This window comes from Chiloscyllium punctatum, chromosome 1 (genome assembly GCF_047496795.1).
Source record: "Chiloscyllium punctatum isolate Juve2018m chromosome 1, sChiPun1.3, whole genome shotgun sequence".
Lineage (NCBI taxonomy): Eukaryota > Metazoa > Chordata > Chondrichthyes > Orectolobiformes > Hemiscylliidae > Chiloscyllium > Chiloscyllium punctatum.
In genome coordinates, this window is record NC_092739.1 from 142,093,995 (window position 1) to 142,238,173 (window position 144,179).

At 41.3% G+C, this 144,179-nt stretch overlaps 2 protein-coding genes across 5 annotated transcripts; both read left to right on the plus strand.

The window, feature by feature from the left end:
• Positions 1–32,122: 32,122 nt before the first annotated feature.
• Positions 32,123–55,794, plus strand: spon2b (spondin 2b, extracellular matrix protein). 4 transcript variants are annotated; one of them, XM_072575969.1, is made up of 8 exons: positions 32,123–32,312; positions 32,440–32,701; positions 33,139–33,406; positions 35,024–35,247; positions 47,980–48,171; positions 49,772–49,949; positions 54,094–54,274; positions 55,468–55,794. In XM_072575969.1, the coding sequence occupies exons 3-7, from the start codon at positions 33,196–33,198 to the stop codon at positions 54,270–54,272; spliced, it is 984 nt and encodes a 327-aa protein (XP_072432070.1). In that variant the 5' UTR covers positions 32,123–32,312; positions 32,440–32,701; positions 33,139–33,195; the 3' UTR covers positions 54,273–54,274; positions 55,468–55,794. The 4 variants fall into 4 exon arrangements, with proteins under 4 accessions (XP_072432070.1, XP_072432044.1, XP_072432054.1 ...); XM_072575943.1 differs by having other exon boundaries at positions 32,124–32,312; positions 33,172–33,406; positions 54,094–55,794; XM_072575953.1 differs by lacking the exons at positions 32,123–32,312; positions 32,440–32,701 and adding an exon at positions 32,795–32,923 and having other exon boundaries at positions 54,094–55,794.
• Positions 55,795–70,747: 14,953 nt separating this feature from the next.
• LOC140480018 (transmembrane emp24 domain-containing protein 11-like) lies at positions 70,748–88,536 on the plus strand. Its single transcript, XM_072574529.1, has 5 exons — positions 70,748–70,877; positions 75,450–75,550; positions 77,148–77,273; positions 81,098–81,244; positions 88,387–88,536. Exons 1-5 carry the CDS (start codon positions 70,748–70,750, stop codon positions 88,534–88,536), a joined length of 654 nt encoding a protein of 217 aa, XP_072430630.1.
• The last annotated feature ends 55,643 nt before the right edge of the window (positions 88,537–144,179 follow it).

Below are 144,179 nucleotides of genomic sequence, written 5' to 3' on the forward strand. Positions count from 1 at the left end.
TGGTCGGGTCCATTAGTAGGTGGCAGAAATGTCGGTGGATGATGTGGTTTATGCGGAGGTTGGTGGGTGGAAGGTGAGGATGAGGGAAGTTCTTCCTTGTTGCAGTTGGAGGGGTGGGGTCTGAGGGCGGAGGTGCGGGACGTGGATGAGATGCGTTGGAGGGCATCTTCAACCATGTGGGAGAGGAAATTATGGTTTTTAAAGAAGGAGTCCACCGACTCAACACTGACATTTTTACAAACCCACCAACTCCTACAGCTACCTCCCACCTTACCTCCTGTAAAAATGCCATCCTGTATTCCCAATTCCTCTGTCTGCTCTCAGGAGGACAAGTTCCACCACAGAACACAGCAGATGGCCTCTTTCTTTAAAGACCGTAATTTCCCCTCCCATGCAGTTGAAGATGCTCTCCAACGCATCTCATGCACGTCCCTCACCACAGCCCTCAAACCCCACCCCTCCAACTGCAACAAGGACAGAATCCCACTGGTCCTCACCTTCCACCAACCTCCGCATAAATCACATCATCTGCTGACATTTCTGCCACCTTTAAATGGACCCCACCACCAGGGATATATTTCCCTTCCCACCCTATCTGCTTTCCGCAAAGACCGTTCCCTCTGAGACAACCTGGTCAGGTCCACAATCCCTCAACAACTAACCCTCCCTTCCTTGCACCTTCCCCTGCCACGGCAGGAATTGCAAAACCTGCGCCCACACCTCCCCCACCTCACCTCCATCCAAGACCCAAAATGAGCCTTCCACATCCATCAAAGTTTTACCTGCACTTCCACATATGTCATTTATTGTATCCGTTGCTCCCGATGCAGTCTCCTCTACATTGGGGAGACTGGACACCTTCTTGCACAGCACTTTAGGGAACATCTCCGGGTCACCCGCACCAATCAACGCCACCGCCCGGTGGCTGAACATTCAACTCTGCCTCCCACATTGCCGAGGAAATACAGGTCCTGGGCCTTCTCCACTGCCACTCCTTTACCACCCGATGCCTGGAGGAAGAACGTCTCATTTTCCACCTCGGGACCCTACGTGCCCATGGGATCAATGTGACTTCACCAGTTTCCTCATTTCCCTACCCTCCCACCTTACCCCATTTCCAACCTTCCAGCTCAGCACCATCCTCATGATCTGTCCCACCTGTCAATCTTCCTTCCCCCCTATCCACTCCACCTTCCTCTTTGACCTATCAGTTTTACTCCCACCTCCGTCCACCTATTGCACTCTCAGCTACCTTCTCCCCAGCCCCACCCCTCTCCCATTTATCTCTCCACCCCTGAGGCTCCCAGCCTCATTCCTGATGAATGGCTTTTGCCCGAAATGTCGATTTTCCTGCTCCTCGGATGCTGCCTGGCCTGCTGTGAGTTTCCAGCACCACTCTAATTTTGACCATACTCCAGGCGTGGTCTTACCAAGGCCCTACACAGTTACAGCAAAAAATCCCTACTTGTCACTGCAATCCTCATTGTTACTGCTCAACACCTTTACATATTGCCTACATGTTAAATATTCAATATTTAAATACTTCTATTTGTACTGAGGATGTAGGAAATGCTAGCGAGGGCATATCTTTGTTTGTCCCAAATTGAGTGACCTCTTACAACAATTCAGAGGGTATTTAGAAGCAGCCACACAGTGTGAGATTGGAAACATGTGTCAGCTGTGCCTTTGGCAAGTTGCCTACCATGAAAGACATGGGTTGGGTTTTTACATTCCCGTAGTTCCCAATGACTTTCTTTCCTCACTAACCCACAAAATGTCAAACATATTAAAACAAACCTCACGATTTCCTGCAGCAGAATTTATTCTTGCAACATCAGTTACAAGTGCAGTTTTGCAGGGATCAGTTCTGGGTCCTCTGCTGTTTGTAATTTTTACTAATGACTTGGAAGAGGGAGTTGAAGGGTGGGTCAGTAAATTTGCAGACGATACGAAGATTGGTGGAGTTGTGGATAATAAGGAGGGCTGTTGTTGGCTGCAAAGAGACTTAGATATGATGCAGAGCTGGGCTGAGGAGTGGCAGATGGAGTTCAACCCTGTCAAGTGTGAGGTTGTCCATTTTGGAAGGACAAATAAGAATGCGGAATACAGGTTTAACGGTAGGGTTCTTAGTAAGGTGGAGGAGCAGAGGGATCTTGGGGTCTATGTTCATAGCTCTTTGAAAGTTGCCACTCAGGTAGATAGAGCTTGTAAGAAGGCCTATGGTGTATTAGCATTCATTAGCAGAGAGATTGAATTCAAGAGTCATGATGTTGTAGCTGTACAGGACCTTGGTTAGGCCACATTTGGAGTACTATGTGCAGTTCTGGTCGCCTCACTTTAGGAAAGATTTAGAAGCTTTGGAGAGGGTGCAGAGGAGATTTACCAGGATGTTGCCTGGAATGGAGAATAGGTCGTACGAGGATAGGTTGAGAGTGCTAGGCCTTTTCTCATTGGAACGGTGAGGGGTGACTTAATAGAGGTTTATAAGATAATCAGGGGAATTGATAGAGTAGACAGTCAGAGACTTTTTCCCCGGGTACAACAGAGTGTTATAAGGGGACATAAATTTAAGGTGAAGGGTGGAAGGAATAGGGGGGATGTCAGGGGTAGGTTCTTTACCCAGAGAGTGGTGGGGGCATGGAATGCGCTGCCTGTGGGAGTGGCAGAGTCAGAATCATTGGTGACCTTTAAGCGGCAATTGGATAGGTACATGGATAGGTGCTTAAGCTAGGACACATGTTTGGCACAACATCGTGGGCCGAAGGGCCTGTTCTGTGCTGTATTGTTCTATGTTCTATGTTAACATCGTAGTTGTTAGCTCAGTGATGTAATTACTAAAATATCATGCCTACATTCTTAGTGTGGAAACTCGATCTTGCAGCATCAGTCTTTCCATCTGTGTCACAGAGCTAGATTGAGGCATTGATTCTTTCAGGAATTTCTCCAAATACTCAAGATCACATTTCTTAGGAATGCTAACCCTTCACAATTCAGTGCTATTGATAAGTCCGATAAGCCATCTGAGAGTCTTTTTATGGGGCTTGAATCCACTCTCTTAAACCTACCTTTTCAAGAGATACTGTACCCAGGGACGTAGCAGTAACTTTTCATCTGAATACTTACATCTTACTCATATATGTTGCTTCAATCTATCTGATGGTGGACCAGGCTAACCAGGTGAGATGCAGATTGATTTAAGTGGTAAACTTCTTTATTCCAGATTTTATTGAATTCAAATTTCACCAGCTGCTAAAAGATGGAAGCCACAAAGTAATTAGATCCACAGCAGAGATAAAGGCCCTTTGGCCCATCACATCTGCGCTGAAAGTGCACATCTAAATATTTCTTAAATATTATGAGAGTTTCTGCCCCAACCACCCTTACAGGAAATGAATTCCAGATTCTCACCAGCCTCCAGGTGAAATGATTTTCCTCACATCTCCTCTAAATCTTCTGACCCTTACTTTAAATCTATGATCTCTGGTCAGTGATCCCTCCATCAATGCATAAGCTCCTTCCTGTTTACTCTATCTATGCCCCTCATAATATCCAGCCAAAGAACTCTGGATGGCTAAGGATATTGATGAGAAAATGAGGAAGAAAAAGGAGGCACATGATCCATACTGGAATGATAATGACAAGAGGAATCAGGAAGAGTATCTCAAATGCAGGAGAGAGGCTAAAGCTGGAACAAGGAAGGCTAAAAGAAAGCATGAGGAAAGGATGACATGCTGTGCTCCTTATCACATTGCTGTTTGTGGCATTTACCAGGCGTAAGTTAGTTGCTACATTTATAAAGCACTTACCACAACCACCAGTTGTATCAAAGTATTTTGCAGTATATGAAGGATAGTTTTTTAAAAAGTGCAGTTGCTATTATAATATAATGCAAATAATACAATACAGCTTAGGAACTGGCCCTTCAGCCCACCCAGCCTGTGCTGGTTCCTAATCCTTATTTAGACCCACTATTTATTGCCTCTGCATAGTTTCTAACCCTCTGTCCGTCTCCTGCTCATGTATCTATCAGGATATACCTTAAATGTTGCTAATGTGCCTGCTTCCAATGTGCCTCCACAGTCAACCACCACTCTCTGTGTGAAAACTTTCCCCTACACCTCTCCCCTAAAATTCCCCCTCTCACCTTGAACACTGGGACAAAGCCTCTGACTATCCACACTATGTTATGCCACTCATAATTATGTAGGCCTCTATCAGGTCGCCCCTCAGCCTTCATCTTTCCAGTGAAAACAATCTGAGTTTATCCAACCTCGCTTCAGATTAAAACCTTCCAGACCAGGCAACATCCTGGTAAACTTTCTCTACACCCTCTCCAAAGCATTCATGTCCTTCTGGTAATGTGACGACTAGAACTGCAAGCAATATTCTAAATGTGGCCGAACTGAAGTTTCATACAGCTGTAACATAACTTGCTGACTTTTATATTTGATGCCCCGGCCTACGAAGGCAACAGTGCAGTATGCCTTCTTGACCACTTTATCCACCTGCATTGCCACTTTCAAGGATCTGTGGACCTGTACGTCCAGATCCCTCTGTATGTCAATGCTTCTGAGGGTTCTGCCTTTATTGTTTATACACCTGAATTTGATGTTCCAAAATGCATCACTTCACATTTGTCTGAATTAAATTCCACCTGTCATTTCTCTGCCCAAATCTGCAATCTGTCTATATCCTGCTATATCCTCTGACAATCCTCCTCACTATCTGCAACTCCACCAATTTTGCTTCATCTGCAAACTTACTACATTTACCTCCAGATCTATATTTTACAAACAACAAAGGTCCCAGCACCAATGCCTGCAGAGCACCACTAGTTGCTGATTCCATTCTAAAAAGCACCCTCTGTCTTATATGATCAAGCCAGTTCTCTATTCATCGAGTCAACGCACCCCGGATCCCATGACGCTCTATCTTTTGTACCAACCTGCCATGAGGCACTTTATCAAATGCCTTACTAAAGTCTATATAGACAACATCCACTGTCTTTCCCTCATCAATCATTCTTGTCACCTCCTCAAAAACCTCAATCAGTTTGGTGAGACATGACCTTCCCCACACAAACCCATGCTGCCTATCACCAACAAGTCCATTCACTTCCAAATGTGAACAAATCCTGTCTCTTAGTATTGTCTCCAACAGTTTCCCACTAGTCAGGCTCACTGGCCTGTAATTACCTAGATTACCTCTGTTTCCCTTCTTAAACAAAGCAACAACATTGGTCATTCTCCAGTCCTCTGGAACCTTTCCTGAGGCCAAAGAGGATGCAATGATATCTGCTAAGGTCCCAGTTATTTCCTCCCTTACCTCCCACAGTATCCTGGGATTGATCCCATTTGGCCCTGGGGACCTGTCTAACTTAATGTATTTTAAGACACACAACACTTCCCCCTTCATTATGTTGACCTGCCTGAGAGTATTCACACATGTTTCCTTACCCTCAACATCTGTGTCTTTGGAGAGTACTGATGTAAAGTTCATATTAAGAATCACACCCATTTCCTCTGGCTCCAAACATTACTGCCTTCTTTTATCCTTGAGTGGACCTACTCTTTCTCTAGCTACCCTCTTGCTCTTAATATATGTATAAAATGCCTTGAGATTCTCCTTAACCTGCTGGCCAATGACATTTGATAGCCCATTTTAGCACTCCTAATTCCTTGTCTGAGCTCCTTTCTACTTTCTCTAGTTTCTTTAAGGACTTTGTCCATTTTGTCTAGAACACAGGTATGCTACTTTTTTTTTTGACTAATCTGATACTTCCGCTGAAATAAAGCCACAGAGGCCAGTATCCCATCACCAAGTGACCTCTTAATTACATGTGGCAGGTCCTTGACACTGATCCAGCTCCTTCAGAGCCAGCTGTCACAGTGTACAGCATGTCTGATCCTCCCGTTCTTATCTATCAGCCAGGGCTCCCTAATTGGACCAAAATAACAGCCCCATATTTTATGAGGTCCACCTGGCTGACCTTGTTACAAACACTACATTCCCCTGTCATCTAAGGTTCCTGAATCCTGATATTCCTGTCCTTAATTTTCACAGGAACATGCCTATCCTGCACTTAAGTCAATTGACCTTTAAAAGACTCTCACAGGTCAGATGTGGATTTACCCTCAAACAGTTGCTTCCAATGCACATTCTCCAATTCTTGCCTAATTCAGTTATAGTTGGCCTTCCCCCAGTTTAATACTTTCAATGGAGATCCACTCTTGTCCTTACCCATAAGAATCTGAAAACACATGGAATTATGGTCACTATTCCCAAAATGCTCCCCCACTGAAACTTTGATCACCTGGTCTGATTCATTTCCCAATACCAGGTTCTGTAGGCTCCCCTCTCTCGTTGGCCTATCCACATACTGTTTCAAAAAGCACTCCTGGATGCACCTAATGAATTGCTCCCCATCTAAACCCCCAATACTAAGGGAGTCCCAGTCAATATGGGGCAAGTTAAACTCACCCACCACAACAACCCTGTTATTTTCACACCTTTCCAGAATCTGACTACATATGTCTTCTTCTATCTCTTGCTGGCAGTTGGGAGGTCTGTAGTATAATCCCAGCATTGTCATTGCACCCTTGGTTTCTTATGTGTAGCAGTCATCTATAGATATCACTTCATATTATCCCTGATTGGTTCCTTAAAATTATCTGTGAAACAGGTTATTCCATTAGTGTTTTAATGTTTTTTATTTAAATTTTATTCTACTAAAATAATGGAGTGCCTTATGATGGTTCCTTCCTATTCCACAGCTCTACCCATAATGCTTTGCTGCAAGGTCCTTCCAGGTGTCCCCCCTCAACACAGCTGGGATACACTCTGTAGTCAGTAATGCAACTCCCCACCTCTTTTGCTTCCTTCTGTATCTCGTTTAAAACATCAATATCCTGGAATGTTAAGTTGCCAATCCCTTCCCTCTTTTAACCATGTCTCTGTGATAGCACCAACATCATAATTACATGCATTAATCCAAGTTCGAAGTTCAACTATCCAACCTGATATACTTCTCGCACTGAAGCAAAATACAGCCCAAGCCTCCAGTTCCACTGATCTCAATGATCTCTCCTTGACTGTTCTTCCTCTTAGCTATATTTGCCTCAGACTCAAGCTCTTCCTTAGTCTCTTTCCTTATTGACCTGCTGCTCAGGTTCCCAACATCCTGCCACAGGAAATATTCCAGAAAGGCAAGTACTGTCAACGCCTACAAACAGGAATGTCATTATAATCAGATCATCTCTTTTTGTGATGTTTAGTGATGGATAAATTTAGCTTGAAACATTAGGGATAACTCCTCTTTTCATCTTTGAATGAGTACCATTGGAACTTTCATTTCTGAATTCTGCACCATCTAAACTGGAATTCGGAGAGTCTCCAATTCATTCCTGATGAAGGGCATCTGCTCGAAACGTTGATTTTCCTGCTCCTTGGATGCTGCCTGACCTGCTGTGCTTTTCCAGCTCCACCCTAGTCTAGACTCTGATTTCCAGCATCAGGTGGATAAATCCCCAGGACCTGATCAGGTGTACACGAGAACTCTGCGGGAAGCAAGGGAAGTGATTGCTGGGCCTCTTGCTGAGATATTTGTATCACCGATAGTCACAGGTGAGGTGCCGGAAGACTGGAGGTTGGCTAACGTGGTGCCACTGTTTAAGAAGAGTAGTAAGGACAAGCCAGGGAACTATAGACCAGTGAGCCTGACATTGGTGGTGAGCAAGTTGTAGGAGGGAATCCTGAAGGACAGAATGTATATGTATTTGGAAAGGCAAGGACTGATTCGGGATAGTCAACATGGCTTTGCGCATGGGGAATCATATCTCCCAAACTTGATTGAGTTTTTTGAAGAAGTAACAAAGAGGATTGATGAGGGCATAGCAGTAGATGTGATCTACATGAACTTCAGTAAGGCGTTTGACAAGGTTCCCCATGGGAGATTGGTTAGCAAGGTTAGATCTCATGGAACACAGGGAGAACTAGCCATTGGGATACAGAACTGGCTCAAAGGTAGAAGACAGAGTGCTAGTAGAGGGTTGTTTTTCAGACTAGAGACCTGTGACCAGTCGAGTGCCACAAGAATCGGAGCTGTGTCCTCTACTTTGGTTACATTTACATAAATGATTTGGATGCGAGCATAAGAGGTACAGTTAGTAAGTTTGCAGATGACACCAAAATTGGAGGTGTAGTGGACAGTGCAGAAAATTACCTCAGATTACAACAGGATCTTGATCAGATGGGCAAATGGGCTGAGAAGTGGCAGATGGAGTTTAATTCAGATAAATGCGAGGTGCTGCATTTTGGGAAAGCAAATCTTAGCAGGACTTATACACTTAATGGTAAGGTCCTAGGGAGTGTTGCTGAACAGAGAGACCTTGGAGTGCAGGTTCGTAGCTCCTTGAAAGTGGAATCGCAGGTAGGTAGGATAGTGAAGAAGGCGTTTGGTATGCTTTCCTTTATTGGTCAGAGTATTGATTACAGGAGTTGGGAGGTCATGTTGCGGCTGTACAGGACATTGGTTCGGCCATTGTTGGAATATTGCGTGCAATTCTGGTCTCCTTCCTATCGAAAGGATGTTGTGAAACTTGAAAGGGTTCAGAAAAGATGTACAAGGATGTTGCCAGGGTTGGAGGATTTGAGCGACAGGGAGAGGCAGAACTGGCTGGGGCTGTTTTCCATGGAGTGTCGGAGGCTGAGGGGTGACCTTATAGAGGTTTACAAAATTATGAGGGGCATGGATAGGATAAATAGACAAAGTCTTTTCCCTGGGATCGGGGAGTCCAGAACTAGAGGGCATAGGTTTAGGGTGAGAGGGGAAAGATATAAAAGAGACCTAAGGGGCAACTTTTTCACACAGAGGGTGGAACGTGTAAAGAATGAGCTGCCAGAGGATGTGGTGGAGGCTGGTACAATTGCAACATTTAAAAGGCATTTGGATGGGTACATGAATAGGAAGTGTTTGGAGGGATATGGGCCGGGTGCTGACAGGTGGGACTAGATTGGGTTGGGATATCTGGTCGGCATGGATGGGTTGGACCGAAAGGTTTGTTTCCATGCTGTACATCTCTCTGAATCTATGACTCTATCTGCAGTCCTCACTTTTGCCTTCTGAAAGTCTCCATTCATTTAACATAAATTTGTCATTTTGAAGCTTTGACCTTACAAGTAATAAGGATTAGTCTGGTGTCATAATATCAGGAAATGTTTATTAAGTAACTAACATTAATACTTAACAAATTATGGGTTATCTCTCTTTGTGTTTGCTCTTCTGTTCATAGCAGACATGTAGTCACTCTTCTCCATGATAATTTGGAAGTCTTTATCATTCGACTTTGTGCACCTTGGTGGTGGAAGTTGGTGCTTGTTAACCCTTTCTGATGCAACACCAATCCTCATTATCAATTGTATTTCTAGACTCTAACTAGGTCTGACAATGCATGGCCAGTCAGTCTCTTATTGGATCAAGTAGTCCAACATCAGTCTCTAGTTGGTTTCTTATGTGTACGAGTCATCTATCGGCTGTCACTTCCTTTTAGACCTGATCAATTCCTTAAAATGTCAGTTACCTATGAAGCATGACCTTTCATTGGTGTTTTAATGTTCTTTATTTATATTTTATCTACTAAAATAAGGGAGCACCTTCTGTTGGTTCCTCTGTCAATCTACTTGAGATAGGGATAAGGTTAGGGTTAGAGACCATGTGATGCAAAGTAATGATTTTAACTTTAGTTCTCATTGTCCTTTATATCTAACTGATATGTAGGTATCGACATTGTCTTTCCTGCAGAAGTCGCATTTAAACAGGCGCTTATCAGTATTTTGGGTGAAGAAAACTACTTTGCTGATACAGAATTCTATTGTGATTGCTGGTGCTTGGCACAAGTTAATTAAAATAAACAAAGAGTAAAAAGTGGCATACAATCTGAAGATTAATAAAGTAATTACAAAGTCACTTCATCCATAATGTCTATGAAAAATATTAATAAAGACAACCAGTGTGTTAGTTAGTAGCAAGATAAGTTTACAAAGTACAGCATAATGTATTCAATTGAGATGTGGTCATAAGTATTAAGAGCGAGACAACTATTTTGCCACAAAACTAATTATAGAATTTATTCTTAAACTTACAGAATCAAATATATATAACTTAAAAGAAAGTGGCAGCTTCTTTTTCAGGCATCAAACTTAAAAGACTAATTTAGGATATATGACAGAAGACTTAAACCTCTCAGCTGTTTTCATCACAAAACAGACCTATTTAATTCTGTTTTGAGTTTTAGGTAACAAGCACAATCTAATAAGTGCTCATTGCTAGGCAGTGTAAGAATTCCAGATTTTGGTCAGTTTAACCTACGTTTTGTAGCTGCATTTAAACTATGCAAGCATATCTTTGCACAAGCCAGGGACCATGTGGTACATTTCATCTATCAGATACAGACAAAAGGGCAGTTCCATGGTAGCATTGTCCTAAAGTCATTACAATTCTGCTGAGCATAAAATCAATTTCTAAAAAAATTTATATTTGGGGTATGAGTGAAGCTGCACAGGCCAGGACTTGATGGAGGTGAGCTGTTTCTTAAACCTTTGTATGTCATGGGGTGTAGATAGGAACAATGATTTTGACCCAGCTACAGTGAGGGAATGGCGATATAGGTACAATTCGAGATGGTGTGAGCTTGGAGCGGAACTTGAGGTTGATGGTGTTCTGATGTATCTGCTGCCCTTGTCATTCTAGTTAAAATATACTTTGCTTACTTGATTATTACACAAAAGTAGAGCATAAACTAATGAGGTTTTTATAATCAATGTGAGCAGGCAGATGGACCTCAGCTTAACATCTTATCCAAAATATGTCACCTCCAACCGTGCTCTTTCAATACTAGTATTATCGTATTAGCTTTGATTTTTGGCTTCACAAAGTATAACTTGAATCTTGGGATCCAGAGATGAGACTGCTATCAAAGGAATCACAGCTGACATTCTACGAAGCTAGAGCACAAGGTGTATTACAATAAATATTGCCTTGACTGTTGAAATACTTTTGGACCAGTGATTGTAAAAGGGATTTGACAATTGCAGGGCATTTTTCTTCCTTCTTTCTTACCCATTGTTATATATCCCTGCAATATTTAGTCAGAGAAAGCTGAATACTCTGCCAAAAATTGACAGAGTGTGACTTGTTTACTGACAAAAGCGTTTATTTAAGTGTTGATATGAAAGTTCCAAAATTCTTAATATTGTTATTTATTGCAATTAGTTGCTATGGTAGTTGATGTTCTGATGACCGTGCTAATTATTACATATGCAATAGTGGCATCTGACCACTACATATTTTTCTGATTTGAAGCAATCAAAATGTTTACTTTGGTTGCTAAGATTTATTGTATTATACAAAATACTTGTGCTTTGAATCAGCTAGATTGAGTTGGGGTGCTTTTCTTTAAGAAAAAGTATTATATTAAAATGGCACACTGAAACTCATCACCTTCAAGTTTTGCTCCAAATCATAAACCATCTTGATATAGTCTTAGGAGTAGGTCATTCAGCCCCTCAACCAACTCCATCAGCTTAGATCATGCCTGATCATCTACCTCAACATCATATTCCCATGCTATCCCCATGTCCCTCAATGTCATGCTTAGTAGAAACATATCAATCTGTCTTGAATGACTCAATGACTGAACTCCCACAGCTCTCCGAGGTAGAAAGTTTAAAGATTCACCATCACTGTTCTTCTTTTTCTGAATCCTAAATGGTTTGCCTTCTATTCTGAGACTATATCTCTTGGTTCCAGACCCAACAGCCAGGGTAAACATCCTTTCTGCATCTACTCTATCTAATCCTTTAAGAATGTTGTAAGTTTCTATGGGAGCGCCTCTCATTCTTCCAAACTCCAAAGAAGACAGGCGCAGTCTCCTCAATCTCTGCTCATTGGACAGTCCTATCATCCCAGGAATCAGTCTGATGAACCTCCACTATACTCTCATGATGGCGAGTGTATTGGAGTGGACAGGAAAGTGGAGGACTGAGCAGGAAAGTGGAGTTAAGATTGAGGTGAGAGCAGCCATGATAGAACTGAATGTTGGAGCAAGCTCAAGGGACTGAATTACTCCTGCTCCTAGTTCTTATATTCCTATATTGATCCTTAGACAAGGGAACCAAAACCACCACAACACTCACCAGTTGATGCAATCTCACCAGTGTTCTCTCCTTCTTTTGTTAAACATCTGAGACATTCCAATTTACAGAGACTGCTGCAGAATTAATCGAATTTTGAAAGGTGAATCAAAGCATTCGCTAACTTTGCAGCCACCTTTTTAAAACTCTAGGTTGAAGGTAATTAGATCTGGGGCTTTAACAACATTTAATCCTATCAATTTCTCGAATGCCACTTTTTACTTTAATAGTAAGTTTGTTTGTCCCACAGTCTCACCAGATTCTTGAATCTTAAATTATTTCAAGTAGACTGCTTATGTCTTCCTCTGTGAAGACAGATACAAAGTACTTATTTTGTTTCTCTGACATTTCTTAATTTCTTATTATAAGTTCTCCTGTCTCTACCTGTAATAGATCTGCATTTGTTTTTGCTCATCTTTTCCTTTTCGCATAGAAGCTTTTGCCATATGTTTTTATGTTTCATGCTATTTCACTTTTAACTTCTGTTTTCTTATAATCAATTTCTTGCCCTTTCTTCCCCAACTTCTAAAATTTTCTCAATCCTCAGATTGACAATTTTTTGGGTAATTTATTAAAAAGTATTTTTCTAATCCGCCCAATCAACATTCTTCCCTTACCATCGTAATTGCTCTGTTTTGGATTTAAGACCCTAGATGAACTTACATTTTTTTGAAACTTTATGGGGAATTTTCTCATATTATAGATACTATTTCCTTGAGGTTATTTTATAACAATATTACAAATTAACTTTTATTCATTGCCTTAGATGGTTCTGCAACTAATACTCCTCTAATATTTTTATCAGTGTTCAGATATCTAAGGTCTATGTATGGCAGTGACTTCTGAAACTGGAAGTCATACCTGCTGCGGTTACACAGCTTAGAGGGAAAACTGTCTGCAAGACAGTTCTCTGGAGAAGTATCCAATCACAATCCAGAAATTCTTCCTTCACTGCACTGGTGTGTATTATATTCACCTAGTCTATATGCAGATTGAAGTCAACTATGATTACTCTTCTCCTGATTATACAGTGCCTACATTACCAGTACAGTTTGGTGGCCTATAAACCACTATTATCATTTTTTTCATAACAAGCCACTATTATTATCACTATTAGTTGCTACTTGATATTTCTTAGCTCCAATCAAACAGATTCTACAGTCCATTATAGAGTCATAGAGTGATACAGTGAGGAAGCAGGCCCTTTGGTCCAAGTTGTTCATGCTGATCAAGTTCTCCAAACTAAACTAGTCCCATTTGCCTTTGTTTGACCCATATTCCTCTGAATCTTTCCTATTCATGTACGTGTTCAAATGTCTATCAAATTGCTGGGGTGGCACGATGGCTCACAGCGCCAGGGACCCGGGTTCAATTCCCGCCTCAGGCAACTGTCTGTGTGGAGTTTGCACATTCTCCACGTGTCTGCATGGGTTTTCTCCGGGTGTTCCGGTTTCGTCCCACAGTCCAAAGATGTGCAGGTCAGGTGAATTTGCTATGCTAAATTACACCCTAGTGTTAGGTGCATTAATCGGGGTAAATGTAGGGGGGGGGTGGGTTGCTCTTCAGAGGGTCGGTGTGGACTTGTTGGGCCGAAGACCTGTTTCCCACATTGTAGTGAATCTAATCTAATCATCTAGAAATGTTGTAATTGTACCTGCATGTACCACTTCCTCTGGCAGTTCATTCCACATATGAATCACCTTTTGTGTGAAGCACTTCCCCTCAGGACCCTTTTAAATCAATCTCTTCTCATCTTAAAATTATGCCCCCTTGATTTGAACTCCCCTATCCTAAGGAAAATACCTTTGCTATTCAACTTATCTATGCCCCTCATGATTTTGTAAACCTCTATATGGTCACCTCTCAGATTCCTATGCTCCAGTGAAAAATGTCCGAGCCTATGCAGCCTATTTTTATAACTCAAACCCTCCAGTCCCAGTAACATCCTTGTAAATATTTACTGTTATCTCTTGAATGTAATAATATTCTTCATTTAGCAGGGTGACCAGAACTGTACACAGTACTCCAAAAGTGGTCTCACCAAAGTCCTGTACATCTACAGTATGATAACCCAACTGCTATATGCAATGGTCTGAGCAATGAAGCAAACGTTCTAAATGCCTCTTAACCACCCTGTCTACCTGTGATGCAACTTTCAAAGAATTACGTACCTGAACTCTGTTTGACAACACTCACCAGTATCCTACCAGTTCTGACTGGAGGTCTTCCCACATTAATACACTGCTGCCCTCCTTTAGCATCAGCACTATCCTACCTCGTTTTCCATTTTTGCGTTTCCATCTCATATGTCAAATATTCTTTCATACTAACTTCCCAGTCTTGGTCATTGTCAAGGCAATTAAATCATAGGCTTACACTTCTATGAGCACCATCAATTTAAGCATCTTATTGTGAGTGCTGTATGTATTTTGTAATGTGACCCAAGGATTGATTCTTGGAGTTATTTCTGGTGCTTACCACATTCATTTTTGGTTTTTCTATTTCCAATAACCAGCTTTGCTTTTCTTCTATCTGAATTCTTCTTTGGTCCCTGACTGGACAGGGGAGCAACTACCAAACCCAGGACTACTGCTACCTAGAAGGACAAAGCAGCAGCAAGGAACGCTAACTGAGAGTTCCCTCTAAAATACTCACCATCTTCACTTGGAAATATGTCACCATTCCTTTAGTGTCACTGAGTCAAAATCCTGGAACTCCCACCCTATGACATTGTGGGTCTATCTACAGTGAATGGACAGCAGCAATTCAAGAAGGCAGCCCACCACCATCTTCTCAAAGAAGGAAGCATATGTCAGGTATGGACAGGAGAGATCAAATGAATCCCTAGAAGAGTATAAAGAGTATACTTAAGAGGGAAATCAGGAGAGCAAAAAGGGGACATGAGATAGCTTTGGCAAACAGAGTGAAGGAGAATCCAAAGGGATTCTACAAATACATTAAGGACAAAAGGGTAACTAGGGAGAGAATTAGGCCCCTTAATTATGTCAAAGGTTCCTGATGAAGGGCTTTTGCCCAAAACACCGATTTTCCTGCTCTTCGGATGCTGCCTGACCTGCTGTGCTTTTCCAGCATCGCATTCTCGGCCCCTTAAAGATCAGCAAGGCCACCTATGTTTGGAACCACAGGAGTTGGGAGTACTAAATTAGCATTTTGCATCAGTTTGTTTACTGTGGAGAAAGATATGGAAAATATAGAATGTGGGGAAGAAATAGTGACATCTTGAAAAATGTCCATATGACAGAGGGGGAGGTGCTGGACAGCTTAAAATGCATATGAATGGATAAATCCCCAGGACCTGATCAGGTTTACTTGAGACATCTGTGGAATCTAGGGAACTGATTGCTGGGCCCCTTGCTGAGATATTTGTATTATAGATCGCAACAGGTGAGGTGCCAAATGACTAGAGATTGGCTAACGTGGTACGATTATTAAGAAAGGTGGTAAGGAAAAGCCAGGGAACAATAGATTGGTGGGCCTGACATTGGTGGGCAATTTATTGGAGGGAATCCTGTGGGACAGCATTTACATGCATTTGGAAAGGCAAGGATTCATTTGGATTAGTCAACATGACTTTGTGCATGGGAAATTGTGTCTCCCTAACTTAATTGAGTTTTTTGGAAAAAGTAATGAAGAGGATTGATGAGCGCAGAGCAGTGGACATGATCTATATGGAATTCAGTAAAGCATTCAACAAATTTCCTTATGGTAGACTGGTTACCAAGGTTACCATGGAATACAGGGAGAGTTAGTCATAGCTTTGGCAAATAGAGTTAAGGAGAATCCAAAGGGTTATTACAAATACATTAAGGACAAAAGGGTAACTAGGGAGAGAATAGGGCCCCTCAAAGATCAGCAAGGCATCCTTTGTATTGATGCAGGAGATGGGGAGATACTAAACGAGTATTTTGCAACAGTGTTTACAGTGGAAAAGGACATGAAAGAAATTGAAAAAATGTCCATATTACAGAGAAGGAAGTGCTGGATGTCTTAAAACACAAAAAAGTGGATTAATCCCTCGGACCTGATCAGGTGTACCCTAGAACTCTGTGGGAAGCCAGGGAAATGATTGCTGGGCCCCTTGCTGAGATATTTATATCATCAATAGTCACAGGTGAGGTGCCAGAAGACTGGAGATTGGCTAATGTGGTGCCACTGTTTAAGAAGGGTGTTAAGGACTATCCAAGGAACTATAGACTGGTGAACCGGATGTCAGTGGTGGGCAAGTTGTCGGAGAGAATCCTGAGGGACAGGATGTACATGTATTTGGAAAGGCAAGGACTGATTAAGGATAGTCAACATTGCTTTGTGTGTGGGAAATCATGTCTCACAAACTTGATTGAGTTTTTTGAAGAAGTAACAAAGAGGACTGATGAGGGCAGAGCAGTGGACATGATCTATATGGACTTCAGTAAGGCATTTGACAAGGTTCCCCATGGGAGACTGATTAGCAAGGTTAGATCTCATGGCATATAGGGAGAACAATCCATTTGGATACAGAACTGGCTCAAAGGTGGAAGACAGAGGGTGGTGGTGGAGGGTTGTTTTTCAGACTGGAGACCTGTCATTAGTGGTGTTCCACAGGGATTGGTTCTTGGTCTTCTTTTGTTTCTCATTTATATAAATTAGTTGGATGGGAATATAGAAGGCATGGTTAGTAAGTTTGTGGGTGACACCAAAATTGGTGGCATAGAGAAAGTGGAGAAAGTCTTCTAAAATTACAAAGGGATCTTGATCAAGTGGATCAACATGCTGAAAAATGGCAGATGGAGTTCAATCTAGATAAATGTGAACTATTGCATTTTGATACAACAAACAAGGGTATGGCTGATATAATTAATGGTAGGGCCTTAGATAGTGTTGTAGAACAGAGCAACTTAAGGGTGCAGGTACATAATTCTTTGAAGTTTGTGTCACACATAGACAGTGTTTAAAACGGCATTTGGCATGCTTGCCCTCATTGCTCAGTCCTTTGAGTATAGGAGTTGGGAAGTCATGTTGAATTTGTACAGGAAATTGGTGAGGCCTCTTCGAGAATACTGGGTGCAGTTTTGGTTGCCCAGTTATAGGAAGGATATTAAGCTGGATAGGATTCAGAAGAGATTTACAGGATGTTGGTGGGTATGGAGGGTTTGAGTTATAAAGAATAGCTGGATGGGCTGGAACATTTTTCATTGGAGTGTACGAGGTTGGGAAGTTTATAAAACAATGAGGTATATGGATAGACTTAATGGTAGTTGTCTTTTCCATATGATGGGAGCATATTTTTGGGGTTAGAGGAGAGAAATTTTAAAAAGACATATGGGGCAATTTTTTTACAAAGAGGGTAGTTCATGTGTGGAATGAATTTACTAAGGAAATGATGGATGCAGGTACAATTGTAATGTTTAAAAAATGTTAGCATAAGTACATGAATAGAAGCAGGTTGGCAGGATGGAGGCAAGGAGCAGGCAGATGGGATACATTTACTTTGGGATTATGTTCGGCGTGGACAGGTTGGACCGAAGGGTCTGTTTCCATGCTGTATGACTCTATGTTCTTTGTCCATACACTGCGTCCGTTTCAACTCAACAAAACAGGTAACAGCCCTTCAGTCATTTATTTTCACAGACCAATCAAACCACATTGACTGGTTTAAAATCAAACCGAATTAAACCCTGACTTTTAACTATCTTTCAGCATTAAGAGGTTCATTCTCCGTGGCAATCTATCAATCAGAGGCCATTTGCCAACCAAGTAGCACTGTTCTCTTATGCATTATGAATGCTGGTTTTCTCCTTGAAATGCTATTCTTTCAAATTGTCCTGATGAGTGCAAGATGAAAAGCTTAATTAGAATAGATATTTAGCTCAGCAATGTTTATTTATCTCTGAAATTTCATTAATCTTGGCTTTCAAAATTCTGTGCAAAACAAGGAAACAAATTGACAGGGTGTGGGATGGGAGAGGTGAGTGGGACTAGCTAACTTGCTCTTACAATTTGCTGGTACAGGTTTGAAGGACTGAATACCTCCTCCTCTGCTGTAACCATTCTGTGATCAAACTTTATTCTTTTATCTTCAGTACCTGATCAGACTTTTTTTAAACTATCCTTCTTCTGCCCACATTCAGATGGAAAATATTTTGTTTCCTTTTTGTTTTTGATAATTATTTTGTATTGCTGCTTAACCTCCGGGCAACTTTTTGACTTATTTGGTTTGTGCCTTTTCCACTTCCCATTGATGTATTCCTCTTTGCTGATCTACTATTCTACTTTGCCAATTTTCTCCTTCATTACTAACTTGGACTAGGTCCCTTATACTTCACAAAAATTTGTTCTACAGTCAAGTTTTCCTTTTCTATGTTATACCAAATCATTTTTTTTTCATTTTATTCACAGTATGTGGTCATTGGCAAAGACAACACTTTATTGATATCCCTAATTGACTTTGAAAAGTTAGGTGGTGAGCCACTATCTTAAAGTGCTGTAGTGTAGGTCCACCCACAATGAACGGGATGTTCACGGAACCTAGCCTGGCAACAATGAAGAAATGGCTATATAGTATGACTTGGAGAGGATCTTGCTGATAAGACCACAAGATATAGGAGTGGAAGCAAGGCCATTTGGCCCATTGAGTCCACTGCGCCATTTCCAATACATCTGCTGCCCTTGTAGAATCCCTACAGGTGGAGAAGCAGGTCATTTGACCATCAAGTCCAAACTGACCCTGTGAAGATCTACCCATCCAGATCCACCCCCAACCCTAGCCTACCCTATCCCTGTAATCCTGTATGGCTAATCCATCTAGCCTGCGCATCTGGATTGTGGGTAGAAACTGGAGCATTCAAAGAAAACCTTCACTGACACAGGAAGAATGTGCAAACTCCACACAGTCATCCAAGGCTGGAATCAATCTCAGGTCCCTGGTGCTGTGAGGCAGCAGTGCCAACAACTGAGCCACTGTGTCACCCTAATGGAGATGGTCGAGGTTGAAAGTCTTATTAGTACTTATTAGTACTCACCACCATAACCTCAATTTTTCTAGTCATCCAGCATTCCATACATTTACATTGTCTCTGGACTCTCATTCTCTCATTTCTGAAGGATTCTCATTTCCAGCCATTCCTTTACCTGAAAACATCCGCACCCACAATCAACTTCTAAAAGTTCTTGCCTAATACTGTCAAAATTGGCTTTCCTCCAATTTACAACTTTAAGTTTTAGATCCAGGCTATTCTTTTCCATCCCTATTTTAAAACTAATAGAGTTATGGTCACTGGTCCCAAAGTGCTCCCCCACTGACATCTTAGTCAGCTGCCCTGCTTTATTTCCCAAGAGTAGGTCAAGTTTTGCACCTTCTCTGGTAGATACATCCACATAGTGAATCAGAAAATTGTCTTGTGCACACGTAACAAATTCCTCTCCATCCAAACTCTAGACACTATGTAGTCCCGTCTATGTTTTGGAAGTTGAAATCCCCTACTATAACCACTTTATTATTCTTACAGATAACTGAGATCTCCTGATAAATTTGTTTCTCAATCTGTATTGGGTGGGTCTATAGTACAATCCCAATAAGATGATCATCCCTTTCTTATCTCTCAGTTCCATGCAAATAACTTCTCTGGTCATATTCTCAGGAATATCCTCCCTAAGTACAGCCATAATGTTATCCCTAGTCAAAAACATCACTCCCCTTCATCTCTTGCCCCCTTTCCATCCTTCCTGTAGCATCTATACCCTGGAACATTAAGCTGCCAGTCCTGAACATCCCTGAGTCATGTCTCTGTAACTGCTATGATATTCCTGTCTTATGTTCCCAACCGTGCCCTGAGTTCATCTGCCTTCCCTATTAGGCCTCTTGCATTGAAATAAATGCAGTTTAATTTATCAGTTCTACCTCATTCTCTGCTTTATCCCTGATTGCCTAGACAGTTTGACTTGCTCCTTTTCCCAGCTGTAGCAGTCTCAGACTGATTTCTTTCCTCACTACCTGCCTGGGCTCCCCCCACTTTACTAGTTAAATATTCCCAAGCAGCTCTTGCAAATCTCCCCACCAGTATGTTAGTCCCTTTCCCTTTCAGGTGCAATTCATCCTCCTTATACAGGTCACTTCTACTCCAGAAGAGATTCCAATGATCCAAAAATGTGAATCCTTCTCCCCTGCACCAGTTCTCAGCTACGTATTCATCTGCTCTATCCTCCTAGTCTTACCCTCACCAGCTCATGGCACTGGACATTACTACCTGCAAGGACCTCCTTCGTATATTCCTGCCTATATTGTCTCCCTAGAATCTAGTCTCTTTCAATTCCTATGTTGTTAGTTTGAATGTGTACAATGATTTCCTGCTGGTCCCTCTCGCCTTTGAGAATATTCTGCACTCTCTCCAAGATATCCTTGATCCTGGCTCCAAGGAGGCTCCAAGGAGTCTGGTGTCCCGCTGCCAGCTGCAGAAACATCTGTCTGTACCTCTGACTAGACAGTCCCTAATTGCAGTTGATCGCTTGGAACTTGACGTACCCCTTGTTCCATTAGAGTCAGTCTCAGTGTCAGAAACCTGGCTGTCAGTGCTACATTCCTCTGAAAGGCCACCATCCCCTACAATTTCCAAGATAGCATAATTGTTTGAGATGGGGATAGCCACAGGAGACTTTGCATGACCTGCCTCCCTCTCCTACCTTTCCTGGAGGTAACCCATCTCCCTGAATGTATCTTCAATTTATCTCCCTTCCTATAACTGCATCCATAAAACCACTAACTCCTGTAAATTCCTCATTGCCTCTACTTGCTGCTCCAACTGATCCATACAATCCAATAGGATTTGTAACCAAATACACTTCCTGCAGACATAATCATTAGTAACATGGAAATTGTCCTTGATCGCCCACATCCAGCACATCACTCTAGTAAAGGCCATCTTTGCACCTTAACAATCCACAGACCCAGAAAATGCACAGTCTTACTGCTCTAAAAAACAATGTTCCAGGCTAACTTAGTAACTATGTTTTATATGTTTAAAATCTAATCAAGAGACGGATGTCAAGAAAACAAATAATCAAAAATGAACTCACTCTACTCGCTATTGTAGATTTACAAAAAAAAAGTAAGGTTACACTTTTAAAAAGACCAATTAGCTGCTCCCCTGCTGTGAGCTCTCCCACACAGGTTTCTCCAAGGTGTGCATTTTGCTGTGTGTTAATTTGTTCTTAGATGAATTCTGATGTTAAGGGATACTTGAAATCAAACAGCAGAATAGTCAGCTGTGCAGATTCACTGTTGGCTCAGACAGCAGTGCAGGTTATTTCTCTATTTGATTCACTTCCCATGTGGTCACTGCCTTTGTTACCCTTCCTCCTTTTTAAAGTGCTATTGTTTTGATCCTGTTTTCTCCCAAAGTTCCAAAACAATGCAACAGCTTATAAAACAGTAATTACTGCTCCTAGAATTTGAGGAAATCAGCTCCAGCACTGAAAAATACCTCTAAAAAGGAGCAGTTCTTACAGCCACAACTTTTTCCCCTCCTCCACCTTGGATTAATGAATTATTATGGAAGGAGTTAATCAAACACAATATCTAAAAATTCTCACTACATTCGAAGATCAGGGGAGAAGCCGATGAAGAAATAATAGGTTGTCTGACAAATTTCCAACATTCTCTGGAAAATGAATTGGTGCCAGAAGCCTGATAGTTGGGAAATATAGGTCTCTAACAAAGAACATACATAAGTACATAAGAACTAGGAACAGGAGTAGACCATCTGTCCCTTTGATCTTTTTGTGGTCTCAGCTCCACTTACCCACCCTCTCACCGTAACTCTTAATTTCTTTACTGTTCAGAAAATGATCAATCTTAGCTTTAAAAACATTTACTGAAGAAGCCTCAACTTCTTCATTGGGCAGGGAATTCCTGTGGGTGAAGAGGTTCCTTCTCAATTCAGTCCGAAACCTGTTCCCCCTAATTTTGCAGCTGTGGACTCTTGTCCTAGTTTCACCCGCCAGTGGAAACATCCTCTCTACTTCTATCTTATCTACTCCCTTCATAATTTTATATTTTGCTTTAAGAATTCCCCCTCATTCTTCTAAATTCCAATGAATATAATCCCAGACTACTCAGTCTTTCCTCATAAGACAAGACCCTCAACTCCGGAATCAACCTAGTGAACCTTCTCTGTATCCTTTCTAGTGCTAGTACATCATTTCTCAAGTAAGGAGACCAAAACTGCACGCAGTATCCAGGTGTTGCCTCAGCAGCACCCTGTACATTTATGTTTTTAAACTCAATTCCTTTAGCAATGAAGGACAAAATTCCATTTGCCATCTTAATTATCAGTTGCCCCTGCAGATGAACCTTGTGTGATTCGTGCACAAGGGCACCAAGGTCCCACTGCACAGCAGTGTGCTGCAATTTCTTACCATTGAGGTATTACTCCTCTTTACTGTTATTCCCACTGAAATGGGTTACTTCAATTGTACTCCATCTGCTGGACCTTTGACCACTCACAAACCATCTATGTCCCTTTGCAAAGTTTCACCGTCCTCTGCACACTTTGCTCTACCACTCATCCTCATGTCATCTGCAAACGTTGACACACCACACGTGGTCCCCAACTTCAATAAATTGTGCATAATTGAGGTCCCAACACTGATCCCTGATGCACACCACTTGTAAATTGCTAACCAGAATAGCACTCATTTATTCCCACTCATTGCTTCCTGTTGGTTAACCAATCCTCTGATCATACTTGCATCTTTATCTTATGCAGCAGCCTTTTGTATGGCACCATGTTGAATACCTTTTGGAAATCTAGATACACCACATCTACTGGGTCCCTTTTGTCCACCATGTTCATAATGTCTTCATAGAATTCCAAAAGATTAGTTAATCTGCCCTCATGCCCATGCTGCGTCTGCACAATGGGACAATTCTATCTCGATGCCTGGCTATTTCTTCCTTGATAATAGACTCAAACATTTTCCTCATTATAGAAGCTAAGCATTCCACAGGGACCATTCCCTCTATGACACTCTAGTCCAATCCTCCTCCACTCCCAAAATCTCCCCACATTCCTGTGGCATCTTCCTGAGCAATTATCTGCTTGTTCTCCTCCTCCCTCCTTACCATCCAAGGCCCTGAAGTGAAGCAGTGTTTTACCTACACTTTTGAGGAAGGGTCACTTTGACCTGAAATGTTAAGCATGATTTCTCTCCACAGATGCTGCCAGACTTGCTGTTATGACTTGGGCCGCTTTTAACCATTCTCATTACTCCTAGGCCCATTATCACATCATATGTGTTGCATTTGGTACAGCTGACTCATTTTAGTCCTAATCTTAGTTTTTAATATCACTTATCCAGCTTGTCTTATCACCTTATTTACTTAATGCTTTCATATTTCTCTCAGGGCTCCATCTCCACATAAAAACTGAAAGAACTGCAGATGCTGTAAATCAGAAATGAAAGTAGAAATTGTTGGAAAAGCTCAGCAGGTCCGGCAGCATTTGTGGAGAGAAATTAGAGTTAACGATTTGGGTGGAGTGACCCTTCCTCAGAACTGACAGCAGCTCGGAAAATGTTGGTTTTTATGCACAAGACCAGGGTGGGGAGGGGGTAAGGAGTAAACAATAGGTGGGGATAGAGCCCAAAGTGAAAGAAGAGCAGTTAGACAGTCAAAGGAGTGGATACAGATCTGGCTCAGAGCGTGAATAACTGTTAATGGGGACTGTTAGTGGCGAACAATGGGAGGTGTGTAATAGCAGACTAAATGATACCAAGACCAGGTTGTGGGAATTAGGGTAAGGAAATTGGAGAGCTCAGGCTCTAGAGTTTCGAACTCAATATTGAGTCCAGAAGGCTCAAGGTTCCCAGGCAAAAAATGAGGTGCTGTTCTTCCAGCTTGCGCTGAGCTTTGTTGGAGCACTGCAGCAAGCCCAAGGCAGAGATGTTGACCAGGGAACAGAATGGTGTGTTAAAGTGTCAGGCAACTGGAGGCCCAGGGTCTTTTTGCACACAGAATGTAAGTGTTCTGCGAAGCAGTCATCCAGTCTATGCTTTGTTTCCTCCAATGTAGAAGAGACCACATTTTGAGCAGTGAATGCAGTAGACCAGATTGTGTGAAGTGTAGGTAAAGTGCTGCTTCACCTGGAAGGTATGTGTTGAGCCCTTAGATACTGAGGAGGGAGGAGGTAAACGGACATGAAATACACCTTCGGCGGTTGCAGGGGAAGGTGTTGTGAGGCTGTGCGGGGAGGGGGTGTTAGGAGTGAAGTAAGAGTGGACTAGGGTGTCCTGAAGGGAATGGTTTTTGCGGAACGCTGACAAGGGAGGGGAGAGGAGGGGAATATGTGTCTGTTGTTGGCATCGTGCCGGAGGTGGAGGAAATGGCACCTGGTGATCTTCTGGATATGGATGCTGGTGGGTTGGTAGGTAAGGACAGTGGAACCCTATTGCTGTTGCGGGAAGCAAGAGAGGGGGTGTGAGGGCTGAAGTGCGGGAGATGGATTGGGACAACTTTTCTTTTAACTTCTCTTAACTGGTCAGGGTATGCTTTACGGCCCAGTTATGCCTGTCTTTTTGTGCGGTACGTGGAACATTTCTTGTTCGGTCCTATTGTAGCCCGCATCCACAACTCTCCCTCTGGAATATCGATGATATCATCATGGTGCCTCCACCTCCTGTCCAGACTTGGAAAATTTCATCGATTTCGCTTCCAATTTCCACCCCGTTCTCACCTTCACCTGATCTATCTCTGACTCCTCCCTTCCTTTACTTGACATCTTTGTTTCCATTTCTGGGGATAGACTGGCCATCAATATCCATTACAAACCTGCTGACTCCCACAATTACCTGGTCTATACATCCTCACAGCCTGCTTCTTTTAAAGATTCTATTCCATTCTCCAGTTCCTTCATCTCCATCACATTTTTTTCTAGTGATGCCAACTTCAACAGAGGATTCCCCAGTACCACTGTTGACAGGGAACTCAGCCATGTCCATCCAACCCATTTCCTGTGCTTCAGCCCTCACCTCCTCTCTTCCTTCCTGCAAGAGCAATAGGGTCCCCCTGTCCTCACCTACTATCCCACCAGCATCCACATCCAGAAGATCACCAGCTACCATTTCCTCCACCTCCAGCGAGATGCCACCAACAGACATATATTCTCTCTTGTCAGCCTCTGCAGGACTGTTCCCTCCAGGACACCCTGGTCCACTCCCAGCACGCACGCTCAGCCTCACGGCACCTTCTTCTGCAAACGCAGAAGGTATGACTCCTGTCCGTTTAGTTCCTCCCTCCTCCGTATCCAAGAGCCCAAACACAGTTTTCAGGTGAAGCAGCACTCTACCTAGACTTCACACAATCTACTGGACTGCATTTGCTGCACACAATGTGGTCTCCTCTACATTTGGGGAAACGAAGTGTAGACCGGGATGACCACTTTGCAAAACACTTGTGTTCTGTTCACAAAAATGACTCTGAGCTTCCAGTTACCTGCCACTTTAACACACCACCCTATTTCTTGGCCAACATCTCTGCGGCAGGCTTGCCAGTGAAGCTCAGCACAAGCAGAAAGAACAGCACCTCATTTTCTGTTTGGGGACCCTGCAGCCTTCTGGACTCAATATTGAGTTCAATAACTTTAGGGCCTGAGTTCTATCATTTCCTTACCCCAACTCCCACACTCAGGCTTTGTTATCACAGAGCCTGCTATTACACACCACCCATTGTTAGCCACTAACAGTCCCCGCTAACAACTATTCATGGGAACCTGAAACGTAGCTCCAGTGTACAGGAGGTTGAGAGTAGTGAGGTCATAAATAAGATTTCAAGGTCGCAGGAGTGTACCGGCAGGCAGGAGGGTGGTTTGAAGTGTGTCTATTTCAATGCCAGGAGCATCTGGATTAAGGTGGGTGAACTTGCAGCATGGGTTGGTACCTGGGACTTTGATGTTATGGTCATTTCAGAGACATGGATAGAGCAGGGAGTGAAATGGCTGTTGCAGGGACAGGAATGGTTGTTGCAGGTTCTGGGATTTGGATGTTTCAGTAAAAATAGGGAAGGTAGTAAAAGAGGGGGAGGTGTCGCATTGTTAGTCAAGGACAGTATTATGTTTGATGGAGATACGACAGAAAGGACATTTGATGAGGACTCATCTACTGAGGTAGTATGGGCTGAAATTAGAAACAGGAAAGGAATGGTCACCCTGTTGGTAGTTTTCTACAAGCCTCCAAAAAGTTCCAGAGAGGAAAGGATTGCAAAGATGATGCTGGAAAGAAGCGAAGGTAACAGTGTAGTTGTTATGGGGGACTTTAACTTTCCAAATATTGACAGAAAACACTATAGTTCGAGTACTTTAGATGGGTCAGTTTTTGTCCAATGTGTGCAGGAGGGTTTCCTGACACAGTATGTCGATAGGCGAATAAGTGGTGATGCCACATTGGATTTGGTACTAGGTAATGAACCAGACCAGGTGTTAGATTTGGAGGTAGGTGAGCACTTTGGTGATAATGACCATAATTTGATTACGTTTACTTTAGCGATGGAAAAGGATAGACATTTACCACAGGGCAAGAGTTCCAGCTGAGGGAAAGGCAATTATGATGCGATTTGGCAAGATTTAGGATGTATAGGATGGAGAAGGAAACTGCAGGGGATGGGCACAATTGAAACGTGAAGCCTGTTCAAGGAACAACTTACTGTGTGTCCTTGATAAGTATCTACCTGTCAGGCAGGGAGGAAGTGGTCGAGCGGAGGGACCGTGGTTTATTAAAGAAGATGAATCTTTTGTCAAGAGGAAGAAGGAGGCTTATGTAAAGATGAGGCGTGTAGGCTCAGTTAGGGTGCTTGAGAGTTACAAATTAGCCAGGAAAGACCTAAAGAGAGAGCTAAGAAGAGTCAGGAGGGGACATGATAAGTCTTTGGCAGGTAGAATCAAGGAAAACCCTAAAGCTTTCTCAAGGTGTGTCAGGAATAAAAGAATGACTAGAGTAAGATTAGGGCCTGTCAAGGACAATAGTAGGAAGTTGTGTGTGCAGTCAGAAGTGAAAGGAGAAGTGCTAAATGAATATATTCAATAGAAAAAAAGACAGTGTTGTCAAGGAGAATACTGAAATATAGGCTATTAACAAGATGGGTTGAGGTTCACAAGGAGGAGATATTAGCAATTCTAGAAAGTGTGAAAATAGATAAGTTCCCCTGGATTGGATGGGATTTATCCGAAGATTCTCTGGGAAGATAGGGAGGAGACTGCAGAGCTTTGATCATTATGCTGTTATTGTCTACAGGAATGTTGCTCCCCCCTCCCTTGTTCAAGAAGGGGAGTAGAGACAACCCCAGTAATTATAGACCAGTGAGCCTTACTTTGGTTGTGGTTAAAGTGTTGGAAAAGGTTACAAGAGATAGGATTTATATAATCATCTAGAGAGGAACAATTTGTTTAGGGATAGTCAACATGGCTTTGTGAAGGGTAGGTCATGCCTCACAAACCTCATAGAGTTCTTTGAGAAGGTGACGAAACACGTGGATGAGGGTAAAGCAGTTGACGTGTGTATATGAATTTCAGTAAAGTGTTTGCTAAGGTTCCCTTCGGTAGGCTATTGCAGAAAATAGGCAGGCATGGGCTTGAGGGTGATTTAGCAGTTTGGGTCAGAAATTAGCTAGCTGTACAGGGGGTAGTGGTTGATGGGAAATGTTCATCCTGGAGTTCAGTTACTCATGGTGTACTGCAAGAATCTGTTTTGGGGCCACTGGTATTTGTCATTTTTATAAATGACCTGGATGAGGGCATAGAAGGATGGGTTAGTAAATTTGCAGGTGACACTAAAGTCGGTGGAATTGTCGACAGTGCAGAAGGATGTTGCAGGTTACAAAAGAACATAGATAAGCTGCAGAGCTGGGCTGAGTCATGGCAAATGGACTTTAATGCAGAAAAGTATGAGGTGATTCACTTTAGAAGGAGTAACAGGAATACAGAGTACTAGACTAATGATAAGAGTCTTAGTAGTGTAGATGAGCAGAGAGATCTTGGTGTTCATGTAAATAGATCACTGAACGCTACCACCCAGGTTGATAGGATTGTTAAGAAGGCGTACGGTGTGTTAGGTTTTATTGGTAGAGGGATTGAGTTTCAGAGGTCATGTTGCAGCTGTACAAAACTCAGGTGCGGCCGCACTTGGAGTATTGCACACCGTTCTGGTCACCGCACTATAGGAAGGACGTAGAAACTTTGGAAATGGTGCAGAGGAGATTTACTAGGATATTGCCTGATATGGAGGGAAGGTCTTATGAGGTAAGGCTGAGTGACTTGAGGCTGTTTTCATTAGAGAGAAGAAGGGTAAGAGGTGACTTAATAGAGATGTACAAGATGATCAGAGGATTAAATAGTGTGGATAGTGAGAGCCTTTTTCCTCAGATGGTGATGCTAGCACAAGGGGACATAGCTTTAAATTGAGGGGTGATAGATACAGGACAGATGTCAGTAGTAGGTTCTTTACTCAGAGAGTAGTAGAGAGGTGAAATGCCCTGCCTGCAAAAGTAGTAGACTTGCTAAATTTAAGGGCATTTAAATGGTCATTGGATAAATATATGGATGATAATGGAATAGTGTAGGTTAAATGGGCTTCAGGTTGGTTTCACAGGTCAGCGCAACATTGAGGGCCGAAGGGCCCGTACTGTGCTGTAATGTTCTTTGCTCTATTCGTTCTCCTAGCCAGATCATTACCCATTCCTTTATCTGTCCAACTGCTCTTGTCTCTCTTTACGCTCTATCTCCATCTTACATTTACTTCTTCCACCCTCCCGCCCCCTATCTTCTGCATATGAACCGACATTTTCCTAGTTGCCATCAGTTCTGAGGCAAGATCACTGGACCTGAAACATTAACTCTGATTTCTCCTCACAAATGCTGCCAGACCTGCTGAGCTTTTCCAGCAATTTCTATTTTTGTCTCCATCTCCACATATCCACTTACCTCTCCCGTTCCCCCAATTTTGGTTTGAGTGTAAATTTCCCTGGCTACTGATAGTTCTGATCAAGAATCCAAACATTAATTTTGCTTTCTTCCCACAGATGCTGCCAGATCTGCTGAGTTTCGCTGGCAATGTCAGTTTTTGTTAGCAATCTTGTTCTTTTATCACCTCCTTTTGTCTTGCCCCACATTGGTATTTTCATTTGCATCTCACCTGCCCTCCAACCTGTCATAGACCAGGCCTTCATTGCAACATCCCTTCTCTTTCCTTTCAACCTGGAAGGTTTTTTTCCAGTTTCTACACTGACCTGTGGCAGAGACACTAATCTCCTCTTTAGAGGTGCAGCCAGCTCTGCTGCACATGTCCAGCATTTCCTGCCTTTATTGCAGATTTCCGCAGTTTTGCTATTTGTTTTGATGTGAAGCATTTCCCCAGTGTGGTCTTTTGAGTCAAATTAAAGTCAAAATGTCGACAAAGATTTGTGCAGAACAGCACAAGGCCACAGCCAGCACAGAGTAGTAAATAAACAAAAATCAAGCCTTTTCCGGAGAAGAGCTGAATGGAAGAAACTGTTTGAAACACCTTTCATTCAACACAGGGGCAGAGTGAATAGAGAAGCTAGTCACAACACAATATCAGGTTACTTTGGGAAACTGCTGCATGGTTAATATACACCTGCATTTTAATAACTCCTTCCAGAGTATAGACTTGCTTTCCAAAAGTGAAAATTAACTCCAGAGGTTTGTATCTCTCACAGGCTCCCATAAGCGGAACATATTTTCGATCAATCTCATTTAAACAGAATGAGGATGTCACTTCATTTGCTTCTTACGTTTTGTGTGAGTGTAAAAGTGAAAATTAAAAAGGAAAGGGGGAGAGCAATTATGTGTTTATAATTTAAAGGCAAAATCCATGCTGCCTTGTTTCTGGGGCATTCAAGTCAACCCAAGTAATTTGAAAAGGGTGCTGGAACTTGGTACAACTCTGAATTTGTTTATATTCAACATATTGGAATAATTCAGAATGTTGGTAATTAGGGGAGATTTAGAATCCTGTTAAAGGCCAAATATTCTCTCAGGGGTGAGATACAACAGGACCTCACTGGCTTGTTAATGGCCTGATGTGTTCCTGTAAACCAGCACCCGCCAGTATCAGTGAGGTTCTAAACTCAGTCCCTGTTCCTGTGCATTTAACTAGTCTCACTCATAAAATGTTCTTACAATTAGCCTCAGGACTAGTAGGCAGGAGAAACGTCAAATCTGGCTTCAAGCCCTGGTAATATGTTATAGCGGGTTGATTAAAATTAGTGGAGAGTAGGGCAATATCCCAATTTGTCACCAGTGAGCCGGAGAATTGTCAATCCAGTGAAAACATCTATAGCTGTGACAGTGAGTTAAGGACAAAATGTGTTTGTGCTTGAGCCAGCCCAGTGAGACTCTTGATATGTCCTAAGTTCCTTAGGAACTGAAGGAAATGTAAACTTTAGTGTCAATTTTGACAAACACATTTTGCCCGCTTTCTTGCAGGTTATGGCGGGTGCAATCAATTGTTTTTATTTGTATGATGATTAGATTCTCTACAGTGTGGAAACAGGCCCTTCGGCCCAACCAGTCCAGACCAACCCTCTGAAGAGTAACCCACCTAGACCCGCTTCCCTCTGACTAATACACCTATCACAATGGGCAATTTAGCATGGCTAATTCACCTGACCTGCACATCTTTGAACTGTGGGAGGAAACTGGAGCACCCGGAGGAAACCCATGCAGACACGGGGAGAATGTGCTAACTCCACACAGACAGTCGCCCAAGGCTGGAATCGAACCTGGGATCCTGGCGCTGTGAGGCAGCAGTGCTAACCACTGAGCCACCGTGCCGCCCCTGAAATATGAGATATGGGTGTCACTGGCAATGACTGTGGGCCGGGGGCCCTCATTGAGGAGACATCTAAACCCCAAACATTAGCTTGCTCTCTCTCCATGGAAGCTGCCTGATCCACTGTGATTTCTGGCATTTTTTTTTCAGAACATGGATACGATAAATAGACAAAGTCTCTTCCCTGGGGTGGGGGAGTCCAGAACTAGAGGGCATTGGTTTAGGGTGAGAGGGGAAAGATATAAAAGAGACAAGGGGCAACATTTTCATGCAGAGGGTGGTACGTGTGTGGAATGAGCTGTCAGAGGAAGTGGTGGAGGCTGGTACAATTGCAACATTTAAAAGGCATCTGGAAGGGTATATGAATAGGAAGGGTTTGGAGGGATATGGGCCAAGTGCTGGCAGGTGGGACTAGATTGGGTTGGAATATCTGGTCGGCATGGATGAGTTGGACCAAAGGGTCTGTTTCCGTGCTGTACATCTCTATGACTCTATGTAGGCCAGACCTGGGTAAAGATGGCAGATTTCCCTTAGAACAATTGACAGTGGTTAAGTGGTCATCCTTAGGCTAGATTTTCTTTAAAAATCCAGATGTTCACTGTATTCAAATGCCCCAACTGCCATGGGCGGGATTGTATGAACCCAGAAGATAAGTCTGGGGTTCTGGATTAGTAGAGTCATAGAGATGTACAGCATGGAAACAGACGGTTTGGTCCAACTCGTCCGTGCTGACCAAATATCCCAACCCAATCTAGTCCCACCTGCCAGCATCTGGCCCATATCCCTCCAAACCCTTCCTATTCATATACCCATCCAGATGCCCTTTAAATGGTGCAATTGTACCAGTCTCCACCACATCCTCCGGCAGCTCATTCCACATACATACCACCCTCTGAGCGAACAAGTTGCCTCTTAGGTCTCTTTTATATCTTTCCCCTCTCACCCTAACCTATTTCCACTAAGCCATCACCTCCTGGGTTAACCCCCTGGGTATATGTGTGAGTTCAGTTTGATTGACTGCTGCCTTCTAACAGGGCTGTTCTCGTTTTGAAGGAATAAAGAAGGGTGCTCCAGTCCAGTCCTGAAGGAAGCTACTCCTCACAATCTGACAGCTTCAGAAATGGCTATGGAAGCCTCTCCAAATTCAGACCAAAAGCCCGGAGAGACTGAGTTATTTACATTGGGTTTAAAGTTTTGCAGAGTTGACTTTCCTTTTTTTAAAAAAAAACTATCTGTACAGTAGATCCACTGCAGAATCCGACTGTGGCGTTCACTGGAGTTTTTGCAGCCAGGTTTGTAATTCTATAGTCCTAGATCGGCATTACAGCAGAAATGTGGCAGTTTTAAGGCGGTAAACAGAGCTGCAGACAGAGCAGGGTTGGGGTTGGGTGATTTATGTTTTACAATCTCTTTTTTTAGACCTATCAGTATCAACGATGCTTGAGACAGCGCACAAAGCGGGATAAACGTGATATAATCCGTCCAAATATCTTTAAATGAATATTATGGCGTGCCCACCCTTAAATGTAAGGTCGAAAGGTTACAATAATCGTTTGACTCGTAAGGACGCCGTGGGAGCATAAATAGCCAGTCTGTTCCCGCCGCTTTCTGCAGAGGTCTCGGTCTCAACACCTTGCAAAAGAGCGACAACAGACCGATTTCATCAACAGCTCAACTTACAGTGAGTATGCCAGGGCTGCACTCCTGTTTTAGAGCAGAAAATCGTGCAACTGCACTACAGCTGGCTCAGTTACCCAGACTGGGTGTATTTCCAGCAGACTTCCTTCATTTACTAACTTTTAATTTCTTATTTTTAAACTCTGTTTTGTGAAGGAGACAACAGATCGTTTCACACCATACTGTAAACAAGGATTTCCCCCTGATCTCCCTGTGATAGTTTCCGGTAACAATCTTTAAATGTGTGCAGCGATCTCCCCTTCTTTCTAAGGCGTATGATCAGTCAATTTAGACTTTTTGTCAATGCAACGTAACAGCGAAATATGTTTTAGTTTAGCGATGGAAATAATCATTGACAGTGAAATGTCATTTTTTAAAAGTGTTTTATATTTAACATTAAGGCAAAATACATCTTTTTAATAGTATACTTGTTTCCTGCAGTGCTGTTTTTTTTTCTGATACAAGAAAGAACAGAAACCACCCGCTCGTGGCAATCTGATGGCGATGTGTGAATTGTGGAGAGTTTGGGGGATGCTACTTGTGGCGGTGCTGGGCTGCGGGCGATGCCGGCCCGTGGATGGGGAAGCTCCGTGTGCGGCTAGTGACCGGGCCAAGTACAGTCTCATCTTCACGGGCAAGTGGAGTCGGATCGCCTTCCCCAAGCAGTACCCGCTGTACCGGCCCCCGGCGCAGTGGTCCCCGATGATGGGTAAGTGTGCTGTTGTTCCCTGTCACAATGTTCTCTGTGTTCCCTGTCTCACCCCCCCCCCCCCCCCCCCCCACAAACAAAGCGTGCCCGATTCTCAACCAGAAATACATTTTTTAAAAAATTAAGTTTAATAAAACTAAAGTGACTACAAACAGTTTCCCAGCTGCAAAACTGTGTCAGGTCTGGATTTTTTTTTGACTGCCACTAAGACCAGCTTTAAAGTTAACTTTTTACAGAGAACATTTATCCGCCTTCCTTTAAGATATTTCATCCCTCAGTCTCTTCCTGCCCGAATGAAGTGGGCGCTGTTCCTTCTCCAGGAGAACTTTTTGAAACAGGGGAATGCCGCTGCCACCTGGCGGACACTTCATCTTTTCCCTCCCCACCCTCTCTCTCCCCCACCTCTCTCTCTCTTTCCGCTGTCCTCCTGAGGCGACATTCGGATCTCGTTCAGTTCGGGCATCGTGTTATGTTGCGAACAGATGACTACTTCAAGCCCGAAGGATGAAGCTTTCCCAGGAGATCACGTTTATCTTTATCTCCAACCACCCCTGTCATTTCGTGAAACATTCGCGTTCATGACCGTGTTTTTTAAAAAAGAAAAAGCCATAGATTGGCTCAAAGAGGCCACTCGACCCGTCGTCTCACTGCTGGTTGCCTGCAGGAGCAACGTCCCCAGTGCAATCTCATATTTTCTTCCCGTAGCATTTTTTTTTCATTTTCAGATAATAATCCACTCCCTGTTACATGCATCAGTTGAATCTGCCCCCAACAGAGTCTCATGTAATGGATTCCAGATCCTAGTCTCTTGCTTTTTGAAAATGATTTCCCCCCATGTTATTGCTTCTGTCTTCCATTTACCTTAAATGTATACCCTCTGGGTGTCATCCTTCTGCCAGTGGAAATAGTTTCTCCATCTGCTGGTTTCGTCATGACACCGAATATGTCTATCAAATTTCATGTCCAAGATTCCCCACTCCAAGCAGAGCAATCCCAACCTCTCCATCTAAAAACTTCTCCATCCCTGGAACAATTCTTGTGAATCCTTTGGCAAATTGCAATAGTATGTTGTGCTACAATCTTAGTTGTTTTACAAAAAAGAGAGGAGTTAGTTTTTCCTGTTTAGATGGTTTTTTTAAAAAGGAGAAATTGCAAAAGCCAATATTTGGTGCAAATCATCAGTCAAATTAACCCCACGACACCGGATGGGACAGCTTCCATTAACTTGTAGTCACACCCAAGAAATCTGATTTCAACATTTTAAAAAACGAAATCAAGACTCCAGTTCAATATTGATGGAGTAGAGTGCTGACTAAGGTGCTGCTATTTGGGTGAGACATTAAAGCCATTCAGATACCCACCAAGGACCTCTGACATTTCAGTTCTTCTTTATCTTAAAAGTCACACTATTTGTCCTAGTGAGGTAAATCTATCAGCTTGGCTCAGCCCTGATCTCGAGACCACAGCAAAGGAGCCATTGAATTTCAGAAAAATGTGTCTATGCTTTTAGAATAATTGTACACTTATTTAAATTGTTTGTTTTTGCAGTTCAGAAGAGTGTATAGCTATTTTGTTGTGACTGAATTAGTAAAGCTGCTTTTCTGTTTCCTGAAACAGTGGTCACCCACAGCAGTGACTATCACATGTGGCGAGTGGGTGAATATGCCAGCAATGGAGTACGAGAATTTGCAGAGAAAAGTGAGGCATGGTCTTTGATGCGAGAGGTGGAAGCATCGGGAGAAAAAATCCAGAGTGTCTATGGGGTTTTCTCAGCACCAGCTATCCCAAATGGTGTAGAACAGACTTCCACTGAATTTGAAGTGCATGCCAGACATTCTTTAGTGAGTATCCACTTATCCATTTTCCTTAGCCTGTAGTTTAACCTAATTGGAAAAGGAGAATGTGAGGGTTACAAATGCTGGAGATCAATGTCAACATTCCTGATGAAGGGCTAATGCCCAAAATGTCAATTCTCCTGCTCCTCAGATGCTGCCTCACCTGCTGTGCTTTTCCAGTGCCACACTTTTTGACTCTAATTGGAAAAGGGTCCATTATCTCTGAATCAATATATCAAAATGTGCAACACAATTATCCTAAACTGGATGACCTTTTTTTTTCAAAAATCATATTTGAGTTCATGATTTATCATAGAATGCAATTTATCACAACTGAGAGAGGTCATTTGGTCAGCTCTCTGCCAGATTAACCCAACTGGTTCTACTCCCCTGTGCTTTCCTTGCAGCACTACAAATATTTTCCTTTCAGATTATTCTCTAGTTCTCTTTTGAAAGCGTTGATTGAATCTCTGTGCATTCATTAAAACTTAGTGTTGGTGTAATGGCGTAACAATAAAGAGCAGCAAACTGGATTATAGATAATGAAGGGAATTCTAATTGTGGGTGATGGTGAAAACTTGGTATGATCAAACTGGTGTTATACAGCTGGTTTTTACTTCCCATTGAATTCATGCAAAGGAAATATCAGGTTGTGTGATGAGTTGCCAATTAAATTTTACACTCTGATCAGCAATTAAAATTATCCCCTACGTATGCATTCACCATGATTATGCCCTGCATGAAATTGCTTGGCATACTTATTTTTGTAGAAATAAGGAGACAAACTGAACCTCAGGTGCCAGCGTGGACTGGATTGGAAGGTGTATTGTTCTAAACTTTTTAATTTCTCTATTTTCTAATTTATTCCAACAATCTGAAATGTTAGACTTTTTGGACTGTATTGAAGAATCTGTATCTAGATAGCTTTGTATCTAAGATGGTGCTGTAAGTGCTGACTTGTACACTTTTCACTATACTCCTTAGAGCATGTGTGACAATAAAGCTAATTCAATTCAATTCAATTAATTCTCAACAGAAAATCATTAAGTTAATGTAGCCTAGGAAATTCCTTGGGTTGATCCTCCTTAGTATTTGGTTTCAACTTGGTGGTGATAAAGGCTTTAAAATTGCATTGATTCCTGAGAGAAATTTGCAGAATCTGTATTTCCTGGTCGACTCACTTTCACATTTCGGATGAAAGTTGCCTGCAGATTATCCAGCTTGAGGGGTGGAGAAACAAGAAACAAGACCTATGAATAAATAAGTGAGCTGTATGTCATGTAACAGCTTTTGGACAGAAAGGAAAATGGATTGAAAACAGTTGAACTGGAAGCCAATCTCTGGCTGGCTAGCTGTCTGTTTGGGTGCTGTTATGAGAGTTAGAAAGAGACATTGAGAAAGCCAATTGGGAAAACATCTATTCACTATATCTATATCTATGCATCTATTCGCATGAGAATCTATAAATTTCACCACTGTTCAGGATATAAGACATCAATTAAACAACTATTGTTTCAGTTCAAAGCCAAACATCTCAATGCCTCTAACAATATTTTAAACTGTATACTCTTGACCTTCCTTTTTGTATTTGGTAATCTCCCCTTTTACCTGTGCTTGTTTATATATTTATCTTTTTTATCTCTTGGAGTTAGTAAATAATAAAATGCCCTTTTTTATTTTCAGTCAGTCTAACAAATGTTCTATTTGGCTTCTTCGTTTTTGAACTGGTGAACTGTTTTAATTGAAGTGTGATATAGTTGCATGCTAGAAATAATTTACGATCTTTTGTTACAGACTACTGAAGTGGGAGTAAAACTAGGGGAACTGGTTCATCCACCTCACTTGGGCATAATAGGGGAGATAGTGTGGCCAAAAGAAAATTGACAGTTTTTTTTCAGTGGCTTGGTTTGGAATCTCAAACATTTTGCTAAGCTCCTGTTCAATGTTAGCTCCCTGTCTGGCCAAATTAAAAGGTCCACCCATTGGGAAGACCCTGCTCTTAAGGTGACCTACGGTGGCCAGTACCAATGGAATCATGCATCAGCACATTGTAATCTTTTGATCAAGGTTTGCAGATTGCCCAAGGGTCATGGAGTTTTACTGAGGTGCAACAGTTCAAAAAGCATGCAGCCTGAATGAACAAATATATCCAGTCTAAAACACGAGAATGGTTTATCAGTCACTACCTTCTTGGAGAGCTTCCCTCTCCTCATCTACCTTGCCACTTATATACCTTATATATTGAAAGGGTCAATCAGTACCTTGCATCAATGTTCATTTAATTACATTTGTCCATTCTGGTCAGTTGGGGAGAAGAAGAAACAAGATATCTGAGGTTTACTATTTGTAATGCAGATTCCAGCCCCAAGAAGTCATTCTTTGACTTATCACTTGTATGGATGTGATATGAACTATTTTATTGATCCCAGCTGGTGACCTCGAGGATTCCATTAAAGTTTCCAGCTGCCCAGCCTCTCACCCCTCATCCATCTGAAATTTCTGAAGGGAACAGAAACACCTTGTTCCAGGACATTGGTTAGGCCACTGTTGGAATATTGTGTGCAATTCTGGCCTCCTTCCTATCGGAAAGATGTTGTGAAACTTGAAAGGGTTCAGAAAAAACTTACAAGGATGTTGCTAGGGTTGGAGGATTTGAGCTACAGGGTGAGGCGGAACAGGCTGGGGCTGTTTTCCCTGGAGCGTCGGAGACTGGGGGGTGACCTTATAGAGGTTTACAAAATGATGAGGGGCATGGATAGGGTAAACAGGCAAAGTCTTTTCTCTGGGGTGGGGGAGTCCAGAACTAGAGGGCATAGGTTTAGGGTGAGAGGGGAAAGGTATGAAAGAGACCTACGGGGCAACTTTGTCACACAGAGGGTGGTACGTGAATGGAATAAGCTGCCAGAGGAAGTGATGGAGGCTGGTACAATTGCAACATTTAAGAGTCATTTGGATGGGTCTATGAATATGAAGGGTTTGGAGGGATATGAGCCGGGTGCTGGCAGGTGGGACTAAATTGGGTTGGGATATCTGGTTGGCATGGATGGGTTGGACCAAAAGGTCTGTTCCCATGCTGTACATCTCTATAACTCTAATTGAGGCCATGAACTATTACTATTTCTTACAATTTCACAACTTCTATTAACTCAGAATTTACTCTTGATTGATGTAGCCACTCTTGAGTTATTGGCTATTATCCCTAATTTCTTAGTCAGATGTGTAGGTAACATACCAAAGTTATTAGAATTATCAGCTCAAACACTTCACTGATCACTATAAATAAAGCAAGCGTCCTGAATCAGACTGTTTGGCTAATGTTGTAAACTGATACATATCAAAGGCAAAGTTGCTATAGTCCTACTGTTACTCTCATTAGAGAGAGACACCTGGTGTTGGTTTAAGCAGAGTGCTACCATGCCTCACATGAGGGGAAGATTGAGAAGACGAGTACTTCAGGATAACCTCAGCCAGTGTAGGAATCAAACTCAAATTGGCATCTTTCTGTATCACAAACCAGCTGTCCAGCTAACTGAGCTAAACAACTCTGATTCTCTTACTGATTAGAAATCTGTCTATTTCAGCTTTGAATATTGTTAATGACCCAGATTGGCAAAGATTATCACAGACTGACTACCTTCTGAGAGGAGACATTCCTCCTCCTCTATCTTAAATGCACAACCCTTTACTCTGAGATTATGCCCTCTGATTCTGGACTGTCTCATTAGGGGAAACAACCTCTCTCTGCATCTACCCTGTCAAGTCCCTTAATTATCATTTCAATAGTGTTGCCTCTCATTCCAAAATGGTCTGAACAGTGTTCTGGAAGGGAATTAGTTAGTTAGTGCATATGTGACTTGAACATGCCATGATGCAAACGGTAAACAAAACTAATTACAGTGGCATTTTTATTAACCTTTTCTTTATGATACAGAATTTCAATACACAGAATTTGTATGAGCTTGGCTGTCTCCAAATGGAACAGTTTTCAGCTTGAAAGTTTTTAAACAGGCTCTTGTAGTGAAGCAGGTTTCTAAATTAGGACAGAGACTTTATTGCTTTTGTTCTGTAGTGCAAAAGGATAGGGAGCTGAAGGCAGAAGGAGCAAGGAATTCTGAATGGACAAGAATCATTACTACTATTTTGTGTTATCAGAGCATGCAAGAACCTATCAGACGACTGAAATGTGTCAGAAAAGGGAATCTCAGCAATTCTGGGCCGTCAGGATTGTTTTCCATTGAGCAATGATGTGGAGGAGCTGGTGTTGGAAAATCAGACAACACCAGGTTATAGCCCAACAGGTTTATTGGAAAGTACTAGCTTTCAAAGCACTGCTCCTTCATCAGGTAGCTGTGGAGCAGGATTACGAGACACAGAATTTATAGCAAAAGATTATAGTGTCCTGCAACTGAAGTGATATATTGAACAAACTTAGATTGCTGTTCAGTCTTCAGATTCCACTTTGGAAATAGAACCAGTCTGACTCAAGATTGGGATACAGACCTTTTTTTTGTAAAACCTTAAGTTATCTCGAGAAAATGACTTAAAACAAGTTCAGGGATTTCCATATTAATGAACTGAAATCTGTAACCCATTCTAAAAGGTTAAAGACTTAACAGCAATCTAGGTTCATTCAATATATCATTTCAGTTGCATGACGCTAACCTTGTGCTATAAATTCGGTGTCTTATGGCCCTACTCCTCAGCTACCTAATGAAGGAGCAGCGCTCTGAGAGCTAGTGCTTCCAAATAAACCAGTTGGACTATAACCTGATGTTGTATGATTTTTAACTTTGTCCATTGAACAAGAGAAGGTTTGTAAACATGCACCTGCTTGGCGTAATTTTGGATAGAGCATGGCTCCTGGTGAATGTGACTCAAGTACTGAAGCAATTGAGCAAGAAGTAAGAAGTCCTACATAGTACAAGCCGCGTTGGTGAAAATTGAGATTGCATGTGCTATCATGTTGCATGTGAAGGGCATTTAAATGGTCATTGGATAAACATGTGAATGATAATGGAATAGTGTAGGTTAGATGGGCTTCAGATTGGTTTCACAGATCGGCACAACATCGAGAACCAAAGGGCCTGAACTGCGCAGTAATGTTCTATGTTCTATTGCATTTGTGTAAGGAGTAATGCAAGTGTGTGCAAACATGTATGTTCTTGTCAAATCCTCAATTCATTCCCACCTGCTTTGTGTCATCTCTGTTGCCTACTGTATCCGTTATAGTATTCCTTTTGGGGGACAAAGTTTATCACCATCTCTTCCAGCAATTCTTTTCAAAATGCCTCGACAATTTTGCACCATTTTGGTTTTAAATATCTCAGGTATTTAATAACTCTGCTTCTGGAGCAGCACAGTGGCTCAGTTGTTAGCAATTCTACCGCACAGTGCCAGAGACCCGGGTTCAATTCTAGCCTCGAGTGACTGTCTGTGTGGAGTTTACACATTTCCCCCTGTGTTTGTGTGGGTTTTCTCCCATAGTCCCATAGTCCAAAGATGTGCAGGTTAGGTGAATTGGCGATGTTAAATTGCCCATTGTGTTCAGGGATGTGTAAGTTAGGTGCATCAGTCAGGGGGAAATGTAGGTGAATGGATGGAATACTCTTTGGAGGGTCGGTGTAGACTTGCTGGGCTGAAGGGTCTGTTTCTACACTGTAGGGATTCTGTGTTCTCCTATTCCCTTATGTGGTTTGCAGCTGAAAAGCAACATTCTTCATAAATAAAGGTAAAATAAATATTGGTACATATAATGATATTTATGGTATTATAGAAAACGGTATTTTAACAGTGAACCAATCCCTTTCAAAGAGGAGGGGATAAAATTGGCCCTTTTGATGTAATAGATATTTGAATGAACTGTCAAAGGCTCTGATGGTCACCCAAAGTGGAGAATTAGATATTAAGTGAACCCTTTCTGCTACTGATGACCAATCACTAATTTTGCTGACAAGAGCATTGGGGCACCATTAATTGTGTGCACTTGCCTATCGAACAGATTGCCTTGTCTAATCTGCCTCCCTTTTAAGCAGTTCCTTAAAATATTACGTTGCCATTTCTTGCAAGATTTATGTGCTTGTACTTGTGTTAGTATGGCACCTTTCTGGAGGTTTTTTAAAATGACAGTTTCTGAGTAAAAGAATACGATTTGATACCTAATGTTTATGCATCAAAAGGAAATATTAGAACATAGAACGTTACAACACAGTACAAATCCTTCGGCCCTTGATTTTGCGGCGACATGTAAAAATAATCTGATTCCCATCTAACCTACACCATTCCATTATTATCCATATGTATGTCCAGTACCTATTTAAATATTGATAGGTTTGTACAATTCATGAAGTTATGTGTGTTTCTGATTCAGCAATGTGCATTTCTAGTTTTAAAACTGTCAAACATAAATATCAAAGTCTTTGAAAATATCAAAGGATTAATAGAAAACCAGGTTTTTTTTGCCTTTACATTTTTGGGAAAGTTTTGGATTCAACCTGGCTTATTCTACACATTGACATGACATTTATATAAAATAAAGAATTGTGGATGCTGGAGATCTGAAACAAAAACAGAAATTGCTAATGAAACTTAGCAGGTCTGGCAGCATCTTTGGGAAGAAAATAATTGATGCTTCAAGTCTGGTGACTTTGAAGAGACGTTAACTCTATTTTTTTACCTCAACAGTTGCTGCTAAACCTGCTGAGTTTCAGCAACAATTTGTTTTTGTTTCAGACAACACATCTATGTTAATTTGGTCTGCCTACTTCGAGGTATCACCTCGTTCATAAACACGAATGTGGACAACTAGGAAATTTGGCTTAATGGCTTCAAAACAAAAAATGGCAGTCTCAATAATAAACCTGATTACTCTAAAATTGCCTTAAATATTGGCTCCTGATGCAGCTGGTCAGGCATGAGTTTATTACAGTTGAAGCTGCAGGTTTACTGAACATCATCTCACTCAACTAGTGGAAAATTGTGGTATGAATTGCTGGGAATTTCCTTTTCTTCATTTCATGTGCAGAAATTTGAGTCTTTTGTGACTGTGAATTAGTTCTGCTCAATATATGGCAGTACTTTCATTTCTCTCCCACGCCTCTCATTTACACTGTCACTCTCTTTCCCACCCATGTCCCCATTCAAGATGGCATTTATCATCTTTTTCTGTATCACAGTTTGCTCTGCCAGTTTGCACTCTAGCTGAAGGGCTTTCTTCCTCCTTACTGTTTCCCCCTTTTGTTACATCGATCAATAGATGGAAATTCATAAATTAGAACATATCATCATTAATCCCAAACTCCTGAAAATATTCCTATCACAAGATCTGAGAAATGGCAAATTGGCTACATTTTGCTTTCTCAAAAGCTTCCTACAACAGAAGGTTAGACAGAAATGATTTATTTTCTTCTTGCAGATTCAGCTTTGTATTCGCCAACACCACAGCTGAGTTCTCCATAATTGATTCAATTTAGGAGGGGAAGAATTGACATTAATATGTTCTGAATAGAGTAAATTTGCTTTGTTTGCTGTTCAGAATTGAATCCTTTTTTCAATTGTAGATGCGATGTCCGTATGAAAATTCTTTGTTTGCAAGGGCCATTGTTACTATGGTAACTTGCCTTCCCAAACACTTTCACTGTGTTTGTACAGAGATGAGTACAATAATGAGCTACTATGGTATCACTAACTCACCTATTTTGTTCATTAGTGCAAACCTCTTTGTAAAATGCATTCTCAGCGATTACAAAAATGTAGTGCTTGGCTTTGTAGAAGTTACATTTCAGGTCACAGAATTATTACTGTGCAGAAGGAGGACATTTGGCTCATCTCTGGCTATCAAAATGCTGTTCTTGTTTCTTGCTATACTTTGCACATTGTTCCTTTCTCCAATACAATTTGCACCCTCATGACTAGACAAACCCTTCACACAACCCTTACCGTTAAGCCCGGTGCCACCTGTTGAAGCAAGAAAAGGACTACTGTCATGCCAATAGCACCAGAAGCAAGTGACCGAGCTAAGTGATTTCCATGACCAGTGAATCAGATTAAAGCTCTGCAGTTGTTAAGGATGGTGGATAATTAAACAACTTGCTAGGGGAGGAGGTACCACAAATGTCCCCATCCTCGATGATGGAGCTCCAGCTTCAGCCTTCACACTTAAGACCATAAGACCATAAGACATAGGAGTGGAAGTAAGGCCATTCGGCCCATCGAGTCCACTCCGCCATTCAATCATGGCTGATGCGCATTTCAGCTCCACTTGCCAGCGTTCTCCCCGTAGCCCTTAATTCCTCTAGACAACAAGAACCTATCAATCTCGGCCTTGAAGACATTTAGCGTCCCGGCTTCCACTGCACTCCGTGGCAATGAATTCCACAGGCCCACCACTCTCTGGCTGAAGAAATGTCTCCGCATTTCCGTTCTGAAATGACCCCCTCTAATTCTAAGGCTGTGTCCACGGGTCCTAGTCTCCTCGCCTAACAGAAACAATTTTCTAGCATCCACCTTTTCAAAGCCATGTATTATTTTGTACGTCTCTATTAGATCTCCCCTTAATCTTCTAAACTCCAACGAATACAACCCCAGTATCCTCAGCCGTTCCTCATATGCTAGACCTGTCATTCCAGGGATCATCCGTGTGAATCTCCGCTGGACACGTTCCAGTGCCAGTATGTCCTTCCTGAGGTGTGGGGACCAAAACTGGACACAGTACTCCAAATAATTACTTCTGAATAATGAATGTAAGAGATGAATGGATGACCCATCTTGGCCTTCTCCTTGTGTCAGTGGTCTCACAGATACCACCATTCAGCCATTAATTCACTCCATGTGACATCAAGAAACCAAAGTTTGGGAGAAAATTTGTAGCTCGGGTGCTCGTTGTTGTGGTTCTGTTCGCCGAGCTGGGAATTTGTCTTGCAAACGTTTCGTCCCCTGTCTAGGTGACATCCTCAGTGCTTGGGAGCCTCCTGTGAAGTGCTTCTGTGCTGTTTCCTCCGGCATTTATAGTGGCCTGTCTCTGCCGCTTCCGGTTATCAGTTCGAGCTGTCCACTGCAGTGGCCGGTATATTGGGTCCAGGTCGATGTGTTTGTTGATAGAGTTTGTGGATGAGTGCCATGCCTCTAGGAATTCTCTGGCTGTTCTCTGTTTGGCTTGCCCTATAATGGTAGTGTTGTCCCAGTCAAATTCATGTTGCTTGTCGTCTGTGTGTGTGGCTACTAAGGATAGCTGGTCGTGTCGTTTCGTGGCTAGTTGGTGTTCGTGTATACTGATCGTTAACTGTCTTCCTGTTTGTCCGATGTAGTGTTTTCTGCAGTCCTTGCATGGGATTTTGTACACTACATTAGTTTTGCTTATGTTGGGTATCGGGTCCTTCATTCTAGTGAGTTGTTGTCTGAGCGTGGCTGTTGGATGCCGGAGGAAACAGCACAGAAGCGCTTCACAGGAGGCTCCCAAGCACTGAGGATGTCACCTAGACAGGGGACGAAACGTTTGCAAGACAAATTCCCAGCTCGGCGAACAGAACCACAACAACATCAAGAAACCTCTGAATGCACTGGATATTGCAAAAGGTATGGGCCCTTGCAACATTCCAGCAATAGTACTGCAAACAGTAGTAAGGTGATAGGAGAGTCAACATTGCTATGAAGCAGTGCTTTCTGAGCAATAACCTGCTTGCTGACTCTCAATCTCAGTTATGCTAGGATCATTCAGAACATGACCTAGTTACAGCCCTGATTCAAACACTGACAAAAGGGATAAATTCCAGAGTTGTGAGAATGATTGGCCTTGACATCTGGTTTACAAATACATCGCAGTTCTTTCAAGGGCGACAGATACATGGGAACATCACCTGCAACTCTCCTACAAGCTACTTCACCATCATGGAGGAGAAAGTGAGGACTGCAGATGCTGGAGATCAGATCTGAAAATGTGTTGCTGGAAAAGCGCAGCAGGTCAGGCAGCATCAAAGGAACAGGAGAATCGATGTTTCGGGCATAAGCCCTGCTTCACCATCATGACCTGGAAATATTTACAGCCATCCCTTCAGTGACACTGGATAAAAATGTTGGAAATCCTTAGCAGCATTGTGGATGTACTTTTCCCAAATGGACTGCAACAGGTCAAGAAGGCAGCTCACCACCACCTTCATGACAATAAATTTGGCCTAGCCAGTGATGCCACTTCCCTTGAATGATTTATTTTTCTAAATTACGTAAATCCTATGGTTAATGTTAAACTGATAGTTTAGCGGCCACAACAGAAATACAAATGTAACATTAGAAAAGGACTTACTCTTTCCTGGAAAAGGATAATCTCTGCAAATGAATACTAGAAACTTTAAAATGCTGAATGTCAAATTGGATCTTTTCATTTGTTTTAAAATCTGTTTTGCAGTTGTCAAAGAGGAAGCCACATTGGAAGAGTTCTAAGGAAGATGATTTTCCATGTAATTATTTAAGGTCTTGGAGCTTCCATTCTGGCTTCTATTAAGATAGCTCAGACTCTAATGAGGAATAGGTCTGGACCTAGAAAAATCAATTTTCCCAGAAATTTCTGTTAGGCACCTGCCTTTTATGCATTCAGCCCCTTTTGCCTTACTCAAAAGCCTTTTTTTAAGTCATTCATACGATGAAGGAATTGCTGGCTAGGCCAGTATTTATTGCCCAACCCAGAGGACAGTTAAGAATCAACCATACTGTTGTGGATCTGGAGTTACATGTTGCCCAGACCAGGTAAGGACAGCAGTTTTCTTCCCTAAAAGACGTTAGTGAACCAGATAGTGGTTTCACAATCATTAGACCCTTATTTCCAGATTTTTGTCACCATGGTGGAATTTGAACCTGGGTCCCTAGAACATTACCTGGGTCTTTGAACTCACAGTACAGTGATAATACCACTAAGCAATCACCTCACCTACATTTTCACATATGTTGATAACAGCCAGCTCTACATCACCATTCCCCCTCTCCCTTTCACTTTCTCAACTGTTTCTGAACTATTAGACTGTTGATCCTGACATCCTATACTGTTTGAGTCAAAGTCTCCACAAATTAAATGTTGGGAAGACTGGAGCCTTTGTTTTGGTCCCTGCTCCGTCATATGTACTGCCTCGATCCCTCCCCCTAGCAACAACAGATCGGGATTAATCCAGTCTATTCCCAATCTTTGGTGTCATGTACTTTGGCTTAATTTGTTTATATATGATTTCTTTTGTTAATATAGGCACTGATGTAGTGCGACTTTCCACTCAATGTTTTTGTAAAAATACAAGTGACAATAAATTATTATTCTATTCTAAGATTAGCTTCCAATCTCATTGGTATAACCACTAAACCCACCTGTTTCCATCTCCATAACATCATCCAGTCTTGGCTTATCAGTTAATTTAAAAAAAAATCACATTCATGCCTATATACTTGATGATGCAAAACTTAGCTTGTAGCTCATAAAGATAACTGGGTCCTGCATTGAAATGTCGCCTTGTTTTACTCCTCCCCCACTCTCAAACACTAGGAATTTCCAAACTAGCAAGATTATTTCAGGATATTAATAAAATGTATTTATAAAAGAAACAAGTAATCTAAATCAACTTATATTAGCAAATAGAATTAGGTTCTTGATGGTTTAAGTGTGCGATTGCAACCTTTTTTGTTTGCGTATTTATTACAAGAATGAATCTGGATTGCATTGTAGTAATGCATTCTGCAGCAGAGTCTGTGGTAACTCATGATAGTTAAAAGATATCAAGTCTACCTGAAAATTGCATACAATCTTTAAATCCACCATATGAAGCAATGACATATATTTAACAAAGAGATATTTTGTAAATTGTACTCCCAATCCGTATAATTTTTAAATAGTATGGAAGGTCTTTGGCTCAACCCGCAAAGAGGGATTTCCTATTAAAACCCAATCCTGTCGTTTCCCACAAAGTAACTGATTTGTGTTGTATATTCTTTTTAACAAGTTTTTTTGAATATCTGCAGCTGCTCGAAATAACAGGCAGCTGTTACGCTCTGTTCAGATCTTATAACCACAGAAGGAGGTTATAGAGGATAATAGTAGTCTTTTCTTGCTAATGAGTAATTAAGATTAAACAAACTCACAGGTGCAAAATTAAAAATGGCAGTGAGGCTATCTTTACACTTCCCTATGCCTTCAACACTACATCTGAGAACCTGGTTCCTGGCTACATTTCAAATTCTCAAAATTGCTTTAAATCTTATTTCAAATTGAAGACCTTAATTGTGGGCTGTGTTTTGACTCCCTCTTACGCTCCTGGCTTTATTCCCATATTCTGCCAACTGGAATAAAATGTTGACAATCTCTAATGGTCTGTGATAATTGGAAGCAAACTATTTTGTTGGTGGTGAGCCTCAGTGAATTCAGCAAGGTCATTCCAGGGCAGATGGTGCACCCAGCATCTTTCCAACACTAGTACAAATACAAACTCAGTTTCAGAAAAAAAAGACTAACGAAAGAACTGAATGGAAAAAAAAATTACAAACAGCTAAATGGTGGACTCTCTTGTATTTTTGCCTGTTACATCTTGTAGTTTAATTAGCTTCTTATCCTACTAGTTACCTGAACAAAACTTCAAAATAAATTCTTAAACAACTAGCACTGTACATGACTGAGATGTTTTGTAATACATTCTCAGCCTCATTATGCATTTTGTTCTGCTCACTTTATCACAATATATAAAGACTAACCAAATTACTTCTGCTTATTCCCAGATGTCTTTTATTGTTCGTATTGTACCAAGTCCAGACTGGTTTGTAGGAGGTGACAGTATTAATCTGTGTGAAGGAGACAACTGGAAAGAGCAAATGTCTATAGACCTGTATCCCTACGATGCTGGGACAGACAGCGGTTTCACCTTTTCTTCACCAAATTTTGCTACCATTCCCCAGGAGACCATCACTGAGGTAACTATGATATGCATAAAAGTATAACTACTTTAACATAAATCCGTTCAATGATTGTTGCCAGAACTTAGGTGGTCAAAACTTTACACACTATCTATTTTTCTAAAAGTACCAGCTGTCTCTTTAATATGGGCAGCAATTGTGACATACATGTGAGAGGACTGTGTACTTGATTTCTGGAATGTGCTGAAATAGCTGGTGTGGTAGTTGAGGCGCTAAAGTTGGCCACATAATGGCTGGTGTTGATCTTTGCTGTGATTCATCCCTTGTAAATAAACAGCCTTCTGATGCTCATTCTGGATTAGTGGTGCTGGAAGAGCACAGCAGTTCAGGCAGCTTCTGATGCTCATTGCCAAGAGTCAAAAGGAAGGAACTGAAACACTGGAGGATAGTATGTATCCTAACATGGCTTGGGGCACCTAAGAGATAAGGGGCAGCAGATAGGCCAAGGTACTGCACCCTATCACAGTTTAGAGTTTATTGGAGTCAAAGAGCAACATTGTACACCATGGAAAAGATTTTGACTAAAATAGCTTAGAGCTGATTTTTCTTTACAAATTGGTATATTGCATTTGTCTATTCCATAAAATTTTAATAAACTCATTCATTTTTTTCATGGGGTGTTTGAAGCATGTGTTACCTAGGCCTTATTGCTCATAAGAGTCAGCCATATTGCTGCTGTACCATGTTGGTTGATCCAGGTACAAAGGGCAGCTTCTCTATTCTGACAACAATGGCTACATGATCACTATTAGACTAGCTTTTATTCCAGATTTTTATTGAATTCACGTTATCTCGTCAGCCATGGTAAGATGTGATACATACACTCAGAAGATTAGCACAAGGTTCTGGATTACTAATCCAATGATGTTACCATTACATCACTGCCTCTCTCAATTAGTACTTTGATCTTTGTTGTCTTCATTAGGAGTTTTGTAGGTAGTCGGTGACTTTGTTGAAATATCAAGATCCTGAGGGGTCTTGACAGGATGGATGTGGAGAAAATGTTTCCTCTTGAGAGAACTTAATATTTAAAGTTTTCCCAAATAAAACTGGGATCAAGTGAAATTATTTCTCTAAAATCAAGTTTCTTAGGTGCTAGCTTACTGAATCCGTAAATATTTTTAATACAGAGGTAGGTAGTTTGTTGATTAAATGAAAGGGTAAAAGACTGTTGCAGGATAGTCAAGAATATAGCGTTGAAGTTACAATGAGATCCAGCCATGATCTTATTGAATGGCAGAGCAAGATCAAGGGGCTACATAGCCTGTTCTTGCTCCTTGCATGTATGTGTGTTTGGTCTATATTGGTATTTGTGGAGCCATTCTATTATAATTACCCAACACATTTTGTATGGGTCTCTTGTTTCTTTCTAAATCATGAAATGCTTGGCTTAAATTTGGTTAATTGCATTATGCATTATTTAGTGTTTAATGTCAACAGAGATTGTCAGTTTAAATGTTAACTTCCGAAATAAGCATTCGATTTGAATAGGTAAAGTATAAAGAAATAGAGGGTGTGGTGGTTAACTGTGATATAATGGTTCAAGAAGACTACCACTAATCTGATATTTAACTATTGAATGTGCTGCTTCATTCAGATAACATCGAGCTCACCAAGCCATCCTGCAAACTCATTCTTCTATCCCAGACTGAAGCAGCTCCCTCCAATTGCCAGAGTGACACTGACAAAACTGAAGGACAACCGATTAATTGGAATTATTCCAGCTCAGTCCAACCTTATTCCCATGGGCAATGAGATAGATGACATTGTGTCAGGTACGTTATAAAACTTTGAATCAGTCTATGATTTTAATTAGCCATAGAATCATAGAGTTATACAGCATGGAAACAAACCATTCAATCCAACCCATCCATGCTGACCAGATATCCAAAACTGATCTTGTCCCAATTGCCAGCATTTGGCGCATATCTCTCTTAAATCCTTCCTATTCATATACCCACCTAAATGCCTTATAAATGTTGTAATTGTACCAGTCTCTACCACTTCTTCTGGCAGCTCATTCCATACACATACCACCCTCTGTGTGAAAAAAATTGCCCCTCATGTCCCTTTTAAATCTTTCCCCTGTCACTGTAAACCTATGCCCTCTAGTTTTGGACACCTCTTGGGGGAAAAAGATGTTGGATATTTACCCTATCCATGTCGTTCATGATGTTATAAAAATTTATACAGTCACCCCTCAGCCTCTGATGCTCCAGGGAAAAAGCCCCAGCCTATTCAGCCTCTCCCAATTGATCAAACCCTCCAATTCTGCCAACATCCTTGTAAATCTTTTCTGAACACTTTAACATTTAACAACATCTTTCCTATAGCAGAAATGAACAGTTTTCTGAAAGTAGAGCCGTGGCTATACAAATCTGTGTAGTTTTAACTTGCTACTGTTTGTAGTTACTCCTTTTGGAGATCTGTTATCGGGGTGTGCTACACTTGTCTGTCTTACACCATTCTCTTCCATCCCTGTATCTCATCTGCAGACACTGTTATATTTGTTTGAGCTTTGATCAAATGCTTAGTATTTGTGTTTTGGATGTTACTTTTTAAGAGTTTATTTTGCTTTTGCAATTTCATGTAGCCTTTAACTTGTTTTTGGAATTTTTAGCATATGTTTTAGCATCTGCATTTCAGTGGCTTCTGTTTTCTTCCAAAGATCCTTTTGATGTTGTCTGGGTTACTCAGATTTACAGAAAAGTGGGTAAATGTAGCGTCTTCTGAGTTCACTTCTTGTTGTTAACATATCCTCAGCTTCACAAAATTACTTCTGTTGTTCTCCTTGCTTCTGCAAAACATCGGTATCTTCTGTTCACACTTGTCCTAAATAGACAGCTTGTTCCAGTATAACACTATCCACTGCAATCTTAATTTTCTCAACTTCCTCAAAATAAATCTGATCAAACTCAAACTAATTTTGCTTTGTCCACAATATTCTGTCTGACCTCTTCTATAATAGTACCGTATTGTCGGCATACTCCTCTTGCTTCCAATTTTTACTCCTAAAGATGCATCTGAGTGTTTGACCTATGGGGATTGACTTCGCTCAGTTGGCTGGATGGTTGGTTTGCAGAGCAGTGTGATACCAAACAGCATGGGTCAATTCCCATCACCAGTTTGAGGTTACCATGAAGGACTCACCTTCTCACCCTCTTGCTCTTCCCTTCCCTTGACCTTAATGAGAGAGAAGGCTCTGGGGAGACTATGGCAATACAATACAATTTGACCTATATTAATGAATCATTTTGGTGACAGTCTAAAGCCTTAACTTACTCCTTTCTTCACTTGAAACATATTTGATTGTCCCTTTATTAGTTTGTTTTTTGCTGTTTGTTCCCAGAATGTGGATAAATCTCTCATCTTTACTGACATAATATTTCAGCAAGACTTCTCAACTTGTGGTGATTTAAATTTGATTTGAATGCTTTTTAATAGTCTACAAAGGAAGTACAATCTGCATTTCACCAATTTCTGTTTCAAATGTGCTATTTCTTTCTATTATAATTTTCAAGATCATTTTAATGAGGCAACCCAATAAACTTGAAGTTCTCAAATTATTGTCTTCCATTGCTGTAGTTTCTTCAGTAGCTTTCCTACTAGTGAATGTCTCAATTCACTTTGAATATACCCTTTGGTATATATTTGATATGAACAGGAGTAGGCCATTCAACCCATCAAGAAAACTCTTCCATATAATGCAATCATGGCTGATTTGAATAATTCAATGTCTTTTACCCATACTATCCCCATTACCCATGTGGTTTAATTCTGCTAACCAACCTTCTGCATAAGACCATTTTAAAGCCTTTCTTCTGAAAATACAAATATACCATGTCTACTTATTAATTTTTGTTAGCAATACAACAAAATAGTAATAGCTTGTAACAAGCTTCTTTATTATTCAAGTGTCCATTTATCATATCTTTTAAAATAGATTCTAGTGTTTACTACTTTCCAATCTGCAGGATTCATTCCAGAATGTATAGAACTTTGGACGGTGATCATGAATATATCATCTATCTCTATAACCACCTCCTTGATACTGGGCTGTAGAATATCAGGTTTCAGAGATTTACCAACTTTCAGGTCAATTGATTTCTACAACACAATTTTCTGACCACTACAAATTCCCTTCAAATCATTCTCCCGAGTCACTTGGAAATCTAATTCTGGGAAATTTCTTGAATCTTCCTTAGTGAGAACTGACACAAAGTAATACTTTCGGTTCTCTGTCATTTCTCTATTCCATACAGGACCCACATTTAATTTAGGCAGACATTTCCTTTTGCATACATACAAAAGCTTTTACAGTCCATTTCTTGTTTTTTTATGCTAGATTGCACTCAAAGTTTATTCTTTTCCTTACTAGCTTCTTGGGCATCCTTTGCTATATTCCAAAAACCTTGTAATCCACAGATGTACTTCTGTTCCTGGTCACTTACTTCACATATCAAGCAATGTACTGTGGATGCTGGAAATCTGAAACAAGCAATCGTTGCTGGAAAATCTCAGGCAGCTTCTGTGGAGAGAAACTGGCAGCACTGTTGCAGTGGTTAGCACTGTTGCCTCACAGCGCCAGAGACCGGGTTCAATTCCCGCCTCAGGCAACCGTCTGTGTGGAGTTTGCACATTCTCCCCGTGTCTGCGTGGGTTTCCTCCGGGTGCTCCGGTTTCCTCCCACAGTCCAAAAATGTGCGGGTTAGGTGAATTGGCCATGCTAATTTGCCTCTAGTGTTAGGTGAAGGGGTAAATGTAGGGGAATGGGTCTGGGTGGGTTGAGCTTAGGCAGGTCAGTGTGGACTTGTTGGGCCGAAGGGCCTGTTTCCACACTGTAAATAATCTAATCTAATCTAAGAAACAGTTAAGATTTCAGCCAGTTGATCTTTCATCAGATCTGAAGACAGATTGAAATGCAAGAGATTTAAGCCAGTGTAACAGGGCAGGAAGAACAAAACAGGATGCCTTTAAAGGGATGGAAGACCAGGGAGATAAAGCAATAAAAAAAAATCATGATGCAATTACCAAAAAGAGGGGTAATTAATAAGTTATATAAACAAAGCTGCTGCCCAAATGAGGCATGATTGGCTATAGAAGTGGGAAAGGATCAACAGTCAGATCTCAAGCTCTGAATTAAACAACAGTCTAGATAAAGTCTCATCTCAAGCAAATCTAAATCAACTTGATGAAATACAATGCATAAATTACAAAGTGGTGCAACAAAAATAATATAATTTGAGTGAAAACTCTCAGCTGAAGAAAATGCTTCATTGTCAGAATTGTCTTTTTATCCAGTTGTTCAGGTGGTCTTTAAAGACCCTCTAGTATGGCAATATCCAAAGAGAGTTGTCTGGCTCCTCAGGCAACACTCCTTCCTCAGCAACATCACCAAAAGTATATTTTTCATGCATATCCAGAATCAGAGGTCACAGTCTGAGGATAGGGGGTAGGCCACTTAGAACTTAAGAGAAATTTTCTTCACCCAGCGAGTGGAAGAGCATATGGAATTCCCTGCCATAGAAAATGGTTTAAGGCCAAAATATTGAGGGCTAAAGGGGTCATGGAGTATAGGGAGAAATTGGGAATGGGATTCTGAGTTGGATGATCAGCCACAATCCTATTGAAAGGCAAAGCAAATGGCCTACACCAACTCCTATTTTAAATGTTTCTGTAGCTATGTATCCAAATGATTCGACAGTTGTCTTAACACTGCAAAGCAATTCATTATGCTTGAGAAAATTTTGACAATGAGTAACATATATTTGAAGTGTTTCCAATTAAATAATTATGATGATTTTTATTACCCAACTGAGTTGCACTAATTTACTTCAAAATGTGGGAAAAAAATCCTCTGTTTGTAACAACATCTTTTCTAGACTCTATGATTGTAATTGATTGTTTTATTCATTACAGAGACTCCATTGGACTGTGAGGTTTCCACTTGGTCTTCCTGGGGCCTGTGCATGGGGAAATGCACAGAGAAGGGTGTGAAGCGCCGCACTCGCTACATCCGACTGAAACCAGCCAATAGCGGTACTCCATGTCCAGAGCTACAGGAGGAGGAGCAATGTGTGCTGCACAACTGTGTCTAAAGGTGACACTTGATGATAGATCGCATTGTCACCTTTTGGAGATGAGAAGGGCTAGACCTCACCAAAGATGGGTCCCTATGCAATATTAATTAATTCAACTAATTGTTATTGATTCAGGGTTAAAATGACAGCTAAGCTGACACTCATTATATGTAAATGCTAATGCTTTTCCGATCAGTTTGATGTCTACTAATTGGAGAGTTTAGTTTCCTCCTTTATCATTTGCCATCACTATCTTAGTGTACAGCAAATACTGTAAGCAATGATTCAAAACCATCCTCAGCAGTAAACTAATCTCTCGAGTAAATTCTCAGATTAGACTGCAGTTTGGAAATCATCCCTAGAATCGCACGTTATTTATACTGTGTAAATTTCAATTTAACACCAGCTTTTGAATTCTTCTGTTTTTGTTGTTGGCATAAATGATAATCTGTGAATGCCTTCCGGGTTCTTGATCTGTGATGGTATTTATGTCAGAAGATTAAAAGTGGTTAGCAATGAACATTTTTATAATCTAAATTTAATTACCTGGCATTATGTGCAGTTGCTAATTAATAGCTTTAAGAAAATAATGATGAAAATTGATTTGAATGTTGCTGTTAACTTGTATTTTGCATGCATTCTCATTTAAAAGTTGTCTTAGGCAGTCAAAATATTTACTGAAAACCTTCATAGAAGAAATAACATAAATTTTTATTGCATTCTCATGATTATTCATTGAGAGATTATATTACTGATATAATTATTTCCTGAGGAAAATACATTTTGATACTAATTTAAAACATTTTATCCAGTTCTGTCCTTCAGTTCAACCCAAAATAGTTTTTAAAAAAAATCAGTGTACTTAAATTAAGGAAGCTATTGCAATTCGGTCTGAGTTTTTTTGTCTCTAAAGGCATTTTGTTGGACAGAGCAATCCATTGCAATATGTGAGAAATTTAATTTGAGTAGAGACTTTCTTGTGAAGATGTTACATTCTTATTTATTTGTCCATATTACACAATTAACCTAAATCACAAGATATAATTCATGAAATAGCTTTGTAGATGGGTTATTTAGGAAGGTGTAGGTGATTCAATCACTCAAGCCTGTTCAGCCATTCAATTAGATCATGGCTGATCTGTGGCCTAACTCCATATCACCTGCCTTTTTCCTACATTGATTAATATCTCTTTACTATCTTTCTGCTTCACAGAAAAAAGATCTCAGATTTAAAATGAATAATTAACAACTGATCAAGCATGGTTGGATAGGATGGATGGAGAGATTTGGCTGAGTCTGTTAACTACTTAAACAATTTCAGAGTATTTACCCATGTGTTAATATCAAGTAATGAAGTTCCACCTTGCACCACTTGCTTGTGATGAGACAAGTTGTTGGGATGTGAGTAGCTGAAGTATTTCTGTATGTGTCATTTGTCAATTGAAGCTAAGGGAAACTGATCCATCAGTCATTGGGTGGATTGATCTGTGGATTTCTCAACAATCGATGTCTGGTTTTTCAATAAAGAATCAAAATGGTATAGACTGCTATGACATGTGAATATGACAGATTAATGTGCAATGCTATAGAATGGATTGAATACAGTTTAAAATCCACTGTAAATGTATATAATGAACCATTAACTTTAGCACCATGCTTGTGGGGGAGCAACAAATGAAGACCAAACACCATCTCATGACAAAGGAAAGCAATTGTCAGGAAGAGTCCCCATGAGTTTACGTGGCACTGGTGATCAATCACAGAATGGAATAGCAGAAACTTGTCTCTGGAATTCTGTGTTCCATCCTTAAAAAATAAAACCCGTTTTATTGTTGTTACTGGTGAGATCAGTGCCACTCTGGTCATTTTGAATTTGATACACAGGTCTGACTTGCAACTCCACTTCAGAGAGCCTTTGCATTCCAAGCATGTTGGGAGATGACTGGAGTCTGATTATAGGACAGAAGAAGTTAGGGTGGCAGGTTTTCATTTATAAATAACATGCAAGAACATTGTGAAATGCATGCTTTTTTGTATTTGAAGACTGTTTTTTAATTTGAATTCACATTCTCATATGGTCATGAGGGAATCTGATCCCATTACAGATTAGGGTAGATTTGAATTCAATAACATGACCACCACACTCCCACATCCTTAATGATACTAGGTACTTAAACTAGAAAGAATTGTAAGGAACGGCAGATGTAGTCATCAATCTTCCACTTCAATCGAGCTTAATTAAAATTCACACCAAAATTAAGAATATTGATTGAAATAATTGATCACCCTCACCCTCACCTCCTTCCACCTATCGCATTCCCAGCGCCCCTTCCCCCAAGTTCTCTCTCCCCCTCCCCCCACCTTTTATCTCAGCCTGCTTGGCACACCAGCCTCATTCCTGAAGAAGGGCTTATGCCAGAAACATCGATTGTCCTGCTCCTCAGATGCTGCCTGGCCTGCTGTGTTTTTCCAGCACTACATTTTCAACCAAGGTATTGTCATATCCTGGATACCGTTATCTTCATAAATTATTGATCTTTCATTCTCGGTCCATAAAACTAAGTGATTCACTAAAGTCCCCTTGGAAAGAAAATCTGCATGGCCTATGTATGACTTCAGACCCTCAACAGTCTTTCCTCCTGATATAGTCTGGAAAACTGATAAATTGCATTCTAACAGGTTGATCTTGGTGGAGAGCCATTTGGAATATGCAGTAAATGCTACTGTAATGCCAACCGCCGATGCATAAATGAATGGAGATCAATAAGCATAAAGGGTCAAATTTTCATGCCTCCTTTATCAAAAGGGGTAAAGGCAGCATTTAGAAGTGAAATAAAAATGATGTGCTGGAGAAACTCGGCAGGTCTAGCATCATTTGTGGAGAGTTAATGTTTCAATTTGCAAATGACTCTTCAGGGTTTTTAAGTAAAGTCACCTACCTGTTTTTAAGGACAGGACTCTGGCTATGAGATTTGACAGATATGACCATGCCTACTTGTTTTGGTTTTAAAAAAGCATGATTTAAAGGGGCCTCACAGTTGTTAGAATTTGATCAGAACTCCATAGCAGCCATTGTAGCATCTGAGTTCTCGATCCCAAAGTTTGGGATGCCGACCCTGCTTACAGTCACAACTGATAGTTTGTTAAGCCCGATCCTATTTAGCTTATGAAAATCTTTAACTAGCTTGTGTTCTTTATCCACATGTACTAATGTTACCTTTTTTTAAAAAAAACTATAAATTCATGTTCACGGCAATCATGTCAGGTTTGAAGGAAGCATGCATCGGCACAAGTTGGAAATGCATTTGGGCAGTAACATGCCTTTGCATATGCAGCATGTACATGCATATATCATGAGTATTAAATACATATTTCCTTTTTAGTTAAGGTTAATCTTTCCCTTGAAAGGCTTGAAAGGAATGCTATATACATTTGTTAGAATCATGCCACAGGTTAAAGGGTTAAATTAAGAGTACAGTTTACATGAAGTTAGTTTATAATACTGAGTTTATGAAGTTTTGGTTGACCTAATGGAGGTATTTAAAATGGTAGGGCATTTGTTAAGGTTGATGTAGAAAACTATTTTCTCTGGTAAGAAAATCCAGAACAAGCTAGCAACCATTTAGGAGATTAATCAGAATGGACCTTTCAGAGTAGAGGATATTTCCAACTCCCAAAAGGTTGTGGGTCTGGGTCAATTGATTTTCTTTTCAATGGCAGTGGGTTGCGTATGTAATGCTTAAACCAACTTTCCACAGTGCACTTGGGAGTCTGTTATATTTGAGGATTAACAGCCAGGTTTCACAAAGTTTGGAAAAACCAGGCAGTTAAATGTGGATGGGAGCAACTGGTTGCAGAAGGCTGGTGTTCTTCATAGCACTCTTAGAGGAACAAGAGTACTTTCCCACAACTCCTCAATTTAACCTTTTCTGACCTGTGTTATCTTTAGTGTTATGATTAGTCACTCCTCTCAACCCTTGATTGGTCCATCCCTTCCTTTCCAATTCATCCTAAAACTTTGATTTTCACCACTCATTTACAAGTCTGAGACTCCATTTCCAACCCTTGAGCCTTTCCCAGTGATGGTATCAAACTCTGGCTTCTGACTGAGTTTTCCCGCCTGGTAGTATGGCTACATGCTGAGTGAGAAGAGGAATATAAAAATGTTGTTATGATATTGTCTTTGTATGGTAACTTCTTGTCCACAGATGTTCTCAAATTCCTTCCCACACCCAAGAGATGTGCTCCTCCTGTACCTCCCCATCTCCATCTGAATATTGGAATGGAGCAAATGACAAAGCATAATTCCAGAATTAGAGCCAGATCATGTGGATTCATTCCCAAGACTTCTGAAAGCTGGAACTCACTGTGCAAAAAAATTCTGGATTCTGGGTCAAATGGAGTATTAAGTAAGGATGTCAATGATGTGGAAGAGAAGTGGATGCATGGAGTTGAAATACAGATCGAACATAATTCAATTGATTGACAGTACCTTGCTGAGGGGTGAATGACCAGTATCTATTCCTAATGTTTATTTGGACTCTTTCATCAATGTATAACACTATCTGAAGTATGTCGAGAGTGTGGTGAGTTCATGGAATGCCCTGCCAGTAGCAGTGGTGGACTCTCCCTCTTTATGGGCATTTAAACGGGCATTGGATAGGCATATGGAGGATAGTGGGCTAATGTAGGTTAGGTGGGCTTGGATCGGCGCAACATCGAGGGCCAAAGGGCCTGTACTGCGCTGTATTGTTCTATGTTCTATGGTGCTAAAAAAGTACAGCAGGTCAGGCAGCATCTGAGGAGCAGTAGAATCGACGTTTTGGGTATAAGCCCTTCATCAGGAAGTATATCTGAAGTATGCTGTACTCTTTGTTTCATGAAGTGGGATCTAAAAAATGCACTTGCACTTAGTTATTGGATTTTTATTGAAGTGTTGTGCATTTATGAATATTGAAAAGACTACTAGTCATGTCACTAATAGATTGCAATTATCTCCTGCCTATATGTGTTGTTTTTATTGCTAAAAAAAGGATTATCTTGCTGTTTGTTTATCTTTCCTACATTTGATTCCAATGAAAGTGCATGTGTATATAGCTGACTTGTATATTGTTGTATTTAACAGTAGTTAGCTTAACTGACTGTTTGTTTAGTACATTTTTGTATAAAACTAAAGGAGAAAAGTGTCTCAATTGCATATCTTTGTTATAAATTGAATAAATAAAATGTTCTAGTTAGGAAATTTGGTTCTGGCTTTTATTTGGCACTGGAGAAGATGGTGTCTGTACAAATCAGACAGGTTTTGCCTGAACACAGCTGGGACTGAGTTCCAGTGGAACCTTCTCCTAATACTATTGGGCGGACGTTAAACTAATGTGGCAGGGATGTGGGAATCAAGAGAGGGTTGTGGAGATGAATGCTATGGTTCATAAAAGCATTGAAGATACATTTGGCATGAACAGAGAGAATAGCAAGTTAATAATTGAAGTGGGATGTGACAATATGTGCCTTTTAAGAAGGATTTGTTCTGTTTCTCTTGTAGAGGAGTGTTGTAGATGTGATGACGAGGTGTCTGCTCCATGTAAAGCTGAGTAAATAGGTTTGGAGAATTTTTAAAAAGTTAGACAAAAGAAGCATGACTGGGTGGAATCAGGTTCATATATACCCAGTGTTTTAGTTTTGCTTTCAGTTGATGAGGTTGGGATCTTGGAGTTGAAGCTGCTAGATACTATTCTGTCTGCTGCTACAAAAAGGTTGAATTCTGTCTCTGCTGTTAGATTCATTTTTCCAGTTTTGCCTTTCTCTTACACTGGAGATAGCACATGAACAAATCTGGTTTGCTGCATTTGCCTTTGCTAAGGTTCAGTTTATGGGATGCTGTGATATTGGAACAGTTGATGAATAGTGGTTAAATTTTTTTTAGTATTTTGGTAAAGTTATGCCAATTTATTTTTGTTTGTATTTTAATCGTGGTATAAGAATAAAGTGTGTTTCGCTTAAAGCCTACTTGAATCAAATCTGGAATGCAGTGCCTTACACTTGCCATGAAATAAGATTAAAGTTAGGGTCTGTACTATCTCCATGATATATTTTGAGGGGTTTAGTCTGGTCCATAAGAGGGAGTATGGAAGAAAGTAATTAAATCTAAATCTGGGTTACTCTGCACATATGTGGATGTATGTAGTATAGTTAACAAGATTCTACAGGCAGAGAATTTTATATGGAATTATGATATTGTGGTAAGAGTCCTGGTTAAGGGAAGGGCAGTTGACTGTTTAATATTCCTACGCACCAAGATTTTGGGTAGAAAATAAAAGTGATTAAAAGATGTGGTGGTTTTGGTTAATGAGAGCATTGCAGTGCTGGAGGAAGACATCTGAGCGTTCAAGATCAGAATTTTGCTAGACCTTGGGAACAATCAGGGTGCAATTATGTTGTTCAATGTATTCTATAAACCACCAACTAATGGAAAGGATTTAAAGTTACAAATCTGCAAGGAAATTACACACATACCAACAATACAGAGTAGTTATAATGTTGAGCTTCAACTGCACTACCAGTTTCTCAGTCTATATTTGGGTAAAGGGTTGTGAGGTGTAATTGTGCCTACAGCACCATGTGTTCATCGTTTCTAATTAGGCTGTACTGTTTGACATGCTTCTTGGAAATGAGGTGGACCAAATGACTTCAGTGTCAGTTGGGCAACATGTTGGAGACACTGATTATTGAATCCTAAGGTTCAGGATGATGGTGGAGAATGACGTCTTCCATAGAGTTATACAGCACAGACACAGATTCTTTGGTTCAACTTGTCCAGGTTGACCAGACATCTTAAACTGATGTAGTCCAATTTGCCAATATTTGGTTCTTATCCCTCTAAATCCCATCATGTACCCATCCAAATGCCTTCTAAATGTTGTAACTGTACCCGCCTCCAACATTTCTTCTGGTAGTTCATTCCATACTTGCGCCACTGTGCATGAAAAAGTTGCCCCTCAGCTTCCTTTAAATCTTTCCCCTCTCACCTTAAACCAATGCCCTCTAGTTTTAGACTCCTCTACTCTGGGGAAAAAAGATCGTGTCTATTTACCACATCCATGCCCCTTACAATTTTCTAAACCTCTGTAAGGTCACCTCAGCCTCCGGTGAAAAAAGCCTCAGCCTGTTCAGTCTCCCTTTATAGCTCAAACCCTCCAATTCTAGCAACATCATTGCAAATCTGTTCCGAACCTTTTCAAGTTTAATAACATTCCCCCATAGCAGGGAGATCAGAATTGAACAAAGTATTCGAAAAGTGGCTTCAACAATATCCTCTACAGCTGCAACATGACATCCCAACTCCTGTCCTGAGTGCACTGACTAATGGAGGCAAACACCCCAAAGGCCTTCTTCACTACCCTGTCCAACTGAGACTCCACTTTAAAGGAACTATGCACTGCACCCCTCAGTCTATTTGTTCGGTGACAATCTCCAGGGCCCTACCAATAACTGTATAAATTAATTGGTCAAAATACAACACCTCACATTTATCGAAATTAAACTTCAACTGCCACTTTGCCCATATGATCAAGGTCCCATTGTACTCTGTGATAAACTTCTTCACTCTCCACTACACCACCAATTTTGGTGAAATCTGCAAACTTACTAACCATACCTCCTACATTCACATCCCAATCATCCGAATGACGAAAAGCAATGGACCCAGCATGATCCTTGCCAGACACAATTGGTCATAGACCTCCAGCCCAAAAGACAACCTCCTCCACCACCCTCCGTCACTTACCTTCAAGCCAATTTTGTAACCAATTGGCTAGTTCCCCTGGATTCCATGTGATCTAACCTTGCTAACAAGTCTACCATGTGGAACTTTGTCAAACATCTTGCTGAAGTCCATACAGACAACGTCTAATGTTCTGCCTTTATCAATCTTCTTCAAAAAACTCAATCAAGTTGGTGAGACACTATTTCCCATACACAAACCATGTTGAATGTCCGTAATCAATCCTAACTTTTCCAAAAGCATGTAAACCCTGTCCCTCAGAATCCCCTCCAACAATAATACCCAACACTGACATCATGCTCACCAATCTTTAATTCCTTGGCTTTTCCTTATCACCTTTCTTAAATAATGGCACCGCACGTACCTAAACTCAATTCTTCCATCATCTCACCCATGGCTATAGATGATACAAATATCTCAGGAAGGGGCCCAGCAATCTCTTCCCATGTCCCATAAAGTTCTAGGAAACACATAATCAGGTCAATGTAGAGCAAAAAAAGAGTCAATTCGCAGAGAGCCAAATTCAATGGGAAAGGATAGAGGTGGGCAGAATAGACTAAAATGAGAGATTGGTGGGAAAAGCTATAACAGTACAATGGATTACCTGTAAAGAAGAGATGGTTTGGGAAAAGCCATGGCATATTCTCTCAAATGGGAAAGGTAGGACAAACAAAGTCAGAGCTCCCTGTATAACAAAGGAAATATAAATTAAGGTAAAGAAGAAAAAGTGCCTATGACCTGTGTAAGATAGAAAATACAATTGAGAACACAAGGAATACAGAAGGTTCGGAGGAGAAATGACAAAAACAAATCAGAGAAGAAATTGAGGGAAGACTAGCAACTAACATAAAGGGATGTCCCAAAGTCTTCACTAGTTGGAGAGACTAGGACCTGAGGGCACAATCTGAGACTGAAAGGATGACTCTTTAGAACTGAGCGGAGGAGGAATTTCTTCAGTTGGGGTTGGTGAAACTGTGGAACTCATTGCTGCAGAAGGATGTGGAGGCCAAGTCATTGAGTGTGTTTAAGACAGAGATAGATAGGTTGTTGATTTGTAAGGGGTTCAAGGGTTCAGGGGGGAGAAGGCAGAAAAATGGGGGAGAGAAACATATCAGCCATGATTGAAAAATGGAGCAGACTCGATGGGCCAAATGGCCTCAATGTGCTCCTATATCCTGTGGTCTATAGGCATATAAATAGAAAAGGAATGGTAAAAGGTTGAGTAGGATCGATTAGAGATCAAAAAAAGGGATTTACATATGGAGATTCTTTGACAATAAGGGAGATGCTATCTAGATCATAGTGACAGATAGGAAATGTCAGCCAATAGGAAAGTTCTAAATTGATAAAGATGTAATACTGGATAGACTGTTAGTCCTTAAATGATGAGGCACTGGGACTAGATAAGATGCATCGACAAATACTGCTGGAAGTGAGAGTGTAAATTTCAGGGGTACTGACCCCAATTTTTCAGTCATAGAATCCCTACAGTGTGGAAGCAGGCCAATCAGCCCATCATGTTTACACCAACCCTCAGAAGAGCATCCCCCTCTTTAACCCTGCATTTCCCATGGCCAATCCACCTAACTTGCACATCTTTGGATTGTGAGAGGAAAACAGAGGACCTGGAGGAAACTCACGCAGATATGGAGAGAATGTGCAAACTGAACCCAGGTTCCTAGTGCTGTGGGGCAGCAGTGCTAATCACTGAGCCACTGTGCTACCCCCAGCTTTCCCTAGATTTAGGAGAGGTGCCAGAAGCCTGGGGAATTGTTTGGAGCCTTCTTCAGGAAATGTAAGGGTAGCCCACCAATTACAGATCTGTCAGTTTGATTTCAGTGGTGGGGAAGCTTAGAGAGGCTATTTTTCAGAATGGAATGCGTAATCAAATAGCAAAATGTGGGTTATTTAGAAATATCAGTACAGATTTCTGAAGAGGTAATCATGCTTGACTAACTTGCTGGAGATTTTTGAAGAGGTAGCTCTGTTGATGTGGCATACATGGACTTCGAGAGGTGATTGATATAGTACAACCCAATAGACTCATAGGGAAAGTTATAGATTCTAGCATAAAAACATCAGTAGATGCAAACTTTGCTGAGTGATTGAAAACAGAGAGTAATGGTCAATGGATAGATTTTAAGCTGGAGGAAGAATTGTTGTTCAGTTCCTCAGGGATCAGTATTTGGATCCTTGCTTTTCCTAAAATGTGTCAAAGAGCTTGATCTTGGAGTGCAGTGGATAATTTCAATGATTACTAAATGACACAAATGTTAGTAGTTAGACACAAAAGTAAACTGGACAAGGACAGTGCAGAACTCCCAAAGGACAGTCCATTAATGTGTCAGTGGGCAGCTAGGGTACAGATGAGCTTCAATGCAAAGAGGTGTGATTTGATGTATTTTGGTAGAAAAAAACATTGAAAGACAAAATAAATAGGGGTACAATTCTAAAGAGGATGAAAATGCAGATGGAACTGGGTGCATATGTAAACAAATCACTGAAGGGGGCAAGATAGGGGGAGAGAGTGGGGAGGAGGTTTGATGGACATTCTAAAATCATGAGCAGGCTGGACAGAGTGCTGGAAGAGACTATTCCTCCTTGTAAAATAAGCTAGAATGATAGGGGCATTGTAACTTGCAAAAGGGGAAATATGATGAGAAAAAGACATGTTTGCACTGAGTATTTAGGCTATGGAATGTGCTGCCTGGAAAAGTGATGGGGCATGTTCAATTAATACATTTAACAGGGCATTGGATGATTATTTGGATAGAAAAACTATACAAGTCTATCAGGAAAAGTGGAAGATTGACACAAAGTAATGATGCTTAGTTGAAGAGCTCATGTAGACATTAATGAAAGAATGACCTCCTTATGCATGACAATTCTTCGGTGATTTTGTGTTCCAAGTTCAATAAGAGACCCACTAAATTCTACCACCAACCAGGGCTACCAGCTATTCCAAGCTCCTCCCCCCCCAATAATTGGACCTCCCTGGTGGCTCCCTACTACAATTGCGCCAGCCATCCCTATCCACTTCCAAACCCCCCCCCCCCCCCCCACCCAGATTGGACAGCCTCTGATTGCCACATTCATTCCTGCACCCCACATTCAATTTCATGCCCAAACATATCCCCAATGTACCTACAACGCTTATCCAATATCAACTGTAGCTTTGTGTTGGAAGATTTTCCGCTCATGTGACTGTGTTTAGGAAACCTACACCAACCAATTTATCTTAAAAACTGCTAGGAGTGCAGTAAGCCAGTTGCCAACTTTGAAAGAGTCCCTCATCACCTCCAAATTTATAAACAAATATCCAATCCTATCCAAACTCTTGAGGACCCTGGTTGGCTTTGATTCCCTCTTCTATGCCCCTTGACAAGGCTGGTTTTGTTTACGAGGTTCCAATTTGAAAAATATCACCGAGAAACGCACATTCTCACATTCTGTAGCAAAATTTTTCTTCACTTGTGTGATGTGGGCTTTGCTGACGGTGCCAGCAATTACTGCTCATTCCCAATTGCCCTTCAGAAGGTGACTTCCTGAAGGACAAAGTTAAAAATCACACAACACCAGGTCATAGTCCAACAGGTTTAATTCAAAGCTAGTGTACTTCCAATTAAACCTGTTGGACTATAACCTGGTGTTGTGTGATTTTTAACTTTGTACACCCCAGCCCAACACCGGCATCTCCAAATCCATGAAGGACAGCAGTTTGCTTGGTGTAGCTGGATCCACAATGTCTTTAGGTTGGGAGTTCTAGTAATTTCACCCAGTGACACAGAAGGAACAGCAATATATTTCCAAATCAGGATAGTGAATAGCTTGGAGGATTGGTGTTGGTGGTGATGTTCCCATCTATCTGCTACTAGGTGGAAGTGCTCTTGCGTTTGGAAGGTTCCCTCAAAGAGCTTGATGAAAAGTGTGAATAAACCAATGGTTATACTGTTCTGAGTATGATGGTTAGATTTTCTGAGGTGAATAGCTTGAATCAGAAATTTCCTGGCTCGATCCAAAATGTTGCACAATTTTGTGTGATTTTCACTTGAATTTGGAGCGCACAGAATGGATCCTGCGGCCTACATAACACGTCAGAGGTAAACTAATTGGCTGCTGTGTGTTAAAACGCCCACCTCAGTTCTCTGTGGCCTGTTGTTTTCTTAAATATTAGGCCCTCTCATTCACACAACTCCCAACCCCCGACACAATCTTCATGTCCGTCCATGTAACACATGTCAGCACATGCCCTCCACCCAACCCCGAGCAGTCAAGCATCAATAATGCTGCAATGTTTGCACTAACAGTTCTGTGAAACAAACTGTTCTTGAAACTGCTAGCACAGCCTTTCTGTCAACTCACTGACAGTTGGGGAGGTTTCTCTCCCTCTCATTTTTGAATGTCCAGAGACTTAAATAACTTGACACATCTATAGGTGTAATTCCCATTCATTCATAGAATCATAGAAAACCCTAGCAGGACTTATACACTTAATGGTAAGGTCCTAGGGAGTGTTGCTGAACAGAGATATCTTGGAGTGCAGGTTCATAGCTCCCTGAGAGTAGAGTCGCAGGTAGATAGGACAGTGAAGAAGGCATTTGGTATGCTTTGCTTTATCGGTCAGAGTACTGAGTACAGGAGTTGGGAGGTCATATTGCGGCTGTACAGAACATTGGTTAGGCCACTGTTGGAATATTGTGTGCAATTCTGGTCTCCTTCCTATTGAAAGGATGTTGTGAAATTTGAAAGGGTTCAGAAAAGTTTTACAAGGATGTTGCCAGGGTTGGAGGATTTGAGCTATAGGGAGAGGCTGAACAGGCTGGGGCTGTTTTCCCTGGAGTGTTGGAGGCTGAGAGGTGACGTTATAGAGGTTTATAAAATCATGAGGGGCATGGATAGGGTAAATAGACAAGGTCTTTTCCCTGCAGTGGGGAAGTCCAGAACTAGAGGGCATAGGTTTAGGATGAGAGGAGAAAGATATAAAAGAGACCTAAGGGGCAACCTTTTCATGCAGAGGGTGGTGCATGTGTGGAATAGGCTGCCAGAGAAACTGGTAGAGGCTGGTAAAATTGCAACATTTTAAAGGCATCTGGATGGGTATATGAATAGGAAGGGTTTGAAGAGATATGGACCAGGTGCTGATAGGTAGGACTAGATTGGGTTGGGATATCTTGTCGACATGGACGAGTTGGACTGAAGGGTCTGTTTCTGTGCTGTACATCTCTATGACTCTAAGTCCATGCTAACCCTTCAAAGAGTAATCCAGCCAGACCCATTCCCCTACCCTTTTACTCTAAATTTACCCCTGACTAGTGCACCTAACTTACACATCCCTGAACACTGTGGGCAATTTAGTATGGCCGATTCACCTAACCTGTACATCTTTGGATTGTGGGAGGAAACCCACACAGACACAGGAAGAATGTGCAAACTCCACACAGACAGTCGCCCGAGGCTGAAATCGAACCCGGGTTCCTGGTGCTGTGAGGCAGCAGTGCAGCCCTAGTTCTTCACTAATTCTGTTGTAGAATACATATTGCAGGTTGAGGCAGTTTCTGGAGCAAACATAGTGTCAGTTTGTCCTACGCATTGAATTGAAAAGGCCCAGCCAATTTGTAACTCAAGCCCATGAACTTCATAGCCTGCACTTTTCTGCTACAAATGGAAATAGGGATGAGACTTTTGTCTTTTCCATCATTTTTATACAAGTCCACATTAAAAGTATAAAAGACTGCACTATTCCACTAATACCCAGCCTGATATTGTTAAGATGTTAGTCTCCCTGTGGTCAAACTCCAACTGTCTCTTTCCTGAAAAAAAAGTGTTTCACTCATTAATAAAATGAAAACATAATCTTTGTAACAGGAATAAATCATGAAGGCCAGCAAAGCCCATCCATTTTTGATCAGTGCCACATGTTTTAAATTGACAAGCAAACAATCCTGTTCTCAATGGCTTATGGTGTGTTACTGAGCCATTCAAAATAGAAAATACAACCTGTGGTCTGGCCTGAGTTAACTAAATTCAGGCACAGTGGTATGAGGTTTCAAATAAATTTGGTGGAGCTGTGGAGGAGCCAGAAGGCCTGGATTCAAGTCCCATCTGCCCCAGAGATGCATCATAACATGTCTAAAGAGTTTATTAAAATATCTATAAATTAACCCAAATGTTGATTGACAACCAGCCAGGTTTCCATGCATTTGTGGAAGGTATGTTGTAAATAAATGTACCTAGGCTGTTCTGAGAAATGGTCACTGGACTTGAAATGTTAATCGTAATTTCTCTCCACAGATGCTGCCAGATCTGCCGAGCTTTTTCAGAGAATTTCTGTTCTGTTTTTGATTTCTAGCATCCATAATTCTTTTGGTTTCCACTCATTTATGGTTGGTGACTCTTACTAGAACAGTAATTAAGCAAGTACTACCCAATAAAATGTTTTTTGTGTATTGATTAGATTAGATTAGATTAGATTACTTACAGTGTGGAAACAGGCCCTTCGGCCCAACAAGTTCACACCGACCCACCAAAGCGCAACCCAACCAGACCCATTCCCCTACATTTACCCCTTCACCTAACACTATGGGTAATTTAGCATGGTCAATTCACCTGACCTGCACAGTTTTTTTGGATTGTGGGAGGAAACCGGAGCACCCGGAGGAAACCCACGCAGACACGGGGAGAATGTGCAAACTCCACACAGAGAGTCGCCTGAGGCGGGAATTGAACCCAGGTCTCTGGCGCTGTGAGGCAGCAGTGCTAATTCTTACATGTTTTATTAGGATACAACTAAAGAAGAGGATGATCAATGTCTGATGTTAGACTAGTCATGGCCAGGAATTACCATTCAGGGCGAGATTATAACTCACTCAAATCCCATCTACATACACAGCATTAAATCTGGTTCATGCTGTTTAGGATCACATGAAGAATGACTGGGTGCGATAAGGTGACAGTAATTCACAAAATGATTACAAGACTTAAAGGACTGTGTAAAATTAAAGTGGATAAGATTGAGATGGAGAGAAAATTTGTTAGTACAGAGAAAACAAAGAGTAGGAACAAATATGTCCTTTTTCTGAATGACAGGTAGTGACTAGTGGACTATTGCACAGATTGGTACGAGGAGCCTGACTATTCACAATGTATGGTCACGATTTAGATGAGGAAGTTAATAGTAAAACATCAAAATTTGCAAATGACACAAAGTTGGGTGGAAGAGTGAGCTATGAGGAGGATGCAGACATGTTGCAATGTGATTTGGACAGGCTAAGTGAGTGAGCAACTGCATGACAGATGCTGTGTAATGTAGATAAATGTGAAGTTATGCACTTTAGTAGCAAATATAGAAAGGTAGATTATTATTTCAATGACTGTAAACTGAGAGAGGGTAATGTTCAATGAGATCTGGGTGTCCTTGTGCATCATTTGCTGGAAGTGAGTGTACAAGTACAGCAGGCAGTAAAGAAGACAAAGTGTAACTTCGTAGTGAGAAGATTCAAGTACAGGATTAAGGTTGTCTTGGTGCAATTGCAGAGGGCATTGATGAGGCCACATCTGGAATATTCTATGCGGTTTTAATCTCCTCATCTGAGGACAGATGTTTTTGCTACAGAGAGATTGCAGGGAAGATTTAACAAAATTGTTTCCTTGGATGGTAGGACTGATGTATGATGAGAATTTGAGTCGATTAGGATTGTATTCACCGAAGCTTACAAGAATGGGAGGAGGGGGGTGGATTTCATAGAAACCTATAAAATTCAAACAGGTTAGATGCAGGAAGGATGGTCATAATGGTGAAAGTCCAGAATCAAGGGTCATATTTTCAGGATATGGGTAGGCCATATAGGACTGAGATGAGGAGAAACCTTTTTCAACCGTAGAGAGTGGTGAGCCTGAGGAATTCACTATCATAGAACGTTGTTGAAGCTAAAACATTGTTTTCAAGAAGGAGGTAGATATAGTTGTTGTGGCTAAAATGGATCAAGGAATATCAGGGGAGGGTGGGATGGGGTATGAAGCTTGATCAACCATGATCATAATGAGTCGCAGAGCAGGCCCCAGGGGTTGAATGGTCTACTCCTGCTCCTATTTTCTAAGTTTCTATGTTATGTTGCTATGAGTGTATTTGGCATTTCATGTTTATATGGCCCACTGAAGAAGCTATTCACTTAGTGCTTGCTTTCTCTGCGCTGCTTTACAAATTTTCATTTCCAGATAATAATGTCTTTTGAAAGCCCCAATTGACCTGCCCTGCACCAGAGAGGAAGAGTTTAAGCTCAAAACGTCAATTCTCCTGCTCCTCGGATGCTGCCTGACTGGCACCACACTCTTTGACTTCCCTGCAACATAGTGCATACCTACTTTCTGTGTGAATTGTTGGATGGTTGGGGTGAAGGGGGATATTCAACTATACTTAATGCTTGGTTAAAGAGGAGAAACAAATTGAGCATGGGTTAGGATCTCTTTTCAGTTAAATAATACACATTCCCTTCAATAATTCTTGCAAAATCAATTTTGAGGGACCTGCAATTAGTAGTTTATGTCTGATGGGATGGGCTTATATGTCATGTGACTAAATATCCAGCTGGTGTAATAGAAAAATGTCTCAGTAAAATCAAATCAGGTTTTGTGTGACGTGTCAGTTGGTAGATCTACAATATTCAGATTTCTGCTCTCTGAAGACTCCACAAGTGCTACTGAATTCTCAACTAAAATGAAACATCCAGTCACAGAATTTCTGTTCATTTTGAGCTGGAGTCTCACCTCTTCTCTTTATTTTCATCAGGGGGAGAAAGAAGAAAAGTGTATCATAGAGGATATTCCAGGTGATACCCTGGTTACAGGTGAGTGTGTATTGTTGCTATTCCAATAAAATCCAGAGAAAGACTTGTTCACTGATTAAGAAGAGTTAAATGTCTTTTTGTTAAAGCAAGTCACATAATTACTAGCTTTTCTTAACCATTGGAGATGATTGAGGTGACATGGGTTTTGGTAATGAAATACAATGTCGTTTATCGAAAAGTAGATTAGTGTCCATTTTTCACACCTTTAGTTTAAATTGATTGAATGCTCCACACATCTCTTTTATCATCATTATGTCTTTGTCAATCTGCTGTTTCAGTGAATCACTTCGTTTGTAATAGATCAACAGCAGTATCTTTACAATTTTATAATTGGGAATCTTTGTTGCTCAGCATTTACATTTCATTACCATAAAATTAATTGAAGCTAAAAGTTTCTTAACATAAATTAAAGATTTTGTAAATTATGAAAGAAGTTGTCTGTTACTTTTAAGCTGAAAAGGTGCTCTACACCACCTGCATCATTCTCAGGACAGAATGTGCACATTGTTTGCTCTGAATGTCCTTGGAAATTTCATTGATTACCTTCATGTTGCACAAATATTTCTTTATCAGTTTGCTGATAAATTAATGCTACACAATAATGAATACTGCACACTAGCTCTCACTCCCCGAACTCTAGATATATTGCTAATTGAAGAATCTACTTAATGAAATTTATTAAAATTTATTTTCCAAAATCTTAAAAGGACCTCTCACTCCCTACAACGTAACTGTTCACGTGCAAAGTGTAGAGAATGAGAGGCTGAGTGCTGAGAGTATTGGCTTTAGCATGATAAAGTAATTCACTTTGTAGATGATCCTTGAGAACCTTTAAATACTTGAATCATTTTCCCACAATTAGAATAACGTTATTTAGACTTCTTTAATGATTGAATTCTCGTGCATACACCAGAAATGTAATTGCATATTAATTTATTTATTAATAAACTGAAAGTTCCTTTGAATGGTTGATGGTGTTTCAAAGACACACTCAAAGATAAATTATCTTTCAAGCAGTACTCAGAGTATGGGGAAGAAAATAAATCAGGAGATAGAAAAAAACGTGTAAGAAAGGCACTATTACAATGATCCAGGGGAGTTCAATATATTTCTGGGAAAATCAGTTTGGTAGCAGAGCCCAAGAAAAGGAATTTGTAGAATGTCAAGAGATGGATTTTTGGATCAGCTTGTAGTAGAGCACACCAGGGAACAGCCAATTCTGGATTTGGTGATGTGTAATGAGACAGACTTCACTTGGGAGCTCAAGGCGAAGGATCCTGAGGAGGCAGTGACCATAATATGATAGAATTGGCCCTGCAGTTTCACAGGAGAAGCTTGAGTCAGATGTAACGGTATTACAATTGTGTAAAGGTAACTACAAAGATAAGGGGAGGAGCTGGGCAGAGTTGATTGGAAGGTAAACCTAACAGGAAGACTGTGGAGCAGCAATAACAGAAGTTTCACGGCTAAATTGGAAGGCATAGCAGAAATTCCTCACAAGGAAGAATACACATACTAAGGACATGACAAGGTAACTATAGCTGACAAGGGAAGTCAAGGACAGCACAAAAGCAAAAGAATCCATGCATGAGGTGAAACCAGAAGATTGGGAAGCCTTAAAAAACCAGCAGAGAACAACAAAAAAAGCTATAAGGGGGCAGAAAATGAAATATGTCGTTGAATATATCTACAGGAATATATAAGAAGTTAGCAAGAGTTTGTTTTTAAATATCTAAAAGGTAAAGGAGAGGCAAGAGTTGACATTGGACCTTTGAAAAATGAGGTGGAGAACAAAGAAATGGCAGAGGAACTGAATAGTTACTTTGCATCAGTCTTCATAGTGGAAGACAACATTAGTATATCAGAACCTCAAAAGAGTTAGGGACAGCGGTGAGTGTAGTGGCCATCACTAAGGAGAAGGTTCTGGAGAAGCTGAAAGATCTGAAGGTGGATAAATCACTCATACCAGATGGAAAACACCCCAGAGTTCTGAAAAATATAGCTGAGGAGATTATGGAGACATTGGTAGTGATCTTTCAAGAATCACTGGTTCATGGAGTATCTCAGAGGACCGGAAAATGGCAAATGTAACACCCCTATTTAAGAAGGGAGGAAAGACAGGAAACTATAGGCTGTTGATCTGACCTTGGTCATTGATAAGGTTTAAAGTTCATTATTAAGGATGAGATTGTGGAATACATGGAAATGCATGGTAAAATAGGGCTGATCAACGCAATTTTATCAAGAGGAAGTCATGCTTTACCAACCCGTTAGAGTTATTCGAGGAGTTAGTGAGTAGGTCAGACAAAGGAGAGCCAGTTGATGTGATCCATTTGGATTTCTAGGAGGCCTTTAACAAGATGCTGCACAGGAGACTTCTAAATTAGCTAAAGGCCCATGATGTTAGTGACAAGGTATTGGCTTAGATAGTGGTTTGGTTGACTGGCAGAAGACAGAGAGTGGGGATAAAGGAGTCTTTTTCAGGATGGCACCTGGTGACTAGTGGACTTCTGCAGGGGTCAATATTGGGACAACTATTCACATTATACATTAACTACCTGGATGAAGGAGCCGAGGGTATTTTTCCCAGGTTTGGAGATGACACAAAGATAGGTGGAGGAACAGATAGTGCTGAGGAGAAAGAGTGGCTGCAGAAGGCCTTAGACAGGCTAGGAGTGTGGCCAAAGAAGTGGCAGATAGAATTCAATGTGGGAAAGCTTTTTTTAAGTTCATACTTGAGGCACTAGTTGGCCAGCATTTATTGCCTGTCCCGAGTTGCTGCTGAACTGAGTGGCTTGCTAGGTCATTTCAAAGGGCAGTTGGAGAGTTAACCAAATTGCTGTGGATCTGGAGTCACATGTAGCCCAGACCAGGTAAGGATGGCAGTTTCCTCCCGAAAGGACATTAGTGATTGATAGTGGTCTCATGGCAGATTCTTAATTCCAGATTATTATTAAATTCAATTTCCTCCATCTGCCATGGTGGGATTTGAACCCAGGTCCCTGGAACATTAGCTGAGTTTCTGGTTTAATAGTCTAGTGATAACACCACTAGGCCATCAACTTCCCGTGTATGATACTATGTACTTTTATAGGAAGAATAGAGGCACAAACTATTTTCTAAATGGTGAAAAGCTTCAAAAATCTGAAGCATAAAGGTACTTTGGAGTCCTTGTTCAGGATTTTCTTAAGGTTAACATGCAGGTTCAGTTGGCAGTTAGGAAAGCAAATGCAGTGTTAGCATTCATTTCAAGAGGGCTAGAATACAAGAGCAGGGATGTACTGCTGAGGCTGAGGCTCTGGTCAGACTGCATTTTGAATATTGTGAATAATTTTAGGTCCCTTTTCTGAGGAAGGATGCACTGGCCTTGGAGGGGATTGAGAGGAGGTTTTTAGGAATGATCCCAGGTTGAAGGGCTTGTCATATGAAGAACAATTGAGGATTCAGGGTCTATACTTGATGGAGTTTCGAAGGTTGATGGGGAAATCTCACTAAAACTTACGGAATACTAACAGGCTTTTGTACAGTGGATGTGGAGAAGATGTTTACACCAGTAGGAGAGAGTATGACCTGAGGGCACAACTTCAGAGTGAAGGGACGGCCTTTTAGAACTGAGATGAGGAGGAATTTCTTCATTCAGAGGGTAATGAATCTGTGGAACTCATTACCACAGGAGACTTTGGGAGGCCAAGTCATAGACCGTATTTAAGTCAGAACTAAGATCAAGGGTTAGAAGAAGGCAGGAGAATGGAGTTGAGAAACATGCCAGTCATGATTGAATGACAGAGCAGACTAGATGGGCCAAATGGCCGAATTCTGCTCCTATACCTTATACCTGTTGGATGCATCCATAATCAGAATGTAAATGAGGATGAATTCCAGGCATCTTTGAAACAATGGGCAGTTCTTTGCTTTTTCACATTTTATGTTACTTCTCAACAATTCACTTTTATTGAATTATTCATAATGAAGGCATATTCTTTAAAATATTATAGGAATTATTTGATAGAGATATGGTCATTATAGACATTTCTAAAATGAGCAATGTTGATGTTCAGACTAGTGGTGTAAGACACTAACACAACATTTATGTTGTTTCTAATTTCTGGATTGTGGACTGCAGCAGCTTAAGAAGGCAGCTCACGATCACTTTCTCAAAGGCATCTAGCGACGAGCATTACATTCTAGCCAGCAAGCGATGCCCACATCCCATGAGTGAATAAATAAAAGCTTTCTCCAACTACTGCACAGACCTCTGATGTCCATGCATGCAGCATCTGGAGAAACTGATATGTCAATAGGCATGTGTTGATCCTTGGACCATGTATCTTTGAGGGAAAACTGACCAAAACGGTGTGAAATTGATTACAAAATTTGTTAAGTGATGTAACACTTAAATTATAAAAGCACAATGAAGGGGTGAATGTGGAAACAGGAGGTTCACAATTTTGAAGACCACAAATTGTAGTTTTAGTTTCCCAGTCAGAATTCTTGCCTCAGTTCACTCTTTTATAATTGCTAGTGATTAACGTGACAGCAATTAATAATTATCTGGACTCTCCTTCTGTTTAGGACATTATAAAATCCAATCCTGGGATTTGGCCACACGAGATTTTCTTCCTTCTGCTCCAGGCTTGGGGATGTTTGTGATTGTCAAAGGTCCAGATGAGCAGGTACAAAAATATTTAATCTTATGCATTTTTAATACATTATTGCGCAACAGACATAGCTAGTAGTTAAACGAAACCTATGAAAGTGTTTGGTAAGATATTGCACATAATAAATTTTGCTGCTTAATTTTTAAAAGAATTTTTAAAATTAAAAAAAAATTCACCCTATGATCTGTATGTCCTTGCTTACCATGATCTGCCAATACTGCTCGTAAACAAACCTTTTCATTGTACTTAGGTGCACATGACAATAAATAAATCAAATCCAATCAACTAACAAGAAAAAAGCCCATAGTGTTGGAGCTATCATTTTATCATGGATTAAAGATTGCTAAACAAAGAAGACAGAGAGTTAGGTTAAAGGGGGCATTTTCAAGATGGCAGACTGGACCTAGTGGAATCCCACTGCTAGGACCATAAATATTTACAATATATTATGAAAGACTTAGTTGAGGGAAGTAAGTATACGATTGCCAATTTGCAGATGACAGATGGCACAAAGAAACGACAAAAAGGTATAGCCAGGTTAAGTAAGTGGGCAAAAACATGGATGATTGGATTTGATGTGGGAAACAGTAAATTTATGCAACTTTGCATGAATAATAGATGAGATGAATATTATTTAATGGAAAAAAAATTACCAAAACCTGCAACATAAATTGAGACTCCTCACACATGAATCACAAAAACCTAGCATCTAAGTTCAGCAGGTGGTAGGGAAGGAGGAAGAAATGTTGGCTTTTATTTCAAAGATGTGTCCTCATGTCCCCTCATATCCTAATGCCAACCTGTGGCCCTATATCCATCCCCCATGAACATTCATAATTCCCTATGTGAGCTGATGCCCCATGTCTCTTTAATAGCACCCATGATTCTTTGTAAAGTTCCTTAATGATTGGGTTTCAGCAGTCCTCTGGGTTGGGAACTCCAAAGATTCACCACTCTCTGAATGAACAAAATTCGTTCTCACCCTTAGATGGCCTGTCCCTTATCCTGGGACTTTGTCCCTGGTTCTTCAGTAACCAGACAGCAGAAACATGCCTTGCAGTAATTTTGTAAGTTTTAATGAGATCACTCCTCTTTCTCTGAACTTTGCTCATTATTTTCCTTTTCACATATTGATAAAAGCTTTGTAGTCCACCTTCATGTTCCTTGCTAGCTTGCATTCTCTTTTCTTTATCAGTTTCTTTGCCATCATTTACTGGATCATAATTGCTCCCAATCTCAGGCTTATCACAATTTCCGGTATTGTTATAAACCAGCTTTGCGTTTCTTCCTTCCAAGTCTAATAGGTACAGGTAGCATTTTGTTTGTGCCAATTGAAAAGCAATCAGCCTGAGGCAGATAGATTTTAATGTGTGTAGCTGCCCCATGAGTCATGGATGCGCAAATTGAAACCCACACCACTCATACCCTCCACCGTGAAAATGGCAGGACTTATGGAAACAGGCCTCCACTGCCATTTTTGTAATGACAAAGAAAATTCAGGCCTGGATGTTTGCTTTCAACTTGAATGTCTTTCAGGCAATGAAAAAGAAAATAACTACAGAAAACTGTATCATGGCTAAGTAATTCATGTTCCTTATTTTCTTGGAAACAGGTTTTGTTGCATAAATTGTATGGGCCAGAGAGTCGTTTTACATTTCAGTCACACTCTCAAGGGGAACACCATATCTGCCTAATGTCCAACTCCACCAAAATAGCAGTGTTTGCTGGGAACAAACTGGTAAGGCTGTCAATTAATAATTTTGTTTTGAGAGAAAATATAAATAATCAATTACAGTAGAATAGCTCAAATGCTGAGAACATTCCTGCAAAGGCAGGAAATGGAGCAGTAGCAATGGACTAGTAATCCCGAGCCTCAGGCTAAAGTTCTGGTGATATGGGTTCAAATACCACCGTGGCATTTGGTGAATTTGAACTTAATTCAAGAAAGAACTGGAGCAGAAAGCTTATCTAATGGTGATCATGTAACCACTATCATAAAAACGCAACTGGTTGCTCATGACCTTTCAGGAAGAAATTCTGCCAACCTTATTTGGTCTTACCTACTGTGATTCCAGACTCACAGCAATATGGTTGACACTTGATTGCCCTCTAAGTAAGGATGGGAAACAAATGCTAATCTTGCCAGTGATGCCCACATCCCATGAATGCATTAAAGAAAACAAAGAAAACAGGAGCAGGGCATTTGGCCAGTTGAGTCTTCCCTGTTGTTAAATATAATCATGCCTGATCATCCGACTCAATACATTGTTCCCAGTTTCTCCCCATTCCCTTTGATCTATCTCGGCCTAAAAACTATATCCAAAGCTTTGAAAACACTCAATGTTTTGGTCTCAACTGCTTTTTATGGCTGAGAATTCCAAAGGTTCACCACTCTCTGGGTGAAGAAAATTCTCCTTATCTCATCAAAGTAGATGCACAATTAACTTACTGGCACACAAAAATCCAAGTTTACACATTATTCAAGAACATTATTAAGTGGCTTACATTGCATTTTCTTTATTATGTGTTCTATAAACATCTGAAAATGTTTCAGACAGAAGAAATTAATTTGATTAACTGTACTGTTCTTATGAAGCATAACTCGGCAATCATTTCGTGTATAGCAATAATCCCACAAATGGCAATGCAATTAAGATGATTTTGGTGCTGTTTGATCAACAGACTTGAAAATTCTGCTGTCTGTCCTAGATATTTAGTATCCATTACAATAGATAGAAATGGTCCTTCACTTAATGCTTCTTCTAAATAGCTACAATTTTAAAAATACACAAAGGTGTCAATAATATATTTTCAAGACTGACCTTGATTCTCATTGAAGTGATGGAAGGGATCACTAACTCCTACTTGCAAAGGAGGAACCTGCTGTTGGATGCCCCGTTTGGTTCCACCAGGGCCTCTTATCTCTTGACCTCATTATAGCCTTAGTCCATGGACAAAATAGTAGAACTCCTGAAGTGAGGAAAGAGTTACTTCCCTTGATATCAAGGCAGCATTTGAGAATATTTCACAAAGAAGCCCAAGAAAGACTTGAATAAATGGGGAATCAGGAAGAAAGCTTTGGAGTCATATCTAACACTGTGGAAGATGGTTGTGTTTCCTGGCGGTTAATAATTTTAGCTGAAGGCCATTACTGCAGGAATTCTTCAGGGTGGTGCCCTAGGCCTAACCATTTTCAGCCGCTACATCTATAAGATTCCCTTCACTATAAGGTCCAAAGTAGGGATGCTCATTGATAACTGCCCAATGTTCAGCATCATTCCTGACCCTTCAAATACTGAAGCAGTTTCTGTCGATAGGCAGCAAGACATGGACAAATCCAAGGTTGGGCTGATGAAGCGATCCGCCTGATTTCACACCATATACTGCCAATAACCATATCCAACAAGAGCAAATCTAACTATTGTTTCATGACATTCAATGGCATTACCATCAGTAAGTGCCTGGGGTTACCATGGACCATAAACTGAATTGAATCTGCCAATACAAACATTGAGGCTACAGATTCGGGTCAGAGGCTAGGAATTTTGCAGCAAGTAATCCCATCTTGACTCCCTGAAGTCCATCTCCCAATTTCAAGGTATAGATCAGGAATGTTATGGAATACTTTCCACTTGCCTGAAAATGTGCAGCTCAAACAACACAAAAAGTTTGACACCATCCAAGATGAAGTTATTGCGAGTCCAATATGACTCTTCAGAAGTTCTTCGGCTTTAATTTTAGCTTCAGATGGTGTTCATTTCCATTTCGAAGTTGATTACCTGTCAGTTGAAGAAATGTAACAGGTGTTTAGATTTTTCTCATCTTCAACAGCGAGGCCACCTTTTGAAATGCTATTGATTATCAGACGTTTAAACCTCAATTCAAACACAACACGAGTTTTTCTCAGCATATCTTTCTACAGTTCTGATTTCAATATTTCACTTTCTCCACTTAGAAAGGTTTTTTTTATTCATTCATGGAATGAGGGCATTGCTGGCCAGGCACCACTTTTTGCTCATCCCTAAATGCCCAGATGGATTTTAAGAGTCAATCACATTGATTGTAATTTACAACAATACTTATATAATGAGAGAAAGTGAGGACTGCAGATGCTGGAGAGTCAGAGTCGAAAAGTTTAGCACTGGAAAAGCACAGCAGGTCAGGCAGCATCTGAGGATGAGTCAACATTTCTGGCACAAGCCCTTCCTGATGAAGGGCTTATGCCCGAAACATCGACTTGTCTGTTCCTCGGATGCTGTCTGACCTGCTGTGTTTTTCTAGTGCCACACTTTTTGACTCTGGCTAATATTACAGCAACTGACGTTTGCAGGACAGAGTCTTATGCTCATCTATTGCATTCAAAACACATTTACATTACAATACAAACAATGTTTGTTACAATTTGCAGTAAAATCATTCAACATTTGCCTAACAAAACTACCTACTCCTGTTTCTAATTCATATGTTCACATGTTGTAGATTTCTCAACAGACTTTGTTGAGAAACCATGAACTCTTAACCATGATGGGTTTTACTTACATGCATTCAAAATCTACACCAGCGCCACAAAAATAACAAGGGAAAGGGAATTCAAATTTCCTATGATCCTTACAATGATAACTGCAGCCACAGAGCATTTGCAGATGAGATTCATACATCAAGGCCTGATCTGGTATGAGACCATTCAAAAGTAACTTGGCTTGGGAAGGCACTGCAAATTGGAATTTGCATCAAAAATTTAAATTGTATGCTTTACTGACTCTCTTCCTGCCTCCAACGGCAGACAAATATGTGGGTTCAAGGCAATTCCATTGGAGAACAGAAAATGACTCAGAGCTTTAATGTATGTTTTATAATATAAGCAAATCTGGATTAATGGGGAAAGCCTTTTGCCTCAGTGTGCTGATTTAATTCAAAATCGTCAATCACAGAGATACATGTACCTTTAAGAAAATATGCATAAATATTTGAAGATGAGGCAATGGACATTTTTTTAATACTATTGGAATTAGTGAGGAGGCACAACTGCTAAATGATTTCCTGATCTGTAAATTGTGTCCATAAAAATAATTGTGTTGTAAATTTCTACAGAAAGGAGACCTTGCATTTATGCAGTATCTTTCATTGACTCAGGACCTTCCAAGACACTTGATAGCCAGAGTTATTTTTAAAACTTACTAATTGCTATAATGTAGAACACATTCTATGAGCGTAAGTGCAGACGGTGTAATAATATAATGGTGGGAATGGTGACAGTGGTGAGAATTGTTTATCTGAAACTGAGAATTTGTTATTTTGGTTCCAGCTTTAAAAAGCCAGGAATAATGTTACTTCATGTTGAAATTATAGTTGCACTGAAATTCAACAGAAACTCTTCTCATCACCTTTTGTAACTATAGTAAGAGATAGATAGAACCACCATCAAATAATCTTATGGAAGGTCAACTAAATTCAGAATTCAATATTGAGTACGTAAAGTTACTTTTTTGGGAGATGTTGCACTTTTCATTTTTAATACCATTGCCATTTCCTCTCTGTTTACAGTGGTTTTCTGTTTTACAGCGTGTAAATTTAGATGTTCAGGTTGGTGAACATGTTATTGATGAGTCTCTTGAAGAAACCAAAGACATGATCAATGAAGTGAAGACAAGAATGCTGCATTTACTCAAACAAATGCAATATATCAGTAGACAGCAGGACTATCAGAGGGTATGGCAGTTTTTTTTAATGCAAAGAACAAGTAGTGTAAACTTTCTGCTTTACAGAGACACCCCCCTGACCTTAGTGACTTTCTGACCTTTGGATTTTTCATCCTCAACATGGGAGTCTGCCAAAACTTGGGTGGAGTTTTGATATGGTGGACCAGTGGGAGCTGTTTTTGTTTATGAATGCCACTGGCTAGGCCAGCATGTATTGCCCATTCTTGATTGCCCTGGACATGGTGGTGCTGAGCTGCCTTCTTGAACTGCTGGAGCCCTTGTACTCCACAGTTCTGTTGAAAGTGAGTTCCAAGATCTTGATCCAGTGACAGTGAAGGAATGACAAAATAATTCTAAATCAGGATGGTAACCTCAGAGAGGTACTGTAATCATGCATTTACTGCCATTATCCTGCTAGATCATAAGACCATAAGACATAGGAGTGGAAGTAAGGCCATTTGGCCCATCGAGTCCACTCCGCCATTCAATCATGATTGATGGGTATTTCAACTCCACTTACCCGCATTCTCCCCGTAGCCCTTAATTCCTCGAGACAACAAGAATCTATCAATCTCTGCCTTGAAGACATTTAGCGTCCCGGCCTCCACCGCACTCTGCGACAATGAATTCCACAGGCCCACCACTCTCTGGCTGAAGAAATGTCTCCGCATTTCTGTTCTGAATTTACCCCCTCTAATTTTAAGGCTGTGTCCACAGGTCCTGGTCTCCTCACCTAACGGAAACAATTTCCTAGCGTCCACCCTTTCCAAGCCATGTATTATCTTGTACGTCTCTATTAAGTCTCCCCTTAATCTTCTAAACTCCAATGAATACAATCCCGGGATCCTCAGCCGTTTCTCATATGTTAGACCAACCATTCCAGGGATCATCTGCGTGAATCTCTGCTGGACATGTTCCAGTGTCAGTATGTCCTTCCTGAGGTGAGGGGACCAAAACTGGACACAGTACTCCAAATGGGGCCTAACCAGAGCTTTATAAAGTCTCAGTAGCATCCAACCCTCTTGAGATAAGTGACAACATTGCATTCGCTTCCTTAATCACGGACTCAACCTGCATGTTGACCTTCAGAGAATCCTCGACTAGCACTCCCAGATCCCTTTGTACTTTGGCTTTACGAATTTTCTCACCGTTTAGAAACTAGTCTATGCTTTTATTCTTTTTGCCAAAGTGCAAGACCTCGTATTTGTTCACGTTGAATTCCATTAGCCATTTCCTGGACCACTCTCCCAAACTGTCTAGATCCTTCTGTAGCCTCCCCACTTCCTCAGTACTACCTGCCTGTCCACCTAACTTCGTATCATAGAACATAGAAGAATACAGCGCAGTACATGCCCTTTGACCCTCGATGTTGCGCCGATCCAAGCCCACCTAACCTACACTTGCCCACTATCCTCCATATGCCTATCCAATGCCCGCTTAAATGCCCCTAAAGAGGGAGAGTCCACCACTGCTACTGGCAGGGCATTCCATGAACTCACGACTCGCTGAGTAAAGAATCTACCCCTAACATCTGTCCTATACCTACCACCCCTTAATTTAAAGCTATGCCCCCTCGTAATAGCTGACTCCATATGTGGAAAAAGGTTCTCATGGTCAACCCTATCTAAACCCCTAATCATCTTGTACACCTCTATCAAGTCACCCCTAAACCTTCTTTTCTCCAATGAAAACAACCCCAAGTGCCTCAGCCTTTCCTCATACGATCTTCCTACCATACCAGGCAACATCCTGGTAAACCTCCTCTGCACCCGTTCCAGTGCCTCCACATCCTTCCTATAGTATGGCGACCAAAACTACACACAATACTCCAGATGCAGCCACACCAGTCTTATACAACTGCAACATGACCTCAGGACTCCGGAACTCAATTCCTCTACCAATAAAAGCCAGTACACCATATGCCTTCTTCACCGCACTATTTACCTGGGTGGCAACTTTCAAAGATCTGTGTACATGGACACCCAGATCCCTCTGCTCATCCACACTACCAAGTATCCGACCATTAGCCCACTACCCCATCTTTTTGTTACTCTTACCAAAGTGAATCACCTTACACTTAGCTACATTTTGAACTCCATTTGCCACCTTTCTGCCCAGCTCTGCAGCTTATCTATATCCCGCTGTAACCTGCCACATCCTTCCTCACTGTCAACAACTCCTCCGACTTTTGTATCATCCGCAAACTTGCTCATCTGCAAACTTCGCTAGAATGCCCCCAGTCCCTTTATCCAGATCATTAATATATAATGCGAACAGCTGTGGCCCCAACACTGAACCCTGCGGGACACCGCTCGTCACCGGCTGCCATTCTGAAAAAGAACCTTTTATCCCAACTCTCTGCCTTCTGTCAGACAGCCAATCCTCAATCCATCCCAGTAGCTCACCTCGAACACCATGGGCCCTCACCTTGCTCAGCAGCCTCCCGTGTGGCACCTTATCAAAGGCCTTTTGGAAGTCTAGATAGACCACATCCACTGGTTTCCCTGGTCTAACCTACTTGTCACCTCTTCAAAGAATTCCAACAGGTTTGTCAGGCATGACCTCCCCTTACTAAATCCATGTTGACTTGTTCTAATCAGATGCTGCTCTTCTAAGAATTTAGAAACCTCATCCTTAATGATGGATTCTAGAATTTTACCAACAACCGAGGTTAGGCTAATTGGCCTATAATTTTCCATCTTTTGTCTTGATCCTTTCTTGATCAAGGGGGTTACAACAGTGATCTTCCAATCATCCGGGACTTTCCCTGACTCCAGTGACTCTTGAAAGATCGCAACCAATGCCTCCGCTATTTCCTCAGCCACCTCTCTCAGAACTCTAGGATGTATCCCATCGGGGCCAGGAGATTTATCAATTTTAAGACTTTGTAGCTTTTCTAGCGCTATCTCTTTTGTAATGGCAACCATACTCAACTCAGCCCCCTGACTCCCTTTAATTGTTGGGATATTACTCATGTCTTCCACTGTGAAAACTGACGCAAAGTACTTGTTAAGTTCTCCTGCTATTTCCTTATCTCCCATCACTAGGCTTCCAGCATCAATTTGAAGTGGCCCAATGTCTACTTTTGCCTGTCATTTGTTTCTTATCTATTGAAAGAAACTTTTACTATCATTTCTAATATTACTGGCTAGCCTACCTTCATATTTGATCCTCTCCTTTCTTATTACTCTCTTTGTTATCCTCTGTTTGTTTTTGTAGCCTTCCCAATCTTCTGATTTCCCAGTGCTCTTGGCCACTTTATAGGACCTCTCTTTTTCTTTAATACATTTCCTGACTTCCTTTGTCAGCCATGGCTGTCTAATCCCTCCCCGGATAATCTTTCTTTTCTTAGGGATGAACCTCTGTACAGTGTCCTTAATTATACCCACAAACTCCTGACATTTTTGCTCTACTGTCTTCCCCGCTAGCCTCTGCTTCCAGTCTATTTTAGTCAGTTCCTCTCTCATGCCCTCATAATTACCTTTATTTAACTGTAACACCATTACATCCGATTTTGCCTTCTCTCTTTCAAACTACAGACTGAACTCTACCATATTATGATCGCTGCTTCCTAAAGGTTCCCTTACTTTAAGATCTTTTATAAAGTCTGGTTCATTGCAAAGCACTAGGTCCAGAATAGCCTGCTCCCTTGTGGGGTCCATGACAAGCTGTTCCAAAAAGCCATCCTGTAAGCATTCCATGAATTCCCTTTCTTTGGATCCACTGGCAACATTATTTACCCAGTCCACCTGCATATTGAAGTCTCCCATGATCACTGTGACCTTGCCTTTCTGACATGCCTTCTCTATTTCCCGGTACATGTTGCGTCCCTGGTCCTGACCACTGTTAGGAGGTCTGTACACAACTCCAATTATGGTTTTTTTGCCTTTGTGGTTCCTCAATTCTACCCACACAGACTCCACATCATCTGACGCTATGTCATTCAGTGCCATAGGTTTAATTTTGTTCTTAACTAACAAGGCAACCCCATCCCCTCTGCCGACCTCCCTGTCTTTTCGATAAGTTGAAAATCCTTGGAGGTTTAACTGCCAGTCCTGACCCCAATGTAACCAAGTCTCTGTGATGCCTATCATATCATAATCATTCACTATGATCTGTGCCATTAGTTCATCTGCTTTGTTATGAATGCTACGAGCATTCAGGTAAAGTGCCTTAATGCTAACTTTCTTATCATTAGAGATATTGGAAGTCATATGATGTCCTAAGTTATCCTTGCTTTTTTCTGCATTCCCAGTCTGCCTCAATTTTAAATCCACCTGGACACATGCTGTCCTGCTGCTTATCTTTCCATTTAACACCATACTCTCTGTCGCTTTCACTTTCCCTTCCCCCCAACTCAGAAGTTTAAAGTCCTACTGACCACCCTATTTATCCTCTTCACTAGAACATTGGTACCTGATCGGTTCAGGTGGAGACCGTCCCAACGGTACAGATCCCCCCGGTTCCAAAACTGATGCCAATGCCCCATGAAGTGGAATCCCTCTTTCCCACACCAATCCCTTAGCCATGTGTTTACTTGCCTGATTTTCTTGTCCCTATGCCAATTGGCACGTGGCTCGGGCAGTAATCCGGAGATTATGACCCTTGAGGAGATGATAGAGGTTGTGGGTTTTGAAGGAGGAGCCTTAGTGAGTTGCTGCAATACATCTTGTAGATGGTTTACACTGCTGCTATTGAGTGTTGGTAGTGAAGGATGTGAATGCTGAAGTTGGTGGATGAAGTGCCAAATCAAGCAAGGTGCTTTGTCCTGGATGGTGTCAAACTATTAGAGGTGCACTCAATCTGGCAAGTGATGGGTATTCTTGACCTATGGTTTCTAGCTGGTAGACAGGCCACTGGGGAGTCAGGAGGTGAGTTACACACCCTAGAATTCCAAGCTTCTAACCTTCTCTTGTAGCCAATGTATTTGTATGACTGATCCAGTTCAGTTTGTGGTCACTGGCAGCCCCAGGATGTTAGCAGGTGGGGATGCATCAATGTAATGTCATTGAATGTCAAGAGGCAATAGTTAGGTTCTCTTTGCTGGAGAAAGCCATTACTTCACACTTATGTGGTGAGAATATTACTTGCCACTTATTGGCCTAAGCTTGGCTGTTGTCCAGGTTTTGCCGCAAATGGAAGTGAACTACTTCGGTGTCTGAGGAGTCGCAAATCACGTAATCATCAGTGAACATCCCACTCTTGACCTTATCATTGGAGGGAAGGTCTTTGATGAAGCAGTTGAAGATGGCTAGGCCTAGGATATTCCCCTGAGAAACACCTGCAAAGGTATCCTGGGGTTGAAATGATTGACCTCCAGCAGCCACAACCTTTCAAACAGCAGAAAGTTTACCTCTTGATTCTCAATGACTCCAATTTTGCTCGGGCTCTTTGATGATATACTCAGTCAAATTCTGCCTGAATTTGAAAGCACTCTCATTTCACTTCTGGAATTCAGCTCTTTTATTCATGTTTAAAGGATGGCTATAATGAGGACAGTAGATGAGTGGCCCTGGTGGAACCTAAACTGAAAGTCAGTGAATAGACTATTATTTTGCAAATGTCACTTGATAACACTGTTGGTGATATCTTCCATCACTTTACTGATGTTCGAGGTTACATTGATGGGGCAGTAATTGGCTAGACTGGATTTGTCCTGCTTTTTGTGTACAGGACATGACAAGGCAATTTTCCACATTTCCACAATAGCTCGACTGAAACAACCTGGCTAGGGGGCATGACTAGTTCTATAGCACAAGTCTCCAGTATTATTTTTGGAACATTGTCAGGACCCGTAGCATTTACAATATCCATTGTCTTCATCTGTTACTTGATATCATCCAGAATGAACCTGTGTCGTGAAAGGAGGTGAATTTTTTGATTCTTAACCCAGAGGCCCAGGCTAATGATAGAGGTTCACATTCGCCCATGGTGGCTGGTGGAATTTAATTTCAGTTAATCAGTTATGTAAAGCTCACATTAAAGCTAATAATGATCGAGGTAGATCAGAAGGGACTCTTGTGGAGCTCTGATAGTGTCCCTACCCTCTGAGCCAGGAGGGCTAGGTTCAACTCCCATCTACTCCAGAGATGTGTAATCTCATCTCTAAACAAGTTGATTATAAAATAACTGGAAGTTGCCCAGAAGGCTCTTGTGGCACAGTGGTGATGTCCCTACTACTGGTCCAAATCCACCAACTCCAGGGATGTGTTATAACACACCTGAACAAAATATCTACAAGGAGCTCACAGAAAGTTGATTAAGCAAATTCCTGGGATAATGAGGTTATCACCTGAAAGTGCCTTTGAACTTAGTATAAGAGATGATGGTTTTAAACATAAATTTCTGCTCTTTTGTGAGCCTTGGTTTAAAAGATGGATTCTGCATCCAAGGTCCAAGTACTGCACATGGTAGACACCATGCTTTCCATTAAATGTACAGTTGACACAGTGAATCTTTCACCTTTGTGATGCAGAAGCTAACATTCCGCAAGAATGTTAAGGCACTTTGACTTCAAAAGGATTCTTTCATTTGGATATACTAAAATACTAGATATGTGCCATTTTGGCTGGGGATGGGTTTAAAGGTCTCAAAAGGTCATTCAGGACAGTTCAAGAATCACTAAAGGGAAGTTCAAAGAAAACAGAGATGGAAAGTTAGTATGTGCGTGTATATCCATATCGATATATTTATGATTATGTCTTGCTGCATAAATCTCCATAAACAAAAATAAAGTGGCTGCTTATTTTGAAGTTATGATTATCTAAAACACAAATTAGTTCATGTTTTATTTCAATAAAGTTATAGAAAAGTTCCTGTTTTATGTAATTTTGGTGTGTATTAGATCACAACCACTTTTGCAATTGATTATATTGGATTAATTGATTTTAAGCCAAGAATTTATTGTGCAGCTTTACCAGCAGACAGCTTTGAATTTATTTTCTAAATTACATTTTTGGATGCACATGTACATAAAGAAGTTGCTTGAAAGCTATTGAAAGGCGATTTTTAAGGATAATTTTTAAGTGAGATTATTTTAAGAAATGTCATTTCCATGAAAACTCTTATGGTATTCAGAAAATTGAGTGGCATTTTCAAATCAAGTCCTGGTATGTATGATAATTTAATTAAAATCTTCTTTCTTACCTGCAGTCACGTGAAGAAGAATTTCGTCAAATAAATGAGGAAACTAACAGCAGCGTCTTATGGTGGGCTATGTTTCAAACCGTTATTCTCCTCTCAGTGGGAGCTTGGCAAATGAAGCAGATGAAAAATTTCTTTATAGCCAAGAAACTTGTATGAGAGGAATGTTTACTTGAAGGAACAGCATATTAGGTCATCAAATTCCCAGGGGATAGTTCCTGATATCTGACCATAATTCTACAAGTAACAGCATAGAAATATGGTATTCATGGCTAAGGTTATGGTGAATAATATGCAATTTTAAAATTTTAATTGCTGATCACAGCTTCTGAATTATATTCTTTAAAACTGTTGTCATTTTCTATAAATCGATAAAATTAAGCAGATTCTCATTTCAGAAAGTTCCGATGGCTTTCAGCATGCTTCCAGGTCAGGTATGAAAAAAGGTGTAATAGCCATTTTTGTTAATTTGGAAGCTTTTACCTGACACAGAGTCAGATACAAACAACAGTTGAATCAGTCCATCCATATTAAAATATGTAGCCTTGGTGGAGTGGATGTAATCCTCTGATCATTACACTTTAAAAGAATTCAGGTTGGTTCTAAAATTAAAATTAAATGACCACTTCATGCAAGCACCTCTAAATGGTTGGCAGCTTTATCAGAAGGGGGCTCCAATTCCATTGCAAAAACTGGAACATAGAATCCCGCAGCGGTGAATGAATGCTGAACTGTTGGAGTTGCTGCCTTTGAGATGAGAAGTTAAACCTGCCCTCCCAGGTAGATGTAAAAGATTCCAAACACTTCCCAAAACAAGGCAGTTCTCCCTGTTACTGTGGCCAATGTTTATGCAACAATCAATACTTTATCTGGATATTATTGAATTTCTGGTAGTAGACTTTGCTGAACAGCAATTGGTTGCTACCTTTACTTCATTACAATAGAAAATAAAATTCAAATTACTTAATGCATTTCAAAGCATGTTGGAATGCCATGGAGTTGTGAATGATGCTATACAAATGTAAGTCTTTATTTTTCATTACCAGATCTAGTAGTCACTTTGTTGTGGGATGATCAAAGTTATGAACTAAGTGCATGAAATGACAAGCTGAACTAACCGTTCTACAGTCAGGAAATAAAGGCATGAAAATTTTTTAAAAATATATTAAAAAAGAAAATGTTTTAAATGAAGTAAGCAGAAACATTTGCCTGTGAACATATAAATTAAATAAGATTGATATTTAAGATGAAAATCAGACCAATTATATGAAGTACCCTCATCCTTTAAATGTTAAGATGTTAAAATAAAAACAAAACAAGAAGTATTTGCAAAGAACTAAAACTTTTTAATCAACGGGTTGTTTTAGAATGGGTGTAAAGTTTGATGTCACTTCAACTCTGTTGGAAAATTGCAATGTCTAGCCACAATAGTTTCGAGGCTGGGATAGACAGAAGACTGCAGCTGCTTGGTTCTTCTACTAATTGGCTTTTGACACCTGTTCCAGTCAAGAAATTTAAAACAAAGATTGAATTCCTTGCAAACTCTGGATTTTATCCCAGATTCTCAGCTGGCGGTTGGAAACCAAAAGCAAATTAAACATTTTCAATAAAACAGCCCTTTAGCTAAATGGACATCTTAAATTATGTGATCTTTTCAATTACAATGAAATTGTGATTGTCAAATTCAATAACCCAAAATTATGGTTGCACTGAAGTTGTCAACCACTCCCGGTAACAGAATAACTAATCCAATAGAATGCCTCTGATAAACTGCTGTTTCAGACTGATAGTTCTGGATTAGCTGATTTCATGTGATTTCATGTGTTGTGTAAATGCACCAATCAACTGGAGAGGAATTATGCTAGAACATGAAACCATGGAGCACTAGGCAGACATTATTTGACATCAAGATCTCCCTGTGAAAGGATATTCAAATCCTGTCGGCATGGCTAAATTTGTGAGCAGGTTAGAAGTGTTACTGGTCAGAGAGAAAGTGAATTTGATAAAGCAAGTGGAAAACAGGGGCCCAAAATGAAAAAAAGACATCGCTATGAAGAAGGAAATTTCACCAACCATTCTGGAGTTTAATCCTAATAAATGTGAGGTGATGTATTTTGGGAGTTCTAATAAGTGAAGGATATACACAATCAATGGTAAGTCCATAGAGAGCAATGAGGATCAAACAGACCTTGCTATACAAGTCCATAGATCCCTGATGGTGTCAGCTCAGGTAGACAGGATGCTGAAGAAGGCATAATGGATGCTTGCCTTCATTAGCTGGGGTGTAGCATATAGAGCAAGGAAGTCTTGTTATAACTTTATAGACCATTGGTCAGGCCACAGATGAAATACAATGTGCAGTTCTGTTTGCTACATTATTTGAAGGACATGGTTGGACTGGAGAGAGGGCAGAGGAGATTCACCATGTTGTTGCCTGGGATGAAAGGTCTCAGTTATGAGAAGAGACTGGACAGGCTGGGTTTGTCTTCTCTGGAGAAGGGAAGGCTAAGGGTGGAACTGATTGAAGTGTATAAAATTATTATAGATGTAGACATGATAAATCATAAGAATCTTTTCCCGTTGCCTAAGACTAGAGGGCATAGGTTTAGGGTGAGGGGCAAATGGTTTAGAATGGATCTGAGGAAATATTCTTCAACCAGAGGGTAGTAAAAATATGGAATGGATTGCCTGAGAGAGACTCTTGAAATATTTAAGAAGCATCTGCTGGGACACTTAATTCCAAGACACAGTAGGCTATGGACCAAGTACAGGTAAATAGGATTAGTGTAGATTAGTGGTTATGGTCAGCACAGACATTGTGGACCGAAGGGCCTGTTTCAGTGCTGTTTGACTGTATGAGTTCGACAAGTACACACTCTCTTCAGCAAGGACAAGAAACAGCTGCCTATCCCAATGGTGAAGCAGCCTTGCTGTGGTTCAAGGTAGCTCGAGAGAATACTCCCATCTCAAATCCAATCCTGGAAGAAAGGGCAGTCACCCCAGCAAAGAGACTTTGCCTCAATTAATTCACTTGCAGTGACAAATAGTTGAATCGATCCAAGACAAGACAAAATGAGCGGTAAGCAGTGTAGTCTGGCAGTTATGAAAGGAGTGACAAATAATTGCAAAATAGCCTTGCCCACATCTACATGAATGAGTGTGCTTCAAGACAAACTTCTAATATGAATAATACTGGACTGTTTCACTGTCTTTAATGTTTAAAAGTGAAATTTGTAATAATGGAGAGGGAAGGAACATATTATTGCTCTGGTCTATTCAAATATATATACTGAAAACTGAGGTTGATACAATTACAAACTTTAAAAGTGTTATGGGCAAAGCCAGTCACCCTCAAGGCATTTCAAAAATGTAGCCCTCACTTTGCTAGTTGTTTTAAGCAGGTGTAAAGTGGATATTCCAGGAGTGATGCAGCTGGCCTAATCACAGTTTTAAACAAAACAAAATTTATTTGCAAGATTACTGAATGAAACACAATCAAAATAAATCAGAGTATGGAATAACCTAATGGTCCGAAAACCCAGCAGATTACCCCAACTTAATAATGCTGTTCCAAATACTTGCAACAATCCCCATAAACAGCCCTTGACACAAAAATCAAACATTAGGTCTTACAGTACAGAGAGAGATGGCAGAGTGATTCAGCATAAGACCATAGGACCATAAGACATAGGAGTGGAAGTAAGGCCATTCGGCCCATCGAGTCCACTCCGCCATTCGATCATGGCTGCTGGGCACTTCAACTCCACTTACCCGCATTCTCCCCGTAGCCCTTAATTCCCCGAGACAACAAGAATCTATCAATCTCTGCCTTGAAGACATTCAGCGTCCCGGCCTCCACTGCACTCTGCGGCAATGAATTCCACAGACCCACCACTCTCTGGCTGAAGAAATGTCTCCGCATTTCTGTTCTGAATTTACCCCCTCTAATTCTAAGGCTGTGTCCACGGGTCCTAGTCTCCTCAACTAACGGAAACAATTTCCTAGCATCCACCTTTTCCAAGCCATGTATTATCTTGTACGTCTCTATTAAGTCTCCCCTTAATCTTCTAAACTCCAATGAATACAATCCCAAGATCCTCAGCCGTTCCTCGTATGTTAGGCCTACCATTCCAGGGATCATCCGTGTGAATCTCTGCTGGACACGTTCCAGTGCCAGTATGTCCTTCCTGAGGTGTGGGGACCAAAACTGGACACAGTACTCCAAATGGGGCCTAACCAGAGCTTTATAAAGTCTCAGTAGCACAATGGTGTTTTTATATTCCAACCCTCTTGAGATAAGTGACAACATCGCATTCACTTTCTTAATCACAGACTCAACCTGCATGTTGACCTTTAGAGAATCCTCGACTAGCACTCCCAGATCCCTTTGTACTTTGGCTTTACGAATTTTCTCACCGTTTAGAAAGTAGTCTGTGCTTTTATTCTTTTTGCCAAAGTGCAAGACCTTGCATTTGTTCACGTTGAATTCCATCAGCCATTTCCTGGACCACTCTCCCAAACTGTCTAGATCCTTCTGCAGCCTTCCCACTTCCTCAGTACTACCTGCCTGTCCACCTATCTTCGTATCATCGGCAAACTTTGCTAGAATGCCCCCAGTCCCTTCATCCAGATCATTAATATATAATGCGAACAGCTGTGGCCCCAACACTGAACCCTGCGGGACACCGCTCGTCACCGGCTGCAATTCCGAAAAAGAACCTTTTATCCCAACTCTCTGCCTTCTGTCAGACAGCCAATCCTCAATCCATACCAGTAGCTCACCTCGAACACCATGGGCCCTCACCTTGCTCAGTAGCCTCCCGTGTGGCACCTTATCAAAGGCCTTTTGGAAGACTAGATAGACCACATCCACTGGGTTTCCCTGGTCTAACCTACTTGTCACCTCTTCAAAGAATATCAACAGGTTTGTCAGGCATGACCTCCCCTTACTAAATCATGGCACACCTTCTTCCATAGAACATACAAAGGTACAGCACAGAACGGGCCCTTTGGTCGAAAATGTTGTTCTGAGGATTAATCCTAATGTAAAAACAAAATTAACCTACGCACCTCTCAATTCATTTCTATCCATGTGCATGTCCAGCAGTCGCTTAAATGTCCCTAATGACTCTGCTTCCAACACCACCAATGGCAACATATTCCATGCATTCACAACTCTCTATGTAAAGAACCTTCCTCTGACGTCCCCTCTATACCTTTCTCCTAATATCTTAAAACTATAACCCCTCATTCCAGTCAATCCTGCCCTGGGGAAAAGTCTTTGGCTATTGACTCTATCCATGCCTCTCATTATCTTGTATACCTCGATTCGTCACCTCTCTTCCTCCTTCTCTTCAGAGAGAAAAGTCCGAGCTTAGTCAACTTCTCTTCGTAAGACAGGCCCTCCAGTCTAGGCAGCATCCTGGTAAACCTTTGCAACCTCTCCAAAGCCTCTGTATCCTTCCTATAATAGGGTGACCAGAACTGGACACAATATTCCAAGTGTGGTCTCACCAGGGAATTGTAGAGCTGTAGCAAAAACCTCGCGGCTCTTAAACTTGATCCCCCTGTTAATGAAAGCCAAATCATCATATGCTTTCTTAACAACCCTATCCACTTGGGTGGCAATTTTGAGGGATCTATGTACTTGCACACCAAGATCCCTCTGTTCTTTCACACTGCCAAGAATCGTGTCTTTAATCCTATAATCAACATTCAAGTTCGACCTTCCAAAATGCACCACTTCACATTTATCCAGGTTGAACTCCATTTGCCATCTCTCAGCCCAGTTCTGTAACTTGTCTATGTCTCCACATAGCTGTTCCTTGTCCAGCAGCCTCAAAACTGACTGCTTGCTTTCATTGAATGGCCAGACTGCTAAAAACCCAACAAACTACAGAAAAGCAGAGCTGGGATAACTGGCCGCTCCCCTTTCATTGTACAAGTGTTTTTTTTAAACTTGAAAGTCTTTTGCCTGAGGCTGCATCTGTTAGCTATCATCAAATTGGCCCTAAAACCCATGTAAGCTAGACCTTTCAGAATCACTGCTTTTACGACCTCTTTGGAAAAAAAGCAAAGGACAGCATAACTTATCAAAGGAGCTGCATCATCACAAAAGGCACCTGGATGAGTAAATGAATAGGAAGGGTTTAGAGGGAGACAGACCAAGTGCTGTCAAATGGGACTTGATTAGTTTATGATACCTGGTCGGTATGGATGAGTTGGACTGAATGGTCTGTTTCCATGCTGTACATCTCTATGACTCTCAAGAATTAGAAGGATGTTGCCAGATTTGAGCTATAGGGAGAAGCTGAATAGGCTGTGGCTATTTTCCCTGGAGCGTCAGAAGCTGAGGGGTGACTTTATACAGGTTTATAAAATCATGATGCATATGGACATGGTAAATAGACAAGGTCTTTTCCCCAGGGTGGGTGAGTCCAAAACTAGAAGGCATAGGTTTAAGTTGAGAGGGGAAAAATGTAAAAGGTACCTAAGGGGCAACTTTTTCACACAGATGGTGGTGCATGTATGGATTGAGCTGCCACAGGAAGTGGTGAAGGCTGGTACAACATTTAAAAGGCATCTGGATGAGCGCATGAATAAGAAAGACTTAGAGGGATATGGGCCAAACGCTGGCAAATGAGACTAGATTTATTTATGAAATCTGGTCGGCATGGATGAGTTGGATCGAACGGTCTCACTCTGAGATCTAAAGTCCAACAAGCTACATTGGATAAAACACTTGACATATCCATGCAGTGAGAGGCTAACAAATCTGCCTAGATAACCTGCAGGATTTTTGAGGCAGAGATCAGGAAAATGGACAATACGTATCAAAGGAAGAAGAGGTAGTTTATCATCAATGGAGAAAACCTCCCCACCTTGGCCTCTAGAGGAGAAAGTTGATGTCCTTGTCTACAGTGTCACAACCAAGCTCCAGGCAATGGCTCATGATATATATAGCCACCTAAAAATTAACTACATATGGATGCTCACCTTCACTTTATCAAAATCATTAATAAAAGTTACGATTCCAATACAACTATCTAGAGACCATGTTCACATTGAAAGAGGTGTGGAAGATGGGGATGGGATCCACGATGCCAACTCCTTGTGCCATGTTGGGTTCCAAAAGGCTATGACTTTGCAACATGCCAAGAACAAGGAGGAGCAAGGTGATGTCAGCCAACCAAATGATGTACAAAGTTAAAAACACATAACACTAGCTTAAAGTCCAACTGGCTTATTTGGAAGCACTACTTCAGAGTGCTGCTCCTTCATCAGGTGGTTCACCCCAGTCCAAAACTGGCACCTCCAAATCCCATGCAAATGATGAAGCTCTCTTAAATCACCTGCAGATGAGCATGGAAATGCCAGCAGAGATACCCATTGAAAGTTATCCTGAGATAGATGACACTATAATGCACAAAGGAACAGACGGATGAGGCATATAGTACATTCTCCAAATGAGAAGCCTGATGGTCCTGAAGAGTCTGATGATTGCCTGTTTGCTACCCCACCTGTCTCCCCGGCTGAAGCGCAAAAAGCCTTAGAGATGACTCTCTAGATTTTATACTTTAGTACAAGAACAAGAAAACATGTCTGGCTGAACTGGTAACATGACAGGCTGTATCACACATTTGAAGTCGCAAATTAGAAAATTGTCCCTGTTTTTCTAGACCCAATTCCTAATATATTGGAATGCCATTTGCTTTACAAGGCTAGGACACATTGGAAATAAATTTTTACCTAGTTGATTTTAACCCTACTATGAATCCTCTTGCAAGGATGCCTGCCTTGAAGAAGTTTTCCTCCTCTCTCTACAAGAATCTCAGGGAGTCCCTCTCCCACTGCAACTCCCAGGTCATTTCCTCTGCCCTGAAGCTCTTCAACCATGTCCTGAAACAAACTCCCTACAACAGTCACATTTGTTTCCTCAGTGCCTGCCTCCGTAACACTCCATGCTATTTTCTCCCCACCCCCACCCTGCTCTAGCTTATTTCTCCACGCTTCAGGCTCTCTGCCTTTATTCCTGATGAAGGGCTTTTGCACGAAATGTCGATTTTGCTGCTCCTCAGATGCTGCCTGACTGCTGTGCTCTTCCAGCACCACTAATCCAAAATCTGGTTTTCAGCAACTGCAGTCATTGTTTTTACCACATTGGAAATAAAGCCATTTTTCATATTTACTGCTTTACTGTGTTTTTCATTTTTTAAAAAAGTGCATTTGTCAGCAGTCTGTTACACAGAAAACTCCTCTTCTATCTTGAAATTGCACTTAACTGGAATTTGTCGATGGATTCCTGGCAATTTGACATGCTGTGATCTAACTGTATTAATAATATATTATTTCTGTAACATGCTGATTTATGGGGAGATACAATAACATGGGCATGATATACTATACCAAAATCTTGATCAGGTGTTAATATTGTTTACACTTCTTAATTTACATCAAAAAGACCCCAGTGATGTGAAATAAAAAACACAGAAGTGCTGGAGAATCGCAGCAAGTCAGGCAGATTTGTAGAGCTAGAAACAGAGTCAATGTTTTGAATCAGATGTGACTTCGTCAGTGATGCAAAACAGTGCTGAATTGCTGAAATAATTTTGGTTTTGTTTTATTTATTATTGTCAGATGTACTGAGATACAGTGAAAAGTATGTTTTACATGCTAACCAGGCAAATTGTACTTCTATAATTACATCAGGGTAATAGAACAGAATGCAAAATATAGTGTTACAACTAAAGAGAAGGTGCAGAGAAAGAGTATCTCTAATATATGAGAAGTCCATTCATAAATCTGATAACAGAGGGAAGAAGCAGTTCTTGGAGTCTGTTGTTACATGTTTTCAAACATTTGTATCTTCTGCCTGATAGAAGAGGGTGGAAGAGAGTATAATGTTGATTATGTTGACTGCTTTCCTGAAGCAGCAGGAAGTGTAGACGGAGTCAATGGAAGGAAGGTTGGTTTACATGATGGATTAGGCTGTGTTCACAACTCTCTGTAATATCTTGCAGTCTTGGTACAGCAGTTGCCACACCAACTTGTGATGCATTCAGATAGGATGCTTTCTATCATGCATCTATGAAAATTATTAAGCATCGTTATGGACATGCCAAATTTCCCCGTACCTTTCTTGCTTGGTTTCCAGCAGCGAAATTGAAACATTGAAAATAAGACCAGGAGGAGGCCGTTTGAGGCTCCTCAGACATTCAATATAATTATAGCTGATCATCTAACTCAGTACCCTATTCTTGTTTTTTTCCCTTGAGTCCTTTTACTCCTTTAGCCTGAAGAACAATATCTAACACCTTCTTGAAAACATTAAATATTTTGGCTTTAACCACTTTCAGTCGCAGAAAATTCCACAGACTCACCACTCTCTGAATGCAGAGTTTACTCCTTAATTCAGTGCTAAACGGTCTGCCCTGTACCCTTACGCTGTGACTTGGCGGCATGGTGGCTCAGTGGTTAGCACTGCTGCCTCACAGCGCCAAGGACCTGGGTTTGATTCTCCTTGTGTCTGCATAGATTTCCTCCCACAATCCAAAGATGTGCAGGTTAACTTAATTGGCCAAACTAAATTGCCCATAGTGTTTATGGAGGTGCATTAGTCAGGGGAAACGTAGAACTGTAGAACCTGGGAATGGGTCTAGGTAGGTTACTCTTCCAAGAATGGGTGTGGACTTGTTGAGCCAAATGGCCTGTTTCCAGGCTGTAGAGACTCTATGAACTCCTGGTTCTCGACTCCCCAGTCAGTAAGAATATTCTTTCTGCATTTACCCTGTCTAGTCCTGTTAGAATTTTATAGGTTTCTATGAAATCCCACAATCATTCTTCTACACCTCAGTTAATAGAGTCCTAACCAATCCAATCTCTTTTTATATCTCAGTGCCTCAATCCAAGGAATCAGTCTGGTATTTCCTTTATACACCTTTATTGTATTTCCTCCATTGCCAGAATATCTTTCTTCAGCTAATGAGACCACAATATTCGAGGTGCAATCCCAAGGACCTATACAACACTGCTCCTGTACTCGAATCACCTCAAATCCTTTCCTACAAAAGGCCAACATATTACTAGCCTCCTTCATGATCTGCTGCACCTGCGTGCTTACTTTCAGTAGCTATTGCATAAGGACCCTCAGATCTGAAAAATGTAGCAGGTTGCATTAAAGTTGTAAGCCTATTTTGAAATGTTAGGAGAAAGTAAAGACTGCAAATGCTGGAGGTCAGAGTCGAGAGTGTGGTGCTGGAAAAGCACAGCAGATCAGGCAGCATCTGAAAAACAGGAGAATCGAAGTTTCAGGCATAAGCCCTTCTTCAGGAATGAGGCTTGTAGGCCGGGGGGAGCTGAGAGATAAATGGGATTGGGGGAAGGTGGCTGAGAATGTGATAGGTAGATGAAGGTGGGGGAGAAGGTGATAGGTCGGAGAGGAGAGTGGAGCAAGATAGATCAGAAAGACAATGGACAGGTCAAGAGGATGGTGTCATGTTGGAGGCTTGGGACTGGGATCAGGTGCAGGGAGGGGAAATGAGGAAACAGGTGAAATCCACATTAATCCCATGGGGTTGCATGGTTCCAAGGAGGAAGATGAAGCGTTCTTCTTCCAGGCATCGGGTGGTTAGGATTTGGCGATGGAGGAGGCCCAGGGCCTGCATGTCCTTGGTGGAGTGGGAGGGGGAGTTGAAGCATCCAGCCATGGAGTGGTGGGGTTTCCTTGGTGCAGGTGTCCCAGAGATGTTCTTTGAAATGATCCGAAAGTTGGCATCTTGTCTCCCAGACATAGAGGAGACCACATCGGGTACAACTGATACAGTAGATGACATTTGTGGAGGTACAGGTAAATTTTTGTCGGATGTGGAAGGATCCTTTGGGGCCTTGCACAGAGGTGAGGGTAGAGGTATGGGCGGAGATTTTGTATTTCCTGCGGTGTCAGGGGAAGATGTCAGGAGTGGGGTGAGGGCTGATGTCAGGAGGCATGTGAATCTGACAAGGGAGTCACAGAGGGAATGGTCTCTCCGGAACGCTTTTAGGAGTGGGGAGGGAAATATATTCCTAGGGTTAGAATCTGTTTGTAAGTGGTGGAAGTGGCAGAGGATGACATGATGTGGGTTGGAAGGTGAGGACCAAGGGGGTTCTGTCCTTGTTGCGTTGCAAGGGCATCGTCGACCATACGGAGGGGAATTTGCTATCTTTGAAGAAGGAGGTCATCTGGGATTTTCTATGGTGGAATTGCTCATCCTGGGAATAGATGCGGTGGAGGCAGAGAAATTGGGAATAAAGGATGGTGTTTTTACAACAGGCAGGTTGGGCGGAGGTGTAGTTCAGAGAGCTGTGTAAGTTGGTGAACTTGTAGTAGATGTCAGTGATTAGTTGGTCACCAGAGATGGAGATGGAGAGGTCCAGGAAGGGGAGGGAGGTGTCCGAAATGGTCCAGGTGAATTTGAGGTCAGGGTGAAAGGTATTAGTGAAGTTGGTGAACTGTTCAATCTCCTTGAGGGAGCACGAGGTAGGCACCAATACAGTCATTGATGTAGTGAAGGAAAAGGTGTGGAATGGTGCCTGTGTAGCTGAGGAAGATAGACTGTTCCATGTATCCCAGAAAGAGGCAGGCATAGCTGGGGGCCGTGCCTACCCCTTTGGTTTGGAGGATTGGAAGGAGAAGTTGTTAAGGGTAATGACCAGTTTAGCCAGGCGGATCAGGGTGTTAGTGGAAGCTCACATGTAATCCCCCTTGTATTCAAAAGGTGGCAGAACAACACTACATTAGATTTAGACTGGTTGAGATGGTGCGAGAGGAAGAAATGGGAGTGCTTGGAGGTCTTCGTCATGGCAGACAGATGTAACAGGGACTGGATGTCCATGGTGAAGATAAGGCATGGGGGGCATTTTGAAATGTTGGCATTATTATTATTTGTTATGACAGATGACTAGCAGTTTAAGGATTAAACAAAGAATCAATAAAATAAATATATAAATAATGCTCAGACAGGTATTGCATGTATGAATGGCCTCCTTCTGTATTATAACAATTCCGTGATTCTGTAAGGCAGAGGGTGTACTAACATTTAAACTTTACAATGTACATTTAATTCTTTGCTTTTGAAATTGAAAATGCTCTCTGTGCTATTAAGCAGAAATAAATGCTTAACATTTTGCTAGTTCCACCTAATATACATGCAAATGGAACATGGGAGACTGAGCAGAAGGTGCAATACATATAACCGGGTGAGTTTTTGTGGGAATCTTTACGCTTGTCTCCGGCAACCTTGATTGATGAGCCACTGAAACAGAAGAAAACAGCGGATGATGGGCTGAATTCCCAGGGGAAATTCAACAATACAGATTGATTCAGCAACTGGAAGAGAACACACATTAGCAATTGCACAGCAAGTCAGCAGCTGCAGCAAGCTGTGCAGATTTGACTATAAGAGAGAAATATGTCAATATTACTGTGTAGCATTCTACTTCTTTAAAAAATGGCTGCTTATTTGGGAGCTTTCACATGATGGAGTTTATAAGAAGCAATACATGTTAACAGAACGCCCAGAATGATCAAGACTACACTTTAACTACAAATGGACTTCTGAAATAATAAAGAAGGGGACATCAATGATTTTGGATTCTTTACTCTCTAATTCCAGATTGTGTACAAGTGAACACCTACAACCGGGACCCTTTTTTATTTTTCTTACTTTTTTTAGTCAGGTGCCTATGTAAATCTGCCATAACCTGTAGTGGAGTCAATACATCAGTTCAGGCTGATGAAGATTCTGGTCTCAAGAAAAGATATGTTCTGTTTAATAACCAATCTCAATTTTAAAGATTGCTGAATCTGGAGTAGAATTGGCTGGAATAAGAGAAGACTCTTCCAGTCAGAGAGAGCCTAGCAGAAGTGGAGAAGTAAAGGCTGAAAAAGTTGGAGCTGAAGAGTTGAAAGACATTTTACATGCTCTTACTGTGAACTACATGCATCAAATGAAGGCAGTTAGAACTTGGATCGATCCATGGACTCCTGTTAGTAAAGGAAAGAAAACTCCATGATGCTAGGTCCCAAAAATAATGCTCCTGAATGAGCAAACTATTGAAGCTTATTTCAGCTCACTTGTAGTCCCCCTTGTCTTCAAAAGGTGGCAGAACAACACTACATTAGATTTTGACTTAGCTTTCAACAAATTTATTGAGATTTCAAGATAAAATTCAACATGTCTTATGATAGAATTTGTTAGGTTTAACTATCTTCTTTTGCATAAAGTGATAAATATTTTAGAACTATTTTAGTAAGCTAAACTACAGGAAAGAAATTACATACAGGTCATTCTGCTATAACTTGCATTTCATTAACCTGAATTTGCTATAACACGACTGATGAATTGGGGACACTGTTTCTAAAGTACTATGTTTTAAAGCATGTATTGGTTATAATGTGATTCTGGGCCTATTAGTTTAAATGGTGTTGCTATTACACAAATTTCTTATAACACGAGCAATCCCGCGTTACAGCAGAACTCACTGTTTTCACCAGCTACAGAAGGTATCTGGCTTATGTTTATTTGAAATTTGCTATTTGTCACCAAATTTAGGCAAAGCAGGTATATGTCAAAAGGACTCCAAAACATGAAGATTTATGAAATTGCTAAATGTAATAAAATCACAAGAAACTAAACAATTATGCTTGAATTTTCTTAACCCATGGAGACAAAGTTGGACTTTTGTTACTCATGTACTTATCCGAATATTGTTTAAAGATTGTAATTGTATCTGCATCCACCACTTCCTCTGGATGTTTATATCATATACGATCCACTGTGTAAAAAGATTGCCCCCATGTCTTTTTAAAATTTTTCTCTTCTCACCTTAAAAATAAGCCCCTAGTCTTGAAATCCCGCCACATGCTATTTGCCTTATCTATACCACTCATGATTTTATAAATCTCCATAAGATCACCCCTCAATCTCCTATACTCCAAAAAATCTGATTTGGTGAGAGAATGGAAAGCAGCCAAGAGAATAGGGAGATATCAGACTTAGAACCAGCTGGCTGCTGACCCCATGGAATTGGACTCCCAAATAATGCTGCAGTTAAGGACCACTGTGATAGAGCTGGCATTTTCTGGCTATAAGAGCGATCCACCCCTGTTATGGTCATGTGTTGTCAGTTCAGTCCTGACTTCTGACAGCAGAGTTCCTATGCCCCAATGGCAGGGCAATGCAGACAAAAGGCCACAACCACATCTTCAGATACTTCATCAGTGACCTTCCCTCGATCACGAGGTCAGAAATGGGGACCTTCACCGATAATTGCCCAATGTTTTGCACTATTCTTGACTCCTCAGATATTGCAGTGGCCCATATTCAAATGCAACAAGATCTGGACAATATCCAGGTTTGGGTTGACAAGTGGCAAGTAACATTCACAAATGCCAGGCAATGACCATCACCGATAAGAAATAATCTAACCAATGCTCCTTGACTTTCAATCGTGTTACACTCACTGAATCTCCCACTATCAACATTGTGGGGGTTATCATTGACTAGAAACTCAACTGGAGTCACCACCTAAACACAGTGACGTTAACAGCAGGTCAGAGGCTAGGAATGTGCCAGTAAATAATTCACCTCTTGACTCTCCAAAGACTGTCCATCATCTATGAGGCACAAGTTATGAGTATGATGGAATACTCTCCACTTACCTGGAATTGTGCAGATCCAAAAACACTCAAAAAGCTTGACCTCATCCAGGACAAAGCAGCCTGCCTAATTGGCACTACATCCACAAGCAACCACTCCCTCTATCACCAACACACAGTAGTCGTACTGTGTACTACATATCTATAAGATGCACTGCTGAAATTCACCAAAGATCCTCAGACAACACCTTCGAAATCCATGACCAATTCCATCTAGAAGGACAAGGGCAACAGATACACGGGAACATCACCACTTTCAAAGCCACCTCAAGCCACTCTCCATCCTGCCTTGGAAATACCTGTCATTCCTTCACTGTCACTGGGTCAAAATCCTGCAATTCCCTCCCTAAGGGCATTGTGGGTCAACCATAGCAGGTGGTTTGCAGCGATTGAAGAACGCAGCTAGGATAACTAGGAATGGGCAATAAGTGCTGGCCAGCCAGCGACATCCATGTAATATATATATGAATTTAAAAAAATCCCAAATCAAAACAGCTGAAGGAAAATTCTTTGTGAAATTCAATGGGCTCTGGTAGTAACCTTACTGATATTGTTGGTACTGCACTAAGTCTTGTACAGTCGTTCTACTATAATGTGCGTGTCATTAATGTGAATTTGCTATAACGTGATTGATGAATCAGGGAAATTGTTTCTATCGCGCAAACTTTTAAAGCAAGTATTGGTTATAATGTGATTCTGGCCCCATTAATTTAAATGGTGCTGCAATTAGATGATTTTCTTATACCTCGGGATTGCACGAGAATGGAACACGGTAGTAATAGCAGCACCATTTAAATTAATGGGACCACAATTACATTATAACCAATACTTGCTTTAAAAGTGTGCGCGATACATTGCCCACAATTTGTCAATCGTGTTATAGCAGAACTGATAGTATACCTCTATCAAATATCTCAATCAGAATATCAGTATAGAATGGATACAGAAAACTCTTTCCATCAGTTTTAAGATAATTCATAAAGATACAATGACTTTATATGAAAACATTTTCATTCAGCAAATTGTTAGGGTATGGAATTCACTCTTGCAAGAATTTGGAGGCAGGTTCAACCAGTTTGAGGGAATTGGTTCACTTTCTAAAAAGGATGAATGTGCAGGATTACAAGGAGCAAGCTGGGGAGATGGCTAGCATAGAACCAATAGGCCAACTGGTCTCTCGCTGTGCTATCACTATCCTAATACTCTAATAATTTATGAACCACTACTTACTCAAGGGCAAATAAAATCAAACAGAACAGAAACAGACTCTTTAGTCCAACTTGTCCAGAACCAGGGCAGGAAACTGAACTAGTCCCATTTGCTTCATTTGGCCTATATTCCTCTAAATTAGAGTGGTGCTGGAAAAGTACAGCAGGTCTGGCAGCATCCGAGGAGCAGGAAGATCGACGTTTTGGGCAAAAGCCCTTCATCAGGAATGAAGGCAGGGAGCCTCTGAGGTGGAGAGATAAATGGGAGGGGGGGTGGGGCTGGGGCTGGGGAGAAAGTAGCAAAGAGTACAATAGATGGATGGGGGTGGGGATGAAGGTGATAGGTCAGAGAGGAGGGTGGAGCGGATAGGTGGGAAGGAAGATTGGCAGGTAGGACAGGTCATGAAGATGGTGCTGAGCTAGAAGGTTGGAACTGGGGTAAGGTGGGGGGAGGGGGAAGTGAGGAAACTGTTGGAAGTCCACATTGATGCCCTGGGGCTGAAGTGTTCCGAGGCGGAGGGTGTGGCGTACTTCCTCCAGGAGTCGGGTGCTGAGGGATTGGCGGTGGAGGAGGCCCAGGACTTGTGTGTCCTCGGCAGAGTGGGAGGGGGAGTTGAAATATTGGGCCACGAGGCAGTGGGGTTGATTGGTGCGGGTGACCCGGAGATGTTCCTAAAATGCTCTGCGAGAAGGTGTCCAGTCTCCCCAATGTAGAGGAGACCGCATCGGGAGCAAGAGATACAATAAATGGCATTGGTGGATGTGCAAGTGAACCTTTGATTAATGTGGAAGGCTCCTTTGTGCCCTTAGATGAAGATGAGGAGGGAGATGTGGGTGCAGGTTTTGCAATTCCTGTGGTGGCAGGGGAAGGTGCCAGGATGGGAGGGTGAGCTGTAGAGGGGCATGGACCTGACCAGGTAGTCATGGAGGGAACAGTCTTTGCGGAAAGTGGTGGGGAGGGAATATATATCCTTGGTGGTGGGGTCCATTTGGAGTTGGCAGAAATGTCGTTGGATGATGCGGTTTATGCGAAGATTGGTAGGGTGGAAGGTGAGGACCGGGGTGGGGGGGGTGGTTTTGTCCTTGTTATGGTTGGAGGGGTGGGGTTTGAGGGCGGAGGTGCAGGATGTGGATGAAATGCATTGGAGGGCATCTTCAACCACGTGGGAAGGGAAATTGTGGTCTTTAAAGAAGGAGGCCATCTGGTGTGTTCTGTGGTAGAAATGGTCCTCCTGGGAGCAGATGCAGCTGAGGAATTGGGAATACCGGATAGCATTTTTGCAGGTGGTAGGGTGGGAAGAGGTGTAATCCAGGTAGCTGTGGGAGTCAGTGGGTTTGTAAAAAATGTCAGTGTCAAGTCGGTTGTCATTGATGGAGATGAAGAGGTCCAGGAAGGGGAGGGAGGTGTCAGAGATGGTTCAGGTGAATTTAAGGTCAGGGTGGAATATGTTGGTGAAGTTGATGAATTGCTCAACCTCCTCGTGGGAGCACGAGGTGGTACTGATGCGGTCATCAATGTAACGGAGGAAGAGGTGGGGAGTGGTGCCAGTGTAACTACGGAAGATGGACTGTTCTACATATCTGACAAAGAGACAGTTATAGCTGGGGCCCATGCAGGTGCCCATGGCTACCCCTTTCGATTGGAGGAAGTGGGAGGATTTGAAGGAGGAATTGTTAAGGGTAAGGACCAGTTCAGCCAAACGAATAAGTGTCAGTGGAAGGGTACTGTTGGGGATGTCGGAAGAGGAAGAAACGAAGGGCTTGGAGGTGGATGGAGGTGAAGAGGGATTGGATACCCATGGTGAAGATGAGGCGTTGGGGTTTGGGGAAACTTAAGCCGTGGAGGAGGTGGAGGGCGTGGGTGGTGTCTTGAACGTATGTGTGGAGTTCCTGGACTAGGGAATATAGGACTGTATCGAGGTAGGTGGAGATGAGTTCAGTTGGGCAGGAGCATGCTGAGAGAATGGGTCAGCCAGAGTGGTCAGGCTTGTGGATCTTGGGAAGGAGGTAGAATCGGGTGGTGCGGGGTTCCCGGAGTACGAGGTTGGAAGCTGTGGGTGGGAGATCTCCTGTGATGATGAGGTTGTGTATGGTCTGGGAGATGATGGTTTGGTGATGGGGTTGGGGTCATGATCAATCCTCCAAACCTTTCCTATTCATGTACCTAACCAAATGTGTTTTAAATGTTGTAATTGTACCTGCCTCTAAGAGTGATGGTAATAAATGCTGGCCTAACCAACGATGCCTACATCCTGAAAATGAATGAATAAAACAAATCTGTTATTGGAATAATGAATTATTACTTATTGCAAAAACACCCAGCAAAATTGTTGAGTCCATTTATGTTTAAAGTATTCCATCATGCCCTCTTCAAATTGTAATGCTGTCTGCACTTTAAGGGTACACATTTAATTTTCAAGGTGGTAATGATAACTTTTGAAAATAACCAGAAAAAGATACACTCTAAACGACCAGGAATAATCCACATTATGAAAGTGACTTCAGCAGGAGGAGTCATGATTTGGAAATGCCAATGTTGGACTTAGGTGTACAAAGTTAAAAATCATATTCCGGATTAGTGGTGCTGGAAGAGCACAGCAGTTCAGGCTGCATCCAAGTAGCTTCGAAATCGACGTTTTGGGCAAAAGCCTCCTGATGAAGGGCTTTTGCCCGAAACATCGATTTCGAAGCTCCTCGGATGCTGCCTGAACTGCTGTGCTCTTCCAGCACCACTAATCCGGAATCCGGTTTCCAGCATCTGCAGTCATTGTTTTTACAAAGTTAAAAATCACACCACCCCTGGTTATAGTACAACAGGTTTAATTGGAAGCACTAGCTTTTGGAGCGTCGCTCCTTCATCAGGTGGTAGTGGAGGGCTCAATCCTAACACGCAGAATTTATAGCAAAAATTTACAGTGTGATTGAACTGAAATTATACTTATCGACGACAAGCACATAATTGCTGGATATTATCGCCTATCCGCGCAGATAACGAAGGCGGCTCCGCAGGTCACACAAAGGTCGGAGGGCCGCGCATGCGCGTTTGTGGGTGCTTGGGTGTATAAGATGGGGGTGACGTCGCTGGCCGCATGATCACGCATGCGTGGGAAGGGAGACGGCGCCGAAACACTGAGCGAAGGAAAGGAGTGCGCCTGCGCTGGATGGAGCATGTGCCGTTTGGGGGTGAAGTGAGAAGGAGCCGTCTCCAGGGGCAACGGTCACAGTGAAGGAGCGGGCAAAGGCGGCCAACTGTGTGAACAGAACCACTGAGGAGGCCTGGGCCTAGGGCTAGGCATCGAGTCAGTGCCTTTAAACGAAGGTGTCATGCTTTGTTAAATTTAGACCTCGACGACATGAAACCATAAGAATTAGGAACAGGATTAGGCCGTTTGCACCCCCCCCCCCCCCCCTCGACTCAGTATGATCATGGCAGATTGGACATTCCTCATGTCCACCTTCCTGCGGGCATAGCCTGGGGATTGGTAGGTGATCTCAGTCTGGGAAGCAATAACGTGACCTTCTGACTGTGGTTGTGTGATATCTCAGGCAGGTGGATCTTAACACTTTAGGAGCTGGGAATCTGAGGTAGCCATCTATAATCTTAATCTTAGTTTATGGTTTTATTTTGTTCGGAGATACGGCAAAAGTCATCATAAAAGAACTATCAGGTTCATTAATGTTCTTTAGGGAAGGAATCTGCCATACGTACCTGGTCTGACTCCAGACCGCAACAATATGATTTACTCTCATGGCAATAAGTGCTGGCCCAGTCAGTGATGCCTACGTTCTATGAACGAATGTACAAAAATAGTAGTCATTGTTAGCTCTCCATAAAAACTTGGGGTGGTTACTGAATGGAAGGAGGCAGTGCCATCTTTCAAGGCTGTGCAGGGTCCCTGCAAAGAACTATTTAGCTAGTCCTATTTTGCCCCTACCCTTGCAACTCTTGTACTGCTTCTTCAAATCTGTCCTTGTCTTATACGTACTATATTGTGTATTTTCCAAGATTCAATTTGTTTTTGTTTCCTTTTGAGTCTTAGTTTTTAATTTTAGTTTTTCATTTCAACGCCAGGAGTATCTGGAATAAAGTGAGTGAGCTTGCAACTTAGATTACTTACAGTGTGGAAACAGGCCCTTCGGCCCAACAAGTCCACACCGACGCGCATCCCACCCAGACCCATTCCCCTACGTTTACCCCTTCACCTAACACTACAGGCAATTTAGCATGGCCAGTTCACCTAACCTGCACATTTTGGGACTGTGGGAAGAAACCAGCGCACCCGGAGGAAACCCACGCAGACATGGGAAGAATGTTCAAACTCCACACAGAGAGTCACCTGAGGTGGGAATTGAACCCGGGTTTCTGGCGCTGTGAGGCAGCAGTGCTAACCACTGTGCCACCATGCTGCCACCGTACCTGGAACTTTGATTTGTGACCATTACTTAGATTTGGATAGAGCAGGGTCAGGAATGGATGTTGCAGGTTCCAATCAACAAGGTAAAAACAATGACTGCAGATGCTGGAAACCAAATTCTGGATTAGTGGTGCTGGAAGAGCACAGCAGTTCAGGCAGCATCCAAGTAGCTTCGAAATCGACGTTTCGGGCAAAAGCCCTTCATCAGGAATAATTCCTGATGAAGGGCTTTTGCCCAAAACGTCGATTTCGAAGCTACTTGGATGCTGCCTGAACTGCTGTGCTCTTCCAGCACCACTAATCCAGAAGTTGCAAGTTCCAAGTTTAGATCTTTCATTAAGATCAGGGAAGGTGGCAAAAGAGGGGGAGGTGTGGCTTTGTTAGTCAAGGATGGTATAACGGTGGCTGAAAGAACATTTGACGAGGACTCGTCTACTGAAATGGTATGGGCTGAGTTTAGAAACAGGAGAGGAGAGGTCATGCTGCTGGGAGTTTTTATAGGCCTCTGCAAAGTTACAGGGATGTGGAGGAGTGGATTGGCAAATCGATTCTGGGCAGGAGTGAAAGGAACAGGGTGGTCCTTATGGGGGACTTTAACTTCCCCAACATTGACTTGAAATGATATAAGGTAAAAACAATGACTGCAGATACTGAAAATCAAATACTGGATTAGTGGTGCTGGAAGAGCACAGCAGTTCAGGCAGCGTCCAACGAGCAGCTATACTCTTATGGAAATGATATAACTCTAGTATGTTGGATGGATCAGTTTTTGTCCAATGTGTGCAGGAGGGTTTCTTGACACAGTATATCAAAAGGCTGGCAAGCGGGGAGGCCACACTAGATCTGTTACTTGGTAATGAACTGGGCCAGGTGTTTGATTTAGTGATAGGTGAGCACTTTGGAGAAAGTGACCATAATTTGGTTACGTTTAGTTTAGTGATAGAAAGGGATAGGTACATGCCACAGAGCAAGAGTTATAGATGGGGCAAGGCAATTATAATGCGGTTAGGCAAGATTAGGAGGCATAGAATTGGGCAGCAAAATGCAGGGAATGGGGACAGTTAAAATGTGGAGCTGGTTTAAGGAACATATATTGCGTGTCTTTGATAGGGAACCAGGATTTACTAAATAAATTGTATCTCTTGTTAAGCGGAAGAGGGAGGCTTATGTGACGTTGAGGCAAGATGGTTCAGATGAGGCGATGGAGAGTATCTAGGAAGGATTTAAAGAGAGAGTTAAGAAGAGTATGAAGGGGACATGAGCAGTCTTTAATAGGTAGAATAAAGGAGAACCCTAAAGCTTTCCATAGGTATGTGAGGAATAAAAGGAAGACTAGGGTAGGAATAGGGCCCGTCAAAGACAGAAGTGGGAAGTTGTGTGTGGACCCTGTAGAAATCACAGAGGTGCTAAATGAGTATTTCTCATTCATTTTCACTCCAAAAAAGGAGAATATTGTAGAGGAGAAGACTGAGATATGTGCTATTCAACTTGAAAGGAGTGAGGTTAGTAGGAGTAGGTGTTATCTACTTTCAAACCTTCTAGAATTGATAAGTCCCCTGGGCTGGATGGGATTTTTCCAAGAATTCTTTGGGATGCTCGGAAGGAGATTACCGAGCCTTTGGCCTTGAACTTTGAGTTGTCATTGTCTACAGATTTAGTACCAGAGGACTGGAGGACTATAAATGTTGTGCCCTTATTCAATTTTGGGCAGTAGAGATAACCCAGGTAATTATAGACCAGTGAGCCTTGCGTATGTTGTAGGAAAAGCTTTGGAAAGGATTATAAGAGATAGGATTTATAATTTTCTAGCAAGCAACAATTTGATTGGAAATAGTCAACGTGGTTTCGTCAAGGGCAGGTCATATCTCACAAACCTCATTGAGTTTTTTGAGAAGGTGACCAAGCATGTGGATGTGGGTAGGGCAGTTAACGTGGTGTACATGGACTTCAGCAAAGCCTTTGATAAGATTCCACATGGTAGGCTACTGGAGAAAATGTGGAAGCATGGGATTGAAGGTGATTTAGCAGTTTGGATTCAAAACTGGCTTTCTGTAAGAAGCCAATGTTTGGTGGTGAATGAAAAATATTCAGCCTGGAGTTGTCATTTTTATAAATGACTTGGACGCAGGCATAGGTGGATGGGTTAGTAAGTTTGCAGATGATACTAAAGTCCATAAGACCATAAGACATAGGAGTGGAAGTAAGGCCATTCGGCCCATCGAGTCCACTCCGCCATTCAATCATGGCTGATGCGCATTTCAGCTCCACTTGCCAGCGTTCTCCCCGTAGCCCTTAATTCCTCTAGACAACAAGAACCTATCAATCTCGGCCTTGAAGACATTTAGCGTCCCGGCTTCCACTGCACTCCGTGGCAATGAATTCCACAGGCCCACCACTCTCTGGCTGAAGAAATGTCTCCGCATTTCCGTTCTGAAATGACCCCCTCTAATTCTAAGGCTGTGTCCACGGGTCCTAGTCTCCTCGCCTAACAGAAACAATTTTCTAGCATCCACCTTTTCAAAGCCATGTATTATTTTGTACGTCTCTATTAGATCTCCCCTTAATCTTCTAAACTCCAACGAATACAACCCCAGTATCCTCAGCCGTTCCTCATATGCTAGACCTGTCATTCCAGGGATCATCCGTGTGAATCTCCGCTGGACACGTTCCAGTGCCAGTATGTCCTTCCTGAGGTGTGGGGACCAAAACTGGACACAGTACTCCAAATGGGGCCTAACCAGAGCTTTATAAAGTCTTAGTAGTACATCTCTGCTTTTATATTCCAACCCTCTTGAGATAAGAGACAACATTGCATTCGCTTTCTTAATCACAGACTCAACCTGCATGTCGGTGGAGCGGTGGAAGAATGTTGCAGGGAGTCCTGGATAAACTGCAGAATCAAGCTGAGAGGTGGCAAATGGAGTTCAATGCAGATAAATGTGAGGTGATTCACTTTGGGAAGAATAACAGGAAGGCAGAATGCTGGCTCAGTGGAATGATTCTTGGGAGTATGGATGTGCAGAAGGATCTTGGTGTCCATGTATGTAGATCTGAAAGTTGCCACCCAGGTTGATAGTGCAGTTAAGAAGGTATACAGTGTGTTAGGTTTTATTGGTAGAGGGATTGAGTTCAGGAGCTGTGATGTCATGCTGCAACTGCACAAAATGCTAGTGCGGCCACACTTGGAGTATTGTGTGCAGTTCTGGTCCCCCCATCACAGGGAGGATGTGGAAGCATTGGAAAATGTGCAGAGGAGATTTACCAGGATGTTTCCTGGTCTGAAGTGAAGGTCTTATGAGGAAAAGCTGAGGGACTTGGGTCTGTTCTCATTGGAGAGAAGCAGGCTAAGAGGGCATTTAATAGAGACGTACAAGATGATCAGTGGGTTATATAGGGTGGACAGTGAGAGTTTTTTTCCGAAGGTGATGACATCTGCTTGTACATTGGGCATAGCTTCAAATTGGGGGGTAATAGATTTAAGACAGATGTTAGAGGCAGGTTCTTCACTCAGAGTGGTAAGGGCGTGGAATGCCCTACCTGCCAACATAGTTAACTCAGCCACATTAGGGACATTTAAACAGTCTCTGGATAGGCATATGGATGATGATGAGATAGTGTAGGGTGATGAGCTTAGATTAGTTCACATGTCAGTGCAACATCAAGGGCTGAAGGGCGTGTTCTGCACTGTATTCTATGTTCTATTCTCACTAAATCATGTATTAGGTAATGCAGTGAAATGATGACATTGCTTTGTTTTTGTTTGACATGAGGAATTTAGAGTCACACAGAAGCAAGTTTAGAAGAATTCATCATTATCTTCAAATGTTTATCAAGCCTCCATTAAATTTAAAGCAACAACATCTTAATTATCTAGACTCCACAGTATTTAACTTTGCACCAAGACAACAGTCATAGATTGGCAACAAAACAACTGACAAATAAACACTTCTGCCCATAAAATTCCATTAGTATAAACACAGGTTCCAGATCAGTGAGGTCACAGCTAATATATTTCCACTGAATGTTAACAAAACTGGAAGATTTTAACCGGGCTATTATTACCTGTTTTACTGCATCTGAAATCTCATATCAGATTCAATACTTCACAGTGTTCATTACAAGAGCATCTGCTGCATTTTTCCCGTCGAGTAGCTCCTGAACATAAATTCAGCATTCAACCAAATATTCCACATTTCTTTGCAAGTAATTCAATACCTCAGTGACTTGAAATATTTCTAACTCGTAAATAGCTAAGTATTCCTTTTTTGACCATTTTGAAACTATTTTAACTTTTTAACCTCTCTCTCTCTGACCTTTGTAGCTTCTTCAACTCCTTTTCAGGTTCTCCACTCCACTGCATCATCCCAGTCTCTCTACTCCTTACCCCTTATGTCATCTCCTATCTAAGTTCTGCTGTCTCTGGCCACCATGTCTGTGGCTGCTCTATGTCCCTTCAGCATACTACCTGCTCCCCCTCTCCCCCAAGCTGTTTTCTTCCCTCTCCCTCAATTTCCGCAGACCAGGTGGGCAGACAGCCATCTTAACAAAATAGTGGCTCCCGACTCCTCCCTCCTGGCCTTTGATCTCCATTCTTGGCCCCAGACTACATACGTCCGGTGACCACCTCCCTTACTTAACCTTGCTCACTGTTCCCTCATTTGTCTTCTGCATTTGTTGCTGATAGACTTCCTAGTAAGCCAATCAGCAGCAAGCACAGGAGACAATCAGCTCTTCTGCATTTCCTTCTGTTCTACTCACAGGGTGACTTATTTTCTGATTGTTTGCTCCCATGTATGGATTTGAGGATTTTAGGGGTGAGTTAGCCCATTTCTCTTAGGAAGTATTGAATATTTCCATTAAACTTGTTATGTCAGTTTTCAAACTGGTAATGTTGCCCAGTGCTTCCCTATGGATTTGATAAATAAGAATTTGGGCACATAATGTCATGTCAGAAGAGCCAGGAGGAGACATGAGAAGTTGTTGGCGGATAGGATCAGGGTAAACCCTAAGGCTTTCCATGGGTATGTCCGGAATAAAAGAATGACTGGAGTTAAATTAGGGCCAATCAAGGATAATAGTGGGAAGTTGTGTGTGGAGTCAGAGGAGATAGGGGAAGCACTAAATAAATATTTTTCGACAGTGTTCGCTTTAGAAAATGAAAATGTTGGTGAGGAAGATACAGAGATACTTGCATCTAGACGAGAAGAGATTGGAGTTCACAAGGAAGAGGTATTAGAAATGCTGCAGAGTGTGAAAATAGACAAGTCCCCTGGGCCGGATGGGATCTATCCTAGGATCCTCTGGGAAGCAAGGGAGGAGATTGCCGAGCCTTTGGTATTGATCTTCAAATCATCATTGTCTACAGGAATAGTGCCTGAGGACTGGAGGATAGCAAATGTGGTTCCCTTGTTCAAAAAAGGTGGTAGAGACAACCCTGGTAATTACAGACCAGTGAGTCGCACTTTAGTTGTTGGTAAAGTGTTGGAAAAGGTTATAAGAGATAGGATTTATAACCACCTAGAAAAGGATAATCTGATCAGGGACAGTCAGCACAGTTTTGTGAAGGGTAGGTCGTGCCTAACGAATCTTATTGAGTTTTTTGACAAAGTGACCAAACAGGTAGATGAGAGTAAACCGGTTGATGTGGTGTATATGGTTTTCAGCAAGGCGTTCGATAAGGTTCCCCACAGTATGCTATTATACAAAATGCGCAGGAATGGGATTGTGGGAGACATAGCAGTTTGGATCAGTAATTGACTTGCTGAACAAAACAGAGGGTTGTAGTTGATGGAACATGTTCATCCTGGTGTCTAGTTACTACCGGCATACTGCAAGGGTCGGTGTTGGGTCCACTGTTGTTCGTCATTTTTATAAATGCCCTGGATGAGGGCTTAGAAGGGTGGGTTAGTAAATTTGCAGACGACACTAAAGTCGGTGGAGTTGTGGATAGTGACAAAGGATGTAGTAGGTTGCAGAGAGACATAGATAGGATGCAGAGCTGGGCTGAGAGGTGGCAAATGGAGTTTAATGTGGACAAGTGTGAGGTGATACAGTTTGAATGGAGTAATCGGAATGCAAAGTACTGGGCTAATGGTAAAATTCTTGGGAGTGCAAATGAGCAGAGAGATCTCTGTGTCCATGTATACAGATCCCTGAAAGTTGCCACCCAGATTGACAGGGTTGTTAAGAAGGCATACAGTGTTTTGGCCTTTATTAATAGAGGGGTTGAGTTCCAGAACCAGGAGGTTATGCTGCAGCTGTACAAAGCTCTGGTACGGCCACACTTGGAGTATTATGTACAGTTCTGGTCATCTCATTATAAGAAGGATGTGGAAGCTTTGGAAAGGGTGCAGAGGAGATTTACTAGGATGTTGCCTGGTATGGAGGGAATGTCTTATGTGGAAAGGCTGAGAGACTTGAGGCTGTTCTCGTTAGAGAGAAGAAGGTTGAGAGGTGACTTAATAGAGGCACATAGGATAATCAGAGAGTTAGATAGGGTGGACAGGGAAAGCCTTTTTCCAAGTATGGGAACGGCAAACATGAGGGGACACAACTTTAAAGTGAGGGGAGATAGGTATAAGACAGATGTCAGAGGTAGTTTCTTTACTCAGAGTAGTAAGGGTATGGAATGCTTTGCCTGCAACGGTAGTAGATTCGCCAAGTTTAAGTGCATTTAAGTCGTCATTGGACAGGCAAATGGACGTACATGGAATAGTGTAGGTGGGATGGGCTTCAGATGAGTATGACAGGGCGGCGCAACATCAAGGGCCGAAGGGCCTGTACTGCACTGTTATGTTCTATGTCATTGGGAGTTTTACAGGAATCCTAACATTTGAAACTGAATATCATGATAACTGCTTCCAATCATGCTACAATAACAGAAATTGGTGGAGAGGCTCTACTGGGCGGCACGGTGGCACAGTGGTTAGCACTGCTGCCTCACAGCGCCAGAGACCTGGGTTCAATTCCCGCCTCAGGTGACTCTCTGTGTGGAGTTTGCACATTCTCCCTGTGTCTGCGTGGGTTTGCTCCGGTTTCCTCCCACAATCCAAAAATGTGCAGGTTAGGTGAATTGACCATGCTAAATTGTCCGTAGTGTTAGGTGAAGGGGTAAATATAGGAGTATGGGTCTGGGTGGTATATGCTTTGGCGGGTCGGTGTGGACTTGTTGCGCCGAAGGGCCAGTTTCCACACTGTAAGTAATCTAATCTAGGTCTGGCAGCATCCTGGGAAACAAGTAGAGTTAATGCTTTTATTCCGATAACGCTTCATCAGAACTGTTAGCTGGGAATAAACTGGTGTTTATGCTGAAACAGAAGTTGGGGATGGTGTGGGAAAGAGGAGAGGTGAGCAGATAGGTGGAGATGGAGCCCAGAGATAGACTCCTAAAAGGGATAGGTAATGGGTAGTAGGCTCAGGACAGAAAACAAAGCTGAATAAAAGATAATAGAGAATAAAAACCAAAAGAACTGTGGATACTGAAAATCAGAAACAAATCAGAAATTGCTGGAAAAGTTCAGCATGTGACAGCATCTGTGGAAAGTAATCAGTTAATGTTTTGGGTCTAGCCACTCTTTAGAAGAGTTATTAGAGCTAAGAGTGAGAAAATGGGTTAGGTGTGCTGAATGCAGCCCGTATAATGTGACAATGAGCCTGAGAGTATGTGGGAGTGGGTGACTGCTCAAAACAACCCATGTCATAATATGGTCAAGAGTGTAGTGCTGGAAAAGCACAGCGGGTCAGGCAGCATCTGAGGGGCAGGAGAATCGACGTTTCAGGAGGGCCTTCCTGATGAAGGGCTTATGCCTGAAACATCGATTCTCCTCCTCGAATGCTGCCTGATCTGCTGTGCTTTTCCAGCACTACACTCGCCTTCTGAGTTCCAGCATCTTCAGTCCTCTCTGTCTCCATGCCATAATAGGACCTGCTGCAGAAAACATGGAAAGCTAGAATAAGGCTTCAAAGTTATTGAACTCAATGTTGAGTCCTAGAGGCTACAGGGTTGCCAAGTGGAAAATAGGATGTTGTTCTTCAAGCTTGCACTGAAGCTTGCTGGAACACTGCAGCAGGCCTGCGACAGAAATGTTGGTGTGAGAAAATGGTGGTGTATTGAAGTAGCAGGCAACTAGAAGATCAGGATCATTTTTGTGGATAGAGTATAGGTGTTCTGCAAAGTGGTCACCCAGCCTAAGTTTCATCTCAGTATAGAGGAGACCACATTGAACATTGAGTACATTAGTCCAGATTGAATGAAGTACAGGTGAATCTTTGCCTCACCTGGAAGGTATGTCTGGGGCCTTGGATGCTAAAGAGGGAAGAAGTAAACAGGCAAATCATGCTACTTTTGCTTTCAATTTCAATTCTCTATCTTGTTTGTATATTTAACAACATAAGAACAAGGACCAGGAGTAAGCGATTCAGCCCTTCGAGCCTGCTTCTCCCATTTGTACGATCATGGCTGATCTCTTCACAGCCTCAACCCCATTTTTCTGCCTGCTCCCCATAACCCTTTAACCCATTGCTAATTAAAAGCTACCTATCTTGTCCTTCAATTTATTTAGTGTCCTGGTGCCCACTACACCATTGGGTAATGAAATCCAGTGATTTACAACCATTTGAGAGAATTAATTCCTTCCTATATCTGTTTTAAATCTGCTACTCTGTTTAGAACAATTGAATCTTGTTCCCACAGTGGGAAATATCCACTTTATAAATATTTTGTCAGTTTTACTTAGCATCTTGTATACCTCAATTAGATCTCCTTTCATCCGTCTAAGTTCTAGCAAGTCTGAACTGCTCAATCTCTCTTCAACAGACAAGTCTTTCAGCTCTGGAATGAATCTAGTAACCTTTACTAAACTGGCTCCAATGCAATTAGATCCTTCCTTAGGGAAGGGGATCATCACTGTATGCAATATTCCAGATATGTTCTCACCAATGCCGTATACAATTGCAACAACCTTTCCTTACTTTTATATTCTATCCCTTTAGCAATAAACGCCAAAATTCCGTTTGCTTTTCTTATTACCTGCTGCATACTAACTTACTGCGACTCATGCACGAGGATAACCAGATCCTCTGCAATGAAGTTTTTTGAAGTTTCTCTCCATTTGGAAAATAAGTTGCCTTTTCGTTCTTCTGTGAGAAAGAGAGGACTACAGGTGCTGGGGAGTCAGAGGCAAAAATTATGGTGCTGGAAAAGCACAATAGGTTAGGCAGCATCCGAGAAACAGAAGAGTCAATGTTTTAGGCATTAGACCGTCATCAGGAATTTGGGAGGGGAGAGGGAGCTGAGAGATAAATAGGAATGTGAGGTTGGGGAAAAGGTCACAATAGGTAGATGCAGGTGGGGGTGATTGTGATAGTGCAGTGCTGAGTTGGAGGGTTGGATTTGTGATGACGTGGGGAGAGGGGAGATTTGGAAACTAGTGAAGTTGATATTGATGCCGTGTGGTTGAAGGATCCCAAGGTAGAAGTTCATCCTTCTGACTGAAATGGATAACCTGACGCGCATCCACACTAAACTCCATCTGCCACATTTTGCCCCATTCATTAAAATTATCCATATCCCTTTGTAAGTTTCTTATTTCTGAAACACAATTTACTTTTGTACCTATTTTAATGTAAATTGCAATTTTTGCTATAGTGCATTCTATCCCTGCATACAAGTTATTAATATAGATTGTAAATAGTTGGGACCTGAGGACTGAAGTATGTGACATCCCACTACTTCTTGACAATCAGTAAAATTCCATTTGGCCTGACTTTCTGCTATCTGTTGGTTAGTTAATCCTGTATCCAATATTTATCACTGTTCGTTTTTTTCTTCTGACATGCATCAAGAACAATTTCATTTCCCCATATTTTAGTACTTTAGCTCTATTGATAGCCTATATCTTAATCAATGTGGCTATGATGTTGTGAAGAATCTTTTAAAAACTGTTAGTATTTTTAATAAAGTATTGCATGGGCAAAATTTGAAATTCCACAAATATAAATTTTAGGGGAAGTGAGGGTTTTAGCAATAATTGTGAAGTTAGTGTCTATTACAGACTGTTATGCTGCATTCAACAAGATATAATTCTTTCAAGGGTGTTTACAGGGAGAGTAATGACACTAAAGCATTTTCTCTAAGCAGTTAGGAGTTGAATACTGGCAGCCCGACAGTAATGGTGAAATTCGTTCCTAGCACTTAACCAATAACATTAAAATTATGAGTCCCAATGTGTTTAAAAAAAAACTGTTGAGGATGAGAGTGGGACATAAATATATGTAGACAAGGAATAAGAGCATCAGGAATAATTAACCTTTCAACTAGATTGTGGCTGAATTCTGTGTCTAGGTTTCCTGTATCTATTCAGATATTCTGGCATTGATGGCAGTTCAGAGATTTCACTAGGCTAATATCAGGTATGAAGAGACTGTCTTATGAGGAGAGGTTGAATAGATTGGGCCTGGATGGAGTATAGAAGAATGAGAGATGATCTTATTGAAACATACAAGATTCTTTTTCTAGCCTGTCATGTCCCCAAAGAAAGATCTAGGATCAAGGGCATTATCTCAGCATAAGCTGCACATTTAAGACAGATGAGAAAGAATTTCTTCTCTCGGACAGTGGTGAACCTATGGAATTCTTTATCACAGAGGGCTGCTTGATGGTAGGTCGTTAGGTATAATCAATGTGAGGTATTTTTAATCAGTAAGGGAATTGAGGGGTATGAGGAAAAGGAAGGAAAGTCAAATTGAGGATCATCAAATTAGTCATGATCTCATTGAGTGGCAGAGCAGACTCGATGAGCTAAATTACCTTCTTTTGTCCCTATGTCTTATTGTCTTATAGTGTGGCTTATTTGCCTTTTCAATGACAAAGTGCCCTTTTACCCAGCTTTTTCAAGCATCGCCCTCATTTCCATTCACAGCATGCAAAACAATTGAAGCATGGTGACACAATGGCTCAGTGGTTAGCACTACTACCTTACAGAGCCAGGGACTTGGGTTCGATTCCACCCTCAGTGTCTGTGTGGAGTTTACACATTCTTCCCATGTCTGCATGGGTTTCTTCCGGGTGCTCTGGTTTCCTACCACAGTCCAAAGATGTGCAGGTTAGGTGAATTGGCCATTCTAAATTGCCTGGAGTATGAGGTGTAGGGGAATGGGTCTGGGTAGGTTGCTTTTCAGAGAGTCGTTGTGGACTTGGTGGGCCAAAGGGCCTGTTTCCACACTAGAGAATCTAATCTAATATAAAACATGCATTTGCCAGATAAATGACCTGCAGCTGCTACCAAGAAAGGTTGGGAGTACAGGATTTACCATTGTCAGGCTCGCTGGTCAAGGGGACTGCAGACTCTCAGATTATTTTTGTTTTCTACACATTCAAAGTCCATAAAATAGTTTTAAACTCATCTTTTCTTAGCCTCTTTTCCATTGCTCAAGGTACTGACATCACATATTCACTGTGATGAAACATACAAAATAGTGTCACAACTAGAGACCACCAAGTGTAGAAATCAGGATTCTATTTCATTCTGGAACCCCAAGTTACATACTAAATAATGTCAACGCTGAAATTATATGACTCTTGGACACCCTTTCAAATTGGTACAAGCTGCACCGTTGGTGTAGGATGGCAGTCAGGATACTGGCCTTATTTTGATGCAATTTATGCTAGTCAAAGCATGAGAAAGTTGACACTAATGTAAAACCCACAATCTGGGCCTATCTTGGTCATCTCAGTCCAGTTTGTGGAATACAGCAGAACCTTGATTATCTGCCATTCGATTATCTGAATATCGGATTATCCGAATACAATCGCAAGGTCCCAGTGCTTGGCTAAACTGCTATTCGGCATTTGATTATCTGAACAAACTACTCCCTGCCTGTGTTGTTTGGATAATCCAGGTTCCTCTAGTATTATGTGCAAAATGTTTCAGCATTTACCACTATCTTGTTTCTGAAGCATCTTGGGATATGTTTGTGAGGCACAAAAAGCTGCTATTAAATCTCAAAGATATTTCTATGCTCCTGGGTATGCTCATCCATTCATGGCTTCAACAGCATGAAAATCACATGATTCCTAAAAATAGTAAAGTTTTACATTTATTTTATTCCACTTTTAACAGAGAATCTTTGCCTTCTGAGCGACTGTATTAACTATTTTGTCCTTGTTTCTTAGTAAATTTGACTTATTTATATTCTATCTCCTGTGAAAAAAGCAGTATTTATTTAAAGATAAAGTTTGAAATCGATATTTGATTTTGTTTTTGTCAGGTTGTCTGGATGACATGGCGGTCTGGGTTTTTTGTAACTACTGTTTTCAACAGCCCAAAGCAAATAGCTGCAGATTTGTCCTGACCACTTGTGGACATGTTGTCTGTGAATCTTGTCTCAGCAAAGGTAGGAGTGGACTAATGAAATATGTCTTTATGAGGAGGCATTCTGATTGAGATGCAGACTTACAATGCAGATTTGAATTGGATTAACTCTTAATTATTATTTAATATTGATTTTATTGAAAAAGAAAACTAATTTTATATAGCTACAGCTCTCGAACATTCACTGATTTAAGACATCTTGTAATTATTTTGGAAGGGCAGAAACTTATATAAGTAGACAGTGAAGAAGGTTTTCTAAGATTACAAGAAATCTTGATGAAATGGGTCAATGGGCTGAAAAATGGCAGATGGAGTTCAATCTGGAAAAATGTGAGGCACGGTGGCACAGTGGTTAGCACTGCTGCCTCACAGCGCCAGAGACCTGGGTTCAGTTCCCGCCTCAGGCAGCTGTTTGTGTAGAGTTTGCACATTTCTCCCTGTGTCTGCGTGGGTTTCCTCCAGGTGCTCTGGTTTCCTCCCACAGTCCAAACATATGCAGGCCAGGTGAATTGGCCTGGCTAAATTGCCTGTAGTGTTAGGTGAAGGGGTAAATGTAGGGGAATGGGTCTGGGTGGGATGTTTTTCAGAAAGTCAGTGTGGACTTGTTGGGCAGAAGGGTCTGTTTCCACACTGGAAGTAATCTAATCATTGCATTTTGGTACAACAAACAAGGTTAGGGCTTTCCAATTGATGGCAGGGTACTGGGCAGTGTTGTAGAACAGAAGGACATGGGTTTCAGGTACATAATTCTTTGACGTTTGTGCCATATATAGATAGGGTGGTTAAAATGGCATTTGGCATGCTTGCCTCCACTGCTCAGTCCTTGGAGTATGGGAGTTGGAAAGTCGTACAGGTTGTACAGGACATTGGTGAGGCCTCTTCTGGTCATCCAGTTAAAGGAACGATATTATTAAGCTGAAGAGGGTTTAGAAGAAATTTACCAGGATGTTGCCAGGTATCGAAGGTTTGAGTGATAAACAAAGGCTAGATAGACTGGGACTGTTGTCAGTGGAGCGTAAGATATGGAGAGGCGACCTTATAGAAGTTTATAAAATAATGAGGGGTATAGAGTTAATGATAGTTGTCTTTTCCTTAAGATGGGGAATATAAAGTCTAGGGGACATATTTTTAAGGTGATGGGACAGAGATTTAAAATAGACCTGGGGGCAATTTTTACACAGAGGGTGATTTGTACGGAGAATGAACTTCCTGAGGTGGATGTGAATAGGAAAGGTTTGGAGATATATGGGCCAGGAGCAGGCAGTGATGGGGGGCTAGTTTAGTTTGGAATTATGGTTGGCATGGACTGGTTGGTCTGAAGGGTTTGTTTCCTTGCTGTATGACTCTGAGTCTTAGTGCTTTCACATCCAAAGGACTTTCCTCCTTCACTGGTAGGTTTTGAAATTATGGATGTAGCAAATATGGCAGCCAGTTTTAAATAATAAGTTCACAGGATAAACAATGAGATCGCTGGGAAAAATTATTGTAATTATGTGAATTGAATAATGAATATTTGTTAGGATACTGGTGAGAACTTGCCAGCGCTTTTTTGAGTAATACCAGGTATTAATGTGTTAAGATAGTGTTGCTAGAGGTGTGAACTAACAGTCCAGACGAGAAGCAACTAAGTTTTTCTAAAGATCAACAAAGAAACATTTTGGGTTGAATTTTAAGCTATGGTTTGTGTTTCCAATTTATTTTTTGGAAAATTGAACGTAATATTAATTGATTACTAAAATTGGTTGCTCAATTCTTCAACCAAGATCTTCCTTAGGTAAGAGTCCACGTTGCAATTGAACCTGAAAAATGATCCTGAAATTTAATTACAAGTAGTACTAGGAATATGTGTCTTTCAAACATTATTCTTTTGTATACTGAAATGAAATGCTAGAAATGCACTGAAGATGCTTTGGGTTGAATTCCTGTAGAGTCTTTAGTCATAACTTTATTTCTGGGGTTCCACTGAATTTGAATGGAGAAATGGGGGATTTCTTTGCAGAAATCTTCCCTCCTTGTCCCACTATTTAGAATTGCAATTAGCTTTTATTGTCACACATACTCAAGTAGGATTTTGGTGAAAAGTTTACCAAATTCTAGATACAAAAGGAGAAATAAGAAAGAGAAAAATTACATTATCTTCCAGTTTTTTATTCACTCGTGGGATGCTGGCCAGCATTTATTGTCCATTTCTAGTTGCCTTTGAGAAGGTGCCTTCTTTAATCACTGTAGACGATGTACTGTAGGTTGACCCAGAATGCCCTGAGGGAGAGAATTCTAATTATTTGACTCAGAAATGGCAATTTTTTCCAAGTCAGGATGGTGAGTGGCTTGGAAGGAAACTTGCAGCTGGTGGTATCCCATGTATCTGCGGCCCTTGTCCTTCTAGACTGAAGTGATCATGGATCTAAGAGGTACTGTCTAAGAAACTTTGGTGAATTTCTGCATTGCATCTTGCAGATAATTCACACCATTGCTACTGAGCATTGATGGTGGATGGAGTGAATGCTTGTGGATGTGGTGCTAATCAATTGGACTGTTTTGACCCGGATGGTATCAATCTTCTTGAGTATTGGAGCTGCATCATCCAGGCAAGTGGGGAGTATTCCATCACACACCTGACTTGGGTGTTGTAGACAGGTTTTGGGGAGTCAGGAGGTGAGTTACTCCCTGTGTTATTCCTAGCCTCTGACCTCTTCTTGTAGCCACTGCATTTAATGTTGCCAGTCCAGCTGAATTTCTGGTCAGTAGTAACCCCCACAAGGTTAATAGTGGAGATTCAGTGATGGCAGCAGCGTTGAATGTCAAGGGTGATGGTTATATAGACTCTCGTTGCTGATGGTCATGTCTGGCATTTGTGTGATGCAAATGTTTCTTGCCACAGACCTTATGGAGGGAAGGTCATTGATGAAGCAGCTGAAGATTGTTAGGTATAGGACACCACGCTGAGGTACTCCTGCAGAAATGTCCTGGAGCTGAGATGAATGACTTCCAGCAACCATAGCCACCTTCCCATGTGAAAGTGAGGACTGCAGATGCTGGAGAGTCAGTTGAAAAGTGTGGCACTGGAAAAGCACAGCAGATCAGGCAGCATCTGAAGAGCAGGAAAGTCGATGTTATATGCATAAGCCCTTCATCACGACTCTCCGGGTCCTTAGGTATTGCCTGACCTGTTGTGCTTTTCCAGCACTGTAGTTTTTGACCCCCACCTTCCTGCATGCCTGATACGACTCCATCTGGTGGAGATCTTGCCCCTGGTACCCATTGATTACAGTTTTGCTTGGGTTCCTCGATGCCACACTCAATCAAATGTGGCCTTAACAGTCATTCTCACCTCCGCTCTGGAATTCAGCTCTCTTGTCCATGTTTAAACCAAAACTGTATTGATGTTAGGAGCTGAGTGGCCCTGGCGAAACCAGGGCATCAGAGAACAAGTTGTTGCTGAGCAGGTACAGATTGATAGCACTGTTGAAGACACCTTTCATTACTTTACTGATGATCAAAAGTAGATAGTTGGGGCTGCAATTGGATGGAGAAAGTGAGGACTGCAGATGCTGGAGGTCAGAGCTGAAAATGTGTTGCTGGAAAAGCACAGCAGTTCAGGCAGCATCCAAGGAGCAGGAGAATCAACATTTCGGGCATGAGCCCTTCTTCAGGAATGGATTGGAATTGGATGGTATGGATTTGACCTACTCTTGTGTGCAGGACACACTTAGGCAATTTTTCATATTGTAGGGTAGATGCTAGTGTTGTATGTATACTACAACAGCTTGGCTAGAGAAGTGGCATGTTTTGGAGCACAGGTCTTCAGTACTGTTGCTGGAATGTTATCAGGGCCCATTGCTTTTACAGCATCCACTGCCTCCAACTGTTTCTTCTTATCACGTGGAGTGAATCAAATTGGCTGAAGATTAGTATCTGTGACGCTAGGAACCATTTGAGGGAGGCAAAGATGGATTATCCATTCAGCAATTCTGGTGGAAAATGGCTGTGAATCTTTTGCACTTACATGTTGGGCTTTTCCATTATTAAGAATGGAAGTATTTGTGGAACCTTCTCTTCCAGTGAGTTGATTCATTGTTCAGCACCATTGGTGACTGGATAAAGTAGGAGTACAGAGCTGAGGTCTGATCTGTTGGTTACAGGATTACTTAGCTACTGTTCTGTAGAACTTTGAAAAACAGGATTCTGATACTTGATTATCCATTGAAATCTTAGTTTGGCTAGCCTTAGTTTTTGAGTGGACTTTGACTATTATGCTGCTCTAATCAATCGAATATTATTTGCTATGTTAGGCTGTTTGAAGTAGTTATTGATAACATATATTTCCTTTCAAATTGTATATTTGCTAACATTGTTCAATTTAAGAAAGTTGTAAATGAGAATAGCTAATCTGTATTTGCAAATTGAGGCATTTAATCATCTCCGCGAGTCTTGCCCTGTTTCCAAAAAGGTTTGGTTTTCCATTCCTCAGGAATGTGATATTTTGCATCAGAGAGTTGCTGGTCAATCAAAGACAGTACTGAAGTACTGGCAATGTGACTCTAGCCATTGCTGCTATGGCGCTCGGGGCTTGAGGATGATGGTTTGGCACTTTGCAAAGTGTTTGGTGTGAGGAAGGAGAAACAATGAAGGGAGTTGGAGGCAGGATTTGAGAGGCATTGAGGAGAGGGGAATTAGTGGGTGAAGGATAGTTAACATTTTTTTAGGGCTCCTTATAATGGATCCATGGACCAGTTGGGGAAGGAACGCCACCTTGCTTCCAATCAGGTCAGGCAGCTGGATATTTGGTGTATGACACCTTGCTGCAAGTTCAGCCTTGATGGTGATGGGTTCAGGTTCTTCAGGCTTTAGTTACAAAACTACAGAGCCCAGTTGTCTCATTAGCTTGTCTCATTAGCTGGCCACTTAGCACCATCACTGCTACTGATAAAATTGTGATGTGGGTAAGAACAGGAAAGGAGGGAGGGATGGATACCTACTGGTTATTTTGTGTCTGCAGCTTCAAATCTGCTATCAGTGGAATGTTTATATGTTTTTTAAAAAATATCTGAAACAACTTTAACTGCACAGGAAGTAAATTTATATACCAGATGAGTACTTTTGTTCATACACCATTGAATGAAAAGCACATTTTTACTGTTAGTCCTGCTGCGCTGCATTGCAACAAATAAAAGTTGTTGAATTCTGTATGTATCAACTGAGGCAATTCAGTATCAGAACAGATTGAAACCTTGGAATTTTTTCAGAACTGAAGTCACTATTGACCAGGTGCTGCTTGTAAACTAAATGTTACAGTCAGCAAGATAGGCCAGAAGCAGGGTATTCAGTAGCAAGTGGCTTGTCTTTCAGTTTGCAAGTCACTATACTGTTTAAAAGTTACATACTAGGAGTATAGTAATAAATTCTCCATTTGCTGGGATGAGTGCATCTCCAATAATACTTGAAGCTTAACACTATCCATGACATTACACCTATTAGTTTGACAATCCACCATTACTTCCATCATTGGCACAGGGTGGCTGCAGTCTGTGCTATCTGCAACCTAAATTGTAATAACTCATCAATACTTCTTTGGCAAGGTCTTCCAAACCTATAACCTCAATCATCGAGAAGGAGGAGGGAAACAGATACATGGGAACACTATCACTTGCATGAATCTGCCCAAGACACACACCATCCTGACTTGAACATATTAATCTATTGTCAGTCCATCATCCTGGATTAAAATCTTTAGTCTGCCTGTCAACATTGTGGGACCAGTTTAACCACGGACTGTAGAGGTTCAAGAACAGAATGTCTATCAAGGCAGCTGAAACTGTGGCTTTGAATGGGCAGGTCAGGTTTGAAAAAAATAGCAGATTAAGAACATTTTAGTAGCTGAACATCAAAATTAGGCTCCAGATCAATATTAACACAAATAGAACCATGGGAAGTCCTGCAAATGATTTGGTTTCCACCATTTAAGCAAAATTATGCTGTACCTTCAATAATATTAAAATGTTAATTTGGAATAAGATTTATCTCTGTTTCAGTTCTTTATAAGTATTTTCCTAAACAAGAAAGGATATTTCTAATATTTGATACTCATTTTAGGAAATATGGACATCTGCTGTGTATGCAAAGCACGTTGTCACACTTTATTTCTCTCAGATAAGGTATGTTATGAGTGTGTACCATTTTACTGCTGTTTTATTCTCTGTTTTATGAATCCTCTCTCCCACTATCACCTTAGACTGTGGGTAGTTTAGAAATTGGTGATAATTGTCCTGTGAAGTTTGAAATATGTACATGTATTCTATTACATTATTTTTGTTATCGAAACAGATCTTAACAAATAGTTTCATAATTTAACAAGTTAAAAATTGATAAGTTAACAAGCCAAATATTTTGGCAGTGAACTTTCAGAAAAGCATTAAATTGATATGTGAAGGCGTTTCATTAGATGTAGGGGTAGATGTAGGGGTATGGGTGGGTTGCGCTTCGGCGGGGCGGTGTGGACTTGTTGGGCCGAAGGGCCTGTTTCCACACTGTAAGTAATCTAATCTAATCTAATCATCTAATCTAATTAACTTTATATCCTGGAAGAACAGTGAATAGAGTAAATAAATAGTAATGGTAGGGCCCTGGGGTGTGTTGCCGATCAAAGAGACCTTTGGGTGCGGGTTCATAATTCCTTGAAGAAGGATTTAGGGTAATGTGGTGTCTCGGAGATGTTCCCTAAAGCGTTCTGCTAGGAGACGCCCACAAGGCCCTAAAGGAGCCTTCCACATCCATCAAAGTTTTACCTGCACATCCACTAATATCATTTATTGTATCCGTTGCTCCCGATGTGGTCTCCTCTACATTGGGGAGACTGGGCGCCTCCTAGCAGAGCGCTTTAGGGAACATCTCCGAGACACCCGCACCAATCAACCAAACCGCCCCGTGGCCCAACATTTCAACTCCTCCTCCCACTCTGCCGAGGACATGGAGGTCCTGGGTCTCCTTCACCGTCGCCCCCTCACCACCAGACACCTGGAGGAAGAACGCCTCATCTTCCACCTCGGAACACTTCAACCCCAGGGCATCAGTGCGGACTTCAACAGCTTCCTCATTTCCCCTTCCCCCACCTCATCCTAGTTTCAAACTTCCAGCTCAGCACTGTCTCCTTGACTTGTCCGACCTGCCTATCTCCTTTTCCACCTATCCACTCCACCCTCTTCTCTTTGACCTATCACCTTCATCTCCTCCCCCACTCACCCATTGTACTCTATGCTACTCTCTCTCCACCCCCACCCTCCTCTAGCTTATCTCTCCACGCTTCAGGCTCACTGCCTTTATTCCTGATGAAGGGCTTTTGCCTGAAACGTCGATTTCGCTGCTCCTCGGATGCTGCCTGAACTGCTGTGCTCTTCCAGCACCACTAATCCAGAATCTGGTTTCCAGCATCTGCAGTCATTGTTTTTACCTCCTTCCTTCACTCGTACTGGTACCGATGGATTCAAACCCATTTCTCCCACGCCAAGCTAAGAGCTACTCATTTTGGAAGGGAGAACAAAATGCAGAAAGCTGCAACACAAAGGGACTTGAGGTTAATCACAGAAGGCTAGCATACAGGTACAGCAGGTAATCAGGAAGGCCAATGGAATGTTGACCCTTATTTCAAGGGGGTAGGTGATTAAGGGTAGGAAAGTCTTGCTGTACAAGATGCTGGTGAGATCACATCTGGAGTACTGTGAGCAGCTTTGAACCCTTACTTAAGTGGAGGCAACTCAGAGAAGTTCACTGGAATGATTTCTGGTATTGAGGGATTGTCTTATAAGGAAAGGTTGAACAGATTGGGACTCTACTAAGTGGAATTTAGAAGCATCTTATTGAAACAAATAGGATTCTTAAAAGTCTTGACAGGGTAAATGTTGAGAGGATGTTTCCTCTCAAGGGAGAGTCTAAGACCAGACGCCATTGTCTCAGGATAAAGGGAGAACAATTTAAAACCGAGATGGGGAAGAATTTCTTCTCTCAGAAGATTGAGAATCTTTTGGAACTCGTTGCCACAGAGCTGTGGGGGCAGTGTCCTTGTGTATATTTAAAGCTGATTACAGATAAGATTCTTGATCAGTAAGAGTGTCAAGGGTTACGGGGAAAGAACAAGGAAATGAGGAATGTTGGATCAGCTGTGATGATATTGAATGGCAGAGCAAGCTTGAGGAGCCGAGCAGCAGCCCATTCCTGTTCCTGCTTCATATGGTCTTTTGGTCTAAATCCTAGGACTTGTTTATCTGAGAACTTAGCCTTTAAAGAAATTCAGTAGAATAAGAAAAACTCACTGCCTGAAGCCCTTTTGGCATATTCTTAATAGATTCAGCTTCTCAAATACTGGATTAGTGGTGCTGGAAGAGCACAGCAGTTCAGGCAGCATCCAAGTAACTTGTGTGCAAAACAAATGAAAGAATTTGCACATGTTTACTTCTTGAATTGCTAGGCAATATCACACCATTCTATTTCCATCACACCTATCAATGCAGCATAGCTGCCGCATTTAAATTATACTTAGCACTTAATTTATAGGCCTGCCAAACATCAATTTGTGCTGAGGCCACTTTCCAAACTCTAGTCCTTTGGTCCTGGATTGAACTTCAACGTTGATTTGCAGTCTTGGCCCCCTTGTACCCCAGAGGCTGCCTATGGCATTACTGGACTCCATTCCGTAACTATGACTTGAAATGTGACCCGTGGCAGACCTCTTTCCCAAAGTAGATATCAACATAGATCTGACATGAGAAGATCCTTCTCCAATGTGAAATCCCAAGCCTGCACACCAAAGAGATAGAAATAGAGGAGAAAAGCAAACACAGTAATTTAGATTATTGTAGAGACATTCCAATGCCCTCCACAGGAGCACTATAAAATGAAATATGACACTGGGATACTTATAAGGTAAGGCAGCATTCGAGGAGCAGGAAAATCAATGTTTTGAGCAAAAGTCCTTCATCAGGAATCCACCATACACTCGACTCCAATCACTAGCATCTGCAGTATTCACTTTCGCCTGCTTAGAAGGTAAGGTCTGTTCTGAAGAAGTGTCTCGGGACTTCAAATGTTAACTTTATTTTCTGTCCATCAGCTGCTGCCAGATTTGCTGAGTTTCTTCAGCAATTTCTGTTTCTCTTTGTATGATTAATAACTCGTCAGTTACTGAAATAGCCCAGGAGCAAATGTATCAATACCTCTATACTATCCAAGCTTAGATGATAAGTGATGAGGAATATTCTTGTTTTACATAAGCCGGGCAATGACTTTCTCCAACAAGACAGAGTCTAACCATATTCATTTGAGGTTCACTGACATTTACGTTACTGAATTTCCCCACTATCAATATGTTGGGGGAGCTATAATTGACAGAAACTACATTTAACTAGCTATTTTAAAACCTTGGCTACATAGCATGTCAGAGGTTGGGGATTTTGGAGTGATTAACTTACCTTCTTTCTCCCAGTGCCTGTCCACCATTCAAGAATGTGAAAATATTCAACTTGTCTGGATTGATGTCGCTCCAAAGACACTCAAGTTCAAAACCATTTAGGACAAAGCATGATTGGCATCCCATCCACCATTTTCAGTATTCACTCCTTTCACCATTGACAAATGATTACTGCAGTATCGACCATTGACAGAATGCACTGCATAGTGACTCAGTAAGGCTCCTGCAGCAGCAAATCTGCAGCCACTACCGCCGACATTGACAGACGATGTATAGGGACATCGTTTTATAGATGCATTTTTATGACTGCACCATAGAAAGTATCCTCTCCAGATGCATCGCAGCTTGGTATAGCAACTGCTGTACCCAAGACTGCAAGAAATTAGACAATTGTGAAGACAGTGCAGTCCATTACGAAAATTACCCTTTTTTCCATTGACTCCATCCACAATCCCAGTGCCTCAGGGAAACAGTCAATATAATCAAAGATTATGTCCTCCCACACCAATTATACTCTCTTCCAACCTCTTCCATTGGGCAGAAGATACAAAATTTGAAAACATGTACCAGCAGATTTCAAGAACAGCTTCCTCCCTGCTGTTATCAGAATTATAAATTGACCTCTCATATATTAGTGTTGATCTTTCTCTGCACCTCCTCTGTAACTGTAATATTGTGGGTATAGGTTTGCTTACTGAGCTGGAAGGTTCATTTTCACCACCATACTAGGTAACATCTTCATTTCTTGTTCTTTTTCTCGGGGGTGGTAAATGGGGTCCAAGTCAATATGTTTGTTGATAGAGTTCCAGTTGGAATGCCATGCTTCTAGGAGTTCATGTGTGTGTCTCTGTTTGGCTTGACCTAGGATGGATATGTTATTCCAGTCAAAGTAGTGTCCTTCCCTTTCTGTATATAAGGATACGAGTGAGAGAGGGTCATTGTTATCCTACCTGCAGACAAAGAACACTTGACAACCATTTTAAATCAAAGAGACTACATTGAAAAAGCAAACGTACTACTTGCAGATATCAACACTTATCAACAAGTGTCGATAGACCTGATCCTCCAACTAGAGAAGCGAATCACAGCCCTAACTCAAAACACTTCAGAACTGTGGAGACATAAATAAGACTCTCTTCCAAAAAATGAAACCACACAGATCCAACACACCAACTTTTATGGATTACCCAAAATTCACAAACCAGGAGCCCTCCTCAGACCCATAGTCTCGCGACCTGGAACACCAACTTACAGACTGGTCAAGGAGCTACGCCATTCCTAGACGTCACAGTAGAGTGAACAGCAATGGGGAACTTAAAAACAGTGTCTACAGGAAAACAACACATATGGACCAACATCCACAAACAAAGCTGCATCAGAATATTATTTGAATGACCCACCACACACTGCAACACAGAGCAACTATGCAGAGCAGAGGAAAATCACCTATGCAAAGTATTCAAAAATAATGGGTACCCAATGAACACAGTCCACAGATTTCTGAGCAACAAAACCAAACAAGCAGAGAAAACGTGTCCAGAAACTCTAGCCACTCTCCCCTATGTCAAAGACATCTCAGATACCTTGGCATCATGGTAGCCCACCAGCACACTAAATCAGCAGCTAATGAACTTGAAAGACCCTAAACAGACAGCAAGCAAAACTAATGTATTTTACAAAATACTGTGCAAGAACCGTAACAAACACTACATTGGACACCGGGATACATGAACATCAACTAGCCACAAAACGACCCTCTCTCACTCGCATCCTTACATGCAGATGAGGAAGGACACCACTTCGGCTGAAACAACACATCCATCCTAGGACCAGCCAAATAGAGACACGCAAGAGAATTCCTAAAGCATGGCATTCCAACCAGAACTCTACCAACAAACACATTGACTTGGACCCCATTTACGACCCCCTGAGAAAAAGAACAGGAAATAGCATCACCATAGGAAATGATGTCACCACAGGAAATGACACCACCAACCCAAGCATCTAAACAGGAAGCAGGAAACACGAATAGTGCTTCGTCCGGAGGCTTACTGAAGATGTTACCTAGTATGGTGATGAAACGTCTGAAAATGAACCTTGCAGCTCAGCAAGCAAGCCTACACCCAGAATCTCAACCTGAGCTACAAATCTTCTCAAAACTTGCTAACTGTTATACTATATTCTGCATTCTGCTGTATTATCCTGATGTACTTATGTAAGGTGTGATTTGTCTGGTTAGCACACAAAACAATACCTTTCATTATATCTCTATAGTGACAATAATAAATCAAATCAAATCTTCATCTGCAAGCCGCACACTATCATGACTTGGAACAATATTATTGTCTCTTCACTGACCTTGAACTCCCTTTGTAACTGCATTGTGGTGTCCCTGTACACCAAGGACTGCAGTGCTTCAAGCAGGCAACTCACCATTCCCTTCTGCAGGGCAATTAGGGATAGGCAATAAATGCTACTATATCCACTAACAACCACATCCTGTGAATGATTTTTTTTTTAAATGGTGAGACCAAAGATGAATTTACGTACACATTGAAATTTCAAAGCCAAGGCTTTGAGAATGTAGGTGATCAGTGATTGGGACTTGATATAGAGTAGGATATAGGTACAAGAATTTTGGATAAGCCAAAGTTCATAGTGGTTGGATGTTAGGAGGCTATTTAGGTGAATTTTTGAAGAACTTAATCTGGAGATAGAAGTATGAATGAATATTTCAGTGGTAAAACAATCAAAGTGCTTTTGGTATTGCACCAACTTATGTTTAATGAAAATGATTTCTCAGTACTCAAGTAACCCTTTGAAGGAGTTGCTAAAGTCTTTATCTTTTATAAAATAATACAGTTTCTGTTGTTTTGTAGATGGATCCAGATCTCAAGGCACTTTTTACGCAGCCAGAGAAGATTTGTGAAAGATATTTAAAAGAATTTGTACAGGTAATGAATTTCTAAAATGATGATGGAACTATGGAATTTTGTTTGTATTTTTAGTTAATATGAATGAGCAATCATTTTTATGATTCTAATTGTCCTATCTTAGATTATGGATTTCCAGGAGAAACACAGAAGACATTTATGTGCAAATGAGATAGAAGAGGTAACTGTTAAGTTTTATTGAGTTCTTTTTAATCATTACTGCAGATGATATGCATGATATGCAGTGGAAAGTTAAAACATTGGCAAGGTCTAAGTAATAATGATGATCATAAAGCAACTTTTCTGTGTTATTATTGCAACTTTTAATAACACTGGAATGGATAACGGGTAGCATTCTGAGGAGGAAGTGTTAATCTCACCTTTCAGTGGAAGAGCTGGTAAGAGCCCATTGTTGTCTGTTCTTGGGAAAGCCCCCAGGATCTTTATCCCATTTAGTCACCTGACTGTCAATCAGTGGGGATCAAGGACCGTGCTTGCGGTCTTGCCCATGTTCCAGTTTTATAATTTTGTGTTCATGACATTTGGCTTAGGCCGACATTTAATGCCCAACTTTAATTGCCTTTGAGAAGGAGATGGTGAAACTGCCTTCTTGAACTAATAAAGTCCTTTGGTGGGGGTAAACGGGTAGGTGTGGCAGGTAATAGGTATGTCTGCTTGTGAAAGTGAAGGAATGGTGATATAGTTCCATGTCTTGAATTTGTTATAGCTTTTGCTCAAACGTTGAAAAATATCTGAAATCCAGAAGTAAGGTGAGAGTGATTATGCTCGACATAAAAGTTGCATATGTCTAGGTGTGTCATCAAGGAGCTCTAGCAAAACTGAAGTCAGTGGGAATTAGGGAAAACTCTCTGCTGTTTGGAGTCATAACTAGCACAAAAATAGATGGTTATGGTAGTTGGAGATCAATCATCTCAGCTCCAGGATATCTTTACAGGGGTTCCTCAGGTTAATGTCCTTAGACTTCAGCTGCTTCATCAATGACCTTTCCTCCATCATAAGGACAGAATGGGATATTCTCTGATAACTGTATATTCGTAATTCTTCAGATATTGAAGCAGTCCCTGTCCATATTCAAATGGTTCTTGGGCTGAAAAGTAACAAGTAACATTCATGCCAGACAAGTGCTATGAAATGATCATTTCCGACAAGAGAGAATTTTACCATTGTCCTTTGATATTCAATGGTATCACCATCACTGTCAATATTCTGGGGTTAACTAGGGCTAGAAACTCACTGGGCCAATTGTATCAGTACTGTGGCTGCAAGTGCAGCCAACAGGCTTGGACTTATGGAGCATCTCTCTCCCCAGAACCATGTACAAGACGAAAGTCAGGAGTGTGATGGAATAGTCTCCACTTACCTGAATGAGTGCAACTGCAACAATATTCAAGAAGCTTGATGCCACTCAGGACAAAACAGCCCAGTGTTTTGTCTATCCACAAGTATCCACTCCCTCTCTCACCTCTGATGCTCAGTAGCAGCAATGTGCATCACATACAAGATGCACTGCAGGTTCCTTATACAGCACAAAGCCACATTTGGAAGGACAAGGCCTGCAGATGTATGGGAGCACCACTACCTGCAAGGTCCTCTCCAAGCCATACTTCAACCAGCCTTCAGTGTGAATGTGCTATAATCCTGGTATTTCCTCCATGACTGTATTGAGGGTGTACCAACACCAAATGGACAGCAGTGGTTCAAGAAGGCAGCTCGTTACCATCTTCTCAAGGGCAACTAGGCATGGGCAATAAGTGCGTGCCAGCCGGTGTCACCCACATACCATGAATGATAAATTTTTTAAAAATTAAGACATTCAATTTTTTTTTGGGTGAGACTGCCTCCAACTAATCCTGCATTCACATCTCTGGATACATAGAAATCATGATTTTAGAAAGGAATCAGCTGCTTATTCAGTGAAAAAATATGGACTGATTGGTCAGATATTGGTGGCATGGAGAGGCATTGTGCTCTCCCGTGTTTTCCTGATTAAATTCAATTCAGTTAATCATAGAAGGGTTGCAGTGCAGAGGGAGGCCATTCAGCTTATGATGTCTGCACAAAATGAACAGAATGACTAAATGCCCTTTCTTTCACTTTTTCACACACCCTTGCATATTCCTTCTATTTATAAATCATCTAATGCCCTGTCAAATGCCTCAGTTGAACCTGTCCCCACCACATTTTCAGGCAGTACATTACAATCCAATTACTCAAGTGCAAAAGCTTTTTTATCACTTCTTTTGAAAATCGCTTTACATCTGTGTCTTCTCGATCTTGGTCCTTTTGAGAGTGGGAACAATTTCTCCCTATTTAATTAAACCTGCCCCCTCCTGGTTTTGAAAACTTCAATCAGATCTATTCTTAGCCTTCTTCTAAGGAGAACAGTCCTAATCTGTCATTAAAGAAAGAACTGGATTTGAGGTCTGAAATAAACAAAACCAGAAATTGCTTGAGAAACTGAACAGATCTGGCAGCATCTGTGAAGAGAAAAAGAGTTAAACTTTTGCATCTGAAAAAGGGTCACACAACTTGAAATATTAATTGCCTTCTATCCATAGATGCTGCCAGACCTGCTGACTTTCTCCAGAAAGTCCTTGGAGCCATTCTTGTAAATCTCTTCTACACTTTCACAATAGGATTCCTATAGTATGGCATGTGCACATGTATACCGGACTCCAACTACAGTCGAACAAGTATCTGATAGGCATTCAGCGTAAACTCCTTGCTCTTGTGCTGTATTAATGAAGCTCAGAATACTTATGCTTTATTAACTGCTCGCTCTACCTCCAGTGTTCGTGAAAGTGATCCTTTGGCCTGTTGTTCTACGCTGGTCATCAAGCACCTGTCCACGCTAATCCCACTTAGCGAGTTTTGAGAAGATTTGTAGCTCAGGTTGAGGTTCTCAAACAAACAGCTCTGCCAACCATCCAACTCAAATTTTGGGTCCGCTACGTGGATGATACCTTTTTCATCACTAAATGAAACAAATTAGAAGAAACCTTTAACACCATCAATAATACTCTTACTGGCATAAAATTCACTAAAGAGGAGGAAGACAACAACAAATTGCTATTTCTAGATGTCGCAGTAGAGCAAGAAGCCAATGGGGAACTTCAAACCAGTTTTCAACAGGAAAATAATACATGCGGACCAAATATTGAACTGCAGAAGCAATCATCCGAACATCCACAATGAAGCTGCATTACAACATTATTTTAATGAGCCACCACACACTGCAGCACAGAGGAAAATCAGAGGAAAATCACCTATACATTGTATTCAAAAAGAATGGGTACCCAATGAACACAGTCCACCGATTTCTCAGCAACAATCCCAAACTAGCAGATAAAACGTGTCCAGAAACCCTAGTCGCACTCCCCTATGTTAAAGACATCTCAGAGATGACTGCCAGACTACTCGGATACCTTGGCATCACGGTAACCCACAAACCCACCAACACACTAAAACAGCAGCTAATGAACTTGAAAGACCCTGTACAGACAACAAGCAAAACTAATGTCATTTACAAAATACCTTGCAAGAACTGTAACAAACACTACATTGGACAAACAGACAGAAAACTAGCCACCGGGATACATGAACATCAACGAGCCACAAAATGACATGACCACTCTCACTAGTATCCTTACACACTGATGAGGAAGGACGCTACTTTGACTGGGGCAACACATCCATCCTAGGACAAGCCAAACAGAGACACGCACAAGAATTCCTAGAAGCTTGGCTTTCCAACTGGAACTCTATCAACAAACACATTGACTTGGATCACATTTACCACCCTGTGAGAAAAAGAACAGGAAATGATGTCACCACAGGAAATTACATCACCAACTCCAGGAAACCCAAACATATCAATAGAAAGTGGGCTACACCACCAGTGCTTCATCTGAAGGCTCATTGAAGATGTTACCTAGTATGGTGATGAAATGTCTGAAAACGAACCTTCCAGCTCAGCAAGCAAACCTAATCCCATTTGCCAGCACTTGGCCTGTATCTTGTAGTCATTATAATCAATCTGTTCAGACATTTGATGGTACGCTTCTGGGGCAGATGAGACTTAAACCCAGGCCTTCTAAGACACCACAATTGCACCTCAAGAGCCTCTTGTATATAACCTTGTATGCTGTGGTATTTCAAATGTTCATCTCAGTGTTGTTTTAAATGTTATGATTATTCCTGCCTCTATCACCCTTCCAGGCAGTGAGTTCCAGGTATCTACCACTTTCAAGCTGAAATATTTCTTTTCCTTAAATTCCTTCTAAACCTTTATCACCTAATATCTATAACTCAGTATTATTGATTCCTCTATTAATATTTCTTCCTGTCCACTCAATTTATGCCCCTCATAACTTCGTATATCTCAATCAGATCCTCTCAGCCTTCTCTGCTCAAAGGAAAACAACCCATCTAGTTCATCTAGTCTCTCTTCATTGCTGAAATGCTCCAGCCCAGACAACATCCTGGTGAATTTCCTCTGCACCTTCTCTAGTCCACTCATATTCTTCCTGCAGTGTGACAATTAGATCGGAACACAGTAACTATGTGCTGAGGAAATAAGCTGTGGTCTAACTGAGGTAATACTCCATCATAACCTCCTTGCTGTTGTATTCAGTGCCTTAACTAATAAAGGCAAGTATTCCATATTTCTTCTTTACCACTTTATCTACCTATCCTGCTGCCTTAAAAGATCTGTTGATATACATATCAAGGCCCCTCTGATTCTCGGGTCCCACCATTTAATGTATACCATCTTGTCTTGTTAATCCTCCCTAAAATACATCACCTTCACTTCTCAGGATTAAGTTCTATTTGCCAATGTTCTGTCCACCCATCTGTAGTATCCTATAGTCTAAAGGTTTTGCCATGGCAATTTACCATACCACCAATTTTCATTATTATTGATCTGACCTCTTACATTTGGGTCTAGATCATCCATGTATACAACAAACAGCAAGGAACCCAGCACTGAACCTTTCCAGTCACAGAAACAACCATCGATTATCAACCTCTGTCTCCTGCCACCAATTCAATTTATCAAATTGCCCTTGATCCCAAGGCTCTTATCTCTTGACACCAAATCGAAAACCTCACTGAAACCCAACAACAGTACTACCCTTACCTACATACTTAGTCACCACCTTGATAAGCTTAATAAAACATGTCAGACATGATCTTCTCCCTTGACAAAACTGGGCTGTTTAGTTTTAATCTCCAAGTGAAGATTAAAATCTGTCCCTCAGAGTTTTTCCCAAGTGTCCTCCTGCCACTGAGAGTCAATAGTCTATAGTTCTCTGCTTTTTCCCTCCACACTTCTTCAATAATGGGACCAACATTAACTGTCCTCCAGTCCTCTTGACACATTTTGTAGACAGAGAGGCTTTCAATATTAATGTCCGGGATCCTGCAATCTGCTCCCTTGCCTTCCAAAGGAGCCTGGGATACATCTTATCTGAGCATGGATTTATACAATTTTATGCCTGCTCCCTCTCAATGCTAGTTTGTTCAGGTTTGTCACAGTCTCGCTCAGTGATTTTTCTGTTCCTTCTATTTCTCTATTCTTCTCCTCTTCTAATGTGAATATAGATTCAAATTATTTATTTAAAATCTTGTTTACATCTTTCACATACTTCCTGCCACTGATGTTAGACTCACTGATCTATAGTTCCCTGCTTTATCCCTAACACCTTTCTTGAGTAAGGATGCCAGCTTAGCTGACCTCTGGTCCTTTCTGTCACCTGTACTGCCACCCTGAAAGAACTGTACGCATATATAGCTAGGTCTCTCTGTTCCAGCACCCCTTTTAGAATTTTACTCTTGTTTTATATGGTTTATCCATATTCTACCTACCAAAGTGCATCATCTCATAGTTTACTGCCTTGAATTTCATCTGCCTTGGATGCATCCACTCCACCAATGCGTCACTGTCCTTTTGGAGTTGTACAGTTCCTTCCTTACGTGTTATTTTGCTTCCAAAGCTTTGTATCATTAACAAATTTTGAAATTGTCCCCTGCACACCCATATCTGGATCATTGGGATATTACAGAAAAAATAATGTTCTAGGTATGATCCCTTAAGAACACGATTACAAACTTTGTCTAGTCCAAAACATCCATTGACCATTACTCTCTTTCCTATTACTCAATGTGGATTTTGCATCCACATTGCTATTGTCCCCTTTATTAAATGATCTATAGATTTTCTCACAAGTATATGCTTTAGAAGTCCATGTACAGCACATGAACAGTCTTACCCTCATTGAGCCTTAACATTACATCCTCAAGAAAGCTCTAAGTTAGTTAACATAATGTCCCTTTTACAAAACCATGCTGACTCTTCCTAATCAACCCACCTATTTCCATGTGACTGCTACTTTTGACCCAAATTATGGTTTCTGAAAGCTTCCTCACCAGTGACGTTAAACTGACTGGCCTTTAATTGCAGGGCTCATTCATACAACCATTTTTGAACAATGACAAGGTGTGTGCAATTCAGTAATATTCTGGTACCTCGCCATGTCCATGGAAGACTGAAAGATTACAGTCAGTGCTCATGAATTGCATCCAGTCCTGAAGCCTTGTTAGCTTTAAGCACCAAGTCTATTTAACACTTCCTCCTTATCAATTTTGTGCTCTTCTAGTGAAAGAGTTTTCTTCTTTGTTTCAGTCTCTGTCTTACTCGGGCAAAGTCTCCCTTACATTGACTCTGATAAAGGCATCGCCACAGACTGCAGCAGGAGTTGGCTGTCTCCACGGCCCTTTCCTCACTGAAGAAGGGGCAATGTATTCCTTTTGCCTACAGATAAAAGTCCTTGTGTGAATATATGTAGCCTCGAGCACGCAAGCCTCACCAACAATTGTAAATTGGTTTCTGGTGTAATTGTTAGTGCATTCAGGATTATCTTGTAAATTCCCAATAAAAAGAATTACATCTAAAGTTGGACACTTTTAAGTTTTGCATGCATAGGCTTGTTGAGCACAGTGTGCTGCTCATCATGCACACTTTAAGGGAAATGTTGTTTGATATGGTCTGTCAGTTGTTGGAACATTTGGCCTACAGACCTTGCAACATATTGAAACTGCATCTTAAATATTCATTTGTGTAATAGGCATAATGTCTTTTTGACAAGATGACAGAAACTTGTTAATGGAGAGTACTTGTGTGCTTACCAGCAAGTAGCTAGGTAAGGTGAGGCACCTTTCAAGACCATAAATGATGGCCTCATTCTCTTCCATGAGTTTGCATGATGTATAGCAAGTAATGATTTGATCAGATTAGTTAGCCATTATTGTGCAGGATGATTTCAATATACCCTATCTCTGTATCAATTCTATATGATGAGCAGATGACTAGAGCTTATTCATAAAATTGCCAATAAGACTTGAAGTGCATGGAATTATAGGAATCCCAGTGCTTACATTGGCCTTTGAATGTAGGATTGTGTACATCCTATACTTCTAAGTAATTAAATATATATAATACTTTTTGTCATTTTAGCATGCAAAATTGAAAGCATATGTACAGCATATGACCCAGAGAAAAGAACAATTTCAATGGTAAGAAGTTCTTTGTCTCTGTTGCTATGTTTTGCAACTATAAGCATTTTAGGAGTTTTGAAACTATGCTAGTTAATGCATGCAGCAAACAGCTGATAACATTGACATTATGCAATCGTCCAGTGTTACCCTACTGCAAAATTTCCAAAGTTGAGGGATCATTGTTCACAGCACCTGACACAATGAACAAACTTTTGTCCCTCTCTGCTATCATAATCTACTTCTTACATAAATACTACAACTGACTAGGATCATAGAATTATACTGTACTGAAGAGGACTTTTGCCCATCAAGTCTGTACCACCAAAGCTACACTAAATCTGCATTAGTCCCATTCGCCAGTGCTAGATGCTTAACCTTGAATCTATGACTGTGTGCTACTTCATTATACTTATCCTCGAATATGTGCTTAACTGTTTCTCAGATTGCGATGGTGAGACTTGAGTACTGTGCATTGTATAGGTCTTCTTATTTAAGGAAGAATGTCAGAGCTTTGGAAGCAGGTCAGAGAAGATTTACTAAACTAATACATGGAATGGATGGTTTGACTTAGGAAAGATTTGATAAGCTAGGCTTGTTACAGGGCTGGGGTTTAGAAGAGTCAGAGATAACTTGATTGAAACATATAAGATCCTGAGGGGTCTTGACATGGTGGATCTGGAAAAGTTGTTTCCATCTGTGAGCAAGTTAAACTCAAGGTCACTGATTCAAAGTAAGTATTGTCAATTTAAAAGAGAGTTAAGAGGAATTTCTTTCTCGCAGAGTGTCTTCAATCTTTTCATCTTTTTTTCCTCAAAGGGCAGTAGTCCTTGAATATGTTTAAGGCAGAGGTAGGTAGATTGTTGATAAGCAAGGAGCTGAAGGGTTATTATGGATAGATGGGAATGTGGAATAATCAGATCAGCATGACCTTATTGAATCATGGAACAGACTCAATCAGCTGAGCAGCCTCCTCTAACTTTGAATTCATATGTTGGTTCATAGTTGTTTATCGGCCCAATATTCAGTGGTTTGAGGTTCTTATTCTGGATTATTACTGATGCAAATATTATTGTATTTTGAACTTAAAACTATAGAAAATGGAGAAAGATTAGCATGCTAGCTTCTAAAATACCTTCTAAATGAACATACATTTCAACTTCTGTGTGTATCTTAGTAAATATGAGTTTAAAGCTTAGGATCAGAGAATTTTACTGTAGACAGTGGGATTATTCAGCATTCCTTCTAAGCTACACTCTGATGTTCCGTGCATGCTGTTTGATATGCTGTCATGTTGACTTTTGGTTTTGGAAGTTGATGCTGCGTATGGACCTTGGTCCACGCTCTGAAAAAAAATTGACGATATGGAGTATTGGTGCTATCCACTTGTTTCACTTTGGTAAATTCTTATCGCGTTTTTCTTTTTGAAACTGCAATACAGTTTCTTTTAGAATGCTACTTTGCATTCTATTTCTACCACTGTTTGTGGGAAGCATTCAAAATTCAAACAGCTCTGCAGAGATGTCTGCAGAGTGGTCCGGGAGTTACAAATTTATGTAACTTCAGTATTCTTTGATATTTGAAGTGTGCCAATTTAAAAGTATCCAGTTTTAAAGCTTTAGTCTTAAACAATATCAACGGTTAGTTTATTACACAACTATTGCTCGGATTTACAAAGTAAAATATAATAGTTATTTGGTAAAATAAGGGCATAAAGAATAATAGCAGGTTAGAAAGATACTTTAAAAAAAATAAAAGCGAGACCAGTCTGTTGTGTTACCAGCCTGGCTAGCTTCCTTTTCTGAGACAAAGGGGCTGAGATGAATTCAACAGCTGCAATGTCTTCTGTAGTCGAATAGTTGGAGGTAGTTTCCACAGACTGAGAGAACAGATTGTTGGAGGCACCTTTATTTGCAGCACTATGGATTGTGACCTACAGCAGCCTGGTTCAGTACAGCAGTCTTTTGGCTGACTTGCCTTCCTCCATTTCCATGTTAAGATATCTCTTCCTTTCTAATGGTGGCTCTCAGAGTTCTTAGAGTTCACAATAGCTTGTCTTATCACAACTAATGAAAAACGGAGGCTATATTTGATGAATCTTTGTTTCACAAAGCAATGAGAGTTCTACTGGGATTTCTTGCTGTGTCCTTCCAACATGCTGGTCTCTCGGAAGCTTTGAATTCTTACATAGTTTGAAAGGCCCATTGCATAGTCCAAGGCTTAACTTTATTAATGTCCCTTTGTGATTGATTAACAGGTAAATCTGTTTTTCATCTGAAGCGAATCGTCATGTGTTGAAGGACTCTGGGAGAACTCATAGGGTTCTATATCTGTTTTAAAAAAGATTGGCCTTTTTACAAAATTCATATTCCAATTATACACTTGACAATAGAAGTAAATCAGAGGTGGTAGCATAGTGGCAAGATTACTGGACAAGTATCCCAGAAACCCAGTCTAATGTTCTGGGGATATGGGTTCGAACCCCACTCATGGCAAAGGTTTAAATTTGAATTCAGTGAAAAAGTGTTGAATTTAAGAAAAAAAAAGCTCGATTAATGGCAACTGTATGACCACTGTTAATTGTCATAAAAACTCATCTGCTTCACTAATATCTTTTAGGGAAGGAAATCTGCTGTCCTTACTTGATCTGGTCTATATGTGACTCCACACCTGTAGAGTTGTGGATGGATCTGAACAGTGTGGAATCAGGAGCAAGCAACTCTGCAATTTACTTTAATGGAGTATTGTTTTTTACTTAGCTGAATATTGTTGGACTGACAAACATCAGCAATTATTTGCTATGGCAGTGATGATTTGCCTTTGACAACTAAAACCACGAACGGGATCATTTTTGAGAGTTGAGATGGAGGAGAGCATAAAAGCTTGCCTGGAGCGGGTCAGGTTTTCCTGCATGATATTTTTCATGGGATGTGGGTGTCTCTGGCTGACCAGCATTTACTGCCTCTCCCTAGATGCCCTTGAGAAGGACGTGGTGGGATGCCTTCTTGAATCGTTTCTGTCCGTGTGCTGCAGATTGGCCCCTTAGGAAGGGAATTTCAGGATTTTGAACTTGTGGCCATGAAAGAACAGTGATATATTTCCAAGTCAGGATGGTGACTGACTTGGAGTGGAACTTGCAGGTGAT

Excerpts from the sequence above, each read along its gene's own strand:
- spon2b (XM_072575969.1), top strand. The coding sequence starts at position 33,196 with ATGGCGATGTGTGAATTGTGGAGAGTTTGGGGGATGCTACTTGTGGCG. Across the intron at positions 33,407-35,023 it reads GCAGTGGTCCCCGATGATGG|TGGTCACCCACAGCAGTGAC; the intron begins GTAAGTGTGCTG and ends TTCCTGAAACAG. Across the intron at positions 48,172-49,771 it reads CCCAGGAGACCATCACTGAG|ATAACATCGAGCTCACCAAG; the intron begins GTAACTATGATA and ends TGCTTCATTCAG.
- LOC140480018 (XM_072574529.1), top strand. The coding sequence starts at position 70,748 with ATGAAACATCCAGTCACAGAATTTCTGTTCATTTTGAGCTGGAGTCTC. Across the intron at positions 75,551-77,147 it reads TCAAAGGTCCAGATGAGCAG|GTTTTGTTGCATAAATTGTA; the intron begins GTACAAAAATAT and ends TCTTGGAAACAG. Across the intron at positions 81,245-88,386 it reads GACAGCAGGACTATCAGAGG|TCACGTGAAGAAGAATTTCG; the intron begins GTATGGCAGTTT and ends TCTTACCTGCAG.